At 34.6% G+C, this 144179-nt stretch overlaps 1 protein-coding gene across 1 annotated transcript; it reads left to right on the top strand.

Annotated features, from left to right (window-relative positions):
* Window positions 1-47137: 47137 nt before the first annotated feature.
* Window positions 47138-131712, top strand: LOC123654626 (probable G-protein coupled receptor 158). The gene is made up of 12 exons (XM_045590524.1): window positions 47138-47174; window positions 48170-48958; window positions 56624-56807; window positions 71766-71889; window positions 114151-114294; window positions 116088-116288; window positions 117065-117243; window positions 122963-123177; window positions 123419-123557; window positions 130181-130286; window positions 130606-130749; window positions 131104-131712. Exons 1-12 carry the CDS (start codon window positions 47138-47140, stop codon window positions 131710-131712), a joined length of 2871 nt encoding a protein of 956 aa, XP_045446480.1.
* Window positions 131713-144179: the final 12467 nt, after the last annotated feature.

Below are 144179 nucleotides of genomic sequence, written 5' to 3'. Positions count from 1 at the left end.
TTTTTTAATCTTGATACCTGTCAGATTACATGTCAGTTACTGCGCTGCTCTGACTCGTGAGTCAAGTTTTTTATTTGAATATTTTCCTTAAAAACAGGATTAAGTAAATACGTTTCTCCGATACATTTCCTAGGATTACCGCTTCGTTTTTATATTATTAGTACAAATTAGACACGTGCGACAAAAAAGGGCCTTTACACCGTCACGTTGTCGGTGTATTAACGTCACGTTCAGTTGTAATTTGTAGGCCTTTGAATAGCTAACGAGACCTAAGAATGTCTCTTTTTCTTTGAACCGTTGTATACACGTATATTAGAAGGTATACTTTCTACATTATATATATAATATATATAATTAAGCATATTATTTGAATAGATGTCACAGTAGAACGGTTTAATGTACAGATTACTGGATTTTAGTGTTTGATATTTATAGATACGTGTTAAATGCTGCGCTGGTATATTAAGAAATACACGTTTTAACTGAGGTAGGGCACAGCAGAAATTTCCTGCTCAAAATATGGAGCAGCCCGACTGGGGTAGCACGTCGACCTTACAGAAGATCGCAGCTAAATAATACTGTTTTCAAGCAGTGTTGTGTTCCTGTTGGTGAGTAAAGTGAACAGAACTCCTGTTGGGAATTCCTGTTAGGAATTATAAGCTACGGTAATCGCTTACCATCAAGTGAGTACGGCTCACTTGTGCATGTTTGCCGACCTAGTTATATTAAAAAAACGCGTTATCTGTTCTAGTATAGCTATTTTCAGATTTGGTCGACATAAGCGCATGAGTCAACGACAGAGGGGATATAACGTTTAATACAGAGTTTTAAAATCATTTTAATATTATTTTTATTTATTGATGTATTTTCTGTAATAATAATAATAAATTCTTTATTTTATTATAAGTATTAGAATATAGCAATTTGTATGTAAGTTTATTATACATCTACACCACCTACCTAATTTTGATAATAAGTTTCCTTTTTATGTCTGGGTTGTCTGGAAGAAATGGCTAATTAGCCATAAGTCCGCCCATTGTACTTCACTGTCTGTAACTATCTTTATGCTTTGTTTGTAATATATTTGTGATGTACAATAAAGTATAAAATAAATAAATAAAATAAATATTCGTAATATTTATAACATCATTATCATCATTACAGCCTATACAGTCCACTGCTGGACATAGGCCTCCACAAGTTTACGCCAAAAATAACGTGAACTCATGTGTTTTGCCCATAGTCACCACGCTTGGCAGGCGGGTTGGTGACCGCAGTACTGGCTTACTGTGTGGCTACGGCACTAAAGAATTTAGCCACCCCCTCTCTTCCCGTGGGTGTCGTAAGAGGCGACTAAGGGATAACAAGGTTCCACAACTACCTTGGAACTTAAGAAGCCGACCGATGGCGGGATAACCATCCTACTGCTGGTTTTGAAATACACAGGCCGAAGACGGGCAGCAGCGTCTTCGGTGCGACATATTTATAACGTTACGTTATAACTATAGTGACAGCATTATTTTAAGCTTCTACTGGTCCTTGTGTGAATTCTCAGCTACTGACTATTTAGAAATCTTCTCGTTTGATTCCAAAGTGCGTAATTTAACAAAATCGTAGGCTGCAATAGAAGTCGACAGCAAAATATCTGTCAAAGTTTCCATGAACTTCCTTCTCCATTATGATCTGAGCACTAGAACAACAAATAGTGTTGGCTGTTCTTTTAATTGGAACTTTAAGGAACAACCTGTTAAAAAAATGGGATTATCCGCAAAGCTGGAATGGTCTGAGCAATTTTCGTTTTCACCCGACATTCACCTACAAAAGCAGTCTGGCTTCAAATGCGTTTAGATAGTTATTTGGCAATTTTGAGACCTTCCTCACCTTACTTACAAGTTGGCAGCGTACACCATGTATTTGAGTTTGATTTTGCAGCGCTAAAATGTAGCTGAATCTTCTTACTTCTCTATAAATATGTTAATTTATTCTAGTTGTATTTAGATACATGTAATTTATCCCACATATTTACACACATATTTTCATTCTTGGTATCTTTTTACCAGCTGTAAGTTTTCCATAAAGACGAAAATCAAAATATAAATGAATTAATTGAATATTACGTACAGTTCAGTAAACGTTTACTTTGTAAAAGCAAGCATGATTTTTATATAACGTAATTGAATCTCATGGAAAAATATAAAGGTACCAAAGCGTACCAATTCGTTGCTAAAAATAGAAACGTGTTGAAACGATTTTAAGTAAATTTCGCTCACTCGTAACGCTTTCCTCGAGCATTTTCTTGAGTTACATTCTTTTCTTATTAAGTTGGGAACCTTGCGGATACTTTCATTACTTAAAAATGTCAGTTTTTGTTGTACCTATATAAGTCTTAACAGAAGTGATAGAAGCGATTTCCTATCTCATCATCATCACTGCTGGACATAGGCCTCCACAAGTTCACGTGTTTTTCCCATAGTCACCACGCTGGGCAGGCGGGTTGGTGACCGCAGAGCTGGCTTTGTCGCACCTAAGACGCTGCTGCCCGTCTTCGGCCTGTATATTTCAAAGCCAGCAATTAGATGGTTATCCCGCCACCGGTCGACTTTTTAAGTTCCAAGGTGGTAGTGAAACTATGCTATCCCTTAGTCGCCTCTTACGACACCCACGGGAAGAGAGGCGGTGGCTATATTCTTTGATGCCGTAGCCACACAGCATATATTTCCTATCTATACTATAATATTATAAAGCTGAGTTTGTTTAAACTCGCTAATGTCGAACTATTAGTTCGAATTGAAATAAATATTTTTGTTTTTGGATAACCCATTTAGTTAGGAAGGCTATATGCTACATAATATTTTGCATATGCTATATAAATTTAGTAAGTTTTTTTCCACAAATGAACGCGAAGTAAACTGCGGAGCACGGTTAGTTAATAAATATAATGTATTTATTATTATTATTTTTAATGTGTATTTTAACGGATTTCAAATATTTTGACTGCAATAATTTTATTATTATTATGAGCGCGTTAAGCCGCCGGTCCCGGTTGTCATCATGTACATATAGCGATCGTCACTAAGCGCAGCGTATGATAATAAAATGATTATAAATACCCTCATTATGAAATCTTTCGTTCTTAGTTAAAAATGTGTTATGTAATTTTTTTAATGTACTTAATAAAAAAAGAACTGCGTGGTTTTATAAAACCACGATACAAGTGAAACTTTATTAAAAAAAAAAAACATTTACATTAATACACAGATCAAAACACATAAATACCACGGAACACTTGCACGAATAAGTGAGATTATAAATGCTACACGATCAGCTGATGCGAGCTACGGGCGCTGCCATATAGGCCTTGGCTGCTCTGACATGCGTCTTTCACTTCATCCCCACTCCGCGGTCGGCTGTAATGCGACATGCGATACATGAACGAAAAATTTTGGGGCGATAGAATAAAAGTTTAAATTTAATAAAGTTAACGTAAGAATTAATTCCTAGGAAGAAGTGTAGACAAAAAAAAACGATTTTTAATTTTTATTCGTTTTACTGTCAACACGTTCTTCGAAAAAATAAGTTTGATTTACATAGTAAAGTCAAAAGGAAAGAAAATGACATAGCCCAAGTGTTTATGTGTTTTCGAACATTCTTCGGTAAATAAATTCTTCTACTATAATATTATAAAGCTGAGTTTGTTTAAACTCGCTAATGTCGAACTATTAGTTCGAATTGAAATAAATATTTTTGTTTTTGGATAACCCATTTAGTTAGGAAGGCTATATGCTACATAATATTTTGCATATGCTATATAAATTTAGTAAGTTTTTTTCCACAAATGAACGCGAAGTAAACTGCGGAGCACGGTTAGTTAATAAATATAATGTATTTATTATTATTATTTTTAATGTGTATTTTAACGGATTTCAAATATTTTGACTGCAATAATTTTATTATTATTATGAGCGCGTTAAGCCGCCGGTCCCGGTTGTCATCATGTACATATAGCGATCGTCACTAAGCGCAGCGTATGATAATAAAATGATTATAAATACCCTCATTATGAAATCTTTCGTTCTTAGTTAAAAATGTGTTATGTAATTTTTTTAATGTACTTAATAAAAAAAGAACTGCGTGGTTTTATAAAACCACGATACAAGTGAAACTTTATTAAAAAAAAAAAACATTTACATTAATACACAGATCAAAACACATAAATACCACGGAACACTTGCACGAATAAGTGAGATTATAAATGCTACACGATCAGCTGATGCGAGCTACGGGCGCTGCCATATAGGCCTTGGCTGCTCTGACATGCGTCTTTCACTTCATCCCCACTCCGCGGTCGGCTGTAATGCGACATGCGATACATGAACGAAAAATTTTGGGGCGATAGAATAAAAGTTTAAATTTAATAAAGTTAACGTAAGAATTAATTCCTAGGAAGAAGTGTAGACAAAAAAAAACGATTTTTAATTTTTATTCGTTTTACTGTCAACACGTTCTTCGAAAAAATAAGTTTGATTTACATAGTAAAGTCAAAAGGAAAGAAAATGACATAGCCCAAGTGTTTATGTGTTTTCGAACATTCTTCGGTAAATAAATTCTTCTTTACTTTTCAGGAGATATTCTCTTCAATCCTTTAGATTTTTTCCCTTTATAATTGTTAAAAGTAGAACTCAAATTCTTGCGCATTACCAATTCGGGGGAACGAATACGATGGTATTTCGGTTTTAAGATTCATCTTTGTTTTACAATCCATCAGTTTATTTTTATAATTGGGGATTCCACTCTACTTGCACACACAGAACACCAAACCTGTAATACCAAAAAGTAGAAAATGTCAAACAGATCTACGAAAAAAAACTCAACAGTTGACAAGTGTCTGCATCAACAACAAAGTATAAAGATAAATACGAATTAACATGTCTGATAACGAAGGCCTTTTCTTTCGTAAATAAAATAATTTTACTAGATCTCACAAATTATGATAGACGTCTCGAGTAGAAGCAAAAATATTATATACCAAGCAGGACAAGTTCTCACAAAAATGCGCGTTTAAGTACTATTAATCATACTATTTAGACTTGTCACAAACACAAAGACGTCATTAGTAAAAGTTTCATCCTTGAAATACGTGACTGTAATAAAACATGTTGCTTTAGTCAAAACTTTCAATACAGTAAAAGAACTTAATTTACAATGCTTTTTTTAGTATCCAGCCAAATTAAGTCTGTAATAAAAACGATCAATTGTAAATTATTTAATAGCTACTTCGGATCTAATGATTATATAGATTAAATAAAAATACGAACCACGCGTTGGCGCAAGGGTCACAGCACTGGTTTACAAATAACGGTTACAAATAACCTTAGAAAATTTGATTAATTTTGAAGTAACATTATCAAAAACAGCCACTACAATTATTAATATACTTTATGTCATCGGGATCTTGACAGCGATGTTATAGCGTATAAACGGATACTTTGTACGGAATCAGGTCGTGCGTAGGAGGGAAAACATCTGTCACCGACATTAATCTAGCTTGTTTTGTAATACTTTGTCTAGCAATTTATATAAAATTATATTGTCTATATCACGATTCAGCCCGTAACATCTCATTGCTGGGCATAGGCTCTTTCTCCATGTATGAAAAGGGAGGATACTATGAACATTTTTAATTCTAGGGGACTTGCCGCGATTTTCATTGTATAATTCACAATATGGATATATTATGGATAGTCTAGTGGACGGTTCAAAAGCACCTCTTTCTAATGCTGCTTTTTTTGACAAACAAGCGTACGACTCACTTTGTACATGTAGAGAGATGGGGATTGCGGTATTAGAAAACGTAATCCAATAAGGTTCCGATAGATGGCGTTAAGAAAAACGCAATGAGCTCGTTCGTTCAGTAAATTTTACTCCTTATATTTTTTTCATACTAGGGTCTTATCTGATAAATCGATTCTTAAGGATTTCCAAAACTCCAACATTACGTTCTAAATATATGTGTATCTATGTGTACAATAAATTTTCAGTTTATAGTTAAGCACACAGACAATACGCGTTATCTGTGCGAGACATCTTGTATAAAATACAGCTTTCAAACAACGAAGCTGTAAAGTTTTAAATATAATTTGCAGTTTAAAAAAGGAATTCATTTGTGATAAACTAAATTAAATCGAATAAAATCAAAAGAGGTTTCAAAATCACCTTCGAATCGCCATCTTGCAAATTAAAATTTTAATTATCTTTAAAAATGAAGCTACCGCCGATTCGGGAAGTAGATTCTGCAGAGAAGAACCGGCAAGAAACTGCGGAATTATTCTTTAAAAAAAAAACTAGGTTTTAATACAAAATTAATAGTATAATTATATATATATATATATATATATATATTTTTTTTTTTTTTTTTGATTTGACGATGCAATTAATATCACTCCAAAGTTTAAATATTTCTAAACTTCAAAAATAATCCTAATGCTCGGCAACAACTTTTTCGAACACAAATATACAAAGCTATTTAAAAGTTAACTTAAACATAAATCTCAGTAATCTCCTGCTAGTTTATTTATAATTATATTTTTTATTATATTATTTATATATTATTAATATTATAAATCTGTAGAGTTCGTTTTTTTGTACGCGCTCAGAAACAAGTGGTCCGATTTGAAAAATTATTTCAGTGTTAGATAGCCCATTTATCGAGCAAGGCTAATAAGGCTATAGGCCACATAATATTTTAATACCTCTTTTTTCTTAAATTAACGTTTTCAATAAATTTATATTAATGTCACGAATTCTGGCCTCTAGTGATACAAATAGTTCATCTTAAATATTTCTGTGAGAATACGAACATGCCTGTCCAGATAAGCTCTCGTTTCAAGAGGGATCAGAATCCAGACAGGCTCGCTCGCGAACAAACGACAGAGTTTAGTTTCATTGTTGATTTAAAGGGTCTCAACCTGTCTGGACTGGAATACGTAGACGAGAGATAGAAGTGTTATTGGAATTGCCTACCTTAAATGCTAAGGTTTGTAAGGTCAAGATTTAATCAATAAATACGTTACCTTTATATTTTTGTAATAAAACATTTTATTTTGTCTTAGTTGTTATAAATAACATATAGTATTAAAGTTTAACTAGCAACACTCGTACGAATAATTCGACTTATTTCAAAATTAAAGCCGTCATATATATTATTTTAATAATTATTTAATTTATAAAAACGCAGCATGGAGGCCGGTAGAGCAAGCAATTATCTATAAAATGATATATAATTTATGAGGATTAATTGTGGGGTTTTTCCTAAAAAGGGAGGTTAACATCTTCACCTTAGCGCATACCATGAAGGATATCAAATTGTTAATGATACATCCTGTAACATGCCACTGCTGAGCATAAACCTCTTTCTCCATGTAGAAGAAAAATCGAAGCTTAATCTGCACTGCTCCACTGCGGGTTGGCGGATATATTCCCTACTATGAGTAACGATCGCTATCAGGTGTACATGATAACAACCAGGACCGAAAGCTTAACGTGCTGTAATAAGATATGGAATACTAAATTGTCACTTAGAAATATTGAGATTGTAACATAAATTGTTTACTGGAGACCCGGCTTTGCACTTTTTGACTAGCCCGTTGGCGCAGTTTGTACGAGTAGAGACCCAGAGACCCCCGATCAGGTCAGAGAGGGAGATGTATATCGAAAAAAAAATATGTATATACCAGTCGGCTGTTACCTATAACACAAGCATTAAGTTACTCATTTTAGGAACAGACGACCGTGTGTGTAATTTGTAGATATTATTATTGGAACGAAGTTCCTTACGGCAGGCTTAACATTTGGCTGGGCGAGCGAACTGAAAAAAAATGTGATACTAAAACCGTAAGATATAACGGAAGTGACGTAATATTAGTCACACGACTGTATAATATGACGTTTGTAAAACTAAAATATTACTAGTACCCTTTTATTTTTTAAATTATTTATGTAATTTTATACTGTCGACAAAAATAAATAGACATAATTATGGTTTTTTATTTCACTTAATAGTTTGAATTATTATTATTATTTTGTTTGATTTATTTTATTTTACGGTATTTGTTATGTTCTAAAATACTAAATTTCCTAAATACGTTTATGTTCTTAATTAAAAACCAATCAACAAAATTAAAAAAAAATCAAAACTAGAAAATATATATAAAATTCAACATGTTTTTTTTTGAAATTGTGTTGCTTCTATACTATCTGAAGGAACTTCGTTCCGACCTAGTGTCCCATGACACCACATAATTTTTTATTGATATTTTAGGTTCAAATCTCATGTCTAGTGTAGTGTGTGTATCTTAGACAAATGTACTGGTCAGAATATCATATTTTGAGTACATTATAAAACTCTTCGTCTGGAAAACGTGGCCTTCTTAAGTATTACAAAATAATATTTTATTTTTACCAACATACCAAGAATATTAACTTTAGACAAAACGATTCACTGCTTTATCTGTACTAATAAATAGTTATTGTAAAGCTGAAAAGTTTATTTATTCATTTGATTAAGCGCGCTGATGTCAGGAAGTAGTGGTTCGAATCGAAATATTTTCATCTTGGATTGTTTATTTCATTATTAATAATTATTGGATTAGTTATTCACAGTTCCACTACCACCTTGTTAGTGAATACAGTTACATGGTTTACCGATCGTCCAGTGCACCGCGATACTTTCGATTATTCTGAAACAATATTATTTTCTTTAGACAAAAATGGTTGTGAATGAATAAAATAAATAGACAATTATAGAGACTGCCGATAGAAGTGAAAACTTAGAACTTTTAGTATTAAAATTTGCATGTCGGTGACGTGAACCCATGAGATGTTCCCCTACCAAAAAATGTCCATCGCGGCTAAAGGAGTTTTCACTTCGAAAATACTAGAAAATTGAGCTTTTCTATTTTATATATTCATCAAAATTAATTTAAGATTTTTTTTTTTATATATTTAAAAATATCGTTCAATGTTGTATTTAACATTATAACGTATACTTTTTTAAAGTGAAACTTCAATATTATCGTTGTTATTGGACACTATATAATAACAATATATTTCGAAGAGCGTGCTCAAGAGCTGCACAATTTGGTTCCACTACCACCGAACCGCAAGGCATCGCTTAAGTGTGCACGGCTACGTGGTTGAAATCTCACGATCTCGCACTAAGCGTTTTGCTTCCTCTTTCTTAATACGCACCGCAAAAATTTGGAATGCCCTTCCCGCTTCCGTTTTTCCAAATAATTACAACTTGGGTATTTTCAAATCAAGAGTGAATAGGCATCTTCTAGGCAAGCGCGCACTATCTTAGGCAGCATCTTCACTTACCATCAGGTGAGATCGCAGTCAAGCGCTAGTCTATATATTTAAAAAAAAACTCGACACTCACCATCAGGTGAGATCGCAGTCTATATATTTAAAAAAAAAAAAACTCGATGTAGCTAAAGTTCGTCACGAGAAATAAGGAAATACATAAATGTATATTTGCTTCACTTTTTAGAAAAAAACCTCACAATTACTCCACATAAATTATATAATTATCAATTTATAGATAACTAGCTGACCCCGCAATCGTTGTTTTGCCACATATATTATTAACCCTCTCAATCCCCCCCCCCTTATAACTTAGAGGTATGAAAATAGATGTTGACCGATTCTCGGACCTACCCAATATGCACACAGAATTTTTTTTAAAATCGGTCCAGGTGTATTGGAGGAGTATTGTAACTAACATTATGACACGAGAATTTTACATACAAGAATTTGTAATTGCTTTTGTTTTTGTAAATTAATTAATTATTACAATTATATCTATAACGGCTTTAAGTTTGAAACAACGTGAAGATGATTGACGGTCGGTAAATTTTTTACTTATTTAGTGCAAATTATTTGCACAGGCATTGCTAGTAATACTAATGTATTACTATCATTACAGCCTATACAGTCCACTGCTGGACATAGGCCTCCACAAGTTTACGCCAAAAATAACGTGAACTCATGTGTTTTGCCCATAGTCACCACGCTGGGCAGGCGGGTTGGTGACCGCAGTACTGGCTTTGTCGCACCGAAGACGCTGCTGCCCGTCTTTGGCCTGTGTATTTCAAAGCCAGCAGTTGGATGGTTATCCCGCCATCGGTCGGCTTCTTAAGTTCCAAGGTGGTTGTAGAACCTTGTTATCCCTTAGTCGCCTCTTACGACACCCACGGGAAGAGAGGGGGTGACTAAATTCTTTAGTGCCGTAGCCACACAGCATATATTACTAGCTGCTGCTTAAATCGCGTAAGACACACATGACGCTTACGACCTTTTTAACAAGACCCTGATTATCTTCGATAGAACGATTCGCAAACGCAACTTTCCTACTACATTTCAGAAGTTCCCCGTGTTTGAATTGCACACACAAACTTTTTTATAAACTGTTACTCATCGGATTGCTTTAGGTTATGTTCAACTGTTTTAAATTTCAAATTTACGATAAGTGAGAAGTAAAAATATCCCGAAGTATCTACTTTAAGCTACTATTATGCATTTTCTTTGCTTTTGTGTATTTTTAAGCGACTTTAAAAGAGGAGGGTACTGAATTTGACCGTTTTTTTTATGTATGTTCGGGGATAACTTCGTCGTTTATGAACCGATTTAGATAATTCTTTTTTTTTTGTTGGAAAGGACATACTCCAAGTGTAGTACCATGATAAGGAAACCAGGATTTGATGATGGAATCTCAGAGAAATCGTCTAAAACTCCTCGAAAATCGTAGTGACGACTAGTGCGTTTGTTAATTTGTTTCGTCTACTTACGTTGTATTATTTGTCGATGTAATTGAAGTCGGTTTTTTCGTTTGCGAAATTTTGGGAAATATACTTTCACTATTAACTTTCATCATCATCGTCACTTCAGCCTATTGCAGTCCACTGCTGGACATAGGCCTATACAAGTTCACGCCAAAAATGGCGTGAACTCATGTGTGTTGCCCATGGTCACTACGCTGGGCAGGAAGGTTAACTATTAACTTTAATTCACTCAGTCAGTCAGTCAGTTCAGCATATTGCAGTCCACTGCTGTACATAGGCCTCCCCAAGCTCGCGCCAGATTTACTTAATAAACTTACTAACTTTAATTACCCTTAATTTATCTATAGCTGAGGAAAACTTTTTCCCAACTCTTTTCCTCTAAGGCATGGAGATAAGTCCTTTTTAACGCTGTAACCTCTCACTTCCTATTTCCAGTAGTGCGCATTCAATATACGAAACATAAGAGAACTATAAGGACGAACAAAGTTGATCCCGTAAACTTTTTTTCGAAACGAAACAAGTTGCGTCATGAAAAATATTGAAAAACTCTGAAGTACATAATAACAAAACTGTTAATATTAAAGACTAGTCCGGTCCTCAAGTTGCCATGGCAACGCTTTTAGTACTCCGCTATTTGAGCAGTAGGCGCTTGGGTTATGTTAGCTCTCGGACGTAGGCTGTTATGTAATCAGATCAGAATATTATTATGATGATATTCCGTAGTAAGTAATAAAGTTTTAATTTCCCAGTAGAAAATAATCTTTTCTGTTATAATATATAATATATCTATCTATATTAATATAATAAAGCTGAAAAGTTTGTTTGTTTAATAGCGCTTACCTCAGAACTACTGATTAAATTTGTGTAAGTAATTTTTTTTTTTGTGTTAGATAGCCTATTTGCCGAGGAAGGCTCGACTAGCTATAGACTTTTCCTCTAATTAACGCATGTGAAGCCTTGTGGCAAGGCTAGTTTTATAATAAAGCATTAATTTATAGAACAACTTACATATTGTACAATCTCAATTTGCGAGTACTCCAATGTTCTCCTAAAAGAACAATTACTCTGATCGAAAATTACTATATATTCCCTATTACATGTAGCATATATAATGGACGTATTGGAACTATTTTTAGCGGAAATGTATAGAAACTCCCTTAAAAACTCCATTAACTTTTCAAGTTTGGGAAAGAATAACCTTAATGCTTACATATTACAACAAAAATATAAATTGTATCCATAAATCTATGCAAACAAGATAAAATTGGAGTGTCTGTTTGTAAGATTAAAATAACCACTTTTTACTAAAAACACACTACACCTAAATGTATATGGCTGTATACCGTCCATATATGGATATGTACGTGGTACATATACTATATGGTATATATACTAGGATAACATTTTTTACAGTTTTGTCTGTCTGTCTCTCTGCCTGTCTGTTTCTTCAAGTTAATGTTTGAAATGGCTGGACCGATTTTGGTTGGACTTTTACTGGCAGATAGCTGATGTAATAAGGAGTAAATTAGGCTACTTTTATTTAAGAATTTATTTATTTTATAACTCTGCGAACAGGACAAGATTTTTTTTTTGTTAAATTCTACAGCTACAGCTAGTTAATAGCATAAAATTGAAACGAATTAAAAATAAATTATATAACTAATTATTTGAATTTATTGAAAGTAAGTAAATTGGTATTATAAATTTTGCGCCTCTCGTGCGCGTCGTTATCTTCTCCGTACTAAGAAATAACGTTATCTTTCTAGGGTTAGTTGTTTCCATAAATATCTAATAATAATGATTGCTGTTGAGGGTTTGCAGTGTGATGTCGGCCGAGTAGAATAGCACCATCCCCTTTCTTCCCGTGGGGGTCGTAAAAGGCGACCGAGGGATAAACCTGGCTTAAAATCATCAGGGTCCTGGAGAAGAAAAACTTTATTTGAAACCCGGAATGGGGTCTCCGTCAAGCATTCATGGCATAGCCCTAAAATGCGAAAGACTCCTGCAGCCGAACTGGCTCCACACGTATCGACCCGTCGTTCCTGTGGGCCTAGCCAGTGAGGTCGAGAGGGTGGCACAGAGCTTTCTCTCTGCATTTTCCTGAAGAGCGTCCTAGGCGAACAGTGTCTCTGTCTGACACTGTCTAAATTGTCTGCAATAGACGGACTAAGGCCAATGATGATATTGAGAGGGTTAATATTCGTAAACATTCAGTGACACAGTGTAGCAAATAAATTTATACCACCAGTATTAAGAGATCTCAGTTACAGTTGCAATCCAATAATATTTAATTCCTTTCCTAGACTTTATTTCAGTATACACATCATATTCAACAACTCATACTTACTCATAGTAAGGAATGTATCCGTCAACCCGCAGTGGAGCAGCCTGGTGACTTAAGCCATAATCCTTCTCCTACATGGAGAAAGAGGCATTTGCCCAGTAGTGGGATATTACAGGCTGAATGCATGCATTAAATTCAACAACTGTCTTCCATAATTTTTCTTTTGATCTACATTTATTAATATTTTTACATACTTAACCCGTCAATCACAACTACCGCTTCCCTAAATTCAGACAAAAAAGCCAATCAAGGAGGAGTGGAAACACTCCTCTCTACAATACTCATTAAAACTTATAACATGTGCATACAAGTAAGAACATGTGAAACTAATAAATAAAGTTAATCAATAAAATGTATTAAGAGGAGCGAGTGGGAACGACGAGCGATCTCATTGAAATGCAACCACATTTATGTGTCTCCTGAGTAATTCTCTTAGTACGCTTGTCCGATATTGATTTAAATCAAACTCAACTGTGGTTTGTCTCGTTTTATTTCTTCGTCAAACTTATCATATTAAGTACACATGACCTGACGTTCTCGTTTTTAATTTTCGTAACAAAAATACCAATCAGCAAAATATCTGAAGGGTTCTGCGCCAAAATAGTTTGAATCGTGCAAAATTTTTTATCCCACATACTTTTAACAAACATGTCGTGAAATATTTATTTGATGTTCATACGGAGCCTATTATAAATTCGTAAAAATATTGAAATTATTAAGAGGACACATTCATTACAATTTTTTTATTTTTTGAAGCAGTTCTGTCACTCTCCAAGTGGGATTTGTTCTCTTTCTGTCCACAGTTGTCTATGGGCAGAAAGTGTAACTTTCTCAAATATACCTAAGTTTTAAAATTATCGCGGTAATTATTAATTTGTTCATCAAAACAGGTCTCCTCCGTCTCACAACCATATTGTCTGCAATAATAATCGTGGAAAGTCCCATTTAAATCAAAATTTTAATCTACTCCAAAGCGAACAATGCTGTAAATAGTTGGTTATAATAGTCAAATACACGCTTAGTTCTATTTTTAGTTAGCTAATAGCTAGAGAAATACTTCGAAAGTTCTGGCAAAATATTTAGTCTTTCCTTGTTAATTCTTATGAAGTTTCATTAGCATAAACTACTAATAATAATAGTTTTGTACTAATATTAGGATTTTAAACATGCAAATCCGATTTTACTGTTGCATATTCGTTATGAGTAATGATAATACAACAATTAATATATATTGCTTGAGATGATAAAGCTAAATTAAAATTATGATATTTGTTTAAAATGATTGACATGCTAAGGGATTAGCTTGATAAACGTTGTTGTCAGATCATCATTTCAGCCTATTGCAGTCCACTGCTGGGCATAGGCCTCCACAAGTTCGCGCCAAAAATGCGTGAACTCATGTGTGTTGCCCATAGTCACCACGCGGGGCAGGCGGGTTGGTGACCGCAGAGCTGGCTTTGTCGCACCTAAGACGCTGCTGTGTCATTCAAAGCCAGCGGTTAGATGGTTATCCCGCCATCGGTCGGCTTCTTAAGTTCCAAGGTGGTAGTGGAACCTTGTTATCCCTTAGTCGGCTCTTACGACACCCATGGGAAGAGAGATTGCTCGAATCAAGATTTTGGGAGTTAAGATTTTTGGATTTAGGAAATTATTTACAGTTGACGACAAAGAGCCATGCTACTAGATATATAATTTATCGTATACCTAGAAGGACAGATCCGTTGCGGGTTTAATCAGAAATGGGAAGGGATGAAAGGGACTAGAAAAGGGAAAAAGAAAAAGGAAAACTGAAAACTATTGAAAATATAAGATAAGCCTTTATAAAATAAAAATATTATCGTACGAAAATGTACGTAACGGGTCACAAGCGCTTACCTTTTCAGGTTGAATGAGTAATGTCTATAAAAAAAATGTAGCGTAGCAAATTCTGTAATGATTTTTTATTTGGCCTAAATTTTTTTTTGTTTTGTTTTTCTTGTGTGGCATAGGAACAATATCAAAAAAATATTTAGTATAAGTATAAGAGACAATGATGTTGCGTTTTTTAACCGACTTTAAGGAAGATGAGGTTCTCAATTCGATTGTATTTTTATGTTCTTACATACACACATCTTGTAGCTCATAAGTTTTTAGTGGGTGTACCGATTTTGGTAATTCTTTTTTAATCATCAATTTAGTATCATTTTGGTATCATTTATATTTTTTAATTTACTAACTATATGTTAATACGTTTTTATAACTATATATTAGTACGGAAATCGCGCAGACGGAGGAGTGTAAAATTTCGTACACTTATAGATTATATAGAGGAGGAGTGCAGAATGACAATATTTTTTTTAAATATGCAAAAAAAAATCATTAAATCGTTAAAAAATATTACGCACACTGTCAAGTGTTTGAAACACATACGCTTACACTCTTTTGTTTATTATTCTAACATATAATTTAAATTAATTATGGTCGAATTTCGACCACAGGGCGACCTCTAGTTACCATAGAAACTTATGACAAAATACGTATTACACATTCACAAAAAAAGAAACAATTAGGTTTAACAGGATATGTCGTTGAAAAAATTCGTAACATAAGAATCTTAACACAACTCTTGATAAAAATAAAACAACTTGAATATGAAGAAATCCGGCAAGCCGGGCAGCTCAGTTAGTGAAGATATACAAAAAACTTACCCATACAGAGACGCCATGTTTACGACACAATACGTATCTGTTATACCTATTATTATTATTATTATTATTTTTTTTTTTTTTAAGAAATGCATCTTAAGTTTATATTTTATATTTGTTGAAGTTATATTATTCCGTAATTCTAGATCGAGATTATTGATTGACACTAGAATCATTTAAGCTGGTACGTTTGCCGTGGGTAATATGAGTATTTAATTTAATTATTTTTTATACTACGTGTTTGTGCACGTACGTGTTGTGCACGTGACGTGTTTGTGAAACTCTTGTGGGTCTCCCCACCGTGTCTCGGAAAGCACGTTAAGCCGTCAGTCCCAGTTGTTATCACGTACACCTGACAACGATCGTTACTCGTAGTAGGGAATATATCCGCCAACGCGCATTGGAGCGGCATGGTGGATTAAGCTCTGACCTTTCTCCTACATGGGAAAAGAGGCCATGCCCAGCTGTGGGATATTACAGGCTGAAGCGTTTTTCAACTAAACTATATTATTACTTGTAGATATAAATTAAAGTCTGTATTTTGCGTTTGCGAGCAAACACAATTAGGTTCATTGCCTGCTTGTATGTGTATCAGTTAGTTCGTACAAATGCGCGAGTTTAAAAACTTATAAATTTAACTAGCTGACCCCGCAAACGTTGTTTTGTTGTTTGTTATATGTTATTAACCCCCTTAATCCCCCCTCCCTATACCTTAGGAGGATGAAAAATAGATGTTGTTTGATTCTTAGACCTATCCAATATGCACACAAAATTTCATGAGAATCGGTCAAGCCGCTTCGGAGGAGTTTGACTTCAAACACCGCGACACGAGATTTTTATATATTAGATTTAATGAAAATCGTCATCACTTCGATTAACACATTTGCTTAAACTATAAAACATAAAGTAATAGATCATATAAGAGGGATAATCATCACGTGATTTGTTAAATAAGTTAAGTGAAACCGCGTTAGTTAGCTAGTATAGTATATCGCATGTTACGAACAAGCGTTTTGATATAAGAGTTTACACTCGAACAGGAGCAATATACTGAAGTATAGAAAGTTTTAATTTCCCTGTGTGCATTGGCAGACCACAAGATTCACAAAAAAAACACTGAGATTTACAATTAAATACATCTTATATATAAAATTCTCATGTCACAATGTTAGTTAACATACTCCTTTGAAACGGCTGGACCGATTTTTATGAAATTTTATGTGCGTATCGGGTAGATCTGAGAATTGGCCAAAATCTATTTTTATACCCCTAAGTTATGGGGGGGAGGGATTAAGGGGGCTAATAACATATATGGCAAAACAACATTTGCGGGGTCAGCTAGTATCTATATATTAAAACGTGGAGCGAAAACTTTGTACCCCTTCTTACGAAAATTGCGCGTACGGAGGACTATGAAATTTCACACACTTATAGTTTATATAGAGAAGGAGAGCAGAATGCTAATATTGTTTTAATTATGCATAAAAAGACATTAAATTAATAAAAAGAACATTACACACACTACCATGTACTCGCCACTCCCACACACAAACATATACATATACACACAAATACACACACATATACTTACGCTTTTGTTTATTATTAAAGAAGAAATCCTTGACTACAGAATCCTAATAATGTTCCAAATTATAATCTAAATTCATTACGGCCAAATTTCCACTAGTAATAATTAATAGACTGATTTTTTGAATAACTTAATTTTAGTTACAATTATTATATCCTTTAACACATTGAGCATCACCACTTCATAGAGGTAGGGCTCAGCAGGAAATGGTGGTCAGGTGCTCAAAATTTGGAGCGGCTCGACTGGGGAAGTACCTTACAAAAATTCTTTGGCCTTAGTCCGTCTATTGCAGACGATTTTGTTGATTGGCGACAGTGTCGGATAGACACTGTGTCGCCTAGAACACTCTTCAGGAAAACGCAGAGTTGCCTAAGCTCTGCGCCACCCTCTCGACCTCACTGGCTAGGACCACATGAATGACGGGTCGATACGTGTGGAGCCAGTTCGGGTGCAGGAGTCTTTCGCATTTTAGAGCTATGCCAGGAATGCTTGACGGAGACCCCATTCCGAGTTTCAAATGAAGTTTTCCTTCTCCGGGTCCCTGAAGATTTTGAGCCAGGTTTATCGCTCAGACGCTTTTTACGACCCCCACGGGAAGAAAGGGGGTGGTGCTATTCTACTCGGTCGACACCACACGGCATACCTTACAAAAGATACCAGGTAAATAAAACTGCTCTCAAGCAGTGCTGTGTTCCTGTGGTAACAGCTCTTTAGAGGTAGAATTGGTAAGCGCTTGGGATGCTTCTGGTGTAGCAGTCATTAATTGTATAAAATCATAGTTGAAATAATTCAGACTTGTGGGGGAGTGTTATGGACAGAGTGTGAAGTCTCTGTTCCCCCATTGAAAAGGGAGGATCCTCCGACGAGACGGGAGTTTTGTCTGGGCTACTGGCCCCAACGGTTGTTGTCGGGTTCTTGTATATATACTCAATCACTCTTATAACTTTGATAGCGCGATGTAGGATACGTCAGTTTTCTCTAGTTTCTATGTCGCGAGAGAGATGTCGCTACAGATTATTCATTTTGTAGTGCGAACAATTCGCCTTTTATATCGATCGTTGAGACCAACGTCCGCGTCGCTTATCTTAACACATGAAGAAATATCCCTCAATTATTAACGCTCTGCTGAATGTTTACAAAGGAAAAGATTTATGGTTACAGTGTTTGGTAAATTTTATTTATTTATTTTATTTATTTACACTTTCGCACACTAATACAAGGTTTTAACAGCATAACAAATGAAATATAAAAATAAAATTTGCATCAGCTGCAACAGGCGGCCTTATCGCTAATACAGCGATCTCTTCCAGGCAACCTTTGGGCAGAGGACTAAATAAGAAGTGTGGGATGGGGCGCAAAAATGTTATGTAACATACATATGTACATAGTCACAAACGTACATGTACACCAAATACATTTACTTACATATACATTTATACACTTATACATTACATTTTATATTACTACATTATTAAAATTTATTCATATTGATAGATACGAATAAATTTTTGGGGTAGACATGGAAATATCATTGTCTTTAACAGGAAAAGTCCAACCTTGCAAATGATGAAAACCAAATGATACTGCCTCTTGGAAGAGGAAAGTAACTATGTTGTGACTGTGATGTATCTGATTTGAGTTCCTGGAGAGGTCAAGTGATATCGCCAATACGCTTGTGATATTTCTGATTTCGCAGACATCTGCAAGCTATGGTTACCGCTTAACAGGATTATGCGGTTGTTTGCCAACCTAGTGCCAATAAATTAACATTAGAAAATTCGAATTTCACAAAGTTTTTTTGCATTATTAGAAATGATAAATATTTTGCACTCAGCCTTGTAATTTTATAAGACTTATGTAAACGGTTTCTTCCACAAAAAAAATATACATTGTAACAACTTTAGCCTACGTGAAAATTTACTTGCAGCTAAGTGCTAATTAAAAATCCGCTTTGCCATAGTCAATCTGCATAATTTTGTAAACAGTCGCATCAGCAACGCTTTAAGGCTGTTAAAAAATTCGTACTAAGAGTTTGTTTTTTTTTTTTTTTTTTTTTTTTTTATTTGTTCAAAACACAAAAAACACATAGTTAAAACTTATACATAAGCCTGCCACGAAAACTCACAAGAGCTTATCCGGACAAGCCGAATTAACCTAACGTATGGTCTATACGGAAATATCCTACGCCGGAGGCACAGGAGCCTGTTGAGATAATGTTTTTATCAATTATATGATATTAATTATAAAGAAATATTTGAGAGGACGGATAATCGTAGTTTTTAAACGACATCAAAGAAGAATGAGGTTTTCGATTCCACTGTATATTTTTTTTTGTGCGTATATCATAACTTTTTATTACAACTACGGCAAAGCCAAAAGCAGGGTTATAATTTTAGCAGTCCATCAATGATACAATGTTACGCGTTAGCGCAGCGGTAATAGCACTGTCTGTTGCGCGCGCATTTGTATCGACCATATAGTGTTTCCGGACCTACGACACAGGAAAAAATCCTGGTGGTGGGCCGTGGTGTGTAAAGCATTTATTTATTTATTTATATACCTTAGTATTATAGTCAAATTAATTTGAATGTATAATAATTGTATTGTATCGTTTATATAACTCTATTGTAAATAATGACTTCAACAGAGACATTTGAAATATTCAACAGGAAATCATCAGCAATTTGAAGTAAATTACAGGTAGTCTTGGATTTTTATCACTTCCCGAATTTTCGACGTTTCAATTTATTCAGAAATCTCAATTACTACATTTTGAAGGTTCGAATTCAAATTGGAAGCTCAAAGTAATGGGTTGACTATTACGGAGACTCGCTTTTTTATTGCTTTATGAAAGGATTCTAAAAACAAAAGTGATTTATTTTCAATCTGCGCTCATGAGTGTCGTTGAATTTCAGACGTTATTACATCGTCGGGTGGAAGGTTGTTTTCTTAATCGACATTTTCTAAACTCCGTTCAGCAGTCAGTATACATTTTTTTTAATAATTGTAGAAGATTGTTTACTAAATTCTTCTTAACTTTTATTACAATGTAATTTTTTTTGTCTTATTGAAGTTTCAAAGCAATAAAAATGTACTATTAAGTAATTAATAATTATTCAATACAAAATGTTGTAAATTGTGTTTATTCTACTGTAAGGAATAGTAATATTTAATATATACAAATAAATAAATTTGGAGTGTCTGTTTTTAACATTAAAATAACCGATTTTTACTAAATGCATATATTTTACAATTTTTGTCTATCTGTCTGTCTATCTTTTTTTTCCAGCTAATTTATGAAACGGCTGGGCTGATTTTGACGAGATTTTCACTGGCAGATAGCTGATGTAATAAAGAGTAACTTAGGTTACTTTTATTTTAGAAATTTATTTTATAACTCTGCAAACTGAACAATAACTTTTTTGTTGGATTCCATGCGGACGAAGTCGCGAGCATAGCTAGTAGTGTTAAAAATATTAGACATTAAAAAAATTACGATCATTTTTTTTTGAAGATCTGAATCAGATTGTGCTATGGTCCAAGAGGAATAGCTTAGTTTTAAATCCAAATAAATCCAAATACATGATTTGTGGCACAAAATCTCAAATATCAAGGCTAAAACATACAAATAAAATACTATTAATGGGTCAACCTATTGAAAGGGTGTGGGAAGCACGTAACCTTGGCTTACAGATGGACTGTAATCTTAGATTTGAGAATCACATCATTGGACTAGTGAGAGATTGTTTTTACCGCTTAAAAATACTTTACAATGTGAGAGATCACCTGGGAGTAGATTTACGTATTCGCCTTACTGAGTCACTGATATTGTCCAAGTTGAATTACACAGATATTGTATATGGACCTCGTTTGACCGCCAAAACACAGAGACTTGTACAGAGAATCCAGAATGCCTGTGCTCGCTTCTGCTTCGATATACCCTTTAGAGAACACGTTACTCCTTACTTAAATGTACACTCAATTTTAAAAATGAAACACCGTCGCAAATTTCACTTAGCTTGTCTTCTTTTCGATCTTTTAAGGCGTAAGGAGCCGTCATATTTGTATGGAAAGCTCACTTGGATGTCAAGTCATAGGACTTGTGAATCGCGACAATGTTCCATACAACTTGTTGTACAAAAGCACAAGACAGCCTCTTTCAGGGGCAGTTTCCGCTATGCTGCCTCCAGGTGCTGGAACAACATACCCCCACCAATTAGAAATACACAAAGTTTTCTCAAATATAAATTAAAATTGAAAGAATATATTTTACATTGCCAGCAAAGCCAGGAAAATTTTGTGCACGATGTAAGTGTAATTTGATTTTTGTTGTACTGTACATTATTAAGGCTTATTAAATTGTGATTGATCCGATCGGTACTACATGGCGGACTCGTATATAAATTGCTTTGTAGTTTGTACTGATTGAGATATCTCGAGTCAGTGAGTTGACGCGATTTACAAGATGGCCGTTACGATTATTTATTTTAAGCCGATAACTACGTGTCAATCCCTATCATTGAACGTTTCGTTTCATGCCTGTAATTTTAGGTTATTATTTTATTTTTTATTTTATTTTTTTCTGTATCTTTTTCATTTTTTTTTTTTAAACGTAAAAACGCATATTTAAATACAATTTCAATCTAATCAAGTATTATTGTTTGCTTTGGAAATTAATTGGTGATTTTTAAAAAAAAACGTATATTTATCCGATTTGTTGAAATTTTTCTGTATTCCGATTTTGTATGGTATGTGGTGTTGGTGCGACCGTGTTGTCACCTGACGGCTCAAGCGGAAGATCGGCGCTGACAGCTCTGCCAGCATATGCCGAGCTTGAGACCGGGTTTGCGATATCCTTATTGTTTATTTTAATTGTTTAGCTTAATGGATATGTAACATTGATTTGTGTGGATGTTGCAAATAAAAAAAGTATTATTATTATTATCCTGAATGTCACTCCGCCCGCCCAATATATAATAGATACATAATAGATACATATATTATAATAACTACTTATATAAATAATATAGTAAATTTACTTATACTTACATATATAAATATAAGCGGGTGGAGGAATACGCCCCGGCAGGGAGATCAAACGGCCGGGGGTTAGGGCTGTAGGCTGAGAAACCGGCGGACAATCCTAGCCGAGTCAAGTAACACCGCCTTCTGCATCCTGGCTGCGAGCGAACCGTCCCGGATCCCCAGTTGCCTCAGATGGTGAGCGAGGCTAACCGGGATCAAACCGTTGGCAGATATTACGATAGGGATTATTTCAGCAGACCCCACACCCCACATGTCGACAATCTCGTGCGCCAGATCCAGATATTTACGTTTTTTCTCAGTCTCGGCTTTCACGAAGTTCTCGTCATGCGGGACGGTGATGTCCACTAAAAATACCCTCGACCGTGCCCTGTCCATCACCACGATATCAGGCTTGTTCGCCAGTATCGTCCTGTCTGTGGCGATAGGCAGGTCCCAGTAGAGCCGGACTCCGTCGCGTTCGAGTACTGGCACCGGTGAGTATTGGTAATACGGCATCCTCTGTTCCAGGAGACCGTACATAAGAGCAAGCTCTTGGTGGAGAATCTTGGCCACTTGGTTGTGTCTGTGCAAGTACTCAGTATTAGCAAGCGCGGAACAACCCGAAAGCACATGCCTGAGTGACTCACCGGGATGACGACAGGCTCGACAGAAGTCGGGAGTGCCATCCTTCAGGACGTGCTTTCGGTAGTTGTTCGTCTTGACCACCTGATCTTGTATTGCACAGACAAAACCTTCGGTTTCCCCAAAGAGGTCGCCGAATCGCAGCCACTGCACGGAGGCCTTACTGTCCACGTGAGGCGCGTGAAGCGCCTTGTAGAACCGTCCATGCAATTCCTTCTCCATCCATACGGTCTCCCGGTCAGAGGTGCTCAGTACGACCGGTTTCTGCCAGTTCTCTTTGGCCAAGGCTAGGGGGGTTAGTCCTTTGTCACACATTGAAACGTCGTCATGCAAAGCGCTGTCCCGTCTCGTCTCAAAGTAGGCCCTGAGGCTGCACACCTCGCGGTTATGCATGGTCTTAGCGCTTAACATGCCTCGACCACCACACTTCCGCGGGATGTACAGTCTCATGACCGACGACTTAGGGTGATGCACGCGATGGTACGTCATAGTTGTGCGGACTCTTCTGTCCAGGGCGTCAAGTTCGGTCTGAGTCCATCTGAGTATGCCAAAGGTGTACAAGAGAGTGGGCATGACCCAAGCGTTATAGGCTCGGACCTTGTTGGCTCCAGACAAGTAGCTCCGGAGAACTTTTGTCAGCCGTCCAAAAAAGATTTCACAAACTGCCTGTTTCATGTCCACTTCCTTCACCCCTATGCATTGTGACATGCCCAGATACCGGTAAGATTCAGCTTCGGAAAGGGTCTTGAATGATGTTAATTCGAGACTAAGCTGCGACGATTGAGTCACCTGACCCCTGTCCACATGCACGACCGCACACTTATCCACTCCAAGCTGCATCCTGATGGAACTGCTGAACTCCGTAGTGATTTTCAGCAGTTCCTGCAGGCGTGCAGCGTTAGGTGCCAGCAATTTGAGGTCGTCCATGTAGAGAAGGTGGGAGACTTTAGTACCTCCTCTCCGAAACTGAAAGCCTGTTCCCGAACGCTCCAGCAGGGTGCTTAGAGGGTTCAAGGACAAGCAGAACCATAGCGGACTCAGGCAATCACCCTGGAAAATACCCCTCCGTATCCTGATTGGGTCACCCGCACCCGTCAGTCGCTCGCCCTGGAGACATAGGATCGTGCTCCATTGCCCCATACATACTCCGAGGAAGTCTCGAACTGCCTGGTCAATCTTGTACAGCTCGAGGACCCTCAGGAGCCATGAATGAGGCACCGAGTCGAAAGCCTTTTTGTAGTCGATCCAGGCGGCCGAAAAGTTCCGACGGTTGCGTCTGACAAGCTGGCCCGCCACAGAGTCGATGAGAAGGAGCTCCTTTGTACCGCGACCGCCTCCACGACATCCGTTCTGAGCTGCAGACAAGATATTAAACTCACCAATATGTCGTGAGATCTTACAGCTCAGAACGGACGTCAGTGTCTTGTAGATGGAGGTCAGACACGTTATGGGGCGGTAGTTGGTGGGATCTGCGGTGTTGGTGGACTTAGGAGCTAAGTGAGTGATCCCGGTAGTGAAAAGGTTCGGGAGTGTCTTCCGATCTATTGCCTCTTGGTATTGTCGAGCCAAGGTCGCATGGCAGACCGAGAGCCCTTTCAGCCAGTAGTGATGCAGACCGTCGGCCCCCGGACTTTTCCAGTTCGGAGCCCGCCGGACCGCACCACTGACGTCCTCCGTAGAGATGGCGATTGGGTTCATCGGTTCGATTTTAGCACATGCGTCCTGAACCGCCGCAATCCAAGGGCCCTCCTCGTGCTCCACCTCCCCTGAACATATGTTGCGCCAGAAGGCGACGAGGTCAACCGTACTCGGTTTTAGGGAAGCAGAGCCCGATATCGGGTTCTCCAGCTTTCTATAGAACCTTTTCTGATCACTCACGAAGAGGCGATTTTGTCGAAAGCGCTCAACTCTCTCAGAGTACCTGCGAATGCGCTTTCCCCATGCCGCGATTCTCTGCTTCAGGCCGTCGATGCGCTCCGTTAGTTTATCGGCTATGTCAGGCTGATCGAGGCTGATGCCTAGCCCGTTGAAGGCCATTCTAACAGAGCGCACAATCCTTGGCCTTGTGTTGCCCGACCTGAAAGCTAGCAGCCTACCAATGAGGGCCCTGGCCAGGTTGATACGGCGTTCTATTCTCCTCTTCCAGGCTGGTACGTCGCTATTCTTATGAGTAGCGCGTCCAGACTCCTGGGTCTTGGCTCCGACAAGGCGGTGCACCGCTAGAGCGGCGCCGAAGAGAATAGAACCCGTATCCTCCAAGCTGAAGCTGGTTTCCAAATAGGGAGGCAACAGCCTGTTAGCTGCCTCGATGGCATGCCGCGTCGCGGCATTGAGGGGGAGGCGAGAAAGTCGCGGTCTCATTTCCAGAGGAGCGCCTCGAGTCTCGGAAATCGCCTCGTGCAAGATCCCTCTCATCTGTTCTACTTTTTGGGCGACTGCTCCCTCAGTGATCGCCTCCACAGGCGCTTCGCTACGAACGCCTTCTTGTTGCGTTGACACTTCGTTGCGCACCGTGGACACGGGTTCGACTTCAGGAGCAGCCTCACGTCGAAATCGTTCGAGCTCGGCGGCGTCAAATATGCCCTTTCGTTGGATGTACCGAGCTCGATCTGCCAGGTTCTGTTCCGTGACAGTTAGCGTAGGCTCAAGCAGTAGGAACTCGCGGTGCATTACTGCCCGGTAGCCAGTCCGCCCGGTCTCTCGTCCTACAGCCCTATAGTACGCACGCATGACATTCTCATTCATCTTCGGTGTCCATCTCATGCGACGTACTCCACCAGCGGCGGGCAACGAATGCTGAGTCCCTTGGGACTCTGTCGTCGCCAAGCCAACTGGTAGGGATGGTGGATAAGCCGACATGTCAGGTGGTGGTGCCGGTCGGCGGGGTTGGCTGGCGGCCCGCATGCTGCCACGTCCAGCGCCAGCTCCAGACGCGCCCTGGCGTCCCCCAGGCAGCGGCCCTATGCGCCTTTCTAAATTATCCTCCATCATAGTATTTTTTTGAGTGCTAATATACTCACTTGGAGAGGCACTCACGCTCTCCAAGGAGGCTGCGCGGGTGTTATGCAGCTTTTGTTGCCCTTAGTCGCCTTTTACGACACCCTAGGCGTAGGAAGGGGTGGTCCTATTCTACTCTGCCGGGAACCACACGGCTATTATTACCACCATTATTATTATTATTATTATTATTATTATTATTTTAAAATTTGTTAAAATGTAATCATTTAAGGTTTGTAAGTGTACTAACATTAGATTATTATAAGCAACATTGTTACTAACACTATATGGGCTAGTTCCGAAATAAAGATTATTATTTTTTATGATTATCATTAATATTATTCAAACATTTTGTTATAAAATCCAATCAAATTGAAATGAAAATCATTAACGAGACGGGCCTTAAGACGTTATACACTATCACATTTTTTTTTTGATCTTAGAAAAGAAAGTAACGTTAGAAGGAATACATATTTATATGCCAAAAGCTACCTAACGAAATCGTTACTTAATAACTTCGGCTTCGTACGGCTTCTTTATGAGATGACTTGTTTTTTTTTTAGTTAAACATTTAATAGGGTCTCCACTTCTAGATGGTAAATCAAGATGAAGACATCTCTAGATTTTAAGTAGTGACAAAATATGTAATTATGTAATGTCCGTGTTCAATAGTGCAACCAGATTTGGGTAATACCGGAACCAATCATGACCGGAAACAATCAATTATTATTATTATTATTATTATTATTATTATTAAATGTCACCCTCAAAAATCCAATAAAGCAAAAACTTTACGAGAACTCGACGAAAATACCGCAACTTTTGATCACGTCAAACTCAATATTGTCCAAATAGTTAGAGTTCATCCGCTCAGCACGCTTTACCACAGTTAGAGGTAAGAAATTTTAATTATAGTACAGTTCTGCATTATTAAATTAGTTAATTTAAAAAACTGTTTTGAAATACACAGGCCGAAGACGGGCAGCAGCGTCTTCGGTGCGACAAAGCCAGCCCTGCAGTCACCAACCCGCCTGCCCAGCGTGGTGACTATGTGCAAAATACATTCACGCTATTTTTGGCGCGAACTTATGGACGCCTATGTCAATGATTTAACGAAAAGGTCATAATTTTTTCTGCACACTTATGCGAATGCCAAAACTAACTAAAGTTTAGAACTGTTTTATTATGTACGCTCACACAGTTTGCGGCTAAGATTAACAATGTCAATCTTTCACGAAGCTCGCAGTAAATATTTTGAAGTTGAAACAACAGCGCTGCGGTCGGCCCGACATTTGTTAAGTACTTCTGTAAAGAATGAGCGAAATCATTGTTTTAAAGTTTAAGGTGAAAGTTTTACTGCCTAATCAATTAAAGAGGCTTCATTTTGGGTGTTGAACAATGATTTTTAATGAATATGTGTACTTTGTAACAATCTTATGTAATTTTCACTTATGAATAAATACTACTGAAAATATTACTGCTTATCTGATGACTCCGATTATAGCAGCTTAAGATGAGCCGTATATTTAAAGATTCACTACGTTTCATATTATTTGGACATAATACTATGCATTATAATGTTTACAATTTCTGTTTTTTTTTTGTATATTGAGAAAACAAAAAATTAAATGTCTTAAAATATTAACGGCCTTCTCCTAAGTGGGAAAATAGACCTATCCCCAGCACTGGGATGTTAGTGGCTGAATAAATTAAACAGTCAAAATATTTTCAAGATCTGTTCTAAAAATAATTATAAAATGCTATTTCTTTTTAAATATATAGACTATCGCTTGACTGCGATCTCACGTGATGATAAGTGAAGATGCAGCCTGAGATGGTTCGCGCTTGCCTAGAAGATGCCTATTCACTCTTGATTTGATGAACGAGCTAATGATTTGTTATTAAGTACACATTTTACTTTCATTCCGCACATTTACAAATAGCACCTAAATTTAAACGTAACATGTAACTTTTCACTGCAATATTTTTTTCTTTAGAATATTTCCTATATGTCCAATAAATAACATAATAAACGTTTTTCCGAACAACTTTCTTCCAATACGAGTATATGAAGGGAAATTGTATTTTCTATCATCTATCGAAGCAGAAAACAAAATCAACTGTCTGTTTCATAATAACACGCATCACTAACTCATCGGGGTTATTACAAGAAGCGTAACTTGTTTTTTCTTCGTGTTCCAGAACTTTCTTCGAATTATTTATTGAACGTCATTTCCTTCAGATCGTTTTGATGGAATTTCCTTATGATCTTTTAAAACAGTTACTTTAATAACTGTGTATAAGGTAAGAAAGCTTAGTAACGGTTTTTTTTTTAATATGATCAAAGAAAGGTGATAATAAGTTAATTAATAATAGGTATCAAAGGGCACTGAACCACGCGATGTCAAGTGTTATTTACGAACTTGATAAACCACCTCCAGTGCTGGGTGAAAAACTCTTCTCACTTTTTGGTTGGGCCTCATGGGTCATGCTGCTCTACCGCTTAACAAACTTGTGCTTGCAAATCCACACATTGCTAACTTAACTAGAACTTATGTATAAAAGAGACAGTGTAAAGAAAAGCAGAATATAAAAGTAAGTGTTCTCTTCTCGTCTCTTTCCAGTACCATCATAATGGTTAGATTCTTCGTGTCGATCTCTGAAGTGAGAGATATGGGTACGCATTATTATAATTAAAAAGAAAAGCGTTGGACTATTCCACGAGAATACAAGAATAAATTTTAATATATAAGAGTATATGTATGTTTGTCACAAGATTCCAATGAAACGTTAAAGCGTGAAGGGAAAAAAAATTAACTAAAAGTAATACTCATTTTGTGGAAATGATTATAGAAAAATATTTTTTTTATCTGAATCTCTGGACAGGAATCTACTTAAATAAATGTCGGAACGGTCGCGCGTTGATTTCAATATAGGGTCAAGCGCTCGAGAATTCGGAATATTCCCAAAAGGGCCCTAAGGGCGACACCACATGTCCTAAATAAAATGTACGTGTTCAAGTAACGAAAGTCTGTGAACTTTTTTTAGGTACTGTCGAATTTTAACGTAGAACTATTTGCGATGGCGTCGGAATTTATTCCGAAAGGACAGTTGTGGAATGCTGTTCTTTTATACTGCGTCGTGTTTCGTAGGTTTTGACGACTAGAATTTAAAACTTCCAAAGAATTGAAGGTCCGTTTTATATCACATAGGCTGAATTTTATACAAAATTTTTTGTGTATTTAATTTCGTCTCTTTATTTTACTTTGTTTTTATTTAGAAAGTACCCTCTAGTTTTACTTTTGAAGAAGCAAGCAAAGAAGATAGGAATCTGAGCAAATTTAAACGTGGCCTGTAAACATCTCCCATGATGCGACTCTCCTCGGTTTTTAATTGGACCTCATGAGCCAAATTGCTCTACATCGAATAAATTTTGTAATCCTGAAGCACCTTAAATATTAAACTAATTTTCAATCTTAAAAAGCCACCAAAGATGAAACTTTCACGATTTATGGACTTTTGAGAAACCATTCTAAAACAGGTATTAATAAAAAAATAATAGCTCTCTAGAAGCGACTAAAAAATTATTTACTTTAGAAGTATTATTAATTATACTTTATATACAAAATTGAGGAAGCGTTTTGTAATTTTTTAGACACGACCAATATGTAAATTGATTTCCATGTGAGAGTATATTGAGTGTTGAAACTCGTATACTTTTTAATTACCCGATATTGATTTTTTTTTTTCAGAAAAAAGAAGTAAAATTTTAATTTGATCATGTGAAAATTTCTATCCTAAGTAAAAACAAAATGTTAATTTAATACGACTCCTTTTGCAGACTTGCGAAAAACAGCCTAAAATTTATATAATTATTATATGTCTATCGTAGGAATCTTATTATAAAAATATTTATTTGTATATACTCGTGTATAATTATAAAAAATATATTTTACTATACATAATTAATAATTATGTACTACTAATTATATTTTACTATACATAATTAATAATTATGTACTACTAATATAATTTATTTAATTATATATACTTACTATAATTATGCTAAGTGCTCTTGGAGCCTATTTGAATAAAGCTATATTTGATTTTGATTTCGATATAATATCTTCTTTCAGAGCTTGACCAGAAACAGGCTTGGAGTAGAGAATTGTATATGTGCAAATGTTCATTCATGTGCAGATGCGCAGAGGCGATAAAAATCTGGAGAGACTGATTGTGGTTGGGAACACGGACGGCAAAAGATCGCGCGGTCGTTTACCAACGAGATGGGTAGACCAGGTCAAGAACTCATCTGCCACTAGGTTATACACGGTCGTAAGAGACGCCATGGACAGAGACCGGTGGAGGCACATCATCCGCTCCAGATGCAACCCTGATGCTGACCACGATCCTCAGACATGAGGGACCGACAAGAGAGAGAGAAATGTTCATTGTGGTCGGGGTGAATATAGTCATGAGTGATCCCTCCGTGACACGTAGAACATGTAAAACCATCTGTTCCAATAGCCTTCATGGACACCTAACGAAAATTGTTCCAATCAAATCTTAGTATTAAGCTTCGAAACGTTGTCCTATATGGAGGAGACTGAGTCTGTCCAGCAATGAGATGTTTTATTAATTAATTTATTTATTTAACTTTAATGGATCACTACTCAAAAAACTAAACTAAATGATGTGACAAGACAGAATACGATAATAAGTATGTCTATATGTTTCAAAATTAAAATCTCCTGACGTTAAAGAGAAAAGGTTGAGAGCCACTGCTTAAGACTAAGGACCGTGTAAGTAGGGACGAATACTTCTTTTGTACTCAATAACTTCCTGGAAAATTGTGTGCAGATGAAACATTTATATTTTTACGGACACGAATCTGAAACACGTGAGTAAATAAATTGAGAGGAAGTGACATCACATTTTTCTTCATAGCCTTTCATTGATTATTAAGTTCTTTCAAATATAAAATTGCTTATCATAAATTAGCTTTAAATATTAATATTATATTAAAAATAATTAATCAATAATTTTTTTTATTTTTTTTTTATATTTTTATAATTATAGCCAATTGTAGTATTCATTACTTAAAGATGGTTATTTATACGTGGTAAAATCCGCGATAAGATCCGAAGAGCTGTTTCATTATAATTAGTGAAATTCAGGTACACATTAAATACATAGCAATTACAAAATGCTTATTTCGATGCAATAGCCTCTAACTCGAAAACTACCAATAGAATGAAATCTGACGTCAGAGGTCCGGAAACACGATAAAAAAACGCCAAAGCCTCGACTTTACAAAACGTTGTAAATCAAAATCAGTCAGTGGCTGAGACTATAAAGCTATGCCTCGTCATATTATTAATGAATTCCGTGTTTGGGTGGTGTGGTATATGGCCTGTACAAATTGACTAAATACATCATTCCTGAATTGCAGCCACTAAGGCAACATTCACGTGCTGTGATCTATCATCTTTGATTAGCTATGTAGCTATTGGATATGTACTCATTATTGATTGGCTATGTAACCAATTAATAATGAATCCAATAATTTTAATACACTTCTTAAATTTTCATCAATCAACTAAGACCATTATGGGCCAATGAGGCAACAAGAGATCTAATAAACTTGAACGTCAGGTATCCATTTAAGTGAAATATGAACATGTTTCGCAAGCCCTTCCAACAATGACTTTCTGATGAAAATTTATGAGAGAATATACGTGGAACACTCTTATAAACTGACAACCTAAGTGTTGGGTGTAATTTATTTAGACTTTGTTTAACAAGAGCCGAGTGAAACGCGTGATGTTTATCGTAGGTTAAAATTTCGTTACTTGAATATGTACTTTCGTTGTTACATTATTTATTCAAAACACTGTCTGTCTGTTCTAATAAAATTTATTTTTCTTTCTGTATAACTTTTCTGTTCCAAAATAAGTCAAAGTTAAAAATAAAACTCAAATAAGGATAATAATTGAAGGACATGTTTAGAAAGTAGGCATATTTAATTGTGTTTCTTATGACATGTTTAGTGATGAAATAAAACCAGTCATAAGTATATTGTTTAGTTTGATTTTATGAAATTTTTATATAATACCTGTAAAGAAATATTGATACAATGAGACTGCTAATATATTTTCTTTTAAAATATAGATTTCCAAGTTTCTTTTTCGTTAACCACTTACTAATTCTACTAGTTTAGACCCCAATTAAAAAATGCGTTTTTATTACTGTTAAAAACTCATACATTTTTTAAGTGTATTATTTGATTGGGAACATTTTAGTACTAAAATTTTTTTTACAAATAAACAAACTATCTATCATTTTTTAAAAACCTTATTTACTACAACACTATAACGAATGTACATAAATAAATTTCATTTTGGGTATAACCTCTGGGGGTCGATAAACATAACTTTGACAAGCGCTGCTTTGGAGGATTAAGGAAAATGTGACGAAGAGTGACATATAGGCGTAGGTATCAAAAGTGCTCTTACCGTAATGTACTTTATGGATAACTCCGTATAATAATCTGACAGATGTGGATGATACTATTATAACATATCCTCTTACATAAATGCGGGAAAAGCAAAAAAAAAGAAAAATCACTCTCTATATTACAAAACAAAAATTCGACATATAATAAACATGTTATGAATACATAAAGAGAGGTACAATTTTGTTCTTATACTTTTTTTATTAGTTATATATATATCTCGATATATGATCTGTCACGTTGATAGATAAGGATACAACAATATGTACTTTCGGAGAAAATTTGCTGTCATTAAAAATAAATGAACACAACTTTGAATCACTTAGTGGTTGTTACACTTTTAGTATATAATTATTTGTATTATACTTTTTCTAGCTTAGATTATTCTGGTTGTATAAATCTTAATAAAATTTTATCCGTCCAAATTTTATTGACGATAAAAATATAGAATAAAAACAAAAACAGTTTATAACTCTTACAAATTGTATACTAAAGGGGCTACATTATCATGAGAAATTCCAGAATTTCTTAAAATAAAAAATCGATATATATCAACAATTCAAAAGAAATTCAAAAGATATTGGTATCATCACTTCAGCCTATCGTAGTCCACTGCTGGACATAGGCCTCAAACAAATATATACATTGCAAGCTAAAAGCTTTTAATTAATAACATTTAAAATAGATTTCGTTTTGTAAATCAAAATTGATCTACATTAAAACTGAAATTACGAATTTATTCTAGTGTTGATTCTTTGAGAATCTTAAGTAATAATTGTAACTTAATCATGATTTTATTTACATTTAAATAAAACAATTTTGTTAGTTAAATATTTAAATTTACTAATTAACGTCTTTTAGCGTCCCGTGACTTTATAAAGTACTGTAACTGTGATAGGCTGAAGTACTGATAAAGTGATGTTACTATAAATTCAATATGGCGGATTTATAAAATGGCGGGTTAAGTTTTTTTTTTTCGTGTTTTCTTACAATGTTCGTATCAAATTGAAGAGCTTACTGAGGGTAACTATAAATGACGTTAATTTAATCCCAATATGGCAGACTTGTAAAGATGGCGGAATGAGTTTTTTTTACTTTGCTACAATGTGGATTGCATAAAAGGATTTACTGAGAATACCAAACTGAGAAACACATCCAGCGATCATTAAAAAATAAAAAAAAATAATTAAAAGTAAAAAAAAAAACTAAATACTACTAATAATTTTTTTAATCTACCATATTCAGTTCCGTAATCTTCTTCCACATGATGAAAAAGTCCTATGCCTAGTAGTGGGATATTACAGGCTGAAGCGCGTATTCAGTAGAATAAAAAAAGCATTGCGGGATAACCTGGACATTACATAATAAAAGGCGTGACAAATAAGACATATTTACTGTGTAAGTTTGTTATCTCTAATGATCTACTTTCATAACTCAAAAACATATCTTCTAAGATTAGTTTTTTATCGGTAATAAATAATTTTTAAACAGACTGTATAACTTTGTCTGTACCCTTATTATCACTGGTTTTTCCATCGATAAAAATAACAACTACTTTATTGACCCTATAAAAAAAATTGTATAAAACAATAACACAAATTATACTTAGTAATAGGATCGGTACAGTATACATTTTATGACACTTACAATAAACATAATTGAACCTGATAAGATATTCAATTCCACCAAATTTCCAGATCCGATTGTTTTTCTAAGCCTGAATATAATGACACGTATAGTGAATGTTTGAATATCATTTTCCGAAAACTATTATAACTTCCTTAAGTATCGTCTTTACGGTGTATATTCGTGTCAGGTTTATCGCGCCTTAAGGCGATCGCTGTATAAAACTTTGTCAACAAATATTTACAAGAACTCTGGTCTGAACGATTGAATTTTGTACGTAATTTCTGTAACGTTAGCTTATGATTTTATTTATATTCTTTGGAGTTTACTCCTTCAGAATTGATTTTCATATAAGGCCCTCGGTATGAAAAAATATATGAAGAGTAAAATGTACTGAACGGATATCCTACGTTTCTCGTAACGCCATCTATCGCGTAAAGTCTAAAGGCGTAGCGACGTTTTCTAATAACGCCATCTTGTCGTAACGTATCGTCGATAGCTGGCTTTATTTGATTCGTTTATCTACCATGTGATATGATATTAATATATTTCGTAGACTAGTGAGCCTTTTTTGTGCCTATTTAGACAGTCGATCTGAAAGAGTAAACTCCAGTCGTGCGTCGGAACTGACACACACGCTTTTTTAATAATATAATCTTCTATATATATAAAAGCGAAAAGTCACTCATCACGAAATCTCCAAAACTATAATACCTACTAACTTGAAATTTGGCAGGTAGGTTCCTTATAGGGTGTAGACATCCGCTAAGTACGGATTTTATAATACTCGAGCCCTAAGGGAATAAAATGGGGTTCGGAAGTGTGTATGAAAGGCTTATGTTTTTGAAGTAAGAGACGAAATTTTAAATGTATGCTCTATAGATGGTGAGAAGGTGTCCAAATAATGTATTTTTGTATTTTATATATATAAAAGAGAAAGGTCACTGACTGACTCATCCGAGAACTCAAAAACCACTTTAAGAGGAAGGTTTACGGAATGGCTAAGCCGATTTATTATTATCGTTTCGTCGAATTATTATTCTTATTGCTGGCCGTTTGGTATGTAATCTATAATATATATAAAAGCGAAAGGTCACTCACTCATCACGAAATCTCCGAAACTATAACACCTACAAACTTGAAATTTGGCAGGTAGGCTCCTTATAGGACGTAGACATTCGCTAAGAACGGATTTTACGAAACTCGACCCCTAAGGGGGTAAAACGGGGGTTGGAAGTTTGTATGAAAGTCCTATGTTTTTGAAGTAAGAGACCTGAAATTTAAAATGTATGCTCCATAGATGGTGAGATAGTGTCCAAATAATGTATCTTTAGAAATCAACCCCTTTTTGGGGTTGAAACGGGGGATGGTACGTTGACTCACTGATCACGAAATCTCCGAAACTATAACACCTACAAACTTGAAATTTGGCAGAAAAGCTCCTTATAGGGCGTAAACATCCGCTAAGAACGAATTTTACGAAAATCGACCCCTAAGGGGGTAAAACGGGGGTTGGAAGTTTGTATGAAAGTCCTATGTTTTTGAAGTAAGAGACCTGAAATTTAAAATGTATGCTCTATAGATGGTGAGAAAGTGTCCAAATAATGTATCTTTAGAAATCAACCCCTTTTTGGGGTTGAAACTGGGGATGGTACGTTGACTCACTGATCACGAAATCTCCGAAACTATAACACCTACAAACTTGAAAATTTGGCAGAAAAGCTCCTTATAGGACGTAACATCCGCTAAGAACGAATTTTACGAAAATCGACCCCTAAGGGGGTAAAACGGGGGTTGGAAGTTTGTATGAAAGTCCTATGTTTTTGAAGTAAGAGACCTGAAATTTAAAATGTATGCTCTATAGATGGTGAGAAAGTGTCCAAATAATGTATCTTTAGAAATCAACTCCTTTTTGGGGTTGAAACGGGGGATGGTACGTTGACTCACTGATCACGAAATCTCCGAAACTATAACACCTACAAACTTGAAAATTTGGCAGGAAAGCTCCTTATAGGACGTAAACATCCGCTAAGAACGAATTTTACGAAAATCGACCCCTAAGGGGGTAAAACGGGGGTTGGAAGTTTGTATGAAAGTCCTATGTTTTTGAAGTAAGAGACCTGAAATTTAAAATGTATGCTCTATAGATGGTGAGAAAGTGTTCAAATAATGTATCTTTAGAAATCAACCCCTTTTTGGGGTTGAAACGGAGGATGGTACGTTGACTCACTGATCACGAAATCTCCGAAACTATAACACCTACAAACTTGAAATTTGGCAGGAAGGCTCCTTATAGGGCGTAGAGATCCGCTAAGAACGGATTTTACGAAACTCGACCCCTAAGGGGGTAAAACGGGGGTTGGAAGTTTGTATGAAAGTCCTATGTTTTAGGAGTAAAAGAAATTTAAAATGTATGCTCTATAGATAGCAAGAAGGTGTCCAAATAATGCATCGTAATCTATATATATAAAAGAGAAAGGTCACTGACTCACTCATCACGAGAACTTAATAACCGCTGGATGGTCCATCCATCCAGGATGGACAAAGATGAGGCAGGGAGGTAGATTATAGTTAGTTGACGTCCGCTAAGAACGGATTTTGCGATATTCCACCACTAAGAGGGTTTAATTAGGGTTGATAGTTTGTATGAAACATATACAGCCTGAAAATAAAACTAAAAATGTGGTGTATAGAGAGGTTTTATAAAAATAACTATTAAATTATACTAAATTGTGCCTTTTAAAAAGTTACTCAGTTTGATAAGCATTTCAAGTGACTGAAATAAAAAAATAATTTGCGTTAAACATCTTAATAGTAATGCATATCTTCATAACCACGCGGACGTAGTCGCAGGCGACAGTTAGTGTATTATAAAACAAAGTCCCCAAAAGTATATGTGAAAGATTCCTTCAAAATCTACTAAACGGATTTTCATGCGATTTCACCAATGGAGAGAGGGCTTGGAGAGAAAGGTTTACGGAACGGCTAAGCCGATTTCGATAATAGTTTCATTGGAAGTTTGCCGGGAAAACTTTGTGACACACTGATTTTTACGCGGGCGAAGCCGCGGGCACAGCTAGTCTTATATATAAAAATGAATCGCAAAATGTGTTGCTAATCGCAAAACTCGAGAACGGTTGGACCGATTTCGCTAATTCTTTTTTTAAATGTTCCTTGAAGTACGAGGATGGTTCTTACGGAAAAATTCAAAAAAAAAAAAATTAAAATTTCCTGAAAAAGTCTAAAAACAACACTTTTCTATACTCCCATACAAAAGATTTGTGATAATACTTAAAAGTCAATTTGAACTTTAATACCATACGATAAAGTTTGTGTTAGGCGATACGAAGTTCGCCGGGTCAGCTAGTAATAAATATATTTAAATGTAATTAAATTGAAAGAGCATAGAATAAGAGAATAATAATTCTTCCTTAACGCGACGAACTAAAACACAGAGAGGTAAATATATATATATTTAAAAAAGTTAGCGATCAGATTGGATTGGAGAACAAAATTAAATTAGACTAATGTAGAAAGTAATTTAATACAAGGAAAACACAATTTTAAGCTAATACAAATTTGTATGAACAAACAACTTTATCTTCTGTTTACGGATCAAACGAACGAGTTAAACACAACCCGAAATTATTTTAAATCTACACTATGGACCGAAATACATTTTTGATTTATCTAATATTAATTTAAACTACACTGAGGGTTCGAATTATTTCTAACGCGTGGGTGGAGGTTAAATGTGGTCACTTATCATAGCGGTCTCCGTGACACGTGGCCCCGCAAAAACTCCCGGGATAATCAACCGCCAGTCTCTCGAGTTCAGATGTCCAAGGTCCACGACACCATCTCCATCCCGATGTCAGTCGGGGATGAGAAATTTTGCTCAGTTCTTTAACGTAGATGTTGGGGTCCAAGCAGCCAATCCACAAAATCCGGACACGTGGTATCACCGGCAACAACAGCACCGCACGTGTCGGCACGCCATGGACCCTGGAAGGTCACACCAGAAAGTGAGCCCTTCCGTCGTCAACCGCCAACGTCTCTGGGTTGACACGGAAATGGCCCACAAAGTCAAACGCATCCTAACATTTTACAATAATTTAATTTAATAAAACAATAAACTTTAGAGCAAATAAAATTAATCGAACACACACAATCTACACACATATTCGCAATTAAAGCAAAAGTAAGTTAGTAATTAAAATTAAATAAAAGTGTTTAATATTACAACAACTCACCCAGCAAAATCGCACCCTGAACCTGACCGACGCTGAAGACAAAGGAAAAGAAAGGAGCCGCACAGCACCAGCGCCTATATAGCTCTGAGCCTAATCTACAACGCGAACACCACCAACGGCCGCCTACGCGGCCCCACGTCACACGAAACACACCAATAGCGAAACGGCCAGCAATGAGAATAATAATTCGACGAAACGATATAATTTTTAAGAAAATGAACGAAGAATAAATAATATACGTTACAGCATTTAATGATTAAATTTGCTTAAAGATACATCTCTAAAGACGCCTTGTTATCTTAGCAACCAAGTATGTATAAGTTAAGACGTTAACTAATGTAAAACATATTTCAATCTCTGAAATATTTTTTATGTAGATAGATAAATGGCTTTTACTTAACGCCTATTAACTCATACAGCCTAAATACAAACGTCCAGACCATGACGAATATCTGTATGGCCAATACAAATATAAATAATGTATGGGACTTAAGCTCGCGACTGCTAGCGCAATAGTCAGTTACTATGACGACTACTTTTTTTTTGATATCGCAGGGGAACCCATTTATGGGTGATATCCAGGATGCCCGGGTAGGCATTCCTAGACCGTATGTCGGCTTTAGCACTTGGGGGTGCAATACCGACCAAAACCCCTGCGGGAGCCTTCATCGTCCCATCATCATCATCATTCCAGCCTATTGCTATCCACTGCTGGACATAGGCCTCCACATGTTCGCACTAAAAATGTAAGAACTCATTTGTGTTGCCCATAGTCACCACGCTGGGCAGGCGGGTTGGTGACCGCAGGGATGGCTTTGTCGTACCTAAGACGCCGCTGCCCGTCTTCGGCCTGTGTATTTCAAAGCCAGCAGTTGGATGGTTATCCCACCATCGGTCGGCTTTTAAAGTCCCAAGGTAGTAGTGGAACTGTGTTATCCCTTAGTTGCCTCTTACGACACCCACGGGAAGAGAGGGGAAGGCTATATTCTTTCCTACTTTCGTAACCAAACAGCAGTGCCTTGTATAAAAATGACATTTTTAATTATTATGTTGCGGTTGATATCATTATTACAGTGATTGATTGATTTTTAAATATCTTTATTAAATCATACAAGTACACAAAATGTTTACAAAAGCATCACTTATTGTTAACATCATATTTATTAATACATTTTTAGGCTAACTCACCTTTACAAACATATACGTTGAACCACAAAAAGTAATTATAACATATTTACACAAAAAACACTTCACATGTATGAGTAGTACAATTAGTACCTAATTTTAGGTATGTGCCGTTTGTAAAACGTTGCACATTTTTAAAATTTACACTTAATACTTATTACACTTAGAAAATGAGTGTAAAAATAAAAAATAAAGAATAGATTTACAAAAATATATGTACTTATTAGTTTACAATTTTATAATAGAAATAAAAATAAATCAATGTGGGTATGTAGAAATATTTACTGAGCTTTGGATCGACATACGCAACGCAAGCCGGTCGCTTGTTGATTCATTTGGTTATGATTCATCAAGAAAGTAGTGATGTGGTAACCTGTACCTGTTGTATGTATCGATATATGGTAATGTTCGAAGTTTGCTACGACAAATCGATGAGACCAGAATATTAGGGTGACCTGGGATTTTATTTTTATAGAAATTGCGAGATATTTTAAGTATATAATTTTTTAAACTTGGATAACTAATATGTTTATGTAATCTTTTGAGGTTAGTCCGAAATGGGGTATTATAGGCAATTTTAATAGCTTTGTTTTGAATGGTTTGTAATTTATTGTATTTTGACTCTGGTATACTACACCAAACAGGAGCAGCGTATGTTAAGCATGGTCTTACCAACATTGAGTACATTTTCATCTTAGTGGACGAGCTAATTTTTGTCTTTCTGTTAAATATGGGCCGTAGTGATTTTAGTTATTTTAGGAACTTAAATACTACTGTTAACGATACAATTTGAATTACTAACCGATTTCAAAAAGGGCAAACTATGGGCAAAACACATGAACTTCTGGATGCCTATGTCCTGCTTGTAACAGTTGTTGTACATGTAAATAAAACCACTGCCAGTACCGGGACAACAGAAACGGGCGTTGGTGATTTAATAAGTTCGCGTATTGAATCTTACGTAATAATATCCACTTTACTTCTGTCGATTCTAATAAAATAAATAAAGTGGAGAAAATCACAAGATAAAACGAAAACTTTACCAAAATTTCAAGCGGTCTCAATTTCGTAAAACGCCTCAATTTATGTACAAAACATTTTAATCTTAATAACTTAAAAGGTTCTCAAGACCAAAAAGTTTAAAATGAAGATTTTTACTAAATATTAACTCAACGAATAATGTAACAAAAAATTAGGTATCAAATAAACAGGTTTTAAAAAGAAATATTGAAAAGAAGGAAGAATTAATTTTACAGTATTCGAATTAAATAACGCGGCGCTCGGTTATAGCCGTGGATTGTACCCGTTGCGCTGGCGGTTGCGGGTTCGATCCCCGCACATGACAAATATTTGTATTGGCCATACAGGTGTTTGCCGTGCTCTGGGTGTTTGTGCAGTCCTTGTGGGTCTCCCCACCGTGCCTCGGAGAGCACGTTAAGCCGTCGGTCCCGGTTGTTATCAAGTACACCTGATAGCGATCGTTACTCATAGTAGGGAATATATCCGCCAACCCGCATTGGAGCAGCGTGGTGGATTAGGTAAGCTCTGGTCCTTCTCCGACATGCGGAAAGAGGCCTATGCCCAGTAGTGGGATATTACAGGCTGAAGCGAATTAAATAACGCTAAAGTTTTATAAAAATAAGGTTGAACATTCTGTTAGTTCTCAAACAAAAAAAAACCGACTTCAATTATCGTCAACAAGTAATAAAATAAAGGCATTGTCAACGCAGTCAATGCCATTCAATTTCTCATTGATATGGATAAGTCAAAAGCTACTCGTCGGAGCTCACTCAAATTGGAATGAGACCACGTGACACGCAACAGCTTTTGAAACTAAAAAGAGTCGTCAAAATCCGTAGTCCCAGTAAAAAGTTATAAGATTACATATAAAAACTTCTTACTGAAATAAAAACCTCAACTGAGGTAGGGCACAGCAGGAATTTCCTGCTCAAAATCTGAAGCAGCCCGACTGGGGTAGTACCTCGACCTTACAGAAGATCACAGCTAAATAATACTGTTTTCAAGCAGTATTGTGTTCCTGTTGGTGAGTAAGGTGACCAGAGCTCCTGGAGGGGATCGGGGATTGGGTCGGCAATGCGCTTGCGATGCTTCTGGTGTTGCAGGCGTTTATAAGCTACGGTAATCTCTTACCATCAGGTGAGCCGTACGCTTGTTTGCCGACCTAGTGACATAAAAAAAAAGAAACAGTCAAATTGAGAAACTCCTATTTTTTTGAAATCAGCTATAAATGACTAGCTGTGCCCGGCGGTTTCATCCGCGTTAATTTGAGGAAAAAGCGTTCTAAAATATTACGTATATAGCCTATAGCCGTCCTGGGTAAATGAACTATCGAACAAAAGACAATTTTTCAATTCGAACTAACGAAACTTACTGGAAGTCCTGAGATAAGCACGCTCAAACAAATAAAATTCAGCTTTATAATATTAGTCGCTTCAGCTTGTAAAACCCCACTGCTGGGCATAGGCTTTTTTCCCAAATAGTAAAATAATCAGAACTTATAATACAATTTTTTTTTTTAATGTGCGAGTATCGAACCAGCAACCGCCGTGCTGTCACCGTTGAGCCAATGCGTCGTCATAGTTTAGTAAAGATAACGAATAAAAATTGTAACAGCTGACTAATGATATTATCAAATAGTTCGTAATTAAACCACGAAAAGTTTCAGTGAGCCTTAAGAACAACTTCAATCGCCTTCAAGAATCTCCTTTGAATTTTAATGGCTTAAATCTTGCAAACCACACTGCAACCGCTAAACTTTACTTTGCAATATTTCAAAGCATTTTATTAGTGAAAAGCGCGATTTTTTTAATATGTACGATTTATTTGACGTGGAATAATTTGAGGAGCACTTAACGCGGCCGCTTTTTGAACGCTTTGAGAAATGTTTTTACGCCTATTTCAATGTTTATTAAGTAATTCCCAGTACCGCGTTCGCGAACGTCAAACAAACTGAACGTTTTAATAGTTTTAAAATCACAGAAATTATTTCTTGTTTCTGAAATTTCGTAAATGTTTTTGCGGCTCTAAATCACCACTTTTTTTAATTATTTTATTACTAGGCGTTTGTAGATTTTCTTTTTTTTTTTTGTTTGCTACTTACTATTTTACGTCCTTCAACAAACATCCGGTATAGTCTAGTATTCTTGTAGGCTACTTAGGATTTATTGTTTATTTATGTAAATTATATTTATTTTTATTTATTTATTACTATTTAATTTAAGAAACATTATAATATATATTTATTGAACAAGCCGCTAACGCCGCGTTGGCGCAACGGTTACAGCCATAGATTGTACCTGTTGCGCTGTCGGTTGCGGGTTCGATCCCCGCACATGACAAACATTTCTATTGGCCATACAGGTGTTTGCAGTCCTTGTGGGTCTCCCCACCGTGCCTCGGAAAACACGTTAAGCCGTCGGTCCCGGCTGTTGTCATGTACACCTGATAGCGATCGTTACTCGTAGGAGGGAATATATCCGCCAACCCGCATTGGAGCAGCGTGGTGGATTAAGCACTGATCCTTCTCCTACATGGGGAAAGAGGCCTATGCCCAGTAGTGGGATATTACAGGCTGAAACGTAACAAGCATATCCGCACGATACCTATAGTATATGGCGGATTTGACATTAGCTCTTTCTCTCGCGACTTTTATACTGACATCTAATTTGTCATTATAAACTTATAAAGGAACGATCTAGAAAGACTTTACCGAACATAATCAGGAATTTGACAAGACTGGGGAGAAAATATTTTGTGATATAAAATATTTAATTGTTAATAGTTAAATTATTGTTTAATCGCACAAGTCGTATGCAAGTAATCCTCTTAATATAACTTCACTACTTGGTCTAAAAATTGAATTTTTTCACCACATTATATAAATAATAATTCAAGATATCAACCAACGCAAGTTTCCTAAAAATATCATGTTAAATCTAATATTATATCTTTTTTGTAATCTGATCTGATAAATAATCATCTAGTTTTTTTTTATGAAAAAAATCAAATAAAACTAAGTATATATAAAACCTACGATGCTTATATCCTCTAGGATCAAAGGAAGTCGGCGAAGTAATCCTTTATCCAGGAAGGTCCGTTCATCTCGCGTTTGACCTGTTAAAAGTTTTATCCTTCAAAAGAAATTACGTGCTTCTATTGTTACTTGTTAGAAAAATGCTGGGAAAATAAAAAATGATATTTATGTAATATAATAAGATTATGAAAGCAGTGAAACAAATGATATATTAAATTTCTAAATTTAATCAAGGGTATTTTAATTTTGATCATGTTTAAAATAAATAAATAACGTGTGGTGTCTAATAAATTATTATATTAATTTCAAATTCTATTCAAGTCATAAAGAAAATAATTATTCGAGTGTACATTTTTTATTATTATTATTTTTTTTTTTTCGATAAAAAATGACCTTACAAAATTATCTTAACACCTTTATTTTATTTACAATGATTTATAAAAGTATATAATAATTATCGAATGACATGACAATAATAGCAAACTGAAAAAATAATGCCGATCATCACGTAGTCTATATACATTAGATAATGTATAGCCATCATACATAGACTATACATAAAAATCTTACGCATTTTTAACGTTACGGACATTTTTTGCCGGCTATCCTTTCGTAACGCCTCACAATTCGTTCCAAAAATTGAAGAAATGTCAAAAATATTCCATAATTTCAATTGTATTGCTATGTAATATTTAGATATTATGTAAAATAAAGAATCAGTTCGATGAAAAAACAGTAAAAGAAGAACGTTCATCTGAAATGAAATACACGTTTTTATAAAACGGGCTATAACATTTTAACTACCTTTCATGTTCAATTTCAAAGTTGAGTTGTAGCACGATCACGTTGTCCGAGAATAAATTTAAAGTTTGTATCAAAAAGAAATGAATAGCTGAATCATATTATTCGGTACAGGATTACATAGATGATAAAAATCTGTGGAATTAATGAGACTGTATTTCATGCCAGATATTACCAAATTTGTATAAACAAAGTTATTTTTTTTAAAGAGCTACTGCGGAAATTTTTGCCGGTTCTTCGTGCAGAATCTGCATTCCGAAACGGTGGTAGATTTTGATTATCACGTTTTGGATATTTTATTATAAAAGAAATAACAAAAAGTTCCATCAACGAAATATATAACTCACAACTATAAAATTCCTTAAAGTACGTGCAAACATTTCTCCCTTAATAGCCGAAAGTATTACTTGACATCCCCACACACTCAAACTTCACGAGTGTAGAACACAACCTATAAGCACTCAAGCTGACATGTGACATTGATGGATCGTAAAAATGATGCGTGTCACCAAGCGACGTCGTATCTGTGTATCTATGTTTGTGACAATAGATTTTATTTTTAAAACAAGATTTACGGTCAAAGTGTAGGGTCAAGTATTACGGCCTAAAATTGGAACTAGAAACCGCTTCGTCCATCTGTTGATTTTTAGTTGACAACATCGCAAATTATTTTTTAATATTCTGATATCTAATATATAAAATTCTCGTGTCGCGGTGTTTGTAGTTAACCTCCTCCGAAACGGCTCGACCGATTCTCATGAAATTTTGTGTGCATTGTGAACAACAACTATTTTCCATTCCCCTAAATGTTAAGGGTAGTCCACCCCAATTTTTTTTAATTTTTAGATTAATTATTAATTTTTTTTTTTTTATGATACAACATTAAAAAATACATACAACTCTAAATTTTCAACCCTCTACGATCAACCCCTATTTTTAAATAGCGTTTAGCGGCAAGGCAACTTTTGCCGAGTTAGCTAGTAATATAATATAAATTTATTATAACATACACACACAGCCGTCTGTTGCCATGTTAAGCACTTACTGCGTACACTTAATGCGTGTGTTACAGGTAACAGCCAACTATTATAGCTAAATATTTTTCATTTTTACACTCAGGCGGGAATCGAGCCCGCAACCCACGGAACAGAAAGCAGAGCCGTTATAGTCAGATATTAAATAATTTTAATCCATCAAAAGATGGTTGAAAGTGGTTTCTAGTTCAGACCTTCTACTGTTAGTTTTTCGACCACAGCTTCTGAAATGGAATGAAAATATTGATTTCGCCAAAAGGTGATATTTAACGAACGTCAAAAATGTTTACGTTCGTACGAAAAAAAGTGAAATTTTATTTTTAAAGTATTATCGCTGGGCAGGCGGGTTGGTGACCGCAGGGCTGGCTTTGTCGCATCGAAGACGCTGCTGCCCGTTTTTGACCTGTGTATTTCGAAGTCAGCTGTTTGATGGTTATCCCGCCAGTAGCGGAACTATGTGTGTTGTTGTCCCTTAGTCGCCACTTACGACACCCACGGGAAGAGAGGGGGTAGCTATATTCTTACTGGCGTAACCACACAGCATAAAAAGTAACAAAAACAAAAAATTAAGGTAGCAAAAATAACGATCAATTAAACTGTTTTCCCCTTTAAAATATAATTTATGTCGCTCTGTGATGACGTGTCATTCTACTGGTAATATAATTTTTAAAATTAGTTCATGAAGTTTTGAGTACAACCATTAAGTACAAACAAATAAAAACATTGGAATTGTTAATTCACAGACACTTTACTGACATTAAATTTTTATTGTTTTTAACTACTAATGGCAAATAACTTATTAAGTATACGTATTATGCTAAAATATACATAGAATTAATACAGCAACCATGGTCACGGGGTCCTGAGGTGTCAGACGTCCTAACGTTACAAAGTTATTCGAAACTACCCTAAGTTACATCTAAGAAACTGGCCAAGTACGAGTCGAACTCGCGTACCAAGGAATCGGTAAAAAATTAATGTAACTAAAAAGATATACTTTTCACAATTTTCCCTTTATCTGTGCCATAATGTGTTGCTTCGAACCAAATTTCAAGATTTTCAGTTCATTTCCTTGCGAATGTCGAAAATTTGCAGTATAAACGGCTGTATCTTTTTATTGCATTAACTTAGAAGTTTCACTTTTTCACAGCTCCAAGGGACAGTAGATTAGAGTATTTATATGAATTTTAACATGATACCTCCATGCGTTCCTCGCTCTTGACAGACAGACGGACAACAAAGTGATCCTATAAGGGTTCCGTTTTTTTCCTTTTAAGCTACGGAACTCTAAAAACGTCAGGCATCTTAAAAAACTCAATAAACCGCGATAAAATCGAAAAAGGTTGTTATTGTAATAAGTGAAATTCGCGTAAACATTAGAAAACAATATATATTGAATACACAATAAAAGCGTAGCGAACGTTACAAAATATTGCATATTTATAATATTTGTATTTCGTCGATAAACTTTATACGTGTATTTTATTTAAAAAAACATCAGACAATAGAAAAATAACCGTATCAGTTAATCACAGAATTGATTACAAAGAATATGGAAATGAAAGTGAACGTAAACTTTTTCAAGGAAGGTAATAAAATTCTAACCACAAATGTGTACACGTTTAAATATATTGAGAGCGTTCTGTTCGTAGAGTTTTATTGGATCGAAGTAAATTAGATTTTAAAAATCTGTGGTAAAAGAATTTATGTTACCAAATGTATTTATATCTGTAGAAGTGTGTTATATTCTATATATAGTATGCTGAAAATATTAAAAATAGTTCTGTTTCAAACTCTTCTACTACTCTTATACTTACGTGTAATTAAAAAAAAAAAACGAAATTTTAAAAATGGAACAATTCAATTTAAAATATAACGGCCAGAACTTTTTTTTTATAATATTACTTAATACAATAGACTATTAAAGAATAGGCAATAAACATTTACAAAGATTTTTTTATCAAACCACAAAGCGGTCGAAAAAACAATATTTTAAAGAATTTAAATATATATTTTTTTTTACACAAATGATGCCCATATTGAACGAATTACTTTCAATAAATAATGCCACCCCATCAATTGCCTCCCTCGTAATGAAAGTCGCAATTTGTTGTTCTCATAAACAAAATCCTCCTTTACAAGGCGAGATAGCTGATTTTACAAGCCCGTTGCTCCGGCAAAATCCCCTTTATAGGAAAACCGTCTTTACATATATCTCTGTTGGTGCTACTAAATAAAAGGGATCAACTTTTTTAATAAAGCCGAATATAGCATTAAAAATTACTTTTACTGTTTTGTGATATAAGATTACAATGTTTTGATAAAATTAAGTAGTTAAAATTAACTAGTTTTAATAATAAGTACACTTATTAATTGTGACAAAAAAATGTGGAAAGTTACATAAGACTATTTTAAAGAAATGTTACGTTTCTACCGAAGTCTATTACGCGGCATACTTCTAAATCAAACTATTTGTGATTTTTTTCGCTATGAGAGATCAACTCGAAGACAATATATTTATTTGGGTTAAGATATAAAATGACACTAAACATAGAATATAATGAAATGTTTATCTTTGTTACAGAGAGCATCGACAAATCCGGGGAAGATCCGGTCGTATCAGCACTTCGGCCCTACGGAGCTCCAGACGAAGATGGCTACAAAGAAACTACACCAGATATGTTTCAGAAATATTTCGGAAATTTCTCAGGAAATATAATTTCTAGGGAGCCGACTGACGACGTTTCATTATTAGAACATTTTATAAATTTAGAACATAGTTACGACAATGATACACAAAGGATGTCATCAGATGACTCTAATACTGATATGAATATGAAATACAATATCGTTAATGATACAAATGATTCTGAGAATGTGACGGTTGTGAAACCGAGTGTACACGAAGACGTCGTGACTAAATTCCTAAGATTAATAGAAACTCAACATTTGCTAGGTGAAAACTGTACAGCTGGAACTCATCTAAATTTAGGTGAAGGTGTTGTAGATAGATACGCTCAAGAAAGATTTAGGATAGAAGCGGATGTTGCTGTGAATAGAGCAAATATGTTAACTAGACTGTGGAAGTACGCTGGACCGACAGTTATGCATAACGAATATTTGCTTCACGCGAGTGTGTTTTCAATGGTCGAATTCGATGATGACGTTTTCGCGGCAGGAAATTGCTACGATCAATATCAATACAAAGACTACCAACTTTTTTGTCCTTTCGCCTATCGGCTGCCCGAAGGGCCGATATTGGCGAAAGATCTGGCTGTCGAATACAAATATTTGAGCAACACTTCGGAATGGTTTTACATTGCCCGCAAGAATGCCGAACGCGTGATTCGAAACCACAATCAGTTTAGACGAGGTGAGTCAAGCTGTAAGAGTTAGCGTTTTTAATTTTCGCTTCACTTATATTAGCCAAATTATTTAACCAAATAAAATACATCTATCGTTCTTATGTGGTGACAAAGGACTCTAATTAAAACTCTTTATTATCGTTGACAATACCCAATTTCGTATTTTTTAATTTCTCAGATCTTGTGACTATGGGTAAATTTTTTTTTTTTTTATATTTTTCAAAAAATAGCTTTTAAAACTAAGTCATGTTTATGTGTTATTGACCTCATTTTTATCCGTAAAAATGCTCGCGGTCTATCCATGAACATAATACTTTCATAAGAGTCAGCGAGTTAGGGATCCGAAAACGGCTATGTTGCAACATGTCAACTTAATATTACGTCACTCAAAAATAACATCTATAATATTCACACAGTAAAGATTTTGAAACGAAGTTTCTTATCGCGCGGTACACGCACTGAGCGGTTTGGGAGATTGAAAAAAGTAACAAGTACAAAGTAACAAGACTATTTCTCGAGACTTCTTGCTATCATATATTTCTTTTTTTTTATTTTAATTATGACATGCACAGCTTTGTGATTTACATATAAGCTTTGCTCTTCACATTAAATGATTATAATTATAGAAATAAATATATTTTACTAGAAATGTTTTAATTTCACTCTGTTAACTTGATATTTTACAATATAAATTACGAGTGTACAGCAAACGTCTACCAAAAAGTGAAAGGAACGTCGTTTTATTTTAAACATAAAATAAATTTTGTTTTACATTTACCATTTCACTTGAAATATCCTTAATGACCACTTCAAATCCACTGACATCATAGAAGCTCTTAGTGGAACCTAATTTATGTGAAGATTTTCGCTTTCAAAGTAAACTTGATATAATGGTTTTCTTTTTTCTTTATTTCCTGTTAATGTAATGTAAAATAGTACGGGCAGAAGACGGGCAGCAGCTTCTTCGGTGCGACAAAGCCAGTCCTGCGGTCACCAACCCGCCTGCCCCCAGCGTGGTGACTATGGGCAAAACACATAAGTTAACGCAATTTTTGTCACGAACTTGTGGAGGCCTATGTCCAGTAGTGGACTGTGATATGCCAATGTGTATGTGTGTGTAATGTAAAATATTTCTCGTATCAAATGCAATGTTGGAGTCAAATGGCGAACTCTACATAACTATAATGTTTTTTATGGCGTAGTAAATTTTATCGAACAAATTACAATATCGAGTACCTACATGTTGTCGAGTAGATGTTTCATATCACAAAAAGCGTCATGAGAATAAGATCAAAGGGACGTGTTTAAGACCAATTACATTTTATCTCTTTAGATAAATAAATTTGTCGTCGAAACCCTCTGTTTGTTTGTTTTTTCTTGTGTAAATATATCTGAATTTACAAAATCAAATATGTGACAATTTTGTTTTGATGGATTAGATAGATAATACAGATACACAATCAACATTTGCTATGGTATTACAATTACAATTTAGTAGATTGCTATGAAGCTAATAATAACTACGGTTATACAAAAAATTAATTGGTTGAAATAAGATGATTCTATAACAATGAATTTGGGTGCATCAGAATTTAAAACAATACAATTATCATGTGACCACCTTACTACCCTATCTATATAGCGTTGTACTAATTTATAGGTTTAGCGATATCGGTACCGGCAAGTTAGGTGCCTAAGTCATCTGCAGAAAGCAGACGTAGAGCCGAAGGATGAAGAGCAACAGAGCACACCACTTTTTTTTTATATTGCAGGGCAACCCATTTACGGGTGATATCCAGGATGCCCGGGTACGCATTCCTAGACCGTATGTCGGCTTCAGCACTTGGGGGTGCACTACCGACCAAAACCCCTGCGGGAGCCTTCAGCCGCTTTAATTGGAGGGTCCCAGATCTGCAGGCAGAGCACACAACATAAACTATTCATGTGTAGTAGGTAGCAGTGTGGCCCAGTCCCAGATCCCTGAGGAACACCACACCTGACTTCGGTTTCTTCTCTTAGCGTGTTTTCCCCACTTTCACTCGTAAAGTGCATTTAGTTAAGAAGTCACGATAGCATTGGATCAACGGCTGCTTTTCTCTATCATTCATCCATATTATTCAAGTGCTTCTGTTTATTAAATTATCGTTATGTTTTTCTCAATATTTTATGTTACGTACAAAGTATAATCGTACTCGGTCCATTAATGACTTTAACTTACAACTTCTTTTGTCACCCTCCCTTTACGATGCACCCATATAACTTGTCATAAAACGACCAGTCCGTTTCAAGAGTTCCTTGTAACATAAATTTGTACTTTTATTCTAACCCAGTAGGGATCATCGTATCATTACACTGGGATAGAAAAATAAGTTCTAAAAGTATGCCTGACAAGCAGATAAGTTAAACAAACAGTCAAATTTAGTACAAGTCTACCTGTTTTGTTACAATAAATTTTGAGGAACACAAAAATATATGGCCATATTTATTGAAACATTTTAACGTCAACATACAATATATATGTATATATATCCATTATATATAATGACCCTTCAATTCACCTCGTTAGTTGTGAAATACCAAAATTGGCACTTAGTGAGATTCTAAGTCAGAAAAAAATACATACATACATATAATCACGCCTCTTTCCCGTAGGGGTAGACAAAAACCACTTCTTTCCACTTGCTACGATCCTTACATAGTTCTTTCGCTTCGTCCACTTTCATTATTCCCTTCATACATGCTATTCGTTTTAGGGTACTCTTGACCTGGCCTTTTTTAAAGACGTCTCTTATTTGGTCTCGGAACGTCCGCCTTTTTTTTTTTTTTTTTTTTATAGATGGGGAAATGCTATTTACGCACTGACCCCGCCACCTGAGAGTGACGGGAGTGTGGAGCTCCCGGCGTGTGGTGCAATGCCAGACTATCCACTAAAACCCACATCTTTTATCCGCCGGCACCTTAGTGGGGACGCAGTGTGACCGCTTGCGCATACTACCACCACGCCCCCGGTGATGGCCTTTCGGCCCCGTCGGAAGGGACGCTTAACCATTCCAAGTCAATCCCACCGCCGTCTGCAGGAGGGAGACGAGGTCCAGGAACTGCCCCAACACCAGGCCGCACCTGGCAGCCCCGCAGAAACTGCAGGGCGCCCAGCGCTACCCGGCAGCATGCGCTTGCGCGCCTTAGAGCGGGCGAGTGAACCCGCCCACTCCGTCCACCGCGTGGGGGGAGGGAAAAACCCGACCCTCACGTCACCGCGCCGTCTCAGCGCCACTCACACCGCCGCGCCTCCGCGCCAACACACCCGCGCTCACAAGTCCACTCTGTTGACCAGAGCGGTACCCGGAGCGCATCGTCTGGTTTTGGTCCGCGGGGGTCCGAAGACCCCTACCACCCGCAGTCGTGAGACCGCAGGCGGCGTTCCCCTATCCGCCACCCGGGGGACGCGCCCAGTAGAAGTCCAGCAACTTCTCCCCTTGGAGCCCAGGTCCCAGACCTAAGTCTGGGGCCCGGGCCCCAAAGGCCTGGGGCGGAACGTCCGCCTAGATCTACCCCTTCCAACCCTTCCACCCACACTTGCCTTATACACTTTTTTCGTCAATCGTTCTTCATTCATTCTCTCGAATGACCAAACCATCTGAGCATACCTTTCTCAATTTTTGTCACTACATCTTCTTTCAGACCACAACGTTTCCTTATCTCACTATTTCTTATCCTGTCACTCAGTTTAACTCCTATCATACCTCTTAACTTTCTCATCTCAACTGCAGTTATTCTGCTTTCATGTTTCTTCTGCCACACCCAACTTTCACTTCCGTACATGAGTGCCGGAACCAACACCCCCTCATGCACAGCCAAACGAGCCTTGTTAAACACCTTCCTGCTCATAAATGAGTGCACAGCTCCATTCACCCTGTTTCCTGCATTCACTCTTCTTTCAATATCACTCTCACACTTTCACATTTTTTTTACATTTAAAAACTATATATATTAAAATATATGTAGCGTCAAAGAAGTATATGAAATAGTAAATATAATAAAATACAATATATTATAAAAAAAAAAAAACAGGAAAATAAATTAAGTATGTCGTCGAAGATACAAGTAGACAAAGTACATAAATAATGTATATAGTTCCAACAACTAATATTATGAAAAGTTATGATATATGTGTCATATAGAAAATATTTAAAAAATACGAAAAAAATTTAACACAGCAGGAAATTTCCTGCTCAAAATATGGAACAGCCCGACTGAGGTCGATCTTACAGAAGATCACAACTAAATAGGTAATACTGTTATCAAGCAGTGTTGTGTTTCTGTTAGTCAGTAACGTGACCCGAAATCCTGGAAAATTGGGGATGGGCTCGGCAACGCGCTTGCGATGCTTCCGGTGTTGCCGACGTCACGTGAGCCGCGCGCTTGTTTGCCGGCCTAGTTATATAAAAAAAAGAAATCATACTCCACTCAAAACCTACCGAATAATGATCCTTTATTTCATGAACTAGCTTATTGCAAAATAAACCTGTAGAATTTAGATGGTCTGTGACATAAAAACGGAGGTGGGTTACGAGCAAAATTTCAAACTTGTCGGATCACCAACGAACTTACGCGGTGGTTTTAAAATACGCGTACTTAGTGTGACACACTAGCGAAAAAGGTCGTCGAGCCACAAATTCGCGAACTTACTCGTACGTCTATCACCCCCTTAAAAGATTATTCAAAACATTTTGTTCGAAAAGACTTAAGACCTTTTCATATTTGTCTGTTAGAAAAAGGTAAATAAATTAAATGCCTTTAAGCCATTTATTTTTGTATATACTTATTTTCTTACATTAACTTAGTCTTAAAATTCTAAAACTATTGTAAAACGATCTTAAATAGGATTTAAAAATAAAAATCAAAGAGAACCCATTCGATTCGAATCTGAAAGTAAGCTAAGAAACAAGGACTAAATCGCCAATTTCTAAAGAAATTGCTAAAGCCTTTAACACTAAGAAAATCAAAACAAGTACCTACACAATTCTGTTAATGATATTTAATGGAATTTTCTAATGAAATAGATTTCTTGAAACTATGGTTTTTAGGTCGTCAACATTTCGAAATAAATTTGTCCTATTCATCAAGTATACTGTAAGAAGACAGAACTGGTATCATGATCTTGAAACCTGACAACGTAAAGCACAGTGCTTTGGAATATTTTTAAATGTAACCTTTTTTCAATTTTTTTTTTATTTTTTTTTTTTTTTTAATTAAACATCGTACATATATAAGCATCTTAATAATTTGAAACTACTCGCATATATCTGTGTTCTATATGCGTGTAAGAGAAAAAACTGTTTATAAAAACTATAAAAAAAACAATTTATTGTTGTTTTTCAATATTTCCAGTTTATAAAATATACAGAACACATAACGAAATAAAAATAAACAAAGTAAAGTAACATACGTGAAATTTTTACGCTTTAAATATTCGTAATAAAATAACTGCGTTTATGCTTCTATGTCATTTTAAAGATTTTAAGAACACTTAGATACATATACAAAACTTTTTATTTGTAGTTCCTTCTGGAATGATCATGTAAATGCTTTGTACAGATACTAGTTTACACACAAGCATATTTCTGTAAAGTCACGTAGGATTTTTCAGTGCAAACTTGTATGACACAAAAGTGAAATGTTCATTCAGTGGAATGTTGGATGTTTGAAGAAGAAACTGGATGCGTTGTTAAGTAGGTAGAGTTATTTTTAACAGACTTCAAAATAGGATACTCTTTGATTCTCTTTGATTTTTACTCAATTCGATCGCATATTTTTTTATGGATGTTCGCGGATAACTTCGTCGTTTATGAACCGATTGTGATAATTCTTTTTTTGTTGAAAAGGAGATATCCCTAGTTTGGTACCATGATAAGAAAACCAGGATCTTATGATGGGATCCCAAAGACATCGAGGGAAACTCTCGAAAATCCGGATAACTTTTTACTGGGTGTAACGATTTTAATCATTTTTAATTTAATCAAAGGCCGATGTTTATCATGTGGTCACATTTAAATTTTATTGATTACAACTTTTGGAGTAATTTTTGATAATGCGTATTTACTTGACAATTTTTTTGTCTATCTACGTTGTATTATTATTTGTCAATATAATTTAAGTCGGTTTTTCTTCGTTTGCCTGCAAACACAATTAGGGTAAAACCGGGATAGATGCCTCACTTTTTGAAATAGCCACCTAATTTTAAAAATATGATTTTCATACGAATAATTTTTATTAATGTAGCTAGCTCAATCCTTTATGTTGAATTATGACTATTTTTTTTTCAACCTAGCCAATGCAGATTAAGCAGAAATAAGCTTTTCGTGAACCCTTTTTTTGAGATGCCTACCTATATGGATAGTTGCCCCACCATGAAAATAGTGAGTAGGATAGATGCCCTTTAAACCGTGTAAACGAAAAACCCAAACCAAATGTTAGGTAGTTCTACTCCTAAAACATCGATTGTCTCCAAGCAACATGGGCCATAGTAATGAAAAAAATTTTGTGTTTTTTTATATCTTTTAATTGTTATAATTAGAATGTAATTTTTATATCACACAGATTACTATACCTAATTAAATTTTTAGAGCTTTTGTTTAACTAAAATATAAATTCTTAAGTTTCAACATGATATATATTTATATATATATATATATATATATATATATATATATAAATTTAACTAAATTTTACAAGCATTTATTCAACAAAACTATAAATTCTTAATTGTTGGTCTAAAATATTCATATCAAGTGTCAACATGCACATTGCACAATCATACTTTCTCATCGAAAGCTGACTGCAGGTTTTCTATAGTCCAAGAACATACTCGAGCTCGCATTTCTTCCTTTCTTTTATATTTTCGTGGCATAGTTCTGCTAGAATCAGTAAAACATCCAAACATAAATATACGTAAATACATAAAAAATATAACAGACACAAAAAAAACTATACATATAAACTTACTCTGTATATGGTGAATGAAGGGATAGATAGCCCCTAAGGGCACCTATACCTCAAAAAATCAGGGCAACTATCCTTTGTGATTGAGATAGATGCCTACCTATTTTTTAAATAAATTATAAACAAAATAGCATCTATTTACAACTATATGCAGACTCAATGACCCAGTATATAGACGTGATAAAAAATATAACGGAATTTATTACTATTTATAAAATTATACAACCTTAAATACTAACCTTTAAAACTTTGACGTGTTTGTAAATTTTGCCACGGAGACAATTACACACACGAGCCAAACGCGTCCTTGCCACACGAATATCTGTGGATATCTGAGGTACGGGGTGACTTCGACTCCTACTTATGCGATTAATTTTTATTTGTGAGTTCGGGATGTTAGGTTTTTAGAACATGAGGCATCTATCCCACTGCGGCATCTCTCCCGGTTTTACCATATAGTTATTGAAGTGAAACAAAAAAAAACTTAGTATATAAGTAAATTAATATATTATAACATACATATCTTTATGCTTATTTTATAGGTAACAGCTGGCTGATATAGCTAAATTTTCTTTTTCGATAAATATATATAAATTATAAGTCGAAAGCATGGTCACTGCAAACTGAGCCAACGTTTTACTGAAAATATATAATAATATGTATCTTTACAGGCTACAACACTTACACATACAACGACACAGCACACACAGAACGAGAGCCAGACGAAATTCTGTCGGTCACATATGAAGACGGCAAGTGGTCGAAACCCTACTACGACTGCGGCGGTGGTAACATCTGGATGCTCACCTACACTGTACCGTTTTTCGGTTACAATAATGGCACCTACTTCTTCAAGTAAGTTAATAACATTTTTGTAAAATTTCTATAAAAGTAAATTGAATACAAAGATACGAGCTACAAAAGGCAATCAGCCGATGTACATTTATAGGATTACATGAACGACTTATAGTTTAATCGGTAAGTAATAGACAGTAGGATAACTCAGAAACCGCTGGGGCGAGGTGGCGAATGCTAGCTCGACCCCATCTCGCCCCACCCAGGCGGACGATTGCTCACACGTTGTGGTTTTTTAGTCAGTAGGAGTCTGACATAACCCTCTGAACCCGCGACGGAGGGTATCTATGATGGATTCCCACGTAGAAAAAAGTATAACTCAAAAAATACCCACTTGTCAGCTTTCGATCAAATTTAAATGGAACAATGGCTTTTTTTTATACAACTAGGTCGGCAAATAAGTGAACGACCCACGGTAAGCGATTACCGTAGCTTATAGATGCCTGCAACGTCAAAAGCATTGCAAGCGCGTTGCCGACTCTACCTGGGGGTAAGGTCGGAAACACGGCATCCCAACAGAAACTCTATTCACATTACTAACCTCGGGAACACATCACTGCGTGAAAGCGGTATTATCTAGCTGTGATCTTCTGTAAGATCGGCGTAGTCAACGGTCGGATTTGCTCCAGATTTTGAGCAGGATATTTCCTGATGTGCTCTACCTCAGTTAAGTGCCAGCTTTCGATTAAAAAAATCATCAAAATCAGTGCACACAGTAAAAAGCTATGAAGCAACACATATAAATTCAATAACGTCAACATAAGGACTTCCTCCCTTATTTTTAAAGTTAGCAAAAAAAATAACACAATTATTTCTAACACAAATAAACACAAGCAATGTCGCGTTCAATCAATAGTTAAAAGTAAACGACACAATGCACAGTTTCATGAAAGACTCCGTATCAAGGCTATATAAAGTTCTAGGAGACGGGAAATTGCTACGCTATACACCAGCGAAGACACAATTGAAAAGAGTTTAAAAGAGTTGCTCGGAAAAAACGGATCGATTAAACTTTATTGTTTTATTTGGTTCCAAGCTATTTTTATTTTAAGAAATAGATTTAAAAAAAATCGTTAGAGTTATTGTTCTTTTGTAGTCTCGTAAGCATTCAGATAACGCCACTAGTTATTGTCCTGATATTTTCCTTTAGGCAGATAATTGTTATCATACAAATATTTGCTTCTGATTCCATCTCGTTTTCAACATTCCTCCGAGAACACATAAAACCGTCAAGTTTCCGCTTCCCAGTTCCTGTTTCTTTCATAAGCAGTTAGCGTTACTGTCTGCTTCGTTGTGGATCTTTTGATGCTTTTTTGTTATCTTAAATAAATACATATAATATAAATAAATAAATAAATATCTACACAATACACACACGGTCGTCTGTTCCTAAAGTAAGCAACTTAATGCTTGTGTTATAGGTAACAGCCGACTGGGATATAGCTACAATTTTTTTTTCGATAAACATACTTATAAATAATGCATATATAAATATATAAATAAATATTTATAGTACACCCAGACTCAGGTTGGGAATCGAACCCACAACCCTCCGAGCAGAAAGCAGGGTCACTACAAACTGCGCCAACGGACTAGTCGAATCTTATACGTGTAATCTTTATCTTTTAAATTAATAGCTTGATGATGTTTGTCTCTTCCTGAATCTCAATCTATGAAATATTTCCACCCCAAATTATATAACTAACAGTTAAATTTATCTCGCATGTAACTTAATGATAGGCAATTTTGATTGATTTTTTTACATTAATATAATGGTAAGTTCATAAATTCAAACTATCTGGAAAGTAAATTTACGAGTCGACATTTTCGGACACGAACACTAAAAGAACTTAAATCCGTGAAGAAAAGCTTGTACAGATGATTTATAGAGCTCATATATTGTAGGCATGCGAATATTAAAACAACCGAGCGATGATATAATACTAATCCTTTATTAACATTCATCAAACATTTATATAGAATGGTAATACACACATAGATACATATGCTTATTACACACTACATCTCCCCTATAATATTAAAAAAAAATGATAATAATAACACATTTATTATGATAATAATAATTTTTTTTTCTTAACATAATTATAGATAAACAAATACTGAATTTTAAATTCTAAATTAAATTACAAAACTAAAACAAAGAATACATAATTATGGTTACATAAAATTGATATTCTAATTTTAATTAATAATTAAGAACAGTATAATTTTGTTCTATTCTTATGAACTACATCAATCTTACCTTTTTAAATTATTTCTACGTTAGGCGATAAATCTCTTATTACTACATACGGTCCAAAACATATGGGACTTAACTTGTTACCTATTTCCTCTTTTATAACAAAAAAACAACTTGTCCTGTACTGCGCCATTTTAATCAAGTCTACGAAGGCGTGTATATAAGGGAGAGTGTTACCATATTATATTAAAAAATGGAATAAAAGTTTGTATATATTTTCCACTGCTGGGCCTATTTTCCATGGGGAAGTCAAAGGTTAATCGACCACGCTATCTACTACACGTTGATGCATACTGAAGATTACTCAAACCCGACATCATTTTTTTATTATTTTGATGAGATTAACGAATTCAAACAAATTTTGGTTTGCTTTCGTTAAAATCTCATAAAAGTAAATAAGATTTTACCAATTTATTTAGTCACTAAAATCTTAGGTAAGCATTTTGAAAGCGTAGACTATATATATTACACAGAAGTGGATACAATGTTGGGAGAGAACGCTTTGGCTAATTTCAGTAACTATTTTAATATAATTTCTATATCTAGTAAGGAAAATCAGAGGTTATACATAATCCAATAAACGAATACATAACCAAACATTCAAAGTAAAATACTAAAACTGAGACAAAAAAAATACGGGTCAGTGATACAGGCTTAATCCAATCCATTGGACATTGACTTCCAAGTAATAACGGAGATTAGGTCACAGATACTTCGTTGGGGAAAATGGTTTATATGGGATTTATTGGTGGCGTTTACTGTTCGTTGCGACTTTAGCAAATCTATAAATAGAAGTTTTTTTTTAAATATTATATCAAAAATCTACCGTTCCAGCGGGGATCGAACCTGCATCTCTGACTGATCGTGTCGGTGCTCTAGCCAATTAAGCTACGGAACGGTGTACCCGTTAGATCGAAATTTTTGATATGATGATTTTTATATTCGGTTTAAGCGAACCGTGGAAAAAAATGTTTAGAATTTCTAATGTGTGGGTAACACAAAAATAAAATCATACGAATTAGAAAGAGTGTTTTAGATTGTACAAAATTTTGAAACTTGTCAATGTAATGCTATAGTCATTGTTTTTATTGTTATTGTTTTAAGTGGCTAATAAGCTTACGTCTACCTGACGGTAAGAGGTCACGCTTGTAAAACTAGGAGCATGAAGAGAACGTTGCTGACCCTGGTGTCAATAGAGCACCTCTGTGTAGACACACATGCTGCATCTCCTTACTGAGGCATGGCATAGTAGAAAATTAGTGCTTCAGTCTGTAATATCCCACTACTGGGCATAGGCCTCTTCCCCCATGTAGGAGAAGGATCAGAGCTTAATCCACCACGCTGCTCCAATGCGGGTTGGCGGATATATTCCCTATGGTAGGAATAATAGGATATAAAGTAGTAGTAATAATAGTAGGATAATAGTAGGAAATATCCTGCAAAAAATCTGGAGCGATTGGGGCAGTACCTCGACCATAAAGAAGATCACAGCTAAACAATACTGCCATCAAGCTGTGTTGTGTTCCCATACTGTAGGCAGACTTCCTGTGGAGAGTCAGGGGCAGGATTACCAACGCGTTAGCGATGCTTCACTACCAGGTGAGCCGTAGGTATGCTTGCCAACTTAGTTGTATAAAAAAATCCTCCTCGAGATCTTTGGCTACCTTACTCACCACAGGGATACACTTGAAAGTAGTAATGTTTTACTGGCTTTTCCAGCTTTCGAGCAAAACAAACAATATGTGACAATAAATATAACCTAATAAACCGTACATTATTACGAGTACACATTAAGATAATGAATTTTAATTTTTAATGCGTATTGATTTGGGGTAAGTATCTCTTCATCGTGTGTTACAATTCACTCTACAGAAACGAATATCTAAAATATAGGATACTGGCTTTTACCCGCAGCTTCGCTCACATTGATTTTTTTTCAATAAAAAGTATCCTATGTTACTTCTAATACAAGAATATGTATACGAAGTTTCATGATGATCGGTTAAGTAGTTTTCGCGTGAAAGCGTAGCAAACAAACTCATATTCACATTTATAATACACAAACAGAAAAAAATAATAATAAATATAGAAAAATCCCAAACAGCTGAAACTATAGTCAAATGGATTGGATATTGACGTGACCGTCGATAATACAGTGCAACGGTATTATAGTACTCAGGGTTGGAACTTCATTGCTGGACTGCTAGATGGCGTTGAAGTAGTTAGATTTTAAGATTTTTTGTCATTTTTTTTTATTTTTCGTAAAAAAAATTTTTTTTTTTTCATAAAAAGTATCCTATGCTACTTCTAATGCCTTCAAGAATATGTGTACAAAATTTTATGATGACCGGTTGATTATTTTTCGCGTGAAAGCGTAACAAACAAACTTACATTCACATTTATAATATTAGTTGGGATCATTATTGGGTTTAATTTTTCGGTTTTCTACTCAATTCTGTATAATTCTATCAGAAAAAAATATATGAATCAATTTATTTATTTTGTCATTACTTTGTATCTCTTCAAATGACATGAGTTTCAAAATGACAATGGTGGTTAGGCCGCCATTGTCACTTTTTAAGTGTTTGTGGAAAAAATCCCCACTGGATCCTTACTTTGAAAGCTTCTTTTGTATGCAGGAACATATAATCTAGCTAGTAATTTTAGCTCGAATACGTTTGTGTGCGTATCTGGCATTTATTTGACTGTAAATTGTAATTTTTTTTTTTAAAGTTATAATTGTTTTGGTGCGTTAAGGGAAAAAAATGAGAGTAAATTTTGACACCCTTAAGTTAGCTAGTCAATGAAAAAGAAGTTAGCAAGTGAAGTTATCTAGCCAATGAAGTATAACTTCTTATGTGCGGACATAAGTAATACACATTCCTTATGTATTTACGGGGGAATGCAAAATAATTCCTGTGCGTAAAAATCAGTTATCTCTATATATATAAAAGCGAAAGGTCATTCATCACGAAACCTCCGAAACTATAACACCTACAAACTTGAAATTTGGCAGGTAGGCTCTTTATAAGACGTAGGCATCCGCTAAGAACGGATTTTACGAAACTCGACCCCTAAGGGGGTGAAATGGGGGTTGCAAGTTTGTATGAAAGTCCTATGATTTTGAAGTAAGAGATATACTATACTATAGATGATGAGAAGGTGTCCAAATAATATATCTTTAGAAATCAACTCCCTTTTGGGGTTGAATCGGGGGATGGTAGGTTGACTCACTCATCACGAAATCTCCGAAACTATAACACCTAGAAACTTGAAATTTGGCAGGTGGGTTTCTTATAGAGCATAGACATCCGCTAAGAACAGATTTTACGAAACTCGACCCCTAAGGGGTTAAAACGGGGGATGGTAGGTTGACTCACTCATTACGAAATCTCCGAAACTATAACACCTAAAAACTTGAAATTTGGCAGGTAGGCTCCTTATAGGACGTAGACACCGGCTAAGAACGAATTTTACGAAACTCGACCCCTAAGGGGGTAAAACGGGCGTTGCAAGTTTATATGAAAGTCCTATGTTTTTGAAGTAAGAGACTTGAAATTCAAAATGTATGCTCTATAGATGATGAGAAGGTGTCCAAATAATGTATCTTTAGAAATCAACCCTTTTGGGTTAAAACGGGGGATGGTAGATTGACTCACTCATCGCGAAATCTCCGAAACTATAACAGCCATAAACTTGAAATTTGGCAGATAGGCTCCTTATAGGGCCTAAACATACTTTAAGAACGGATTTTACGAAATTCGACCCGTTAGGGAATAAAACGGGGGTTGGAAGTTTGTATGAAAGTCCTATGTTTTTGAAGTAAGAGACTTGAAATTCAAAATGTATGCTCTATAGATGATGAGAAGGTGTCCAAATAATGTATCTTTAGAAATCAACCCTTTTGGGTTAAAACGGGGGATGGTAGATTGACTCACTCATCGCGAAATCTCCGAAACTATAACAGCCATAAACTTGAAATTTGGCAGATAGGCTCCTTATAGGGCCTAAACATACGTTAAGAACGGATTTTACGAAATTCAACCCGTAAGGGAATAAAACGGGGGTTGGAAGTTTGTATGAAAGTCCTATGTTTTTGAAGTAAAAGACTTGAAATTTAAAATGTATGCTCTATAGATAGTGAGGTGTTCAAATAATGTATCTTTAGAAATCAACTCCCTTTTGGGGTTAAAACGGGGGATGGTAGGTTGACTCACTCATCACGGAATCTCCGAAACTATAACAGCTACAAACTTGAAATTTGGCAAGTAGGTTCCTTTTAGGGCGTCAACATCCGCTGAGAACGGATTTTACGAAATTCGACCCTAAAACGGGTGTTTGAAGTTTGTATGAAAGTCCTATGTTTTTGAAGTAAGAGACCTGAAATTGAAAATGTATGCTTTATAGATAGTGAGAAGGTGTCCAAATAATGTATCTTTAGAAATCAACTCCCTTTTGATATTAAAACGGAGGATGGTAGGTTGACTCACTCATCACGAAATCTCCGAAACTATAACAGCTATAAACTTGAAATTTGGCAGGTAGATTTCTTATAAGATGTAGACATCCACTAAGAGCGGGTTTTTACGATACTCAAACCCTAAGGGGGTAAAACGGGGGTTAGAAGTTTGTATGAAAGTCCTATGTTTTTGAAGTAAGATACTTAAAATTGAAAATGTATGCTTTATATATAGTGAGAAGGTGTCCACAGTCCAAATAATGTATCTTTAGAAATCAACTCCCTTTTGAGGTTAAAACGGAGGATGGTAGGTTGACTCACTCATCACGAAATCTCCGAAACTATAACAGTTACAAGCTTGAAATTTGGCAAGTAGGTTTCTTATAGAGAGTAGACATCTGCTAAGGACGGATTTTGCGAAACTCAATCCATAAAGGAATAAAACGGGGGTTGGAAGTTTGTATGAAAGTCCTATGTTTTTGAAGTAAGAGACTTGAAATTTAAAATGAATGCTCTATAGATGGTAAGAAGGTGTCCAAATAATGCATCGTAATCTATATATATAAAAGAGAAAGGTCACATACTCAATCATCACGACAATTCAAAAACCGCTGGATGGTCCATCCTTCCAGATGGACAAAGATGAAATTTGGCAGGGAGGTAGATTATAGTTAGTGGACGTCCGCTAAGAACGGATTTTGCGATATTCTACCGCTAAGGGGGTTTATTGGGGTTGATAGTTTGTATGAAACATATACAGCAGCTATAAGTTCGCCTGATAGGTTATTTATACTGCAGCCTGAAAATAACTAACTAACTAAACATGTGGTGTATAGAGAGATTATATAAAAATAACTATTAAATTATACTAAATTGTGCCTTTGAAAAAGTTACTCAGAGTGATAAGCATTTCAAGTGACTGAAATAAAAAAAAATAAGTTGCGTTAAGCATCTTAATAGTAATGCGTATCTTCATAACCACGCGGACGTAGTCGCGGGCAACAGTTAGTGTATTATAAAACAGTTCCCAAAAGCGTATGTGATCGATTCCCTCAAAATCTACTGAACTGATTTTTATGCGGTTTCACCAATGGAGAGAGGGCTTCAAGAGAAAGGTTAACAGAACGTCTAAGCCGATTGTGATAAAAGTTTCACTGGAAGTTTGCCGGGAAAACTTTGTGACAAACTGATTTCAACGTGGGCGAAGCCGCGGGCACAGCTAGTATATTATATTTTCATGTACTTCATAGAACATGTTTTAGACAGCCCTGATTTAGAGATTAAACTATTCACACTGTTCCACGAATATATTAACAGCGAACCAGGATACTAAGCTCGAGATTAAATAATACTCAACGATAAGTGCTGGTTAATTAATAATTAATGAGTTAATGAATGATTTATTTCTAAAACCAGTGCCTGAATTATTGATTAGATTAGTTTTAGTTTTGTATTTGGCGTACTTGAAACAGACTGTTGATCCCAACGCTGGGCTTAGTGTAGGTAGGTGGCGAACTAAATATTTTTTTTAAGTAAAACTTCTTTACGGGCGCTTGACTTGCGGAGTAAGTTGGTAAATGCGTGACGTGATCGTTACGAAAACTGTAATCTGGTGAGGCAAACGGAAGTTGAGAAGGGAACAAGTTAGTAAAGATACAAAAGTTTTACTTCAGTCGTGTGATCTAAAGCACACACTTTTTTTTTTCTTTAAATGGTACACCGTCTACAGAATATTCTGTTTAAATTGTCATGCTTAGTAACATCAGTCATAGCTGTCAAATAATTAAAGAAATATATTAGAAACAACAAAACGCAAAAGTCATAAAATAATTGGTTTCCTTCTCAACGATAATATTTTGATGAAAGCTGAAAACCCACGGGGGAGTGATACCAGGGGGCTTAGCCAAGTTGACAATCTACAATCGATAACGCTATTAGAAAACTAACCAAATGTATAGGAATGACATCATCTCAACGTAAAGTCACGTGATCATAACAAACGAATAGAAAATTCGTAGACAAGTTTACTTGTTCAAAATGTTACAACGTCGAACGGAATCGTTTCTACAACGACGATCACTACATCCCATACAAATGGTAGCCATGTTACAGTTTTGACAAGCGTCAGCGAAACGATATCGAAATTTTTGAACGATAGTTAAAAGATTGCCGAGACCCAGTAGTAAACGTTAAAAAATGGCGTCTATTATGATAATATGAAAGAGTTGTGTTAGGACCGAGAATTATTATTTACGATAATTTTGAACTATATGCAGCATTTAGCCATGATGATTTTGGAAGAGCCATGCTGAGTTATTATTGAATAGGTTATAGTAATTTTAATTAGTAAGATTTTATTTACATTGTCTAGTTACAAACTTTTATTCTTTTTTTATAAAAATTAATAAACGCTTTACACTCAACGGATCCCCCAGTAGGACTTTCTCCTGTGTTGGGGGTCCGGAAACACACACAATACACAAACACAACACCCAGACCACGACTAACATCTATATGGTCGATATAAATGTCTGTCGGGAGCGGGAATCGAACCCGCGACCGCTAGCGCAACAGCCAGTGCATTTACCGTTGCGCCAACGCGACGTACTTAACTTCGTACGTCGTACGTAACTTTTATGTAGGTCCTTCATATTTAATTTATCATTTACCTACATATGATTAATAAGTTATTAATAGTATTTTGTAAATGTCCAGTTAATTTTATGTTGAATGTAATGTACCTACTTAAATATAAAATAATTAATAAAACATTATTATTATTACAAATAAGTTTATTATTGTTTTATTAAAACACTGATGATATTCGTGGCATGCACAGTTGGAAAGAAAGGATTTTTCAGTCATTAATACTTTTTATTTACAATTCACTCAAAACCTACATTTTAGGTATTATTTGTTACTTTACATAAAAATCAATTAGCTACAGTTATTGTACATAAATATTAGTTTCATTATTACATTTTAAGTATAAATTAAAATAGGTTTTGTTATATACAAACAAAAATTAATTGTTCCTCTGATATTGCAGGCAATTTGAAATTGTATATAGCCCTCAGCTGAGACCACTATCACTACATTAGACATTTTAAGGAATAGTGTTTGTCGGAGGTAGCGAAGATGGTCTCAACTTGTAAAAAATGGTAAAATTGGCATCAAATTGTCTAGTACCAACTAAACGACTTAAAATTACATTTCGGCTTTCTTCCATTGCTATCTTTCGCAATTCTAATCACAACCTTTCCTTTTCTCTTCGTGGAATTTTTTTCCCTTTCCATGAATTCCAGTAAAGCTGCGAACTGTTCTGGGCTTGCTCAAGATCTATATTCCAACATATAAACCACTTAATTTTTAAGATTTTATTTTATTTTATTTAGGACAACAAACAATTGCATAATAAAAGTTTATCAGCGCCGTTATCCACATATAATATTATATACATGGCAGTACAATATTTCTGAAAATGTAAATTACAATTTAAGAGAAAAGAGAAAATGAATAAAATTAATGAACATGACAGCTAACGAAACGATAAGAACAAGTCCTAACCAATTCTTAAAATTAAAATTGCAAAGATTTAACACCTAATATTCTTCCAAGATATTTTTCATTCCTATTCAGAATCATGTTATCATAACATTTCGAGTTTTTCTAGACACAGTAATGTTTAAAATTAACACTGTGATATAATAATAATAAACCAAATATAAGAACTTTACCTTATTTCGGTTACGCATAAAACAATAAGTTAATAACAATTTCTTCTTCAGGATTAATGGCTTTCAATAGTTCTAATAACAATTTGTAATTTTATGTATTACGACGTTGTGACTTTGACGTTAGTTTGACGCTCGTAAAAACGCTCATCATAGACTAAAGTATTAGTTTTTTCTAAAAGATGTTGTAGAATGAGCGTTTGACTCAGTCGTGTCAACTTGGCTACCAATTTAAAATGACTTACGCCGAGCCGTCAACGATTGTAGAAAGACGTTCGATACGAAACGTTTGTAACTTGGCTAGGCCTTCAGACCGTATTTGTTAAAGACCACTCGGCTGTTATTTCAATTTTTATAAAAGTATTTTTATATAATTAATGAAATGGTTTTCGAACTACTATTGTTTTGTTCAAAGCTGTTTTATTTTGAATGGAATTGTTAAAACGCACGGCCAGTTGACGTTGCGGGTTTTAATTCGTGACGGTAAAGTTCGCATTAACATAGCACGTGATTTTGACGCGTTCTGCGTTTTAATTACCGCAGGAATTTGTACCGTAGTGAGCGTGTTATTTCATTTTCTATTCGCGACAGTATTTAGATTTATTTTATCGTTATGTTAATTTTTAGAAGCAAATAAATTTTTATTTTTAATGTATTAATTGTAAAGCAAAAGTATTCGCTTATTATAATATTAATAAAATTATAATTATTACTGTAAAATGATCACAATTACTCTTTTATATTCGCCAGTTCGTTAAATATGATACATTACGGAAACGTCACCGGTATTTCGGATTAATCACATTGTTACAAATTATAATATTATTTATTACTAGCAGCTGTGCCTTCGTCCGCGTGGAATTTGAAAATACTTATTGTTCAGTTCGCAGAGTTGAAAAATAAATAAATTTCTAAAATAAAAGTCTATGCTATTCCTAATTATTATATTATTATTGTCAGCTGATCCTTATAGCATCTGCCAGTAAAATTCCCGTCAAAATCGGTCCAGCCGTTTCAGAAATTAACCGGAACAAACAGACAGACAAACAGACACACGAAAATTGTAAAAAATGTTATTTTTAAATATGTACCGTGTATACATCCATATGCATTTAGTAAAAAGCGACTATTTTAATATTACAAACAGACACTCCAATTTTTAACTAACTTCAAAAAAAAGAGGAGACTACTAGGTACCATGATAAGGAAACCAGGATCTGATGATGGAATCCCAGAGAAATCGAGGGAAACTCTCGAAAGTAAGTATTATTTCGATCGGTTCAGTAGTTTTCGCAGTATAACTGAACAAAAAAAAACGGCTTTCCGTTTATTAGTATACTAGCGACCCGTTCCGGCTTCGCACGGGTATAAAATATAATTATAGCCTATGTGATGTGATGTGCCTATTCACTGAAAAAATGATTAAAATCGATCCAGTAGTTTTGATTTATTCATTACTGCCCGTGGCCCGCACGCGTTAACTTAGAGTAAAAGCCGGCCGGAACCGCCGCAAACGCTACGTACCGCGATTTTTAAATCTGTAATATCTTCGAAAATATTCATTTAAATCATTTGCTGTAAAGGGCCATATAGATCTATATTAAATAAAAAATATATTTAAGGTATTTAATTGGATAAGGATTAATGCTGTATTGGTTAAAATCGCTTCGAAAATTAGCCATTATTTGTCGTAAAAAGTAAATGACAAAAAAATGTTATTGTGGGATATCCATAAGAGATAGGTATATACCATCGCGGAGTTTTCTGTAGACCTTTTCAATGTGTACAATACTTAGTACATTATTTTGATAAATCTCGTAGGGTTTAGCCTGCGTTTGCAATTTAAGCGAAAAAAATAATAATTATTTACGACATAACATTAGAAAACTCAAAAATAACAGTATTTCTCCACTATTTAATGGATGTTATTATACATATAAACCTTCCTCTTGAATCAATCTATCTATTAAAAAGAACCGCATCAAAATCCGTTGCGTAGTTTTAAAGATTTAAGCGTACATACATGTGCAGGGACAGAGAAAGCGACTTTGTTTTATACTATGTAGTGAAGATAGATTTTATTCCGCATTGAATAATATTATCAAAACAACTTAATGGAGAACGAATTTCTAAAGGTTAAATAAATTAGTTTTCTCAGATATCAGATATCTGAGAAACTAAGATTTTATTTGAATTTTTAACCGACTTCAAAAAAAGGAGGAGGTTACTCAATTCGACCGTATATATTTTTTTTTTTTTTTTTTAATGTATGTTCGGGGATAACTTCTTCGTTTATGAACCGATTTTGATAATTCTTTTTTTGTTGGAAAGGAGATATCCATAATTTGGTACCATGATAAGGAAACCAGGATCTGATGATGGGATCCCAGAGAAATCGAGGGAAACTTTCAAAAATCGTAAGGGTGACTAGTAAATTTAATCATGTTTTCATTAAGTACTATAAAGCACTACTATTTAATAAAGGTCTGGAGTCGATCTGATGATGGAGAAGAAAGATATGTAGTAGAGGGAACTCCTCAACAATTTATAGCAATTACCTGGTTTTTGAACTTAATTCGTTTCTATTGATGAGAACTTTGCACCTGTATGAGTTATAAGTGCCATTACACTCTGATGATGGAGACAAAAGATAGTCGAGGGAACTCTTTAACGATTTATAGCAATTACCTGCTGTTTGAACTTAATTTGTTTCTATTGATGAGAACTTTGCATATGTATGAGTTATAAGTGCCATTACAGTCTGATGATGGAGACAAAAGATAGTCGAGGGAACTCTTTAACGATTTATAGCAATTACCTGCTGTTTGAACTTAATTCGTTTCTATTGATGAGAACTTTGCATATGTATGAGTTATAAGTGCCATTTCAGTCTGATGATGGAGACGAAAGATAGTTGAGGGAACTCTTCAACGACTTATAGCAATTACCTGCTGTTTGAACTTAATTCGTTTCTATTGATGAGAACTTTGCACCTATATGAGTTACAAGTGCCATTACAGTCTGATGATGGAGACGAAAGATAGTCGAGGGAACTTTTCAACGACTTATAGCAATTACCTGCTGTGTGATCATCTGTGTGGCAGGACCAGGTTTGATGATGGAGCCCATAAACACTCGAGGGAATTTCTCAACAATTTACAGCAGTTACCTTTTGCTGTTTGACGACCGCTTTGATATAATGGTGCATGTGCCGTGTCGGCGGCGCCTAAACACCGACGGTCGCGGGTTCTATTCCAGCTCGGAGTGGATATTTATGTTTATATAAATATTTATTTTTGGTCTAGTTGTTAATCCTTGTGGTTCTCCCAACCTAGCCTCGGAGAACACGCTAGGCTGTCAGTCCCGGTTGTTATTACGTACACCTGATAGCGAACTTTACTCATACTATGTCGACGCGTTAGCGCAGCGGTCACAGCACCGGCTGTTGCGCTGGCGTTAGTGGGTTCAATCCCCGCGCACGACAGACATTTGTATTGGCTATATAGATGTTTGTCATGATCTGGGTGTTTGTGTATTGTGTATGTTTCCGAACCCCCGACATAAGGGAAAAAGTATCCTTGTTAGGTCTACCCATCACTAAAAATTGTAAAATAAAATAATTTTTAACAAAAAAAAACCGACTTCAAAAAGGAAACTAAAAAGTGAAAAATAAATTTACTTAGTACAAAGTAATTCGTATTTTGATTTAGTTAATCAGAAATGATTAAATAAATATTTTATAATTTTGAAGTCGGTGCCAAGTGTTATTCATTTAAAACTTGCTTCCTGTTATTGACTGTTGTTGACGTATTAAATGAAATTTCATAATAAATATTTATAATACTATTTCAAATGAAACTACCTCAATATTATACATAATTTACGCATTACTAAAGCTAGGGATTATAGCAAGAATTCTGCCAACGTTTTACTGTTCTATCATCATTCCGATTCTCGAAATAATTTTAACCAAATCTGTTATACAAATTAAAATTTTACACAAAGTATTCATTTATCAAATAATGAAAAGAAAAGTAAATTATATTATAGATATTTCATTTGACGACCGCTGTGCTGTAATTGTGCGTGTGCCGTGTTGGTGGCGTCTAAGCACCGAGAGTCGCGTGTTCGATTACCGCTTGGAGAGGATGTTTGTATTTATACAAATATTTATTTCCGGTCTGGTTGTTAGTCCATGTGGGTCTCCCCGCCATGACTCGGAGAGTACGTTAAGCCGTCGGTCCTGATTGTCATCATGTACACCTGGTAGCGATCGTTACTCATAGTAGGGAATATATCCGCCAATCCACATTGGAGCAGCGTTGTGGATTGAGCTCTACCCTTCTCCTACATAGGGAAAGAGGTCTATGCAGCGGATGATTTCACTTACCTATTATATGTAATGTATATAAAAAAGAAAAAAAAAGTTATAAAACGACAAACATAAAAATGTAAACATTTACAACTTTTATACTGAAATTTAAAATAAAATATATTTTCCACAGAGGCACCAGCGGCATTGACATAGACCTAAGGCGGGTGGACATAGACCAGTGTCCGATACGAGCGGGCTCAACCCAACTCAACATATTCGCGGGAACCGACAAGTGTAAAAAGAAAACCACTGAGGTGAGTTGTCTATACTAATAATATAAAGCTGAAGAGTTTGTTTGTTTGCTTGTACGCGCTAATCTCAGGAACTAATACTGGTCCGATTAGAAAAAAAAATCAGTGTTAGATAGCCCATATTAACGTGGGTGAAACCACGGGGAAAATCTAGTCTAATATACATTTACAACACAATTAATTAAGCATACAGTTTACCAGATGATTAGCAGATACTGTATGTTAACGCTTGTGTACCAGAAACATAAACACTTTTGCAATCCTTCGCCCCTGTAGAAAAAAGGGTCTTTTCAGGAGCTTTGGTTATACTGTGATTTTCGTTTAGACCAATATTTAACTTCTATACATTTTCTAACTGAGCGGCAATATGGTTTTAGGGCAGGTTTCAGTACATTAGCTACTACAGTCGATTATTATGTTATTAATATTAAAACAAGTATAGATCAAGGAAAGATCATTCTGGGTATATTTATAGATCTTAAGAAAACCTTCGATACTGTCAATCATGAGTTACTTATTAAAAATTGTAAATATTGGTATTATTGGTTCAGCCCTGGACATACTAAAATCTTACCTAAGCAACAGACAGCAGATAACTAAAATTGGTGAGTACAAGAGTAGCCCCAAAAGAATGTCTTGCGGAGTTCCTCAGGGGTCGATTCTTGGGTCGTTGCTTTTCTTGATATACATAAATAGCATATCTCATATAAAACTTAACGGTCAACTTACATTATATGCGGACGATACGTGTTTATTTCACCATGGTAGCTGTATTCATGACATTATTAAACTAGCCCAGGAAGATCTCAATCTGCTGTTCATTTGGTTTCAATCTAATTTACTCACCATAAATGTATCTAAAACCTGCTATTGCATATTTAAAGCTAAGCATAAAATTATACCAATCTTCAATAAACTAACAATAGACAGTCAACCTTTGAACGAAAAAAACTCAGAAACGTGCCTCGGCCTTAGAATCGGCAAAAATTTTAATTGGAATATACAAATTATATGAAATCAAAGCTCTCATCTTTTTTGGGAGCAATAAGACATAGTATAGGATGCTTACCACGGGAAATTCGTCTTATGATCTACAATTCGTACGTAAAATCCCATCTCTCCTATCTTATTGAATTATGGGAAAGTGTACCCAAAACTAGACTTAAAGAATTGCAAATACTTCAGAATAAAATCGTAAAGGTTCAACTACGATTTCATGACAAGCACTGATATAATCTATATGGAAACAAAAATAATGAATATCTACCAATTATACCATTTCAATACTCTTGTCTTGATTTAAGAAATCCTTACCAAAAAAAACTTACACTCGAATTAAATTTATTAGACACAACGAAATACCAAGATACTCACTCAGACGACACAATAAGCTATTCACACCTAAAATTAGAACCAATTGTAGAAAAAGAGCAATAACATTTGAAGGAGCACAGCTGTTTAATACCTTGCCAGATCATGTAAAGGTCGCAGACTCGATCATTGTTTTCAAACGAAGACTTAAACAATACATCAAACAGAACGATATGGTTTGATTACGGATTTCTTTTATCATCGTTTTATTTTTAATTATTTTTTCTCTTTTCGCCTTTTAAAATTTTTACACGCCTTGGTTGTACGATTCACAAAAATCACTGACCAGGTCTGCCACCTACATATTGGACTGTAACGAAATCTGTCGAATATAGTGTTGTTATTACTCATGCAAATGTATGGTTTTAAATGAGAAAAATAAAGATCTTCAACCTTATTTTAAATTTTAAGGCGTTCGTCAATTATAATGTCTGTCTTACTCAGATTTTTTTGCCTCTCTGAGACACCTGAGGAAATTGACTAAATAACCTATTTCTACCGGATCTCCATGTTTCGTTGTTGTCAATATTTCAACCACCACAAATCGTTTAAAACAAACCTACAACATAGACAAAATATATTATCATCGAAGAATACCTAATTACTTTTGTGGTTATATAAAATTCGTTCTAAAAGTTAAATTTTATTTTTGATATTCACCTTTACTGTAAATAATTTGCAATATCCTCAACTATATTAATTCGTCAACTTGTGTACACTTGCATAGTCTCGGGTTATCCTTTATTGCACTTTTAATTTAATATGGATGCAATATTCATTATACCTTGAAAGGAAGCTGTTTAATATAAGAGTACAGCTTATAATAGTTTAGGAAGGAAATTTTTTCCTCATTACTATTACCAACAACTTAAAAAATATTAACTAATCTGACCCTTTCCCCATAAAGACACGAAAAGGTAAAAAATATTAGAAAAAAGAATTCAATATGTTACAGTTTTCGGTGGTCGTGATGACTGAATGTAAGCAGTGTTCTTTTTTATTTTTTTATTATTAAGTTTTGTCTTTTCTGCAACTTTAATTTGCTTTAAACGTAACGATTTCTACAAACAAAAAGAAATACTGGGTGGGCGATTAATTGTGTCTGTAACTTCATTATTTCTTTCCAGTTTCCCTATATCACAAATACAAGTCGTGTGACAATATACTTTTTTAAATTTTTTTTTTATACAAATACGTTGGCAAACAAGCGTACGGCGACCTTATCCCTAATCTCCCCCAAAAGCCTTGATCACCTTACTCAACACAAGAATACTGCTTGAAAGCCGTATCATTTAACTCTGATCTTCTGTAAGGCTAAGGTGCTTCCCCAGTCTAGCTGCTTCAGATATTTAGACGGATATTTACTGATGTACCCCAACTCAGTTTAAATCTACTCGTCATCATTACAGCCTATACAGTCCACTGCTGGACATAGGCCTCCACAAGTTTACGCCAAAAATAACGTGAACTCATGTGTTTTGCCCATAGTCACCACGCTGGGTAGGCGGGTTGGTGACCGAATAAATCTACTCCTAGGTACTATCAATTGATCTCTTTCACTCGAAAGCCTTGATAAGATATCGCGGTTGAAAAGATTTTTATTGACGGCAATTTTTCCAGACGTCGCGCAAAAGTTTCCCGGCTTCGGAAAAGTTATAAAGTGGTACAAACTTCCATATCTGTTTAAGTTATTCAATAAAATAACAATCAAGTGAACTGTTTAGAGTGTTTGATAGTTTACTTAGAAGAACAACATTTTAAGGGCCGGTTAATTTATGTATGTTGGCATTTCGTGGTGAAAAAAACACGTTCTCTAGAAAAAAATTCAGTTTCTTCTGAACTTCTTGCTTTTCGAGTGTGTCTTGTACCAAGTAAAAGTTTTTGAAATGAAAATATCTTTTGGCACCCACGTTTTTTTGTAGGTATGAAAAAAACTATTAATATTTAATTATTAATTGAACAGTTCCCAAACTCCTCAGTCACTTAAATTTCAAACTACCTAAATAATATTCTTCAAAACACCTAAATATATTGATTAAAATGTCTCTTATGTCTATCTCAGTATCGACTCAAAACTCAAAATAGTATTCACGAAATGAACAATAGACAATTTTGATGTCTAAATAATGTAAAATGGAAATCCAATGTTATATTTCGTATTCCACTAAAGCCGAAACACGTGGATTGTGGGTATTATAATTACTAGCAGGTGAAACATTTTCCAAAAACTTTTCACACTGTATTATTTATGAAACAGAATACCAGTGCGTAATGGTACGGTTACACAATGTGTAAAAGCGCGAACTTAATTACATTTTGTCGTCTGTTTTAATAGGTGTCAACAGATATGGTCTAAACAAGTTACCAACTTTTTAATTTTATCAAGTTTTTGACAAGCCCATTGGCTCAATTGGTAGTGACCCTGCTTTCTGCTCCGGGGGTTCCCCGAGTCATGGTGTGAAATATATATATATATATATATATATATATATATATATTTATAAATTATTATATATATATATATATTATTTGTATGTATAATTATCGAAAAAAAGGTAGCTATACCAGTAGGCAAATATTAGGCAAACATTTAAATATCAACGAAAATTTTAATTTATTTATTAACATCCTTACAAGATTGTCCTTTAATGAAAAAAATATGTATATATATATATATATATATATATATATATATATATATATATATATATATATATGTATAATATCAGGCACCTGTTACCTAGTAAGTTGCCTATCTCAGGAACAGACGTTCGTGTGTGTATGTTAGAAGATGTTTATTTATTTGTTTACTAGCTGAGCCCGCGACTTCGTCCGCGTGGAATTTAAGAAAAAAGTTATTGTTCAATTCGCGAGTAATATAAATAACTTTCTAAAATAAAGTAAGCCTAAGTTACTCCTTTTTACATCAGTTATCTGCCAGTATTAGTTTTTCACTTCGAAGATTCCGCAATGCTTGAAGACAAAAGTTTTCGAGCAATGCGTCCTGCCTGTGTTAACATACGGAGCCGAGACGTGGACACTGACCAAGGGACTGGTCCACAAGTTTAAAGTCGCTCAACGTGCAATGGAACGGGCTATGCTTGGGGTCTCTCTCAAAGACAGGATTAGAAATGAGACTATCCGCGAGAGAACGAAAGTAACCGACATAGCCCACAGAATTAGCAAGTTGAAGTGGCAGTGGGCTGGTCATCTGTGTCGCAGGACCGATGGCCGTTGGAGTAGACGGGTCCTAGAGTGGAGACCGCGTCTTGGCAAACGCAGTGTGGGACGTCCTCCGGCCCGTTGGACCGATGATCTACGTAAGATTGCCGGTGTAGGCTGGATGAGGATTGCGGAAGACCGGGATGTGTGGCGCGAACTTGGGGAGGCCTATGTCCAGCAGTGGACTGCGATAGGCTGAAGTGATGATGATGAGTGATGACCAGTAGGCTGTTACCCATAATACAAGTATTAAGTTGCTTACTTTAGGAACAGACGACCGTGTATGTATGTTGTAAATATTTATTTATTTATATTTATTAACTATTGTTTGATGAATTATAATTGTATCAAGTTAATACTAAAATAAATGATTTCCTAGAAACGCTTCCACAATTTACTTGTTTTGTCCTGATACATAAATGCTAGAACGAAAGCAAGCTTTACACAGCCTCCAGCACGAAAACGTAGAGTATAATAAAAAAGTAGATCTGAAATTAGAATTTCAAAATCGTGATATAAAAGATAAGATAGGAATTAATGAGCTGCCTGCCACACAATGACTAATAATGGTCGTCACACATCACGACTATGTCAGGAATCTCGAAACGCATACAATAGGTAACACAAATACCCATACATTAAAAAACATATCTATGGCCCTTAAAAACACTTTAGAAGCGATAATCAATCTTGTAACTGCTAACGCTTCACGCAGTTGCATTGATCTCTATGTAACTATGTCTGTGTTTAGTGCAGCGCTCCTCAAATCTCGCTCAGCTCTTTTGCCAAGGCTAAACCGCACCCTAGCCTACATCGTGTATTCATTTAAAGCAATGCAAGCACTGAGGTTCAAAATGAAACTATTATTATGCAAATGAATTTTGAAAATGACCTTTTTTGTTCAGTTTTTCAAACATAAGGTTTATAATCTCGGTTTGAATTACATTTGTATTGCTTATGCTGACTTAATATGCTTGAAACTTGTTAGCGAAGGACTTCCTCTACGTGTTTTCGAGAGGTGTTTTCTCAACTGTGGTTTTAAACAAATGCTTTCGAATTATCGTCTAAGCTACGAGTATTTTACTGAGGTCTGCTTACTATAATACTATTGCCATTTGCTGTATGTTCAAAGAGGTTCTTGTTATTTGTAGGTCATTTAGTCAATATTTAGTCATTTTCAACTCTATTATTTTTGATGCGTTACTCGATGTTTTTCGTGTATAGAAATCAGTTTTTATATTATTTTTTGTCATTAAGGTCCTACTTATTAAATAGTTATTCTACTGCTTTCTATTAAATAAGATAAAACTTATAAAAAATATAGATTGACACAAGAATTTACAATTTGTTATTGTGAATTTGTTTCTAAATATTTATGCTTCAGTTTATTAACATTTTATTATATTTAGTATTCACCTGAACAGAGCAATGACATTTTCGTTTAAGCAAGCTCTTTAGCTAAGGATTTTGATTATGAAACTAAAAAAATCATATTTAATTGACTCTTATGTTATTAATAATAATAATAACTTTATTTGTCAAACACACTGATCCTAACACACACAATATATGCATATACATATAACATCAGAGGCAGGCATTCACTCGTATGTGAATCACTACTGGTAAAGTAGTAATAATAAAACACGTAATCTCAATTATCATTTGTGTAACCTCAAAATGAATGAGAAAAACCAAAACACGTTTATCCTTTTACAATATTATCGTTTTATTAGTTTTCCTAGCTGTTGAACTAATTCTGACTCGTATATCAAGGTCAGTGTTACATTTGTACATCTTCTTCTAATATATAAAATTCTTGTGTCATGGTGTTAAACATTGAACTCCTCCGAAACGGCTCGACCGATTTTAATAAAATTTTGTGGGCATATCGGGTAGGTCTGAGAATCGGCCAACATCTATTTTTCATACCCCTAAGTTATAAGGGGGGGGGGGGATTAGGCGGGTTAATAACATATATGGCAAAGAAACGTTTGCGGGGTCAGCTAGTATGATATAAATATGGCTTTGACATGACAGCGTTTCATTTCGGAAAAGGCGTTCGTTTTATGAATTAAGTATAATACTGTTTTCAAGCAGTGTCGTGTTCCTGTTGGTGAGTATGGTGACCAGAGCTCCTGGGGGGAATTGGGGCAAAGTGCTTCTTGTGTTGCAGACGTCTATAAGACACGTCATCGCTTACCATCAGGTGAGCCGTACGCTTGTTTTCTGACCTAGTTCTCTATAAAATAAAATAAAAAATTTGTTCTTCTTATTTTTTCATTAAAAGATAAGGTTAAATGAAATATGTATGTATAAAATGTATAGTATAAGAATAATATAAATATATATAATATGTTTTTAATGTCGAAAAAGATACATAAGAAGTAATCAATAAATTTGACTAGCCCGTTGACGCAATTTGTAGTAGCCCTGCTTTCTGTTTTGGGTTGTGGGTTCGATTCCCGCCTTAGTCTGGATGTAATATTTGTATATATATTTTATTATTATTTTTTTCAAAAATAGTTACAGCAGTCGGCAGTTACGTATAACGCAAGCATTAAGTTGCTTACCTTAGGAATAGACGACCGTGTGACCGTATGTTTCAAGATATTTAATCAATAAGTTAAAATGTTCTTATACACACATAGTCAGACGTGTACACACACACGCAAACAAACACACACACACACACACATACACACACACACACACACACACACTCACACACACACAAACAAATTACACCAAATACTGAAAATTATGGAATCAAAAAAACAAACTGCTGCAAGAAGAGAACAGGTGCTGAGAATCCAAGGGCGACGTGTCCTAAAAACATCATTTGGAAATACACAAATCAACCTACAACTTCTTGTATATTAATTCGAAAAAAAAACTGAAAATAAAAGAAAATAATGAAACCAATAAAACAAAAGGTAATAAAAAAACTTTCGTCCAAAATCACGATTCACAAATTGATATGTCACTCACCTTATATTAAGAAATCCCCAGCCGGCTCACAGACATATGATACATGGACAAAGAAATTTAAAAAAAAATCTTTGAAATTCCCACTCGTCCATTATGAACGCAGCCTAAATGATATCTGGTACCCGAGGGCATTTTATTTGGAGGAAAATCGCTTCAGTGTAACAGATGTTAACCGAGACGAATCTTACTTATTTTAAGGAGCAATCGATAGAAAATGTTTTAGTCTGAAAATAGAGGACCATTTTTACAAAGTTCCTCTGAGGATTTCGTTGTATTCTAATTAAGAAGAAGCGATGCCCATAATGAGACTTTTATTATTTGCTTGATTTTGTTTCGTTGATTTTATTATTTATTGATTTTGTTAAACGTTCTGGGAATATTTATCAATGTTTATAAATACAATAAGAACTTTAAGCGAGTTTAAAATTTATCTTAATTTTCCAATCTGGCCTTGAAAATTGATCGTTAGCGCAGTTCGCAGTGACTCTGCTTTCTGTTCCGAGGATTGTTGGTTCGATTTTTATCCTGAATTTGGGTGTAATATTATATATTTATTTATATATGTACGTTACCATAACAACCGCTAGTGGTGCAAAGCACAGACGGTTTGATCCCGCAAATTCCCGATCCGGATTGATTATTTTATTTGTACAAATATTTCTTTTTGGTTAGGATGTCTGTGTTTGTGATTCTCCCCACAGTGCCTCGCAGAGCACATCAAGCAGTGAATATTTTTTTTATAAACATGCATTACCATGTTTCTATATCAGATGACTATTTACATAAAAGACAGACCTATGTCTGCCTACATTAGAAATGTACAACCGTACCATCTATATTTCGAAATATTCTTATTAACTTAAACTTAAAATATTTAGAATCAAAAATAAAACTTTTTTCTCTTCAAAACTATAAAATAATTTAAATTCTTCCTTTCTTTGGTTCTAATAAAACATGGTAACATTCTTTTTTTATTCTTGTGTAAGGTCCAACAAAGTTCATTCTACGGTCAATTAGCAATTAGTTGACAAGGGGTATAGAAATAAGAAGGTTGTGCGTGGTTATGTTTAGATATTAGTCTAGAGAATATTCCAGACAATTTTTTAACAAAAGCTACCGCAAGAGCTAATTTCATATTGCTGGCGTATACCTATATCAATTATATGGAATTATATTTGGCTTGATAAATAATATATTGAAATATGGAGATTGAAACTGAGATTGACGCAGAGCCTATAAGAGAGAGAGAGAGAGAGATTGAGACCTTTTACCGTACAACGTATCATATGAGAAAGAAATAAGTATAATTTAAAAAAAATGAAAAATCTATGTGTGCGCGCCTCCACGCCGTCTAGTGGTGGCTTGTTTCGCAACTAATGATCGACTTTACAACGATTAGAAATACGATTTGTTGATTTGATTCTTGCAGATATTCACAGATGGCTCTAATTCATTATTTTCAGTGAGATAGAAATAAAAAAAAAATGTTTTCAAAAATTAAAAAGTTTTTCAGCTTTCACATTCAATAGACTTCTTAATTAATAGTTTTCGGACATAACAAAAAAAAAAACAGCTAATTTCATCAATTTGATCAAAATTGTTTCTCGCACTATTTTGCTATCCCGTACATCCAAAATGTTGACGTCCAACATAATATTTATTAACTCGATTCTTTTTATCATAATAGTAATCAAAAAGATTTCAAATGATATTTAGTTTATAGCTTGTCGTGTATTATGTATAAAATATATAGCATAATAATTATTTGTTATAAAAATTTAGAGGCTTAAGAGTGGGCGATTTCTGTGTTTTTCATTTTGTGAGAGTAAAGCAAAATGTCCTCGGAGGCGTGCAATATCACAGCAATCATTCTTGAGAAGTTAACCCCAGTCGCGTACTGAGATTATACTTTTTCTACAGCATTTACTTATCATATTTGTCGCCGAGTTTACTACCACATAAACCCGAAACTTATGTCGTCATTTGAAATATTCCAGCATCTCGTCTTTTATACAATATCATATTTTCTAGCTCGATAATAAGCTTAGTAATTTTGATAACAAATACCTTGAAAATATTTCGCGTAGTTACCATATTATCATGAATTGCACGGTGTGTATGTGACTATATTATTAAACACAAAATATTTCAGTGATAAAATAATTTTATGGATATTGTTAATGTTAAGAATAAAACCATTTATATAACATCTTAAATATAATCTTTAATAACGTTAATAATAAGTGTTTATGTATTCATATCTTGGTTATATGACACAATATTTTTATATGACTTCCAAAAAGAGAGAAGATTCTCAATTCGATTTTATTTTGGAACGAAGTTCCTTATGCGTTGCGGAGGGGTAGCGGGTAAAAAAAAAGCCGTAACGTTAAAAAAAGAAGAAGAAAAAGTATGATAGCTATACAGTGTTTTATGTATAGTCTACGTGATGACTGTTATTATTATTGCAGTTTGCTATTATTATTATATCATTCGATAATTATTATATGTTTTTATAAATCATTATAAAAAAGGTATTACGATAATTTTGTAAAATAGTTTTTTGATTTTTATCGATTAAAAAATCATAATAAGAAATGTATACCCGAATAAGTATTTTTTTTTTTTGTACTTCGAATAGAACTTGAAATTAATATTTTACTAGCGACCCACCCCGGCTTCGCACGGATGAAAGGCTAATACTAAACGTACTGCAGAATGTTTTTAAATACAACATTCACATCTTTCTTCTCAGTAGAAAATACAAACATGTTTTCTTTAGAGGTTACTCTTGAATTAATAAATTATGCTTTTAATCTAATCCTTTCTAACCTAATGTACCTACTTACCATAAATGCAGTTTAAAATTTATCTTTAATACCGACTAAAGTACGAACATATAATTTCGAAAAAATTGTCGCGCCGAACCCGGCCGGTACCGCCGCAACCGTTATGTCCCTGAATTTTAAATCTGTAATACCTTCGAAAATACTATTTAAATTACATGCTGTGAAGGGCCATATAAGTACTTAAATGGATAAGGATTAATGCTGTATTGCTTAAAACTGCTTCATAAATAAGCCATTATTTCTCATAAAAAGTAAAGGATAAAAAATGGTCATTGTGGGTTATCCCTAATAGATAAATATATACCATCGCGGACTTATTTGTAGACCTTTTTAAGGCGTACAATACTGTAGTACATTATTTTGATCTATCTTGTAGGATTCAGCCAGCGTTTGCAATGTAAACGCAAAAAAAATGTAGTTATTTACGACATCACATTGGAAATCTCTAAAATTATCAGTTTTACTCTTCTATATTATGCATGTATTATACATATAAACTTTCCTCTTGAATCTTTCTATCTATTTAAAAAAATCGCATCAAAATCCGTTGCGTAGTTTTAGATCTAAGCATACATTGAAACAGACAGACAGCGGGAGGCGACGATTCGATTGTATTTTTTTTTTTCTGTATATTTCTTCAGAACTCTTGAGTGGAAAGACCAATTTCGACAAAAAAAAATTTAATCGAAAAGTACGTCGTATTGAGTGGAGACTGCGTCTTGTCAAACGCAAGAGGTCCTCTGGACTACTGGACCGACGATCTACGTAAGGTTGCCGATGTAGGCTGGATGAGGATTGCAGAAAACCGGGATGTCTGGCGCGAACTTAGGGGAGGCCTATGTCCAGCAGTGGACTGCTATAGGCTGAACTGACTAACTGATTGACTAATGTTGTATTATACCGCATTACTTTTCACTGGGTACACTAAATGAGTACAAAAATACAACATTTCACTTAAAGTCATGCCCCATGATTTATTTACTTACAATATAATTTCCGAGATTAAGACAACGAATCCCCAACAATCTAATACGGAAAATCCACATCATTCGTCTAGCTTGTAACCGTACATGTTCACTTAAATAGGTTTTCTGTATTTCGTAACAAATTCGTGACTTTGATACTTTAGACAAAATAACGGATATTTGGCTATTACTTCGGAAATGAAGACATCTAACGTTGGTAGTGTTATCTATACATATAATAAAATGGTAGGAAAGTCAAAACTGTACATTGAATATTTTTTTCAAAGAATATTCAATGTACAGTGATTAGAAGAATAAGAGAATGAGAATTTTTGTCTGTTTGTCTGTATGTATGTCCGGGATAAACTCAAAAAGTACTGCATGGATTTACTTCAAATTTGGCATGAATATTATTAAGAAGTCGAGTCAACATATAGGCTACATAATATCACGCTATTACCTACGGGAAACGAGCAGTGAACCTTTATTCCTTCAACGCATTCTGTAACAACGTGTAATCTAACGATGCATATTTGAATGTTGTTGTTATTATGTTAATAACCATGCTATATAAGTTAGCTTCACACTATAAAAATCACGCAATATAAGTAACTAAGCCGATTAACATAATTAAATCAATATAAGTAGACAAGACAATTTTAAAGCAGCGCCCATCTATGGGATTTTTCTGTAGATATGAAATGTAAAGAAGGAACGGGTAAATGAATGTTATTTTAAAAGGTATAATCGTAGGTATTTTTGGTGCTGTGTAGCGTCCACGCAGACGACGTCGCGGGCAGCAGCTAGTTATCGATACGAAAGAGCTCGATAGAGATAAGAGCTTCATACTAAACATTACCCTTGGTTTGACTCTTATTGTGTTTCGATAGCTGTAAAAAGTTTTATCAAGTAACTGAATAATTATTATACCCCCACTTCCGTCTTTATCTTAGACTATTAAACATGAAATGTAGTTTGCAGGGGATTTCGGGGGAGATAATTAAATCTAACTAGGATTCATTTTTAGAAATTGTCGTTTTATCCCTGTTTTTGGGCAATGAAAAATTGGCTACAATATCGTTAGAATACGAAAGTAAATTTCGCACTTGTCAATAAAGTTGTAATAGCTCAGGTTGGAAATCGGCCGGTCGCGATCGACCGAAAAGACCACGGTTTAAATCCCCAAATTTCCAGAGCGTTTTTTTTTTTTTTCGTTTTTTTTTTCTAATTGCACTCGTTATTTTTTATCTAAATAGCCAGTTCATATTTTTTATTATTATGTCGGTAAAATCGAAAAATATTATTCACATTTTATCAAAATGTAATTCGTATTTAAATATGATTTAAAAAAAAAACACGATTTACTAAAAATACCGAGCTAAGCTCGGTCACCCAGGTACTCTTGTTTTAATTAAACGAATCGAAGTGAGCGTCACGTATAACGTTATAACTTTTTTTTTATAACTTTTATTTGAATGTCCTCGCTTAGAAAATTGGATATTGAATAATGAAATAGACATTTTAATATCTTATTTTGTATTATGTCGTAACAGCTCCAATATTTCTTTTCATTTTATATTGCTATTAATATTTATGTTTGCTTCATGCCTATACTTATAGGTTTATGTCAGCGCATTTCGGCGTTAGGATTTATAGTATACTAAGGTAGGGCACAGCAAGAAATACCCTGCTCAAAATATAGAGAAACCCGACTGAGATAGTACTTCGAAGATCACAATAATACTGCTTTCAAGCAGTGTTGTGTTCCTGTTGGTGGGTAACCAGAGCTCCTGCGGGGAATTAGGGATAGGGTCAGCAACGCGCTTGCAATGCTTCTGGTGTTGCGTGCTTCAATAAGCTACGGTAATCGCTTACCATGAGCCGCACGCTTCTTTACCGACCTAATTATATATAAAAAAATTATGATAAAGTCCGTGCTATTAAAACTGCCATTTAAATTTTAAGTTATCCCTGAAAACAAAACTAAATATACTCTACATAGAAAATTAGTCCCGTATAATAATACTATCTTTGTCATTTCTTGTACGAAAGTCCACGTCGTATTTATGGATCTCTCGGTTTAATTTTCGTTCTTCAACAACGGAATCTTAAATTCTATGCAAATACATTTCCCAAGAGCCTTACTTACTACGACTTCATACTTAATTATGAAGATTTTTTGACTGTCTCTTGAGGATATTGTTGTCTGTTATATTTATTTTGATATTTATTATTTAACGAAACATTTATAAAATAGGTTGTTTATTTAATCTCTTCGTGTTTAGTATTATAAAGATGTAAAGTTTCTAACTTTGTTTGTATGTAGGGGGTAATCTTCGCATATACTGATCCGATCATGAAAATTCTTTCACTAACAGAAAGCTACACTGTTCAGGAGTGATATAAGCTATATTTTATTGTTATTTAATAAAAAAATCAATGAAAAATAATAGTATATGTAAATAAAATCGGAGAAATTCGAGCGAGATGAAAGCTTTACTATATATTTGCATCACAAAAATAAATTAACGCCAAACTAAGTGGGCACGAGTCAGCTAGTTCATTATAAAGTGATTATAAGAATAATTATTGGTACAAAATTGAATTGGTAATAAAATAATTTGAAAAAAAAATCAGTAACTGAGAACAGGTGACAACAACACTGCTCCTCAACTAGTTGTTTGTCCACGCGGCGAGTAAGGTGGTGAGAGATCCTGAGGAGGGTAAGGGATAAGGTTGGCAACGCGTTTGCGTTTCTTCTGGAATTTAAAGCATCTATAAACTACAAACTAAAAGTCGCGCAACGTGCAATGGAACGGACTATGCTTGGGGTTTCTCTCAAAGATAGGATCAGAAATGAGACTATCCACGAGAGAACGAAAGTAACCGACATAGCCCACAGAATTAGAAAGTTGTAACTGAGGTAGGGCACAGCAGGAATTTCCTGCTCAAAATATGGAGCAGCCCGACTGGGGTAGTACCTCGACCTTACAGAAGATCACAGCAAAATAATACTGTTTTCAAGCAGTATTGTGTTCCTGTTGGTGAGTAAGGTGACCAGAGCTCCTGGGGGGATTGGGGATTGGGTCGGCAACGCGCTTGCGATGCTTCTGGTGTTGCAGGTGTCTATAAGCTACGGTAATCGCTTACCATCAGGTGAGCCGTACGCTTGTTTGCCGACCTAGTGACATAAAAAAAAAAAAAAAGTTGAAGTGGCAGTGGGCTGGTCATATGTGTCACAGGGCCGATGGCCATTGGAGTAGACGGGTCCTGGAGTGGAGACCGCGTCTTGGCAAACGCAGTGTAGGACGTCCTCCGGCCCGTTGGACCGACGATCTACGTAAGATTGCCGGTGTAGGCTGGATGAGGATTGCGAAAACCGGGATGTTTGGCGCGAACTTGGGGAGGCCTGTATTATTCCAGGGAAATATATTAATCCATAATATAATAAAATTGTTGTTCAAAAATAATAGTACGCATTAAAAATTTCCTTCCAAATAACACTGAAACATATTATATTTTAAACGAATTAAGCGCCATTCTGTTACAATTATAAGAACGAGACTCGAAACAAAGACGCCCATTTCAGAACACGTTTGAGATATGATACAATTAAATGAAAATTATATTGCGCCAAAACATACCTCTACTTAAGTTAACGTTGTCTGTTGTATGCTTGAAAGTGCAACTTGTTCGGTTGATTCCATTTAAATTGAATATTTTGGTTTTGAAATAGTATTTTAAAATAAGAACATTATTGGCATTATTATATCACACTGCGATTCTCAGACAGATTATATATTTTGGGAGTTTACTCCACAATAATCGATTGTCATATAAGTCCCCCAAATGAAAAAAATATATGAGTAAAATCTAGTGAACGAATTACCTCGTTACGTTTTTGTACGCCATCTATCGGAACGCTATTGGGATCTGATTGTATTACGACGTTTTCTAATAACGCTGTCTATATACAAAGATAGATGGTGTGTTTTGATTCGTTTATTTACCATTTGATATGGTAATCTTTTTCTTAGACTAGTAAGACTTTTTTATGCCTATTTGGACAGTCGATCTCAAGGAGTATAAACTCTAGTCGTGCGTCGGAGCTGACACGCACACTTTTATATCAACATTTAACACCAATAAATACTCGATTTCTTTATCTTTCTTCTCTGTCTTTTGAGAGATATCTCTTTCTAAAAGATATAATTCTGTTATATAGGTGATGAAAAATTCATAGACCCCAAAGAAACATATATTTTATTCCTGTCTGTTGTATATTTTTGTGGAATTCCTGACCGTACCCCAGGGAACACTTAAAGCCATCGTTGCGGTTGTTATCATAAACACCTGGTACCAGTCGTTAATCTAGTTGTGGAAATAATTCACGAAGCTACATCGGAAGAGTTAAAGCTTCGAACATTCTCTTTTACGACAGGTGTTCCTAGGATGTCTAAGTAAGGAGAAACCAGATCTAATTCAATCAGAAGTTAAGCCGTTAGTTACCCGCTAGCTAACTATTTGAATTAAAAAAAAAAATATTCAGCGTAAAAGATTACCGTTTTTCAATAAAATAATTCCAATTCTGAAAAGGAGTTATAAAATATTTTTTTTTTTATTAAATCACGACCGAAAATTTCTTGAAATTCGTAAATGTAATCGCTCCATAATACCCGAACTTCCCTGTCTGAAAATTTGTATATGAACGAAAATTTGAACTCGTTTCAACTTTCCAAAACAGATTTTAGGATAGAAATAGAAAACAAGTGTATTTAACGCTTGTTTCACAAAAGTTAAAATCTTATCTTATAAGTCTTATACAGGTAAACTCGCAAAGTAAGTACGGAATAATGGCATTTCAGAAGTTTAGAAAAAAGTTCGAAGCGTCTCGTAAATAAATAACGTTAAGGTTTCATGACGAAAATGAGGAAGGAAACTGTCGAAGCCTGTCTGAATAAATGATTTCTCAGCTTGAACATCTGAAACATTTTCTATGTCACTTTAAGGTCTTAAAGAGACTTAAAAAAGCTTAAATTAACTTCAATCCTGCGGAAAAAGTTGTCTATCGGATAAAAAGTTTAAATATTTATTACTTATCTTACACTAACTGTGCCCGCGACTTTGTCCGCATGGGATAGTGACTCTGTACAGCATTTGTGGATAAATCTTTTAGGTTATTTTGGACATAAGAATAGCTCTAATATTTTGTCTCTTGTCGCAAACTTATAAAACATTCACATGAACCTTACCTATTTCTATACAAACTTTTACCCTCTATTACCTATTGTTATTTAACACCCTTGAGGGCAAAACTTTTACAAACTTTGAATGTCATATTTATTTACATCGAATCAACGACCTCAAAAATAAGTTTCGTTTCTAGCTTTGAAAATAACGATACATCCATACTACTTTTCATCCCCACCTTTCATATCCATCATATCCCTTTTTTTTGCATTAAAAAGTAGCCTACGTCCTTTCTCAGGCTTTACACTTTCTGTACCAAATTTCATTTAAATCGATTCTGTAGTTTTGGCGTGAAGAGCAAAACATACAGGCAGACAGAGTTACTTTCGTATTTATAGTATTAGTACAGAGTAAGGATTTTTGTGCTACCATTTGAAGTATTCCAAGACTCATAGATCCCTATGAGTTTTAGAATTTTGACAAAATATTTCAAACTAGTTTGGTTGCGAAAGCTAAGTCGATTTGGATTAGAAAACTAATAATGATTTAATTTATTATGAATTTGAGTGCCAACAAGTCTAAAAAAAATTATAAAAGGTTACTTAACATAATTAAGACAAAATGGAGCTACAAATTAATTTTGTCTCACGCGTGTGTCCCAATTCCAAATCATATTGCATGTTGATATTTTCAGCAAACTTACCATTTTTGAGGATACCTCAGAGACGCCGCGTTGGCACAACGGTTACAGCCATGGATTGTACCTGTTGCACTGGCGGTTGCGGGTTCGATCCCCGCACATGACAAACATTTGCATTGCCCATACAGGTGTTTGCCGTGGTCTGGATGTTTGTGCAGTCCTTGTGGGTCTCGTGTCATCGTGTACACCTGATAGCGATCGTTACTCATAGTAGGGAATATATCCGCCAACCCGCATTGGAGCATCATGGTGGATTAAGCTCTGATCCTTCCCCTACATGAAGAAAGAGGCCTATGCCCAGTAGTGGGATATTACAGGCTGAAGCAAACAGAGAAAGCCTCTATCAAAGGTTATATATAACCTAAATAGCTCTTACCTGTAATATGAATATTGCATCATTGCCTACGCTATTGTTCTAAATAATCACCATAGGACATTATACTACAAAAATAACTAAAATATATTAGTGACTCTATCATTCACAAATTTGACTTATCTAAGTGCACGAGCTTTGCGCTTTCAGTTCCAGAAAAGAATCTAAAACACGCTTAATTCCAACCTTTATAGATGAACATGCCTTTGTCTTGCAGTTGAACATGTATCTGTTATTGCAGTACAATATTAACCAATTTTTATTTATTTATTTTTTTCTAACAATAGTTTATTATTAATTTGTCATTATCTTGTAGTTTATTTATTTTAATTAAATTCAATAATTTTAGTCAAAAAATCTGTAATGAAATGACGCAAGAAATAAAAGGCTTTTTTATTTTATTTTTATTTATTAACCAAATCGTATTAAGTATCCATATTTGAATTTGAATTTTCCACATAGCTTTGATGTAGAGCACTATTTCATAGAACAACAAATTTACTACCAACACATATTTAGGTTTATTCAACATTTACCCTTAGTTTGTAAATTAAGACGTAGTATTATTTTGTTTGCAACGTTTTCGTTTCATAATAGATTGTTTATTGGCATTGTTATTGTAACTAAAATGGCTCCTTTGTATTTAGTAAACGTTCGAATCCTTTGTATGTTTGTACATATTGATGTATTGTACTAAATTGAGACAGTGGATTTAAGCATCTCCTTTTAATAAGAAGAATATCAGAGCTAAGTACACCTTGCTGTTCCACTGACGACAAATTAAGATTTTTTATGGCACGATGAGAAGACCTTAACAATGATAAGGCCTAATTATACAATTGTGTTTAGTCACAAACGAAAAAAAAATTACTTCAATTATAGCACATGAGTTCACGTTATTTTTGGCGTAAACTTGTGGAGGCCTATGTCCAGCAGTGGACTGTATAGGCTGTAATGATGATGATGATGATGATGAATTACATCGACAAGTAATACAACTCATTATTGGAGATAACTCAAAAAATACTCAACAGGTCTTAATCAAATTTGAAAGGCAACACATGAAAACGATCAGCTTTCGATTAAAATAAGAATCATGAAAGTCGGTACACCGAGTACAAAGTTATAACGTATAATATAACGTAGGTCGACAACAAATTGGTCAAGTAAATACGAATTAGCGATAACTCAAAAAATACTTGTCCGATCTCAATTATATTTAATTAAAATTACAACACCATTACAAGCACCATTTTTTTTTTTTTTTTATTTATTTAAGTTAACAAACAGTGTTCACAATAAAGTTTTACATAACAGACTTACAATACAAACATTATTAATCGTGACACCAACATCGTCAACTCCAGATTACAATTTTATAATAGTAAAAAATGCACATCAAGGAAAAGAAATGGTAGGTATCTAATATACATAATACATCACAAATACATTTTTTCCCTAAATACCATCAACCAAACACTAGTGATTATTATTGTTATTATTACTCAGCTAGAAATACATACTAAGCAGACAACTTATATATCTTTCTATCTCTTAAACATTAACTGTACATTGCGCAGCCAAAGTAGAAATAGGGTGCATTTTTGTCGATATGGATACCCTAGCCCTACGACTTGCATCTTGGGATCAGTGTTAACTACTAGGCTACCCACACCGAGTTGCAATGGCGAATTGCATGCAAGGTTTGAATTCAATGAGTAAACCCGTTTACGTTTGTACTGTTAATGCAATAATTCAAAAATTTCTTTTTTAAACTTAGCAACTCTTGCGAATAAGATATCCACCGACAAAAAATGCTTATTATAAACATCAGTAACTCTATACAAGGGTGAGCGTTTACCAGCATTTGTTCTACAAAATGCAGTGGCAAATATGGAATGTGGCTTACGAGAGTGCGTTCCAGTTGGAATCTTATAACATAATTTATTATTTAGGGGGATACAATCATACTTATTATGACATAAGTCGTAAAGCATCATTAATTCAAGATATGTTCGTCTTGATTTAAGAGTGGAGAGTTTGTATTTGTCTAACATCTGAAGATAAGGTAAATGCGAAAAGTAATATTTATAATGCATACAACGTAAGAATTTTTTTTGAACTGTCTCCAGCGCATCTATATATTTGCCATGATATGGGTTCCATATAGGTACAGCATATTCAAGTTGAGGACGTATTAGTGATTTATAAATATGAAGATATGTTGAAGCCAACTTAAACTCATTACAAGTACGCATCGCAAATCCGTATAATTTATAAGCATTGCTAATTATATAATCGATATGTATATTTAAATGTAGCTTTCTGTCTAGTATAACCCCAAGATCTCTGATGTGTTCCACAACCTGAAGACGCTCACCACATAACATATAGGAAAAACTGCTAAGTGTCCTTTTTTTTGTAAAAGTTATAGCTTTGCACTTATTTAAGTTAAGCGCTAATTTATTTACCGTGCAGTAAGCTGAGAATCTATCAAGGTCCTCTTGCAGTCTCCTATGGTCATCTGAATTTTGGATTTTATGATATATTTTAAGATCATCCGCGTATAATAGAAAGCAACTAGACTTGAAACAGTGGTGAATGTCGTTTATAAACAATATAAACAATAATGGCCCCAATATAGAACCTTGTGGCACTCCAGAGCTAATAGATACGAAATTAGATTCATATCCATTGATCATTACTTTTTGGGTGCGATTTGTTATATAAGATTTAAACCAACGCCACAAGTTTCCGCGTATTCCATTAAAGGCAAGTTTCTCAAGAAGTATCTTGTGATCCACCCTATCAAATGCCTTTCGAAAGTCAGTATAAATACTGTCTGTCTGTATGTTAAGATCTAGTGCTTCAAATAGATGACTAATATAAATTAATAAATTTGTTGTCGTAGAACGCCGCTGTACAAAACCGTGTTGCTGTTCTATTATATTTTTATGTAAAGATGGGTAAATATTATTATGAACTAATCTTTCAAAAAGCTTCGACAGAGTAGGTAGAATGGATATGGGCCGGTAATTTACAATGTCATTTTTAGTACCACCCTTGTGTATCGGCACAATCCGAGCGGATTTCCAAACAAGCGGAAAAGTCCCTTCACGTAAACAACAATTAAATACTATTTGCAGCGGCCTAGAAATAGATTCTGCAACATTTTTTAAGAATATTGGTGGAATGCCGTCCACCCCTGCTCCCTTATTAACATCAAGTGCTTGCAGTTCTTTATTGATTTCATTTTGGGTTAAAATAATAGTACTAATCATCAAATTCGAATCATGATTTTTATCCGGAATATCATCAATATCAAAATTATCATCAACTGTACTGGGTTCAAATACAGATAGAAAATAATTGGAAAATAACTCACATATCTTTACAGGATCACTGGTAGTGTCATTTTTATATGAAAAAAAATTTGCAAGGCCCCCATTGCTCTTTAAATTATTTATATAGGTCCATAGATAATTAATGTTGTTACGTATACTACTTTCAACCATATTCATATATTTTTTATAGCATTTACGCGACTCAAATTTAAACCTCTTTCTGTACATAGAAAACTCTTCATAATCAACTTGATTTTGATACACTTTCCATTTAATCCAACATTGACTTTTATTTTTGAGGATATGAATTAAGGCAGAAGTAAACCAAGTGGGATACTTAGAATTCTTAATTATTTTTGTAGGGATACAATTTTTGATTATAGAAAATAAAACCTAAAACCTTCACCCAGTCAACACCATTTATTTCTGTGTTAATTAATGAATAATTAGCATTTTTATAATTATATTGTTGTTTAGGAATAGTTCGTAATGGTTTAAAATGCCTATTAATTGGTACCAGTACATAGAAAGGCGGGTGATGTTCGTCTATCGGCAGCAGTGAAATAGGAACAAGTGAAGATCCGCAATCGTTAATATTAGTTATAAAAAGATCTAGTATTCGATCATTTCTATTTTTTAATTTATTAACTTGCAAGCAATTGAACAAAGACATAAAATTTATTAAATGAATATTAGATTGGTTGTATGTACATTTTACAATTAAAAAAAGAATAATCGAAATAGGTTCATCCAGCAAAAGCTATGAGGTAACACACATAAAAAATAAAGTCTAATTGATAACCTCCTCCTTTTTGGAAGTCGATTGAAAGTTAATATTAACTTATAAACACCTCCAACACCAGAAACACCAAGCGCAACCCTACCCCCAATAGCTCCCCCAAGAGCTCTGGTCACATTACTCACCACAGGAACACAACGCTGCTTGAAAGCAGTACTATTTAGCTGTGATCTTCTGTGAGGTCGATGTACTTTCCCAGTCGGGCTCCAGATTTTGAGCAGGTTATTCCCTGTTTTGCCCTAGCACAGTTAACTGATATACATATACGAGTTCGATAACTAATATCGAGAAAGTGGAAGTTTCTACCATAAAAATTGTATTACAATGGTAGATTAGTAATTAATCAATAGCTAAATGATTGGAGTTTTAACTAGGTCTATTGTAATACCAAGCCGACCATTTCATGACAGCTATAAGGTTCAATATGCAATGTCTATTATGAATATCCTTAAAAAAATTTTTTGTACTTCTGTAATACGAACAATTTATACACGAATGAAAAAACGAAGATAGCGTATTTTTATCGTGGCAGCATGTCTACTCGCTATTTAGTTTATTGCAATACTTTGCGCTCTGAAGGTCAAGGCGAGGGTGCTCCCATCAAAATAGCTGATGGATGTCGTCGTCAAAATATATGAGTTGTTTCGCAGACCGGTTGGCTTGGTTATGTAATTTTTTTGATCAATCCTTTTTTATACATTAATTAAAGCTGTGTGGTTACGGTAGTAAAGTATATAGCCACCCCCTCTCTTTCCGTGGGTGTCGTAAGAGGCGACTAAGGGATAACAGAGTTCCACTACCACCTTGCAACTTAAAAAGCCGACCGATGGCGGGATAACAATCCAACTGCTGGTTTTGAAATACACAGGTCGAAAACAGGGAGCAGCGTCTTCGGTGCGACAAAGCCAGTCCTGCGATCAGGAACCCGCCTGCCCAGTATATACATGACATGAGTTCATGAGTACATGAGTTCACGCCATTTTTGACGTTGACTAATGGAGGCCTATGTCTAGCAGTGGACTGTGATAGGCTGAAATGATGATGATGATTATATATTAATATCCATCCAACCATCAGCTATTAGAAGTCCGAATACTGGACGTATGACTCCCCTAATGTTTGCCACTCCGTCAGGCCCTGTGCCTACTGAATATATAAATATATTTTAGCCATTTTTAAATGGTTTGTGGCAATTACGCTTAGATTAGTTCTTAATAATAATAATAACAAGGCCAAGGATTGTGCGCTCTGTTAGAATGGCCTTCAACGGGCTAGGCATCAGCCTCGATCAGCCTGACATAGCCGATAAACTAACGGAGCGCATCGACGGCCTGAAGCAGAGAATCGCGGCATGGGGAAAGCGCATTCGCAGGTACTCTGAGAGAGTTGAGCGCTTTCGACAAAATCGCCTCTTCGTGAGTGATCAGAAAAGGTTCTATAGAAAGCTGGAGAACCCGATATCGGGCTCTGCTTCCCTAAAACCGAGTACGGTTGACCTCGTCGCCTTCTGGCGCAACATATGGTCAGGGGAGGTGGAGCACGAGGAGGGCCCTTGGATCGCGGCGGTTCAGGACGCATGTGCTAAAATCGAACCGATGAACCCAATCGCCATCTCTACGGAGGACGTTAGTGGTGCGGTCCGGCGGGCTCCGAACTGGAAAAGTCCGGGGGCCGACGGTCTGCATCACTACTGGCTGAAAGGGCTCTCGGTCTGCCATGCGACCTTGGCTCGACAATACCAAGAGACAATAGATCGGAAGACACTCCCGAACCTTTTCACTACCGGGATGACTCACTTAGCTCCTAAGTCCACCAACACCGCAGATCCCACCAACTACCGCCCCATAACGTGTCTGACCTCCATCTACAAGACACTGACGTCCGTTCTGAGCTGTAAGATCTCACGACATATTGGTGAGTTTAATATCCTGTCTGCAGCTCAGAACGGATGTCGTGGAGGCGGTCGCGGTACAAAGGAGCTCCTTCTCATCGACTCTGTGGCGGGCCAGCTTGTCAGACGCAACCGTTGGAACTTTTCGGCCGCCTGGATCGACTACAAAAAGGCTTTCGACTCGGTGCCTCATTCATGGCTCCTGAGGGTCCTCGAGCTGTACAAGATTGACCAGGCAGTTCGAGACTTCCTCGGAGTATGTATGGGGCAATGGAGCACGATCCTATGTCTCCAGGGCGAGCGACTGACGGGTGCGGATGACCCAATCAGGATACGGAGGGGTATTTTCCAGGGTGATTGCCTGAGCCCACTATGGTTCTGCTTGTCCTTGAACCCTCTAAGCACCCTGCTGGAGCGTTCGAGGACAGGCTTTCAGTTTCGGAGAGGAGGTACTAAAGTCTCCCACCTTCTCTACATGGACGACCTCAAATTGCTGGCACCTAACGCTGCACGCCTGCAGGAACTGCTGAAAATCACTACGGAGTTCAGCAGTTCCATCAGGATGCAGCTTGGAGTGGATAAATGTGCGGTCGTGCATGTGGACAGGGGTCAGGTGACTCAATCATCGCAGCTTAGTCTCGAATTAACATCATTCAAGACCCTTTCCGAAGCTGAATCTTACCGGTATCTGGGTATGTCACAATGCATAGGGGTGAAGGAAGTGGACATGAAACAGGCAGTTTGCGAAATCTTTTTTGGACGGCTAACAAAAGTTCTTCGGAGCTATTTGTCAGGAGCCAACAAGGTCCGAGCCTATAACGCCTGGGTCATGCCCACTCTCTTGTACACCTTTGGCATGCTCAGATGGACTCAGACCGAACTTGACGCCCTGGACAGAAGAGTCCGCACAACTATGACGCACCATCGCATGCATCACCCTAAGTCGTCGGTCATGAGACTGTACATCCCGCGGAAGTGTGGTGGTCGAGGCATGTTAAGCGCTAAGACCATGCATAACCGCGAGGTGTGCAGCCTCAGGGCCTACTTTGAAACGAGACGGGACAGCCCTTTGCATGGTGACGTTTCAATGTGTGACAAAGGACTAACCCCCCTAGCCTTGGCCAAAGAGAACTGGCAGAAACCGGTCGTACTGAGCACCTCTGACCGGGAGACCGTATGGATGGAGAAGGAACTGCATGGACGGTTCTACAAGGCGCTTCACGCGCCTCACGTGGACAGTAAGGCCTCCGTGCAGTGGCTGCGATTCGGCGACCTCTTTGGGGAAACCGAAGGTTTTGTCTGTGCAATACAAGATCAGGTGGTCAAGACGAACAACTACCGAAAGCACGTCCTGAAGGATGGCACTCCCGACTTCTGTCGAGCCTGTCGTCATCCCGGTGAGTCACTCAGGCATGTGCTTTCGGGTTGTTCCGCGCTTGCTAATACTGAGTACTTGCACAGACACAACCAAGTGGCCAAGATTCTCCACCAAGAGCTTGCTCTTATGTACGGTCTCCTGGAACAGAGGATGCCGTATTACCAATACTCACCGGTGCCAGTACTCGAACGCGACGGAGTCCGGCTCTACTGGGACCTGCCTATCGCCACAGACAGGACGATACTGGCGAACAAGCCTGATATCGTGGTGATGGACAGGGCACGGTCGAGGGTATTTTTAGTGGACATCACCGTCCCGCATGACGAGAACCTCGTGAAAGCCGAGACTGAGAAAAAACGTAAATATCTGGATCTGGCGCACGAGATTGTCGACATGTGGGGTGTGGGGTCCGCTGAAATAATCCCTATCGTAATATCTGCCAGCGGTTTGATCCCGGTTAGCCTCGCTCACCATCTGAGGCAACTGGGGATCCGCGACGGTTCACTCGCAGCCAGGATGCAGAAGGCGGTGTTACTTGACTCGGCTAGGATTGTCCGCCGGTTTCTCAGCCTACAGCCCTAACCCCCGGCCGTTTGATCTCCCTGCCGGGGCGTATTCCTCCACCCGCTTATATTTATATATGTAAGTATAAGTAAATTTACTATATTATCTATATAAGTAGTTATTGTAATATATGTATCTATTATGTATTGGGCGGGCGGAGTGACATTCAGTGGAATAATAATAATAATAATACTCCTTATTGTACACCATTAAAAGAAACAACAGAGAAAAAAAAAACATAAAACGAAAGATGTACAAAGGCGGTCTTATCGCTGAAAGAGCGATCTCTTCCAGACAACCTTTGGGTATAGGACACGAAATAGAAACTGCAGTTAGGAAGTAAACAAACGATTGGTGTGCAATTAGAATACTCGAACAAAGTACTAATAGACAATATATAATAATAATAAACATACATAACACATACATATATAAAATACACATATTATATATATATATATATATATATATATATATATATATATATATATATATACATAGTAAATATATATTATATCATACAAAGACGATATAGGCGATCATGACGTGCTTAGTGACAAATAATGTAGTTTAAGGTATTTTTTGAAGGAGAAGAGAGATTGAGCTTGTCTGATAGGAAGAGGAAGAGAGTTCCAAAGTTGGACGGGTTTAACGGAGAAGGAGTTAGAGTAATAAGAAGTGGTATGAGACGGAATTTTAAGGATTAAATTGGTGTCAGATCGAAGGGAACGATCATGGGTGTCGCAAAGAAACTCAAAGCGTTCCTTGAGGTAAGAAGGTGAATCAGGACGAAACAAAACGCAATATAGCAGTGAGAGGATATGAGTATTCCTGCGGAAGCGGATTGGGAGCCACTTGAGTTGATTGCGGAAATTGGAGACATGGTCATATTTGCGAAGACCAAATATGAACCGTATACAGAGATTTTGGAGGCGCTCAAGTTTATTTAATTGCTCCTCCTTAAAAGGTCGAGAAAGCAAGTATCAGCATAGTCAAGAATTGGTAGAAGGAGTGACTGTGTTAACGCAATTTTGGTGGGCAGTGGAAGGAAATATTGTAGTCGACGAAGTGAATTGATTGCAGCAAACACCTTACGGCTCAACTCGTTCACCTGAGGTGTCCAGGAGAGACAGTTATCAAAAATGACACCGAGATTTTTTACTTTGTCACAGAAGTTAATAGCAGTTTTGTCAAAGATGACAGGTGGAACAAGTGACCAATCTATTCGACAAGCTAGTTTTGGACTGCCAATTACAATTACTTGACATTTTTCAGGATTAACCTTTAGTCCAAATGAGGTACTCCAACTATAGATTTTGTCCAAGTCACTGTTTATCTTATTTATACATATAGGCAGATCACTCAATTTAGAATGGCAGTAAATTTGAAGATCATCTGCATACAAGTGGTAGAGAGAAGATATTTGGAGGGGAGATATTTTTATATTGGGAAGGGGAGACAACACGCCACCCTGCGGCACGCCAGCGTTTACGATTGACCAGTCAGAGTATGCATCCTGGACACGCAACCGCTGCCGACGTCCGTAAAGGTAAGTATGAAACCAATCAATTACTGATGGAGATATGTTAAGAGAGCATAATACAGCCAACAATAAATCAAAATCTACTGTACTAAACGCGTTGCTAAAGTCGAGCAATGTCAACACCGTAATATTTTGATTATACATTGCAAGTCTAATGTCGTCGGAGATTTTGACGAGAGCAGTAGCCGTACTATGACCCTTACGGAAACCGGACTGGTAAGGGTTTAGGAGATTATTTGAGGAAAGGAACAGTGATAGTTGTTCATGGACAAGACGCTCAAGAACTTTAGACAAAAAAGGAAGTATTGAAATAGGACGAAGGTCAGAAAACGCAGTAGAGTTAGGTTTTTTCGGTATAGGAATAATTTGAGCGTCTTTCCAAGAGGTAGGAAAAGTACTGGAGATAAATGATTCGTTGAAGATATGGGTTATGACGGGTAGGATAGAATCTATGATAGGGATGATCATATTACGGCTAATAGAATCGGACCCTACTGCATTTGAACTAATGGCCAATATGCTCTTCTTAACATCACATTCAGATAATTGAGAGAAAGTAAAAGGAGAAGTCGAAGAAGTTGTAAGAGCAGAAAGGCGACTAAGTGTGTTAGACTTAGTTGTATGGTCTATAGAGACAGAAGAAGTAAAGTGGTTATTTATCGCATTAAGATCAAGTGAATTTGAGGTTAATTGATGTTTGGTTTTGCCAACTCCAAGCGACTTAAGGAATTTCCAGATCTTTGCAGAGTCTGGTTCCTCTAATACAGATTTGTGAATATGGCGTCGTTGTGCATCTCTACACGCCTTGTTGCAGCGATTCCGAAACTTTCTGTATTTCTCTTTATTTGACAAACTAGGATCATATTTAAATCGAGCTTTAGCCTTGTTTTTTAGGTCCTGCAGTGCTCTTATTTCAGCCGTGAGCCATGGAGCGGGAAGGTGCTTGATACGTACCGGTTTTACAGGGGCATGTACGTCGTACAACTGGGTTAGCAAGGAATTAAAAGCGTTTAATTTTTCATCCACCGCAGACGCACTAAATACCTCAGACCAATCAATCTTTATGGCATCGTCACGTAAGCAATTCAAATCCATCCCCCCAAAACTGCGCTGCAGAAGAATTCTTGACTTAGCTTTTGGTGGTCTAATTTTATAAGAGAGATATATGAGATCATGGTAGGAAAATGCATCAGCTGAACATTGTCCATGCTTATCAACATGGTCTAAGGAAGAGACAAGAATGAGGTCAAGAAGAGAAGGAGAACAATTAGGAAAGGAATGGGTGGCTTTTAGAGGCAGGATATGTAAATTTGCAGAATTTACAATAGAGCTAAGACGTGAGGCTCTGTTATCTTGTTTAAGGAGGCAAGTGTTAAAATCACCCATCACCAGCGTGTGACTGTATTGAAGTGAGTATACTTCTAGGAGATTCTCCAAAGAAGCAAAGTAGACGACAGCAAGTGATGGGCTATAATATACACCTAAAAGGAGTTTGGTATTAGAAATAATAATTTCTAGGAAGAGGTGATCTGGACCATACCCGTTGTGGGATACGGATTTACTAATAATAGTGTAGGGAATATGCGCGCGAAGGTAGATAGCAACACCACCCCCTTGATGTCCAATACGGTCGTTTCGGATTAAATGGAAACCGGGAAGGGAATAGGAAGTTGATAGCAAACAAGGCTTAAGCCAAGATTCACTTACCATGATCGCATGAATATTTTTGTTATCAAAAGAGGAGAGAACATATCGAGATAGTGCGCAGGAATACTTTGTGCATTAATATGAACAATATTCAAGTTTTTGGGAAAGTCCTGAAGTTGGAATTCAAGTGTTTCGCTAAGGGAGGGAATGCTGTTGAAACTTAGGTCATCGCTACACACCTCGGATGATGAAGAAAATGAATGAAAGATATCGCCATCGTCACTATCCATAAAAATAAGTATAAAATAAAATTGAAGAATAAAAAAGAAAAAATAAATAAGTAAAATAAAAGTATGATTAAGTTATATGGAATAAAATAAAATACAGCTTAAAATAAATAAAAAAAAAAATTACAAAGACAAAATTAAATAATAATAATATATGTATATAAGTATATATAATAAACTATATATATAAAAAACAAAATAAATACAACAAAAAAAAAACTTTTCTTAAAATGATGTCTGTACACCCGCCAGCTTACATGATAAAAAAATGACACACATTCATGATTCACAAAACTCAGTATAAGAGAAAGAGAAATGACAGGCAATAACAATTATAATAGAAAATAAAAATTTATAAATAAATAGAAAAACAAACAGACAGAACAATAAAATCAATAAGTTATTAAATGAAAAATAAAATTTAAATAATTAGTACAATATATTAACTATACTGAGAATGATTCCAAACAAGTGACATAGACTACAAAAATTTGCTATATTGACATGTCTATGTTGTTACTTTTAAGTTTAATAGTAGAGGGTAGATGTATTGTTATTGCCTGGCATACGTTTTTGTAAATATAAATTATTAACAGATGAAAGTAAAATTAACCATTAATTTATCAACATACAATAACTATAAATGGCAAAACAATAAAAAAGAAGCTTACAGATACAGGTAAAAACTAATGACATAAAGTTGAAAATTGTAAAAGTAGAATAAAGAAGTATATAAAACGAAGAAATATAACAAAAACATATCCGCTCACAATAACTTATTTTTTTAAACCTCGCTTCGTTCGCGACGTTGTAGCCCGTTGATCGGCAGCCTTAGTCGTTGCACTATTCACCTGGACCGGAGACTTCTGTGAGCACTGATTGGGGACATCATCGAGATCCATAAGACATTCCGCCCTGTGATGCTGACCATCTGATGTTAAAATATGGATACACCCGTCACGGGTCCAACAGTTTTTGACCCCAAATCGCTGTCTCGCTTCCAAGAATACCTGGTGCCGAGTTTTCGTCAGGAATTCGGATTGCGTTATCCCTGTGCCTTTGAGTTTGGTCTTCGCGAACCATACTCTGTCACGTACAGTAGCGTCCGAAAATTTGACGACTAATGGTCTAGGCATTTTATTTGATTTGTGACCTAGTCGATACGAAGTTTTGATGCTACTGCTGGCGAAATTAGCCAGGTTAAGATGGTCTGCAACGAGGGATGTAACTTTAGCAGTAGTGTCTTCAGATGTCTCCTCGGGTAGTCCATGGAACAAAAGCATTTTGCGTCTCCTCTTCATCTCCTGACGATCCATTTCTATGCAAAGAAAGTCAACCTGACGTTGCAGTGTGTTTAATGCTGTGGCGATGAAATTCTTGAAAGCACTAAACTCAGCAGCCAAAGATGTTGTGGGTGCACTAGGACTGGATCTTTGCAAGTCCCTCTGGAACTCAGTCATTTTAGACTTGAAGAGTTCGGAGAGTGCAGTAACTGATCCTCTCATGGAATGCATTTTCGGTTTGCGGTGTTGATTTTAATTGTAATAATTTTTATAGAAGTAGTAGGTGCCAAGCAGAGGAAATAGTCAGGTACAGTTGCTGGTGGGTAGTACTTTGTTGAATTATATACAGTTCATGAAAAATAGTACTTTTAACAATTTTATATAATTATAAACTTGAGCACAGTTCAAAAGCACGTCTAGTCAGTTTTACTCCTACCGCCAAAAAAAAAAAAAAAAAAATAATGCACAGTATTATTTTTTTAATTTTGCCCTGTATTAACAGTTAGATACACAGCTAATTGACTGGTTTAAAAACTTTCTTGCAACATTGTTAATATGTTCGATGCTGTTTTGTAAAACGTAAAAGCTTGACATAAGTAAGTAAATATACGGACGACACTGTAATGTGACGGTTATCTTTTAAGACCCTCGCATAGCGAGACCTCGACCTTACTGAAGATCACAGCTAAATAATACTGTTTTCAAGCAGTATTGTGTTCCTGTTGATGAGTAAGGTGACCAGAGCTCCTGGGGGGATTGGGGATTGGGTCGGCAACGCGCTTGCGATGCTTCTGGTGTTGCAGGCGTCTATAAGCTACGGTAATCTCTTACCATCAGGTGAGCTGTATGCTTGTTTGCCGACCTAGTTGTATATTTTAAAAAAAAAACATATAACTGTATTTGTAGACAGCTATATTGAGTTTCTTTTAGAAGTAGCTATTATTCTGTTTAAATGGTTCTTCTTAGCAAAATCTAATGACTTATTCATTCAGCCTATAACTTCCCACTGCTATTAGACTTTTTTCTTCATCTATTAACGGTTTCCTACTATGAATAACAACCGACATCGATTACTTAACTCTCCGAGGCACGACGTCGAGACTCACTAGGACAGACATCCTGATCAGAAACATATTTCAGTACAAAAAAATATCAATTTCAAGCAGGAATCGAATCCACGACCACTAGCATTTAACCGCTTGGTCGCATCGCTACATCTGAATTGTAACTATGAATAAAAACTAATTCATAAAAAAATGTCAGTCGTGTCGTCTAAAGTACACTCGTTTTTTCAGGTTTGTTTTGACCAAAGGTAGGTATTTAAGTCGAAAGGTAGAATTTCAAGCTGGAAATGTAATTAAATTATCATTAGTATAAGGCTACTTATGAAATATTACTCATTACTCACATACATCTTTAAAAAAATCCAGTAAAATTGCTTTTTTTGTAAAAATGTTTTAGTTTATGAACGGCATTAATAAAACCATAAAAAGCTACAACAAAGACTCAATTAGGAAACCCACAAAGGCTTACACAATATGATAAAATTTGCGGTTATTTTGTGAAAATATCTACTGTCTTTGCCGTAACTTCGTTTATACGAATTTTGCTAAGAAAACACTTTTGAGACTTCCAGAATATCGTTCATTAAGTTTTTATGACAACATAAGCCTTAAGAATTTATATTTGAACTGACTAGGAGATACGATAAGATGGTTTTTTAGGAGAAGTTATTTTTTTAGTATTATTATTTATAAGACAACGTGGCGAAGTTATTTTTTTTTTATTTGCAACGGTACCTTTAAAATTATTACCTAAATATGTATCTGTTTTCCAATTAGACCACTGAGCCGTTTTATCTAATTCTGTTCAGTTCGATGAACATAATTATGGAAGCATCTTAGACCCTAAGAAACGAGTCTAAATCTGAGATTTAATGTGTGTAAGATCAGTGAGCCACAGAACGCTCAGCAGTTATGTATATATATTATAGGTTAGTTCAATTTAACCGACTTCCGAAAAGAAAGAGGTTCTCAATCAGACTGTAATTTTTTTATGTATATTACCTCATAACTTTTGATTGGGTGAATGGGTGGAATTTCGATGATTTTATTTTAAATCAAAAAGTGATTTGTATCATGTCACTTTTCGAGATATATCTAATAATGCGTATTTACTTGACTATTTTTTTGTCGACCTTCGTTGTAGTACACAGCATAACTTTTCACTGGGTTTACTGATTTTAATGATTCTTACTTTAATCAAAAGCTAATGCTTCTCATGTTATCTCATTTTTAAGTAATCTTTGATAATGCGTGTTTACTTGACAAAACCAAACTGATATACTCAAACGTATATAGAGTGAGAATTTAAATTCTAACAGTTCTATTATTTAGAAGATACCTTAGCAATACACAAGTAGACAAATGACGCCTATATCGCACCCTCTTAATTTAAATAAAAACTACAATTATAAAAAAAAGAAGTGTAAGAAAGTTTATAAGAAAAAAAGTGTGTGTGTCAGCTCCGACGCACGACTGTCTAAATAGGCACAAAAAAGACTAAGAAAGAGATTAATATCATATCAAATGGTAAATAAATGAATCGAATAACGTCGTAACGCCTACGTCGTCGTATCTATCGGAACTCAATAGTTTTGCAATAGATGGCGCTCAAAAACGTGACGAGATCATTCCTTCAGTAGATTTTACTCCTCATATCTTTTTTATTTCGGGGGCCTTTTATGAAAATCGATTCTTAAGGAGTACAGTTCAAAAAAAATGGTTTAGGTGAAACATAAGAAAGGAGGGGTATCGATAAGGTAAGAAAATCGGCCCCTTTAAAAAAAATTTCTTTTATATTTTTTGGTTAGTGTATGACTCATATTAAAAAAATATATAGATTATTTCGTGGAGGTCCTGTTATTTAACTTTAATTGAAGCACTCTATATATGTGTGGAATAAAAGTAGTATAAGATAAAAATATTTTTATTTCAGATATAATAACCTACGAACGAAACAACATTCATTATATGACATTATTTTTTATTAAAAATCCTATTCTAGGCCTACTCTGAATCGTCTGACCATCCACACTGCGTATCAGCAGCAGCATCTTGTATACAACTGCTGAAGTCCACAACTCGTTGTGTTCGGCGTTCGTATCTTTCATACGATAAATACCATATAACTGATGCTATGTGAGCACAACAGCCAACTACTTTGCACTGACAATACCACGCTTCTATGGTGGTGGCATTATATTGTAGCCATAGATTGTAGCCATAGATTGTATACTTTAGAAGAGATATGTCGCGACTGTATCTTAATTCTTATTATATTGTCATTTTCCCGATGCACAAAGATTGTATAAAGTCCCTCAGCATCTAAATGTTCTTTTGTGTCCCCTTTGATTTCGTGAAAAAGCCGCTTGAAGGGGCGAAACACTACGAAACACGATACGCGAATCACGAAATGCGAAAAAATTACGAAAAAGGCCTACACACTATTCACGAAAAAGTAAGAAAACTCACGAAACGCGAAAAAATTACGAAAAAATGAATAGTGTGTAGCCACCTTAACCATGTAACGCGAAACAGACGTAAAAGTCGTGAAACGCGAAAACGTTGCGAATAGTGTGTAGCAGGCTTAAACCGTTGAGAGGGTACTTGTAGAAGTATTTTATTATAAACACCGCCTACCCAGCGAACGCAATTAAGATAAAATAAACATTGATAATGTGAGTATGGAAACTTGACCTAACGTACTATAATTCAAAAAAGTTTTATTACACCATGAGCGCATTTTTTTAGCAAATCAGTTTTTTTATATATTGTGCCTTGGCTGTCGGGTAACGTGTAGACGCAACAATAAAAGTGCTAAAAAAATGCGCTCTGTATACAATGATCACGAGAATGCCCCAAAAAAGCGATTTTTCTTGAAAAACGACGTTTAGACTTCACTTTACGGTATAAGTTTCCCTAGAAAATGGGACTATATATAATCATATTTATACGCACCATTAAATATGGGTCCTCTAGTATTTAGAAAGAGACAAAATTTTGGAAAACAACAGAAGTCAGTTTTTGTCAAAATAGGGGCCGATTTTCTTAGCTTATCGATACCCCTCCTTTATTTCTTTATTTCTTCTTTATTTCAAACTCATGCATTAGCAATGAAACCACTAAAACATAGTACTCACAATCATTATGTGACAATTTTTATGTGAACTTTCAACGCTGCCATAAATCTCGCTTCCTGCAACAAAATCTTTTACACTCATTGCTCGAATGATGGGACGTCCATTTCATAAATGGCCGTTCGTCCGCATTCGTTTATTTTATACGGTCGCTCCGTATTTTTCGCCAACGCCGTCATAAAAATTGGATCCATCAATCTGTTTTGAAGTTCCACTACATAACCTCATACGGGTGCTTAAATTTGGTTTATGGTATAAATTTTTAAAGTATGCAGGGTTATTTTTAAATGTTAATGCTCCGTCATCGTACTTTTTTGTAGTTTTAGCGTTGTAATCGATGTTCTGTGTCAGGAGGTTTATGCAGCAACAAAACGCAACTTTGTAAAGCTGTTATGCGCTCACTGCCCGCGAGTTGAGATTTTTGACTAAACTTGAGGGTAGTAGCAACTAAGATGTGACACACGTGATCGCGCCGTGAACGCACGTAGTCTAGCGGCACACGACCGCCACGCGGGCTTCTATGAGCATGTGTTATCGTGAAATACAATAAACTCTTAGCAATTGCTCCAGACTTTTGAGGTGATGTGCAGAATCCAACCAGCCGATGTGCCCTAACGATAGTGGAAGTCATCATCGATTCTCTAAGGTACGGGGGTGCACTGTATTTAGTTGCTGCGTGCCTATTAACGTTTTGAACATCGATTCCATCGGCAGATGATTCCTGGTCTGACCCAAATGTAGTAAGAAGCCACCTATCGTTTTCTTTGTGGAGGTGCGTTTGCTACAGTTGAATATATAATAATTTATATATTATATAAAATCTGGATCGGCCCGACTGGGATAGTACCTTAAACTTACAGAAGATCTATTAGGATCCTCGAAAAGGGTTACAAATCCTATCTATAACAGATCATAGCTAAATAACAGAGAGCAGAGCTATTTATTCCTGTGGTGAGTAACGTGGCCAGAGTTAATGGCGAAGGGTCAGGGCTAGAGTCGGTAAAACGGTTGCGATGCTTCTGCTATAGTCGCTCACTATCACGTAAGCCGTACGCATGTTTTCAGACATAGTTTACGATGACGATTGATACAATTTTGCTATGTTTGTAAATATGTTTATCTCAAATCTTGATTTGAAAACTTGATTGAATCTTAATTTGAATCCGGTCACCAACCCGCCTGCCCAGCGTGGTAACTATGGGCAAAACACATATACGCCTATGTCCAGCAGTGGACTGCGATAGGGTGAAATGATGATGATGATGAAATCTTGATTTAAAACAGCCCAACTGGGGTAGTAGCTTGACCAGAATATCACAGCTAAATAATATTGTTTTTAAGCAGTGTTGTGTTCCTGTTGATGAGTAAAGTGACCAGAACTCCTGGGAGGAATTGGGGTAGTTGTTTGCCGACTTAGTTATATAAAAAAGCTAATTAGCACTGATCTCAAATAGTCTTGTGTCCCTGTGATGAATAAGGTGGCCAGAGCTCCTGGGGAGTGTCAGGCGTAGGGTCGCGCTTGAGTTGTATCTGGTGTTGCAGGTGACTTCAAACTTCTCATAACAATTGTTATCAAGTGTTCAATAGTCGCCCAACGGTTATGACGTAGTTCATATTAATTGTTATGATTTAGCTTAGTATATACGTGTAATAATTTCTTAAATCAATATTTAATATTCTTATTTATAATTATATATTATACGAGTATTAAATTCATTTAATATTGTAAATAAATCAATAATTAACTCTGATTTGACTCATCGGTAAAATTGTATAAAAATGGTAGACAATCATTTTAGGCATTCATTATTATTCGTTACGCTGTTCAAAAATATAGAGAGATTGTGATAATCGCCTTGGCTATTTAATTTACAAACCCACTAGTGCTTTACACAATTCAACCATCATGATTAGATTTAAAACCTTACAAAATTTAACGTATAAATTAACGAATCAAAGGATCTGATATTTCTCAGATTATAATTTAAGTTGGAACCGTTAACTAATACCAACGTTCCAACGAGATTGTCATATACATTTTCAGAGTCAAAGCACGCTCAGTTGAGGTTTGGCCCGATGAAGCGTGGACTACCTTAGATTATGTACACGATTGAAGTTGCATCAATTCTAATATTTAGACTCTGTGAAAAGCTTTAAAGTGAGTAATCTACAACGATTAGATATTTTTCTGTCTGAAAGAAAAAATATCAAAAGATATATATAATTGCAACAATGAAATTCTATTTTTAATAAATTGACGTTATCGAGCATGATTTATTTATATTATAGATTACACACACACGCACACACACACACACACACACACATATATTACATAAATATTGGTCTTTTTTGTAAAATTTGAATTTTTATGTGATACACAACATATCAGATTATTTTGTGTAAATATTAAAAAACGTATGTATATTGTTTCTTTTGTGCAACTTTGTATGTAGAGGACTCTTCCTAAACGGTTTAAGCAATTCAGACCATCACCTTAATGGAATTATTTTCTATGCTTACATAAATTGAAAAGATTTAATTTTAAATTGCACTTAACAAACAACATTTTATTTGGTTCCTAACAGTTTTAGATGGAAAAACGTTTATTTAGTTGAGTAGTAAATAATCGAATAAAATATATCAAATTTGATGTCACTTCTAATAATATTTATACTATGTGTATAAAATGCAGTAACATTATTCATCCGTATTACGTATCGAGTCTAACAGTTTAACTGAACCAAAATCCACCATTATTTTATACGGGATTCAAACAACTTAGTTAACTTTGATATCAGATTTCTGTTATACTTTTAAAGTACTTACCATTTTCAATGAATTTTGTTACGATATGTATAGAATGACGCCGCGTTGGCGCAACGGTCACAGCCATGGATTGTGCCGGTTGCGCTGGCGGTTGCAGGTTCGATTCCCGCACATGACATACATTTGTATTGACTATACAGATGTTTGCCGTGGTCTGGGTGTTTGTGCAGTCCTAGTGGGTCTCCCCACCATGCCTCGGAGAGCACGTTAAGCCGTCGGTCCTGTTATCATAAATTCCTAATAGCGATCATTACTCATAGTTGGGAAGATATCCACCAACCCGCAGTGGAGCAGCGTGGTGGATTATGGTCCGATACTTCTCCTACATGAAAAAAGAGGCCTATGCCCAACAGTGAAATGTTGCAGGCTGAATGCAAGTAAAGTACATTGGAAAATGAATATTTTAATTAATGAAAAATGCATTCTCAAACTTCAAGAATTTTTATGGAATTACTAGCTGACTCGGCAAACGGTGTGTTGCCGCTAAACGCTATTTAAAAATAGGTATTGGTGGTAGAAGGGTGAAAATTTAGGGTTGTATGTATTTTTCAACGCCAAATCATAATAAAATAAAGAATAAATAATTTATCAAAAAATAAAAAAAAAAATAGTTGTGGACTACCCTTAACATTTGGGGATGAAAAATATATGTTGTTCGATTATCAGACCTACCAAATATGCACACAAAATTTAATGTGAATCGGTCAAACCGTTTCGGAAGATTTTAACTACAAACACCGCGACACAAGAATTTTATATATTAGATACTTAGGGAATTACCCGGAAACATCGTTCCTAGAAACATTAATTATCACATAAAAGAAACAAATACCGCTTGACATGCTCTCAACAGCCTCCAACGCCTCTCAAATCGTAATACGATGTTGATTTTCTAAACGAAACTTAATAATTTACTAACGAACCGCGGAACATCTGCGAGTTATTTCCCCTCCACGATATTAATAAACTCTAAGCGAACTTAATAAAATAATTATCGAGCAATTAAGTTCGCAGTAAAACTAAGTAGATTCTCTTCTAAGTGGTTTTCAATTATGAAGCACTTTCATTTACTTCAATGAATATGATTTAAATTAAAATTTACTAAACCTACTATTAAGTTTATTGTTGTAAAGGCGAAAGTTTCCGCAACGAACAAAATTCGTAAAGAACATTGATGACAATGAAGGCTCTTTCAGTTTTGACCACATAATAATATCGCATGAGGTGTAGGTGCAGGTGTAGGTGTAGGTGCAGGTGCGGGTGTAGGTGCAGGTGTAGGTGTAGGTGCACAATTGTTGTAAAACCAAAAAAGTAAAAAAACGCAAATTAATTGAAATATTTGTATATAATCATCATGACAAACGGACTAATCAGTATTTGGTATCTAAAATATTTAATAACATAGTAAGACATGAAGAGTTTAATTTTAATGAAAAAACAAATAAGTTGACTATAAATGATAAATAGAAGACTGAAATACTTACCGAGTTCGCAAAAGGTATTACTTTGAATAGTTCGTTAAATTAGCTTGCACATTGTGTTAAGTTAAATAATAATTAATAGCAAAGAAAATGCATATTTATTTTCTATATATAACAATATTACATTTATAATATATTATATATTTACTAGCGCTAATTCAGCCGATAAACTACCACGCAGTTTGGTGGTTTAGGAAATTATAAAAGTATTTGGTACAAAATAAAGAATTTATATATTTATTCGACGTCACAGGAGACCGAAGAGCTGGCAGCTACTTCGGACAAAGAATTAGTCTAGCTATTCAAAAGGGAACGCTACCAGTATCTTCGGAACCTTGCCTAAAGGGACTCCTTTTAATAATATTTTTTAATTATTATATTATGTATATATATATATATACTTAAGGATTTTTAGTTTAAAATTATTTATCTAATTATTATTATTATTTACTTCTCAAAATACATCGTTATACAGATTTGGCAGATGCACCTAACATATAGAGAACGTCCTGTCAGTAAATGATAAAGTTTTTAGAAGTAACAGAATCAAATAAAATGAAACATCCGATATTATTTAAAAAAAAATTCGTTCCGTTCCAATGCAACATTATTTTGCTGAACAACCAGCTAAATAAACCCCCAGTAAAAACTACTCCTGCAAAAAAAATGAGATCAAATCGAATTAAATGACAGATACGAGAAATTGAAATTGACGGCTTTTTACATTCAGGCCATAGTTACGTTAACGTCAACTCGGTAAACGAACCCTCCGGTAAAAGTTACTGTCAAAACTTCAAATGACTTGACCTAACTGTTATCCGAACAATGAATTACAAAGTAGACATTTAAACTAAACTAGCCGACCCGGCAGACGTTGTTCTGCCCGGAAAACAGCTAACAAATTTGATTGCTTACACACCGATAGCAGCGCCACCTACCGGGTCCAAATGAAATAAAAGTACCCTATCTCCCAAATTGGACCAAATTACAGATGCTTACAAAATTAGATAAAAAATTAGTTCAGTGGTTTCGGAGTTACATACCGATAGCAGCGCCACCTGCCGGGTCTAATTGAAATACCCTATTTCCCAAGTTGGACCAAATTACAGATGCTTAGAAAATTTGATAAAATTGGTTCAGTAGTTTCGAAGTTTATCGCCCACATACATCGTGACACGAAATTTTTAATTAAATTAATTTAATATATAGATAAGACATAAAAGCTAATTTAACCTAAATACTTAATTTGAAATATTTTTTACAAATCTACCGAGAAATCAAGAAAGAGAAAGATTTACGAGTCTAAGAAATTACAAACTAATTACCAAATACGTATTTAAATATTTTAGAAATTTCTCCTTGAAAATGGTGAGTAAAAAACATTTTAATTTTCTATGATTTTCATTAACTTTGATTTTCTTTCGAACGAATTCATAAATTTTAATTTTATCTCAGCTCCTTGTTTTGCGCTGCGCTGCGAACTCTCCGTCTCATTTAAGACCACGTCTGTCTGATTCAATTATAATTATTTGATTGATTACCCATGGTAATATCTTAAATTGCGAAGTAATTTTGTTTACAATAAAGTTGTATTTGTTGGTCTATATTGAAACATAATAGGTCGGAGAATAAGTCTTTTCGTATTTTCTAGTAAATAATTGCAATAAAAACTTTTTGGTTGTATTGTTTGTAACTGGCTTGTTTTGATACCATGAAAAGTTGACATTTTGAAAATGAAATTAAAAAGAAAAAAAGTATACCGCCGCTTTTCATTCGTTTTTCTGTCTGCCAAAATTGGTGAATCCAACGAAGAATTTCGGTGTTTAGTAGTGTAAAGTTAACATCAAGAGAGGACTATCAAAACTACTTGTCATGGCTTTAGATTAAGAACCGTCATTTTGAAGTTATATAGGTTAGGATTTTTTTTTTTTTCGTAACACAATGTCAAAAACAAAAATACGTGAATCGATTAAAAACCTCGCAATGATCCATCACTGTATATAGTGAAATGTAGGAACAGTAACATTACGTTACTGTTTTCAAACAATAGGTAAATTTAACGATGTATGTTTAAATTTTAATGGCCATCAACGAAAACGTTTGTGTTACTGATCCATTGACATGGTTAGTAGTGATCCAGCTTTAGGCGTTATGTTTGTGGGTTCAGTGATCAAATTCGGCTAGTCTTTAGATTAAGACCCATTATTTTGAAGTTAGATAGGTTAGGGTTATTTTTTGTAACGAAATTATGTCGATATACGGTCTAATTTTGAGCTTAGATAATTTGACGGGTCTTAATCTAAAGACTTACCATCAAATTCTAAATATGCAACTTACTTGCCCTCATCTATACTAATATTATAAAGAGGAAAGATTTGTTTGTTTGTTCGCAATGAATAAGCTCCGAAACTACTGAACCGATTTGAAAAATTCTTTCACTGTTGGGAAGCTACACCATCTGCGGGTAACATGGGCTATATTATATTTTCAAAAAAAATAGGGCGAAAATTTATTCGAAATTTTTGTTAAATACCCGTGCGAAGCCGGGGCGGGATTCTAGTGATTCAGTAAAAAATAATGAAATTAATTATTACACAAATATTATTTATTAAATTATCGTCGTGTATACATCATTATCATGTCAAAGACCAAGTCATCTGAGTTTTACAGTTGACTCCGTTATTTGTCGGTTAGTTGTTGGACCCGGTTTATATCCAATTTTCTCATGTCTTCGCGGCCTTCTTTTTCAATTTTAAGGTTACGTAGTAATGAGCTGTACTTACTACTGCTTCATTTTTTCTCATGGCTCTGAAGGGAAGGACACGTTGTATAAGTCGGCCGTTATCTAAAACACAGGAATTAAGTTGCCTATCTTCGGGACGAACTACCGTATTTTTAAAGTAAAACGATTTATTTATTTTAATATTTCTGTCATAACAAACAATCCAATTTGCATTCATTAACTGCTGACCCAGCTGGGTTGCCACTATCGTCGTATATACATAATTGTATTTGCTCGCAAAACGAAAAAAAAATCGACTTCAATTACATCGACAAGTAATACAAAATAAGTAGACGAAAAAATAGTCAAATAAATACGAATTATAATAAAAATAAATACGAAGTACAATTCAATTAAAATGGGACCACATGACAAGTACCATCTTTCAATTTAAAAAAAGTAATCATTTAAATTGGTCTACCACGTAAAAAATCTTGAGGTAACACACATAAAAATTACCATCGAATTGAGTACCAACTTCTTTTTTGAAGTCCATTAAAAAAAAAAACAAATATTGCTGAGAAAACTCCGCATATGAGCTAATCATCTTGTTTACTGAAAATGTATGTATCTACAGTGTGTTCCGGTACCGGGACTGGGTTTCAGAAGAGGTTCGTACCGCTGCGTCTGTCGACGTGGTTTCTACTTCCCCAACACGACGGCTGAGAATAGATTTTACAACGGTAGCGATATTGAAGAGGAGTATGAGAAGAATTTATTAGTAAGTCTACTTATTTATACCTATTTTACATTCCTAGTAAATATAAGAAACGTTATACCATACCATGATCGCATGAAAGTTTAGTTTGAAAAATTATGATGACTGAGTTGTTACGTACTCTCCGAATCACGGTGGGGAGACTTGTAATAATACACACGAAAATTTTACTACTATATTTTCAAACGTAACCAGAACCACAACGAACTTCAAAAAACTTCAAAAAAATCATTTTATAAACATAAATATACACATACATTTGTAGTACTTCCAAGTTGACCAAGTTGAATAATCAAATTCTGTCATTTCTTATGTCATTAAATACATTTTCACTTATTCAGCCAACAAATTTACGGCGCACATTAAACATTTGTTAACACTTCCTCGTTTTATTTACACGGCACTAAATCTTCAGCGGAACTTCAGCTAATTGACGCTATAAATACTTCTATTAGGGCAATTAATGGCATCGAAAGCTATAAACTAAAAATTCTAAAGCCCTCGCAAATGTTTCTAAATTAACCGTGTTGATATTACTCGTGTTTTAATTAACTTCTTTGTTTATTGTTATACTTAGTGCCAGTTTCATCGAGTCTAGATAATGTTTAACCTACTGGTTACTAGTATAATTTAAAATCATGTGGTATAATTGTGTTTGCTAGCAAACGAAAATAAACCGACTTCGATTACATAGACAAGTAAAACGATGTAGACGAAAAAAATTAACAAACGCACCAGTTACTACAACGATTTTTGAAGATTCCCCTTGGTATATCTGGGATGCCATCATCAGATCTTACTACCCTTGAAATATGTCCTTTCCAACAAAAAAAGAATCAGCAAAATCGGTTCATAAACGACGAAGTTATTCGCGAACACACAAAAAAATATATAACCCTCCTCCTTTTTGAAGGCTGTTAAAAATAGGCCAGGACCCTGTTTCACTATAATAAACTATAACACGTACATTCACTATTGCGCATAAAAATTTGACATTAATCAATTGATATTCGATGGTAAAAGAAAATACATAATAATCTGTCGGTTACCGTCATCTATCAAATAGCTTTAACGCAAGCAAAGAAATAGGCCCTTAATTTACGAAATGTATATTCTATTTACTATTTACTTTATTTCTATTAATTTAATTTATTATTTATTTGTTTATGTTGGTTAAAGAAAATTCGGTGAACAGAAATTTTGTTTAGAAATTATTTATTTTCAATTAGCCTTTATAAATGCTTTCAAATTGATTTGTTATCTTTTAAATTCTGTTTAATAAGTAGACTGGAATATTATTTATAAGAAGTATTCATAAATATATAATTATAATTTTATTAATTACTTTTGCCCATATCAAACGTTTCTAAAATATATGTCTCAATGGCACAAATAAACTCTTTTTCCTCTTGTGTTTGAATTATGATAATGTTAAGTTTTAATTTTATAAGTATGAATATGGAAGAGATACCCTGACATAGGCAATAAATAAAAATAATTATAATAAATATCTACACATTACACACACGGTCGTCTGTTCCTAAAGTAAGCAACTTATGGTTGTATTATAGGTAACAGCCGACTGGTATAGCTACATTTTTTCCATAATCATACTTATAAAACATAAATATATAAACAAATATTTATATTACACCCAGACTCGGGGTGGGAATCGAACCTAACGTGTGTCTATGTTGTAGATATTTATTTATTTAAGTGTAACAAAGGAAAAAAAATAATTAGGCTCGTTAAGTTCAAGATGTTTACTTATTATTTTTTGTTGGTTTTTTAAATAGAATCAACCCAGTCTGTATTCGTTGGGGGCTGCCTTCGAATGTCTACCGTGTGCTGAAGGCTGTGAGGCCTGTATCGACGGATCACCATGCGTCGCTGCCCTGAACTGGGTTGTAAGGACGACCATTTTCGCGTTGGCCTGTTTCGTCATATCCTGTCTTCCTTTTATCGTATACTTCACTATTAAATATGGACATATAAGGGTAAGTACCTAATAGAGTATTCTTTGAAATAATTAAAAAAATCCACATTTATATTTTAGAAATTATATACAAGCTTTAGCCTTATCTATCTATTAGCCTTATTCTAAGTAATCTATTTTTTTTTATAATTAAATTATTATTATTATTTAATTATATTTATTATTGTTTATTTATTTTAAAATTATTTTTATCTTGCTACAAAATTTTATCGATACAAATATAAAATTGGAGTGTCTGTTTGTAGTATTAAAATAACCACTTTTTACTAAATTCATATGTATGTATACACGGTACCCAATTATACCAAAATAATAATTTTTATAGTTTCTGTCTGTCTGTTTATGCCGGCTTATCTCTGAAACGGCTGGACCGATTTTGACGTGACTTTCACTGGTAGATAGCTAATGTAATAAAGAGTTACTTAGGCTACTTTAATTTTAGTTTTTCTTTTGTTATAACTGCGCACTGAACAACAACACGAAGTTGCGGGCACAGCTAGTATCGTATAAACTGTGTAATGACGTTTATATGTCAATAGTAAAAGTTTTAAGAAAAAAGTTTACGTCATTCTTTTTAGCACATTTAAATAAAAGCTTGTTTTTTTAAGTTTTTTTTTACTTTTTAGTTATCGCTGGACATGTTTCTCAGTCTGTTATTCTCAACAAGTCCTTTCATTGCTACCCATATTGTAAGAAAGCGTAACAAATTAGCCCGCCGTCATTAGAAGTCCGCCATATTGGTTTTGAAGTGACGTTTCTTTATTTTTCCATTAACAGGTAGTTCGTGCTGCTAGTCCAGCTCTCCTGAGGGTTATAGTTCTTGGAGCTCTCCTCATTTACTCCACAACCCTGGTTATGTATGGAAGACCAACTGTGTTCACATGCACAGCAAGGGTTTGGCTCCGCGAAGTTGGGTTCTGTCTGACGTACGGAGCGCTAATGCTGAAGACGTGGAGGTAAATATTAGTTTAGCCTATAAATATTAACTACTCAATAATTTTCTACTAACTAATTTTCACTAATCATCTTTAAAAAATTGTCCTATTTTTAACCGACTTCAGAAAAGCAGGAGATTTCTTATATATGTTGCAGTCAAAACTCTTAACCAGTCAAAAGCACTATTGACTAGCAAAATCAGTCAAAAGTACTTTTGACCGTTTGCTTTAGTCAATAATACTTTTGACTAAAATAACAGTTAAAAGTACTTTTGCCCAATGGAGCTGGTTAAAAGTACTTTTGACTAAATGATTCCGTCAAAAGTGGTTTTGACTGGTTGTATCAGTCAAAAATCTTAAAAAGTTAAGGTGGTCCATAAAAATAACGACAAACGCACATATAAACTTTTATATTACTCATTATTAGTGGAGAACGTGCTGATATTAGAACAAAAATGAGTGACTAAGAAAAGAAAGAAGGCTTTTTGCAAAGAATTTTAGCGATGGAAGATATGAAAGATAGTCATTTCAATGTGATGACAAAAGAAAAATTTAAAAAGTTTGCAATGGATGTGGAAGACGCGAAATTTAATGAAAAGGAAACACCATTACAGTACAGTAGGCTACAACGCTTTAACACATTGAAGTTTGTGGTATAAAAAAATTAGTTACAAACACAGAACCTGTCAAACATTTTTGCCGGCTGAGGAAATCTACGACATTATTGATGCTGCTCATATTTCTATAGGGCATGGTGGTCGCGTAGACTTAAGAATGAAACGGCAAAAAAAAAAAATACGCCAATGTTACAAAAGAAATGATTAATATATATTTATCAATGTGCGAAGTATGCCAAAGGAAGAAAAGCAAGAAAAGGATGGGTCAGGTTTAGAAAACGATCCTGCACACTGAAATGAACAGCCGCTGCCAAGTCGATCTGATTGACATGAAAGAAGAGAAGATCGCGGGCATAAATTTATTATGGTTTATCAGGATCATTTGACTAAATTTATTCACATCTAACGAGTTAATAGTGCTTTTGACTGACGCTTTTGCAGTTAAAAATACTTTTGACGGAGAGCGTCAGTCAAAAGTATTTTTAACCGCGAATTTGCAGTCAAAAGTACTATTAACCAATAATTTTCAGTCAAAACCACTTTTGACCAACTTGTCCAGTCAAAAGTACTTTTGACTGATTTCGCTAGTCAATAGTACTTTTGACTGGTTAAGAGTTCTGACTGTAACATATATATATATATATATGTGTGTGTGTGTTCGCGGGTAACTTCATCGTTTATAAAGCGTGAAATAATATTTGGATAAATCTTTTTTGTTGGAAATGAGATATTCCAAGGATGGTACCATTATAAGAAAACCAGGATCTGATGATGGCATCCCAGAGAAACCGAGGGAAACCTCCGAAAATCGTAGTGACGACTAGTGAGTTTGTTAGTTGTTTTTCGTCTACTTATGATTTTTCGATGTAATATAAGTCGATTATTTTTTTTGTTTGTTAGCAAACACAATTATTATATATTATATTTTGTTTTTATTTATAATTGTGTTTGCTCGCAAACGAAAAAAAACCGACTTCAATTACATCGACAAGTAATACAACGTAGATCGACGAAAATATAGTCAAGTAACTACGCGTTATCAAAGATTACTCAAAAAGTAGTTATCAGATCTCGATAAAATTTATACGTGACTATATGATAAACATCAGCTTTCGATTAAATTAAAAATTATTAAAATCGGTACACCCAGTAAAAAGTTATTACGGATTTTCGAAAGTTATCCCCTTTCCAACAAAAAAAGAATTATCAAAATCGGTACATCCAGCAAAAAGTTATGCGGTATAATACAACTTAGGTCGACGAAAAAAGCGTCAAGTAAAAACGCATTATTAGATATAGCTCGAAAAGTAGTTGTTAGATCTCAAATAAATTTAAATGGGACCAATTGGCACACACCACCTTTCGATTAAAACAAAATTTGTCGAAATCGGTCTACCCGGTCAAAAGTTCTGATGTAACATACATTAAAAAAAATACAGTCGAATTGAGAACCTCCTCCTTTTTTGGAAGTCGGTTAAAAATACAAAAATAACTTAACTTAAATCAGTAGAATTTAACGGTGTGACAGAAATCGTGGTTGATTTATCTGCATACCGGATTTTGACATCGTACGCTCACAATATCAAGATATGTTAATAGTAACAATACGATTAACATTTTTACATAACTACTCTCCAAGTTTTACAAATCAGTGTGTCAGTTTTTGAGAACAAAATATGCAATACGATAAAATTCAGTCGCAGTAACTTGTGAATACACACATTACTATCGTTTAAATATGTTTTCTTTTGAAATCTCGTTATTATTCGCAAATATATGCTAATAACTATCTTATATAAATTTCTTGAATAAACTATGTATAAAATTAGTAACTGGCAACCTATATTAATTTTCTCTAATAAATTCAATAGCGTGATTTATTTTTTGGACAGCGCCACCTAGTGACGAAGACGTTACTTAATATTGTTATTGTATTTTATTTATAGAGTTCGTTACATCAGTGTAATAAATTTATTTATAATTTAATATCTAATATATAAAATTCTCGTGTCGTGGTATTTGTAGTTAAACTCCTCCGATACGGCTTGACCGATTCTTATAAAGTTTTGTGTGCATATTGGGTAGGTCTGAGAATCGAACAACATTTTTTTCATCCCCCTAAATGCTAAGGGTAGTCTACAACAATTTTTTTTGAGTTTTAGATAAATTATTTATTCTTTATTTTAATATAATTTGCCATTGAAAAATACATACAACCCTAAATCTTCACCCTTCTACCACCAACCCCTATTTTTAAATAGCGTTTAGCGGCAAGACAACGTTTGCCGAGTCAGCTAGTCTTCATATAAAATCAGTTTTCTTGGTAATATCAATACACGAACTGTTGCTACACTATATGAAGAATTTAATAACAACTTTAAACTCCAAGCATATAAAGGATTATGAAGAGAATTACTTCAAAGTCATGAGTGATCGAGTACGAAACCTAAAGCCCCATGCGTCAAACTGACGGAAATGTTAAGTGATTGCGTATCACGATTAGTACACCATCTCAGATTTAATCCGGTTAGCTATCCGGTTAGCTACAATTGACACTGTTTCTCAATTGTTGATAATGGAACTACCCTAGAAGCAATGTCACACGTTAATACTATTAGATATAGCTACGAATATTAATCGTTTTACTTCTTACTTGTTCTGACTACTAGCTCAGATGTTACCACTGTTTGAAGTCTGTTAATACGCGAAATGAATTTTGTGAGAAGTTCAAATGCTATAATTAATTTTCATAGTTGATTGTTTATTCTATCAACATTTTCTTTATTGGGTTGTCTCTAAGAGATCGCTGTTTGTGATAAGATTGTTTGTACTTTTTTTTTTGAGTTATAATATTGCAAAAAAAATGTTAAAAAAATAAATATATTATTATTCAACATACTAACTTCTAAAAACTATTTGTTTTGCAAATTGGATTTATGTTTTTAAAACATACAAATTCTTTTAAATCTTGTCCTAGTACTTTTCAATACATTTCACTGAGAAAATATGATAAAATGAAAGAAACATTGAGTGAACATTTGCATGATTCCTGGCGAGACCTTGGGTCTCTTAAAACAGCTGCGGCTTCAAGATTTATTCCATATTCCTAATAAAAAGGCACGATTGTAAAAGGATCAGACCAATTTTACCGTGAATCAGATATTACGGTCTTCATAAAGGAATATATTATGTAGATAGAAAATTACATGGAAATATTTGATGGTATTCCAATGTTCAATAAGAGAATAAGAAATAATTGTGTTTGCAGGCAAACGAAGAAAAACCGACTTCAATTCTATCGACAAGTAATACAACAGAAAAAATAGTCAAGTAAATGCGCACTATCAACGATTACTCCAAAATTTGTAATCAGATCTCGATGAACTTTGAATGTCACCACATGATAAACATCGGCTTTCGATTAAATTAAAAAACATCAAAATCGGTACACCCAGTAAAAAGCTATGCGGATTTTCGAGAGTTTCCCTCGATTTCTCTAGGATCCCGTCATCAGATCCTGGTTTCCTTATCATGGTATCAAACTAGGGAGTTATCTACGAACAAATATATATATATATATATATATATATATATATATATATACACGGTCGAATTGAGTAATATCCTCCTTTTTTGAAGTCGATTAAAAATACTATAAAACTTAGGCTAAGGGATAAAGTTTCTTCCCTTTTAGGCTATAGCGAGTTGCGATATAACATAATTGTCTCACTACGTTCTCAAACAAAATAAACCGATTTGAATTACAACTCAAAAACTTTTCGTCAGACCTCAATTAATTTTAAACAGGAGTACACGACAAGTACGAAGTTTTAAATAATAATTATCATCAAAATCAGAACATCGAGCGCCAGTACTAGTTTTAAAAAAGTTAGTTAGTTAACAAATTGTAATCTATGTCTTATCTTTTTTATTAATTTTAAGTGTTATTTAAAAAATAACTGAGATAGTGCACAGCAAGAAATGTCCTGCTCGAAATCTTGAGCAGAACGACTGGGAAAGTACCTCGATCTTACAGAAAAGATCACAGCTAAATAATACTGCTTTCAAGCAGTGTTGTGTTCCTGTGGTGAGTAAGGTGACTAGAGCTCCTGGAGGGATTACGAGTAGGGTCAGCAACGTGTGACAGTATATAAGCCACGGTAACTGCTTACCATCAGGTGATAAGCCGTACGCTCGTTTGCCAACCTAATTGTATAAAAAAAATTAAATACCATTAATTACAGTCATTAAGAAGATAAATAACTTAATGAAAAAGAAATGTCCTCGCAAGCAATAAAATGGTTCACTTTTAAATAACTTCTTCTCACGGACAAAGATAAAGTGGGGAATATTAACTAAGTCATATATTATTACGAATGTAGGTTTTATTGGCAAACCCAATTAGTTATATCACTTAAGAGAGGTCCATATTAGTTCTATTTTATTTGATAAATTTCTAATTGCTTTTTGGTTATCAAAATATGAGGATACTCCCACGTAGTTGAATAAATCTGTAAATTAAAAGCTTGTACCGTAATACAAAGATAATTTTTTTTCTAACTGTAAATAAAAGCTTGTATTTAGAGTCACATAATCTTTTTTTTTTTTTTTTTGGAATACAAATCCTTTTTAATTACAAAAACAAAAAAAAAACATTTGGTGTCGTGGGACACCAGATAGGAACGAAGTTCCTTACTATAAAATATTAATTTCAAGTTCTATTCGAGGTACAAAGGAAATAATTATTTGGGTATAAATTTTTTATTATGAATTTTTCATCGATAAAAATCAAAAGAACTACTTCTAAATTTATCTTCACCGTTATTTTATTTACAATGGTTTCTAAAAATATATAATAATTATAGCATGATATAATAATAATATCAAACTGTAATAATAATAACAATCATCATGTAGACTATACATTAGATACTGTATAGTCATCATACATAGACTGTACATAAAAATCTTACGCTTTTTGCTGAGGTCACGGACGTTTTTTTGCCGGCTATGGTACCCCTCCGCAACGCGCCATCAGGAACTTCGTTCCAAAGAAAAAATCTTTAATTATATTAGAGCATTGTGGAAATAAAGTAAGGCTTTAATTAGACTTTTGTCGACAGAATATCAGTCATCTTCCAAGTTCGATCAGCGAAAGCAGTCAAAATATCAGACATGTACCTCCTGAAACGCATCGGGATCATAGTCGGGGTTGCCTGCGTTTTGCTCTCGATAAGGACGCTGGTCGCACCACCAGCTGTCATAGTTGGCAGGACGAGAGAAGATTTGAAGGCGTATTTGTGCAATACTGATTGGTGGGACCACTCCTTCACAACTTGTAAGTAAATACATAGTTTTTTTTTCATATTTAAATGATTATAAAATATATTAAAACGTTTATATAACTCACCGTATATTTATTATTTAGCGACTTAATTCTAGCTCCAGTTCCTACTACTGTTCAACTACATTTGTAGTTTATGACTATACGATTTAGCAGAATTGAATTGTATCAGCCCTGTTATAGTTCCTAGTTATGTGTTTCGTAAATGTGTATTAAAGTGATACTTTATTTCCAGTGGAAGTAATCTTCCTCATGTGGGGCATCAGGCTGTGCATTATGGTGCGGAAGGCGCCCTCGGAGTTCAACGAGAGCCGGTTCATATCTATGGCGATTTATAACGAGTTTCTTCTGTCTGTCTTCCTTAATATTTCTATGTGAGTAGCTCATGCAAAATATATCATTACTAATTTGTAAAGTAAAAATGTTGATATAAATAATAATAAATAATAAATATCTACACAATACACACACGGTCGTCTGTTCCTAAAGTAAGCAACTTAATGCTTGTGTTATAGGTAACAGCCGACTGGTATATAGCTACATATTTTTTTTTTCGATAAATATACTTATAAATAATACATATATAAATATATAAACAAATATTTATATTACACCCAGACTCGGGGTGGGAATCGAACCCACAACCCTCGGAGCAGAAAGCAGGGTCACTACAAACTGCGCCAACGGGCTAGTCTAGATATTTCTATAACTTTACGCATTTTAAGAAAACTAAACTGTTTTCTTTTGTTTTGTTGCTAAAAAATATACATATTAAATATTTATTTCATTCAGAAACTATCTTGTATAACAAGTACGAAAATGACATAGCAAAACTTAGAAAGAAAAATCGACATATTTACAATCAAATTCTTGACGCTTAAAAAACTGTACGAATTCTAGAAATAATACGTGCATTTTATAACTGCTTTCAATTAAAGTATTATAATTTTGTTTGCTCGTAAATAAAAACGAACCGATTTCAATTACGTGGACCAGTAATACAACGTAGGTAGACGAAAAAATACTCAAGTAAATACGCATTATTAGAAAAAACTCAAAAAGCACTTGTCAAATCTCGTTTAAATTGGAATGGGATCACATGACAAGCACCACTTTTCGTTTAAAAAAAGATTGTTCCACCCAGTAAAATGAGGTGAGTTAACAGATAGTTAACACTTAACACAAAACACTTTTAAAAAATACAGTCGAATATAGAACCTCCTTCTTTAGTCGTTTAAAAATATGAGGTACTCAATCCAACTGGTTTTAAATTTATATAAATGAGCGAGTATAATTCTGAAGCCATTAAATCAATCAATCAAACGAATAATTATATTATTAAAACGTAAGACACCTTGACGATTTTCCTTTCGAAACGATGAACAAATGAGTCATTCGCAAATATAATTGTTAACTGTAATTTTTTCAATATTATAACACCAGAAAAATTAAATGTCTCGGATTTTGAACATGTGCTCAAATAACTTTTTGGGAATGAAATTTGTCTCTTATGAGTCCCTACTCGTCCCTATTCTTTCCTGCTTTATGAAAGAATTGTTTTGTATTTACGCGAAAAGTGTGGCCATTTCCAACTCTTCAGCTATATTAATATTAAGAATCGCTATAGACAAGAAAAATAAAGTTCAGATGTTCAATATGACCTTTTTATGTATTTCGTGTTGACTTAGCGAAAAGGTAAAATTGCTCTTTACGTAAATGTCAAAAATTGCTCTTCACGTAAATCTACAAGCACTCATGAAGGCAAAGCTTAAACACCGGATTTGTAAAGGCACTGACAATTTTACGGCCCTCGTGAATTTCAATTTGGACGCGGTACTTAATTTATGTCTACCAAAATATCCCAAAGTATAATTAGAGAAAAGCGAAAGCTCGTTTTAATTATCCTTGGTTCGTTATTATCAAATCTTTCATATATTGTTTTTATCGAAATGAAAATCAAACATGACTTAATTCAAATATGCTTCAAAAAGACCTTCAGCTCGTCCTTTTACATATTAAAATAATTAAATTATATATAAAATTGGAGCTACCACCGGTTTTGAATACAGATTCTGCCTAGAAGAACCGTCAAGTAACTCCGCAATTATTCTTTAAAAAAAAATATTAACTGTTTTTTTTTTTAATATATTATTTATATTTTTTTATATTATCATCTTGCATGAATTTAGAATCCAGTACGTAAAAGATTTCTGTCCTTCCATGTGTTTATTTGTCATTCTGTGACATGGCTGAGAGCTTGAAGACGAAGTAGAAATAAACATGACTGTCAGTTTTTTTTTGTATATCTTTATTTATTTTATATTTCTGTACTCAACGACTTTTTCAACAGTTTTTTTTTTTTAAATAACAATGGGAGTAAACGAGCGACGAAGCCATCTGCTGTTAAACGGTTACCATCGCCCATGGACATCTCAAACATGTACAAATACTTTTGTTTGTACTATTTAACCAACATTATTTTTTTTTTCTAAAATCTTATACAAAACTATACCATTACACACCAAATAGAAATTCATGCTATTTTCATACCAAATGGAAGATTTTGATCTGATTTAACCTGTTTTTTTGGAATAAAACAGTTATTATTCATATATTACGAGCACTTATTTACATTTGCACCTTCAATATTATTATTGCTATTTTATACCTATTTCCTTACTAGCTGTGCCCGCGACTTTTTCCGCGTGGGCTATTCACTTTGGACAGCATTTTTTGGATGTATTTTTGTTTTTTTGGGATATCAGAATAGCTCATCAGAATTTTGTCTCTTGTCGCAAACTTATAAAACAATAATATAATATGTTATAATTCACATAAACCTTATATTTCCATACAAACTTTTATCCTCTATTCGCTACTGTTATTTTACACCCCTGAAAGTAAAACTTTTACAAACTTTCAATGTTATATTTATTCATTTGTGCTGTGTGGCTACGGCACCAAAGAATATAGCCATCCCCTCTCTCGTAAGAGGCGACTTAGGGATAACAAGGTTCCACTACCACCTTGGAACTTAAGAAGCCGACCGATAGCGGGATAACCATCTAACCGCTGGCTTTGAAACACACATGCTGAAGACGGGCAGCAGCGTCTAAGTGCGACAAAGCCAGCCCTGGCAAAAATTAGGGGAGGCCTACTTCCAGAGCCCTGCAGTCACCAATCCGCCTGCCCAGTGTGGTGACTATGGGCAACATGCATGACTTCACCCATTTTTTGGCGCAAATTTATGGAGGCCTATGTCCAGCAGTGGACTGCAATAGGCTGGAGTGATTTATTCATTCTAACTTTAAAAATGAAGATACTTCCATAACACTTTTCACCCCCATATTACAACACTTTACACCCCTTTTTCGGATTAAAAATTAACCTATATCCTTTTTCAGGATCTAGACTATCTTTTTACCAAATTTTATTTAAATTTCATCTGCTGATGAAATGATGTTTTGGCGTGAAAGCGCGTTATAATATTTGTATCTTTTTTCTTTAGAACACAAAATAATGTATCAAGTCGAAATTAGATATTTTTTTAAATATATTTTACAACATCCACGAGCTCTTAGTTGCCCATGCCATTTTGTGCTACATAAACTATTTGTTTTACTATCGGCGTGCGTCTTTTACAATAGTCTGTTAACTTCAGAACAGAGAAATTCTCCGACACTGACAGCTTTATGCTGTTATGTTGAAATTAGATTACAGACAAAGACATTCTACAGACATAGTTTACAAGAACAATTTAAAACATCAAGAAAATATAACAAACCGAATGCTCTAACTTTGGACCCTAAAGGCAGGCATTGCGAAAGTTATAAATTTATCTAGACAAGTGAAACACTAAACATTCTACGTTGTTATTATGTCATACTCGAAGTTTGTAATGTTTTGCAACTGTTTTAGTGTTGGATAGTTTAAATTGCAGCCTTTTATATGTGGTTTGTAAACTGTATAATAATCCTTTACTGATTGTATGGCATACCGCAAGGATCTTTATTAGGTACTGTTAAACATATAAACCTTACTTTTAAAAACTAGTAAAAATAAGTAAAAGTATCAATAGTACGTCTAATAGTACGTATAATAGTAGTCATTACATCATTACAGCCTATACAGTCCACTGCTGGACATAAGCCTCCCACAAGTTTACGCCAAAAATAACGTGAACTCATGTGTTTTGCCCATAGTCACCACGCTGGGCAGGCGGGTTGGTGACCGCAGTACTGGCTTTGTCGCACCGAAGACGCTGCTGCCCGTCTTCGGCCTGTGTATTTCAAAGCCAGCAGTTGGATGGTTATCCCGCCATCGGTCGGCTTCTTAAGTTCCAAGGTGGTTGTGGAACCTTGTTATCCCTTAGTCGCCTCTTACGACACCCACGGGAAGAGAGGGGGTGGCTAAATTCTTTAGTGCCGTAGCCACACAGCACTAATATAATAGTAGTAGTAGTATATAAATTATATGCCAAGTGATCCAAAAGATGCTCAAAATTTTTGTCCTCTTTAAGACATTTTTTGGTCGAAAGACATCTCTTTACGTGCAAGCGTTAAAAATAAATAATGAATAAATGAAAAAATTGTGTAAAAAAAAGGAATTTGTATTATAAAGATCTCTATATGGTGGATTATATTTTTAGTACAGTCCAAAAACCATCTAATTTTCACACGCTAAAATATAAGATCTTCCTATTCGTTATGGAATGGCACTTCCAGGTCTTCCTCATTGTTCATGACAAACTACAACGTTATTACGCCTAAGTAAATGAGATTAAATTTTACCAAAATTAATTATCAAATTTATGTGTACCAAAATCAATTATTCGTTTAATGGCATTCAGTTGACTATGTCGAAATAATTTGTAAATTAAACGTAAGTTATTTACGTCAATGAAAAGCTATTGTAATCATATTAAAATATTATTTACGGACTTAAAAAAACCCTTAATATATTGGAATTGTCGTATGTCTGACGTCAGAAAGAAATAGGGATCTAGGATGTAGTGACATAATGACACGTTTTTTAATCATTCGATGTAAAAACTAATCATTGTCAAACTGACAATCATTATAATAGCCTGATTTTATGTAAAATAATACACCTTTAACAGATCAATATTAAAAATTGTAAATCTTGATCCACCTATCAACAGCAGGCCGATTACTTTCCGGTCGGCGTGCTTTGTTTTAAAGCAATTTCATTGCTCATCTTTATTGTTTGTAATAGAGATTAAACTTCAAAGTCTTACTAACGAGGTCGGAAGAATAACTTAAGGTAACCAAGTGAATATCTAAAGACCTAAATTATGCTGACAATAACCATACTAAAACTTTTTAAAAGGAAAAACAGACAATATGAAAATAAATTCACTTTCGTAAAATGTTAAAACAACTAATTCAAATGTTAAATATAGGCAAGAAAGAAACGCTCGTAAGAAACGCTTCTTCACCGCAGTCTGATAAAAAAAATTAAACATAATAAAATAAAAATTTACTTCTATTAACTCTTTCACAATGCATCGCCGAGTCTTCCCAGTAAGTAGTCAGTGACACTTGTATTGGGAATGACTCGCTACCTTCCTTACGGATGACTAAGACACTTACATTTTACATTTTAAACTTTAAAATCAAATCTAAGTGTAAGTGTTGTGTGTGTTTGAGTGCGTGTATGTGTTGTGTGTGTGTAAACATAAACATATTTAATTTACCAATCTTCAGCGTCACTATTCAGCTCATTCTCCAACATCTGTCTTAAAATACGAATTAATTTAACAACGAAATGAAGCGGCACTCGAAAAAAAATTAATAATACGTACATTAGCGTAAATTTCACTTGAAAATAATAAACCAAACCCTGTTATTGCGCACTATTAATTAAGACCTGTTTTAATTACCAATTAACGCTTTCCAGGCTCACTTTACAGCTCTATATTTTCGTTTAATTTAACAAAATAACAGTTAATTTTTAATTAGCTGAAATTTCGTTTAAGTTAATTTAGACATCGAACGAAATTAAAATCCTTAAAATATTATTTAACTGGTATCCGTCCAAGACTTCGAAATTTTGGCATATTCAATTGGCATAATTCTTACTTAGCATTAATTATATTAGTTTATAATCTTGGAAATCGAGACTCTCTTCCGTGTTTTATAAGGCTTGAACTTGCAACGCTAGCTATCAGAAAAGTTTCTCTATCTATTATACAAAATAGAATACGGTTGAAATTTTTACAGTTTTTAAGCTTTATTATTTGTTTTATATGTTATACGGGTTCAGTATTGATTATTTATTAAGAGTGAACATTTACTTTTCCGATTTTTTTAATCCTATATCGACGGGTGCAAAGTAAAAAGAGTTATATACAAAACAGCTACTTTTCAGGAGAGCGCATAATAGGAAAAAGTGTTCCCATTTTGACAATTTCAAATAAAATTTAAGTTCGTTACTGCAATAAAAAAAATCTCAAAATTGTAGTTAATTTTTTTTACATTGCACCCGTCGATCGAATTTGCGTATTAGAAAAACCGATAACAACAACCTTCTGACTATAGTATGAATATTTTACTAGTTTTATAGTTAATTATATTGTAAACTGTGTGGTTACGGCAGTAAAAATATAGCCACCCCCTCTCTTCCCGTCGATGTTGTAAAAATCGACTAAGGGGTAATACAGTACCGCTACCACCTTGGAACTTAAAAAGCCGACCGATGGCGGGATAACCATCCAACTGCTAGCTTTGAAATCCACAGGCCGAAGATGGGCAGTAGCGTCTTCGGTGCGACAAAGACAGCCCTGCGGTCACCAACCGGCCTGCCCAGCGTGGTGTGAACTCTGAAGAGTTCACGCCATTTTTGGTGCGAGCTTGTCGAGACCTATGTCCAGCAGTGGACTGTATTAGGCTGAAGTGATGATAAGTGATAAATTATATTGTAAATATAGATTACCAATCAATAAAAATAGAAATTTTATTTATTTGTTCTCTTGCAGGTTATTTCTTCAATCGCCAGCTAACCCAGATCTTCTGTACATAATATTCTTCTGCCACACACAACTAACTGTTACACTCCTTCTTTGTTTTATCTTCGGTAGTAAGGTGAGTAATGTATTCCCTAAAAGTATCCAACTAACAATCAAAAGCTATGTTATATAATAATTCATAATGCCCGTTAACTTACATTTTAATCATGAAGAAACTGGTTGTCAAATTAGTAAACTCCTACTAGTAAATAATTATAGGATCAGAACTTACGACTTATGTGAAGCGTGATAAATATTTGACTCTTAAAATAACCTTTTTGATGTCCATTTTATTCAGTTTTATGATATAATTCACAAATTAATATTTATATGGTGAAACACATTTCACCATATCAAAGCCTTGCTAAAAATATTTTATTTTCATGTTATGACAGGCGTATATGGTGTTTAGAGGTCATGGTAAAGATGATAGAGAAAAAACAGGCAAGTTCAGGTCTAGGCCTGCTGAGTCCACTTACACCATGACTACTAACCGCAGTACTCGCTTCTGTGATAATATGACTGAAAGAGACTTAGAGGTAAGGAAATGGGTTTATTTTGTCCTTTTATACATAAATAAATAAATAAATAAATATCACACTAACACACACACGGTCGTCTGTTCCTAAAGTAAGCAACTTAATGCTTGTGTTATAGGTAACAGCCGACTGTGGTATAGCTACATTTTTTTATATTATTATATAAAAAAATATATTACACCCAGACTCGGGTTGGGAATCGAACCACCAACCCCCGGAGCAGAAATCAGGGTCACTACAAACTGCGCCAACGGGCTAGTCTAAACGTTTTTTTTAAACGTTTCTTTTGTCATATTATCATAAAGTTCTAAATTTTCTTGTTTTAAATTTCACTAATGGTGTCTTATTCCATAGGAGGAGTTCAAAAAGATATGCAATCAGTTAGAGAAACTAAGAGAGCGTTGCGGATCAGGTGCTCATCTAGCCAAGATCATAGTTGCCATGCAAGATGCAGCAACACCGCACGAAAGAAAACCAGGAGTTACTGAATCCGCCCCACTAAAACTGAACACTGTATTCAGCGCAGTCGCTGGCCGACTTATGTGCACTGTAACGCCTGGAGAGGAATCTAGTAGCAGTGGCAGAGATCTACCTTTTGAAGCCCCTCCAGCATATAGACAGAAAAATTTCACACCAACCAAAAGCGTAGAAAATAGTAACGCAGAACAAAGCCAAACAGACGTCACAACAGATTCACCGAAACGTAAAACGGATACAGTTGAAGAAACAAAAGATGAGAAACAAAACGGTGTTTTCAAAATATCCGGTGAAGCAGGTTGTAGTGATATTCGTCCTCCAGATATGACAGCAAGAAACGGTATCAAAAGTGATAGGAGTGAAATTCGATCCAGTCCAAGTAGTACCGAGACAATAAGAGGTGTGAGGTCAGGGCACGCAAGGACTCATGCTATCGTTATAAATTTAGATGACAAAAGTCGTTTTACTGAAGAAGTGACAGTTTAAAAATACCAAAGACTGTACTTACATTCCATTGTATTCAACGCTGGAACGATTTCGATGGTATGTTACCTGTGTAAATATTTATTCTATATCGTCAATGTATTTTGCATTAAACTTGTAAAAGAAGGTTTAAAAATTTCCTGCAATCAATGTTATGACAATTTCTGACAAATTAGTTTGTAAAATGTCTTATTACATAGTAACGAAATATTTCATTAGCCTAGTATGGCATAATTTTCTTGACAACAATAGCCTCTGCTAATAAGTTGATTTTTAAATTTAATAAACTTTATGAAATATCATCTAAACGTTGCTAAAAATTCGAAAATCATCTTATCTGTTCCAGCATTAAAATCCTGTAAATGCTAGTCTGTACTGTGATTCATAGTTTTTAATCTAGTCTAAATATCTCGCTAAGGAGTTCTATAGTTCTAAAAATGCATATCAAAGCTACTTCCTGCAAATATTTCATAAAACTTGCGATGTAAATAGGCATAGTTAGTCAGAAGTTATTTTCACTTCGAGTTCATCTTCTAACGATAACGATAGCTGTTATTTTTATTTTCAGATTTCAGTTAACTTTGTGTTGTACTTGAAGTGTCCGATCAAATTATACGATATGATTTTGTAAGTATTGGTTCCTTAGTTCAATTATCTTTTTCTATATAAATATTAAGTATGTCTTGTACGATAAATTGAGTAATATAACATTTTAAAAAGAAATCAATTTGAAGTAACGAATAAGAAATAACACGTATTAAATTTCCAAAAATAAAATGTTATATAATGAGTTATTTGGTTGTTAGCTTTATTCATTATTAATATTTTACTCGTTGTATGTTAATAATAATAATAATACATAGACTTAAATTATAGTAATAAATTTAATAATTTAATATACGCCGTCTCGAGTTTACCGCGAATAATATTAATGTAATATCACTTTAGAAATTTTTCTTTTGTCCCACAGTCAAATATTATAGGAAGTATTTTAATTTTAAAGTCAAATATTTTGAAGATAAAACAGATTTAAATTGTACGCTTCATCATTTTTAACATCCCTAACTATGACATGACTGCAGAATTCTTTAGAAATTAAACGGTAAGTTGGCAAGAAAATTGCAGTTACCATGAAAATGAACTACGGAAGAATAAGAAAAGGAATGTCTTTGTTTCGCCGCATAATAGTCAAGGAATCTGTTGGAAATATTACAGACTCATATGAGTAAGTTTTTTCGAGATACCTTAATTTGATTTTATAGTAAGTTTTTTTTACTATCTCTTTCAAAACACGATTGTCTGTTTTTTGATTGTATGTAAATATGGTAAGATGTAGATCTAATAATATGTTAAGATATATATATACATATAGATAGATAATTACTTATAACGTTAGATTATTAAAAAGTTTTTAAAATTAATTCGTATTAAACTACTGGTGCTCAATTTTTCGTGTATATTTGTTTGAATATTCATTTTATTTGTGATTTTTATAAGAATTACATTGTCGAGTATTTATAACTTATTTATTAAGCTCGTGTTATTTTAAATGGTAGGATATTATTCTATATTTTTCTTCTGCCTCAACAGTTATTAAAGCGGTCAAAATTTTATATCAAAAATATTATTTCCTTTTCCATAATTGTTTTACATGATAGTTGCATTTTAAGCAAGTATATATATATATATATATATATATATATGAATGTAATTGAAAACATGCTATATTATTTTTTATATTTACATAACGAGTTTAATAAAACCAAAGATATTCCAATTAAAAAAAAAATTAATTATCATAATTTTTTTACTACAATATTGTTGTGAATTATTATTTTAAATATGTTTTATGGGCATGAAATATTTTTTATTGTAATTATAGCAATAACTTTACACGTAATATAGTTGATTTTTGTTTTTATAAATCAATGTACAAAACATCAAATAAAATTATATTTTATTATTTTTTAACAGTTTCATCGAATATTTTATAAAATTTTGTGGATTCCATAAATGTCGTATTTTAAAAGAAACATTAGAATAGATTAAAATTTTAATAAGCTTATATATAATAATTACTCTATTCATTATTATCTGTTTCATAGTAGTATTAAGTCATATCAATATTTCGTAAATTCCGCAAAAGATGGCGATACGAGATATGGTTTCCAACATATCAAACAAAAAGAAACATTTTTTAATTAAATTTACCGTGTCTTCTCCAATCAACATTGGCGGAATCAATCGCGCTCACTGACACAACTGAAAGCCTTTAAACCTACCAATCAATAAATTAAATTGATCGAAATTAAAACTCCACTAGGACGATAACTGAATCGAAAAAATTCTATTCTGAGAATTATACGCAATTTCTGAAACTGTAGATAATTATTAAAACAGATATATATATACTTTTAATAATAACTGAACACATATACACGACGCCGGTACTCTAGTATTTTTAACGACACACACAAACATTTACCACAATCGTATTCTAAACAATAAGTTGCAGAATTTGGTTTTGACGCTCGTATAAAAAAATGATCAAACAAAATACAGGCGATTGTGATTTCAAATATGTTTCAAATTAAATCTTCGCAGAGGCTTTCATGAGAGTATAACAGAATCTGATTATAGTGGCCCATTATATCGAGTTTTGTGTTATTTTAATAAAAATCTTGACGTATAAATTCCGCTTCAAGCGGACGTTATTATTACCAAGTGTTACGTGAATGTTATATGGGTACCATTAAAATATTTCAGTCGTGAATAACTTTGATATCAGTCCTAATTTCAAAAGTTCCAAGCTCACTGTTTTAATTGCGTTCTAACACATATCCTAAATATATCTTTTGATCCAGATAATTATTTTATTATTCAATTTTATTAACCTTCTGATACAGGATCATGTACCATAAAAACACAGATTAGCTGCTATTCTCTCGCTCAAAATAAACTGTGTTAAATTTCCCTTCTGTATATCGTCTCTTGGTACAATGTCAAATTATACCTAATCTCATTCAAGTTCATCAGAAGTTCTGGCGTAATTCGCGAAAACTCTACAGATACAGATAATCAGGTGGACAAAAGCTTTACTATCAATTATAAAGTCTTTTTTCAAATATCTTCAATGTACAGAAATACATCCCCGGGCCGTTGGGCCCACTCGTATGATCTACGTAAGATTGCCGGTGTAGGCTGGATGAGGATTGCGGAAAACTGGGATGTCTAGCGCGCACTTGGAGAGGCCTGTTTCAGCAGTAGACTGCAATAGGTTGAACTGATTACCCATGACAGAAATACGCCTGTTACAGTTTTACTGTAAATATAAATTGTATAAAATTTTATCCTACCCAAGAAATAAATATTTTGTCCTATCAAACTTTTAAGTTCGAAATTATTTCTTAAATCAATAAAAATTTTAAATTCCTGTATCTATCACCAAGAGAAATTTCTGAAATCTACGTTCATCTACGGTTCGATTAGTATTCCAATCTGAAAATCTAATCGAATGCGATCTTCGGTGTCAGTTGTCAATTGCGGCTTACGAATTAGAGCTATGTCTTCTAACTACATTTGACCTTGAAGTAATTACCACATCAAATAATCTACTCAATGAAAATGGACAGGAAACCTAGCGACATCTATTGTATTTTAAACAAACTCTGTTAAACTAAATTCATGATAATTGTTTAATTATTGCAATATTTATTAAGGTTTGAAGAATGAGTCGCATGAATAATATTTGAATGTATTTATAATTTGCGAAACAGCTGAAAGGATATTTTTCACACCGTATTGACGCGATTCATCACTGGTCTACGGAATTTTGTTTAACAAAGTATTCTTGTGTATTCTGTTATCACGGTTTTCTAAAAAACAAATAATAACGTGTCTAAATATAACGTCAAGCCTGATTATTAAAATGAAGATGTGTACTACTTTGTAAGGTAAGCATACTTAGAACAAAGTTACGACAAAAATGTAGAATTTTTACTATACCAATCTTGTATAATAATCTTGTGTAAGTAAAAGATAAATAATCCTACTTAACTGTTCCACTATAGTTTTGATACTTACCTAAGTAACACGTGACCACCAGTATAGCTTGCGGTACCCCTTGCGGTTTGTTTGTTAAAACTTATTACTATCAATAAATTGTTTTGTGTTTTTGTATTTTTTTTTTTTTTTTTGTATTTTAATAAACTTTTACATTATTTTTTCTTGTAAATAAAACAACAACGAATTGTCGACATTAATGGATTGACTTGTCAAGTACTTGAACACTTGAAAATTGCTCTATTTCAACTTTTACTCGTCTAAATCTCTTCAAATCTTAAACTCTATTAAACAAACGACTCTCAACATTAAAATAAATACGCGCATTCAAAAAGACCTACTGAAGATGTTTATTTTAAAATACGACGGTACATTTTAGGATTTCAACGTTTTACAAATTAATATTAAAATAATCATCCCACGAAAATAATATTACATCTTATAAAAATGTTGCTAAAAGTACTCTTAAAAGCGTGCAATGATATTTGGAAATCAAATGTATAGCAGTGTATACTACACTATATACTAGGTATCTAGTCATGTGATTATTTTTAGATTTTAGCTGGAATCATCATTACAGCCTATACAGTCCACTGCTGGACATAGGCCTAACGTGAACTCATGTGTTTTGCCCATAGTCACCACGCTGGGCAGGCGGGTCGGTGACCTTAGCTGGAATATTAATACAATATTTTTTTTTTCAAAATTGATTATGAAAGCATGCAGCATGTTTGTTTCAAATGTGAATAGTAAAAAATTGACAATAGTTTTGGATGATTGATTTTTTTAGTTTATTATATTTTGATGTCAACTGTTTATGTTAAATAGATTAAGCGATGTCGGTTTTGTATAGTAAAGTATACACAAGATGTAATATAAGTGTTACAATCGTAATATTCATATTGTAAATATTTAAAAAAAATGAAAGACGACTAGTGACGATTGTATATAAATATAATTTTAATGTTAAATTAAGTGAAATCAATGTATTATAAATATTTGCTTCTTTCGAATTGTTAATATTTATTCATAATGTTTGTTCCAAAGCAATTCGTTGGAAAGATAAGGATGTATTAACTGGTTTTAAATTTTTATTAAAAATGATTAAAACGCACGTGAAATAAACAATTACGAAACTTTAATGCCATGTTGACTTTGATGTGTGATGACGTTGCCCGATATTACTTTGTAATGGCGACATTCTGTCATTACTGTTATACACATGGAGCATAGAAATCTCAACTCTCGAAGTGTAAAGTTTTGACAAGTGTAAATACTCATCTAAGCGTTCGTCAATTTTCCATCTTTTCCCATACTACGTAAATAGAGATAGGTTATTCTTTCTACATCTTACTTCGTTATTTATTTATTTATTTATATTTTTGTACAGTATATTAACATTACTTTATATATATTGTGCAGTATTGTCTTCCTGTTGGTGAGTAAGGTGACCAGAGCTCCTGGGAGGATTGGGGATTGGGTCGGTAACGCGCTTGCGATGCTTCTGGTATTGCAGGTGTCTATAAGCTACGGTAATCGCTTACCATCAGGTGAGCCGTACGCTTGTTTGCCGACCTAGTAATATAAAAAATATATATATTTGTCTACGAATAAATTGACCATAAAAAACAATATTTCAATATACACTTCATACAGATTATGTATGAATTTTTTCACTGTGCTAGAACAAGTCCCGGGCTATTAAGATATAATTATTCTACGTGACATTTTCGAAATAATTTCTGCTCGTTTATTACCATTAAAAGCCATTAATCCTAAATAGATTTTATATCAGTGTCAAAACCCGACATAAGGGACGGTGAGAAAAAACTGCTTGAATAAAAACACAGCTCTAAACCAGATTTTCGGATACGATTAAACAACACGAACTTGTTATAACTAAAATGGCAATTAATCTTTCTAATGTTTATCTTTTGTACAAATCGGTTCGGAATAAATAATACGAAAATGATAAATCATAGTTAGTTGTTGTTAAAAGCTGATCTTTATAAGTATACATACACATATGGCTATGTAATTGTGACGTTATTTGAACGAATAGTTGTATCTATAATTACGGTTGTGGTTCACTCTTTTGTCTTAATAACTTATTTATTATTTATTTATTTATTTTACACTTTATTGTACACCAAACAAATAAAATAAGCAAGCAACATTAGAAATAATTTGTAGAAAAAAAAACTTATACCTAGGAATTTTAACTAACTTACTAAACAAGAATACAACACTACTTTTTTTTATTATATAATCAACATCCGCCGGCTCTTAGTCGCCCATGCCTTTTTACTGCATAACATATTTATGAGGTGATGATGATGAGTGATGTGAGTGATACGACGTTACTGAAGTTAGCTAGTCATCGAAAAGCAGTTAGCTAGCCAACGAAGTATAACTTCTTACGTGCGTACATAAATACACACACACTTTTTTTAAATAGTTTAACTTCAGACCAGCAGTTCTAAAACTGTCTAGAATTGCTTACAACACGACTTATATTTATTATTATTTATTATTAGATATTATTTAGCTCTTGATCTCTCTCTGATCTTATGTTCGGTTGAGGTATATCCACAATCAGGCAGTTTCTAATAGTGAGCGAGATATTTTCAAAATTAAATATTTTGAAAACTAATTTTCCTGCACTTCTAAACTAACATTGTACTTAATCGTAAAACTTTTGATATTTAAAAGACAATGAGTTTATAATACTCCATAACTTTTACAAGTATTTCACATACCCCATAACAAGACCATTGGGAAGTGGAAACAATTTACCATTGCGGTCGAGGGGACTTATGGCATAATAACTTGTGCATTGTTCTCGAGATTTATAGACGAAGTTATAATATTCACTTTAGGGTTTGATGCCTATGAGGAAAGTTACGGTCTTGATATCAAATGTTACATATATTTGTATTGTGTTATACTTTTAGTAATTGATGAAAATTTTTATCTACGCCAGTGATTTTCAACTTTTTTTTGTGGAATACTTTTAAGGATATTAAAATTGGTACAAAATAAAATATTTTTAGAACTTTCTAATCTATATATATTATACAGTTTAAAATAATTTGTGATAATAATTTTTAATTCAAAATAAAATGTTCTAAAAAATAACATTAAATTAAATAAAAGGATATTATCCTAATTTAGGTTTAATTCTGTAATAATTTATAAAAAATAATTGAAATTAATTTATAAATTTTATTTATACTAGTATATTTTAGAAATTAAACTATTCATACGTTTAACGTATTTATGTATGTTTTACTGCATTTAATATATACAGAAATATAACATCATTATAATTTAATTATACATGTATATGTGGACATATCTCAGACAGAGATTTCTATCAGTCAACATATAGTCATGAGTGTTTCATATAAGTAGGGAAAGAGTGCAAGAAGTCTTTATTTAAGAAGAAGAAAAAAACTTCTAAATTATTGTAGTAGGTATATGTATATACAAAAAAAAACGAGTGTTCTTAATACCATCCGCCTGAAGTTAAACATCTTTAGTTGCCCCTACAGTTTCCTTTCAACTTCCGTCCGCCTCGCCAGATCACTTTTTTCGTAATGCTCTCACCTCACCAGCTCACACCTCAAGTCAAGCGTGCGTAAGGAAGTCAAACTTCACTTCAAAACACAACTGTATTGTGCAATATATTTTTTTATTCAAATGACGTCACAAAAACAGAAATTGTAAATACGCTTAAAAATCGCAATAAGACTTAAGTATTAATTAAAAGTACAGTGGCAGAAGAAATATGGTGTCATCTTCATAAACAATTTTTGACACGAGTAACGAAAAGAAAAAGAAACACGAAAAGAAAAAGCGTTTAGTTTCAACCAAGTTTCTTCTCCCATTGTACCCGTTTTAAATGGTGTAAAATGTCGATATAAAGAAGCAATATTGAAAATCTCAATAAACAAGTTTCAGAAGGAATGATTTTTATTATTTTCACCTGTCCAATATTTTTAGACGAGGGATTTTGCGTCATGCTATTTATCATTGCATATGGACAAATAATATTCATCATCATTATAATCATTATCATCATCATCATCATCATCATCATCATGCTATTTATCATTGCAAATAGACAAATAATATTGTAATATATAAATATAAATTTACTTCCTTAAGAAGGCAATTTGTGACGACGCATTGACGGAACGGTCACGGGCCGATTCCAAGTTCGATCTTTCCACATTCCAAATATTGTATTGGCCATACAGATGTTTGCGGTGATTTGGGTATTTGTGATGTCCGTATGGGTCTGCCTACCGTGCCTCGAAGAGCACGCTAAGCCGTTGGTCCCTGGTGTTATCATGTGCATCTGATAGCGATCGTTACTCATAGTAGGCAATATATCCGCCAACCCGCATTGAAGCGGCTTAGTGGATTAAAATATGATCCTTCTCCTGCATGGGGAAAGAGGCCTATACCCAGCAATGAAACAATCCCCAAAATATCCCACATATTACAGGCTAAAGCTAGCTGAGGCTAAGAAGGTAATTTCATTTTCGTTTTATTCTAACAAGGATAGTGGGTGCCATTAGCTTAATCCACCACATTGCTACACTTCGGGTTGGCAGATATATCGTCGGTACTCCACTATGAGTAACAATCAGATGTCCTCTCGGATGCTCGGTGGGGAGACCAAAAAAGGAATGACATGAAAGAAGTATTTGTACAAATCCAAATACTGGGTGTTAGGCTTACTACATCAGTGTGGTGTTATAATTGACTGAGACTTGGTCTTTAATCTTTGACGTTAATAATTTCTACAATTCAGTCTGCTTGTAGTAGTCCTAAATAACTATCATTGTATGTGCCCTTTATGTGTACCAGTATAATTTAAGTCTGAAGACTAAAGCCCCTAAGCTAAAGTGCTCCGTTTAATAGTTTGTTACATAGAGTGGATACAGTGAAATAATGGACACGCTGCTAGAAGTTAAACATAAATACATCGTTTTACTGAATATGGGATTCCCACATCAAGCGATTTGATTAGGATGATTTTTTTTTTTGTTATATTTTTGTTTTCCCGTAGCGAGCCACGATGAAAATAATTATCGTTTGTTGAGTAAAATGAAGTTCGTTGAAATTTGGATTTTCAATTTTCTCGTGATTTAAATTTTAAATTTTTATCAATATTCTTTTTTTTGTTGTGTGAGTAAAACCCCTTTAGTCAATTGAATTCCCTTGTTAATCCAGTAAACACTGTCAAAGTCTCACGTCGATGGAATTTACTATCCCAAAGCCATCACTATCCCATGATCCCGACGTGAAGAATTAACGTCCTAAAGTACAACTTGTTGGCAATATCCCAAGTTTCACCGGCTACCATCTAACTTGTTTTTTGAACTTTTTGTGATATAAATATGACCTCAGCATATTTGATACATTTAATATTATATAAGAAAATCGTTAAGTGGGATTTTCTCTCAATTCTTTTTGTCTTTTAGTTCTAAGCTAATAATCAAATTTTACAAATTACAGTATTTTTATTAATTCTGTAACAGTACTATTTTATTTAAATAATATATTTCGAAAATAGAATATTTATTATTTTATTTAAATAATATATTTTGAAAATAGAATTATTATCCTTAAATATATATTTAATAATATTCCGATTTGCTGCCCCCATCTTCTTAATTTTTAGATCCGTAAAATACATCTACGAAATGTCTGAAAATAAAAAAATAATTATCAAAAAAAAAACCAACTGCAACAAATAACCAATAAAAAGGAAAAACAAGTTTTGAAATTTAGCGTGAAGTGAATTCAGTGCTCCGTGTATGATATTCCATTCGATACTTACATATACTACAGATATTTTAATAAATCAATACATATAATAAAAATGTAACCGGTCGCTGTCTGTACATTTAAGATATATAAGAAAAAACATTATTGGGACCTTTATCAACGCAAATAGCACCAAAAACAATGATAGTCAGAATTTTTGTCTGTTTATCTGTGCGTTTGTACACGCTAATCTCAGAAACGGCTAATCCGATTTAGCTGTGATTTTGACAAATATATTGTGGCAAACTTAGCTTAACATTTAATGTTTGTTTCAAGTCAATCGGTTTATAAATAAAAAAGTTATGGCAATTCAAAGACTCACGTTGAACATATAAAGTCACTATTCTACGCGGACGAAGTCGCTAGCACAGCTAGTTAATAATATAATTAATAACTTCAAATTATTGCTCAATAATAAATATATCAACACATGATCATCTGCTCCTAAGATTGGCAACTCTATGCCTGCATTTTCAGATACAAATAAAAATTCTTAACATTTCATTTCGCTGAGATGAGATAACAAAATCTTGTGCTAAGATCTTTTTTGACTAGCATTCGTTTGAAAATTCAAAATAACTGCCAGTGTCTTTGACTAACTCATTATATTAGATGAAAAGCTACGACAAGGAGGTATTACCACAAGGAGGTTTTATCACAAGAAATATTCTGAGAATTTGTTGTTTTGTTCAACAAACCACCAACTAGGATAGCTTTTTAGAAGGATCTAAGAAATACCTATTTAAATTCTTCTGATAGCGGGACTTTAATAAGGAGTTTATTAAGAACTATTCTTATAAGTTCTTATTAATTAAAATTGTTTACCAAAGTACGTTAATTCTTCAAAGAGATCAGATCTTTGTTGTTTTTTTTTTGTCATTACGTTATCATTTTATTTATCTATGCGTAAAGAAAAGATGTCACATTAGCGCAGTCATAGCAACTGACTGAAATACTAGCGCCCGTATCCCATTCGAAGCACCAGTTACCAACCCGCATTCTAGCCACATTGTAACATGTTGGATTAAGCTCTAATCCTTCTCTTACATGGGGAAAGAAGCCTATACCCAGCAGTGGGATATTACAGGCTGAAGTGAAGCGAGCAATTCTGCACAATAGGCCTTCACTGTGTCTCAGATATACGAAACGTAGCTATGAGAGAAAGAGAGAAAGAAAATGTGTGCTCGCAACTCTCTCTCTTGCTCCGTTCGCCTCGCCCAATCATACTTTTCGTAACTTTCTCGTCACGCACTCACCGGCTTACTCCCAAGTCAAGCGTGCGTAAAGAACTTTTACTCCAAAAATCGTGAAATCGAAAGCGAATAAATTGCAGACTACTTAATTTATATCAAATTGGCTTGATAGAGGAAAATAATTTCACTAGCAAAATTTACATGCCTCGGGAGATATTCGGAAAACGTGTGTCCGCTGATCTACATCGCAGTAACGTAGTCAATCTTAATTAGGCTGACCTACTTCGGAAAACAAGACCCTAATCTCCTCGTCCTACAATTTACATACCAACTATTCCTGTTCACATTAGATAATCGACATGAAACTATAATATTTTACTTTTATTCATTTATATTGATTTATATTGCTGTGTGGTTACGGCATCAAAGAATATAGCCACCCCCTCTCTTCCCACGGGTATCGTAAGAAGTGACTAAGGAATAACACAGTTCCACTACTACCTTGGAACTTAAAAAGCCGACCGATGGCGAGATAACCATCCAACTGCTCGCTTTGAAATACACTGGCCGAAGACGGGCAGCAGCGTCTTCGGTGCGACAAAGCCAGGCCTGCGGTCACCAACCCGCCTGCCCAGCGTGGTGACTATGAGCAAAACACGTGATTTCACGCCATTTTTGGCGTGAATTTGTGGAGGTCTATGTCCAGCAGTGGACTGTATAGGCTGTAATGGTGATGATCTCAATTATTTCTCATTAATTTAAATGGGAACACGTGACACACGACGCCTTTCGATTAAAAATCAAAATCAGTCCATTCTGTCAAAAGTTTTGAGAAATAAATAATGTGGTGTCATGGGACACCAGGTAGGAACGAAGTTCCTTCGGATAGCATAGAAGCAACACAATTTAAAAAAATATTTTGAATTTCATATATATTTTCTAGTTCTTGATTTTTTTTCCAATTTTGTTGATTGGTTTTTAATTAAGTACATAAAAGTATTTAGGAAATTTAGTATTATAGAAAATACCAAATACCGTAAAATAAAATAAATCAAACAAAATAATAATAATAATAATAATTCAAACTATTAAGTGAAATAAAAAAACATGTCTTTATTTATTTTTGTCGACAGTATAAAATTACATAAATAATTTTTAAAAAGTTTACTAGTAATATTTTACTATTTATTTTTATTTACAAACGTCATATTATACAGTCGTGTGACTGATATTACGTCACTTCCGTTATATCTTACGGTTTTAGTATCATATTTTTATCAGTTCGATCGCCCAGCCAAATGTCAAGCCTGCCGTAAGGAACTACATTTGAATTGAGAACCTTCTCCTTTTTTCAGTTAAAAACAACAACAATAT

The sequence above is a fragment of the Melitaea cinxia genome, chromosome 1 (assembly GCF_905220565.1).
Source record: "Melitaea cinxia chromosome 1, ilMelCinx1.1, whole genome shotgun sequence".
Lineage (NCBI taxonomy): Eukaryota > Metazoa > Arthropoda > Insecta > Lepidoptera > Nymphalidae > Melitaea > Melitaea cinxia.
This window is presented reverse-complemented; position numbering and strand designations above follow the sequence as displayed.

Bases quoted from the DNA above. Each gene is read 5' to 3' on its own strand.
- LOC123654626 (XM_045590524.1), top strand. From the start codon at position 47,138: ATGGAAATGAAAGTGAACGTAAACTTTTTCAAGGAAG. The intron at 114,295-116,087 runs GTAAGTCTACTT...TTTTTTAAATAG, and splicing joins AGTATGAGAAGAATTTATTA to AATCAACCCAGTCTGTATTC. The intron at 123,178-123,418 runs GTAAGTAAATAC...CTTTATTTCCAG, and splicing joins GGACCACTCCTTCACAACTT to TGGAAGTAATCTTCCTCATG.